The sequence below is a fragment of the Atractosteus spatula genome, chromosome 6, assembly GCF_055471065.1.
Source record: "Atractosteus spatula isolate fAtrSpa1 chromosome 6, fAtrSpa1.hap1, whole genome shotgun sequence".
NCBI classification, from domain to species: Eukaryota; Metazoa; Chordata; class Actinopteri; order Semionotiformes; family Lepisosteidae; genus Atractosteus; species Atractosteus spatula.
In genome coordinates, this window is record NC_142711.1 from 13,090,280 (window position 1) to 13,234,458 (window position 144,179).

The 144,179-nt window shown below is 35.4% G+C and overlaps 1 protein-coding gene across 1 annotated transcript; it reads right to left on the minus strand.

Moving 5' to 3' along the window:
- Positions 1-20,240: 20,240 nt before the first annotated feature.
- sntg1 (syntrophin, gamma 1) lies at positions 20,241-96,005 on the minus strand. Its single transcript, XM_088918394.1, has 18 exons — positions 95,890-96,005; positions 65,929-65,983; positions 57,945-58,079; positions 50,946-51,002; positions 41,643-41,700; positions 41,431-41,474; positions 41,304-41,345; positions 40,726-40,828; positions 39,724-39,806; positions 38,233-38,363; positions 36,921-37,050; positions 36,026-36,064; positions 34,082-34,198; positions 29,889-29,960; positions 28,395-28,547; positions 25,793-25,885; positions 24,384-24,494; positions 20,241-21,215 (listed from the first exon to the last, which is right to left on the minus strand). The coding sequence occupies exons 2-18, from the start codon at positions 65,953-65,955 to the stop codon at positions 21,033-21,035; spliced, it is 1,578 nt and encodes a 525-aa protein (XP_088774520.1). The 5' UTR covers positions 65,956-65,983; positions 95,890-96,005; the 3' UTR covers positions 20,241-21,032.
- Between the last annotated feature and the right edge of the window lie 48,174 nt (positions 96,006-144,179).

Sequence of the window (144,179 nt, forward strand, 5' to 3'; positions counted from 1 at the left end):
AGGGTAGAGGGAAATATTGTAGTATTTCACATTCAGTAAAAGAAAGAAAAAATAACAAGCACTCTGTCACACCATCATAATTGATGATTTCACTAATGACAATAAAGGCAGAATTAATTCTTAAGTTTACAAAAATATTTTGTCTGTGTATATAGAAGAAAATGTTTCCATATATTGGGTGGTGCTTCATCAAGAAATCAAACTGGTTGAACCAAAGTATCTTAAATGAATACGCAAAAAATCTCAATGGGTCATGGGCTTCATGCAATAATTGCCTCAAGGGAATATGTACAACCAAATTCTGAAATTTTACACACTAAAATTTACTTAAAGTGAATTTGTCCCACAAATCTGTGACTTCAATTGAAATTGAATTTAAATTCACTTTAAATCACTGGGTTGAAAATATTGTATTTTATGTTTTATAATATTATGAGATGTAAGTATGGAATTTCCAAAAGCAAACCATATATTACAGTACATTGTGTATTATTTTATAAGTGAATATATTTTGGTAGGATGATACAATGTATCTGCATTTCTATTATTGGAATCATGTTAACAAATTTGAACACCTGAAAGCTTAAGCTCTACCAAAACTGTCTTATGTTTAGATTACCGTGTGGTAACTGTCCAGGGGCCAAATACTGTAGATCCAGAACTACATAAGTGAACGAAGGGAATGTGCTAAGGCGTTCTTGGGAAAGATCTGCCATCTGTTGTTCCTTTATTTTGCCTCTGAGCTTACGACATGTAACACAGAAACGGTGGTGAAGAACAGAACTGATTAACCTCTTACCGCCAACTATCCTCAGACCTGTTGCTCTGATGGCTCCCTCTGTGAATTAACGGCCTTGGTGTTTCACCTTTTCGTGGTAATGCCTCACTAACAGAGTTGTAACATGGCTCTTTCTTGGGAGTCTGAGAGGATTCCTTTCAACTTGATCCATTGCTGCGTGTTTCAGCCACCCAACTATCATAATGCCACTGCTCTTGCCTTGTAGTCTGCCGAATTCACTGGACCATATTGTGCACATGCACAAAGAAATGCCTGGTCTCATTGAATATGTACCAAAGAACTACTTTGCTGTCACAGTAGACTTTAACTGTGTCTGGCTTGAGGTCTGTTTCATCCAGAATGAGTTTCACCATTTCCACTGCCAGCACTTCTGCAAATAGTTCAAGTCGGGGTATGGTTGGGTTTGGATGGGGGGTCAACTTAGCTTTCCCCAGGACGAATTCTGCATGGCTCCATCGATCCCTGGTAACAACTCTGAGGTATGCCACTGCTCCAATGGCCTTGTTAGAGGCATCTGAGAAGAGACACCACTCAGTGTACTTTGCTTTGGACAGGCCATGAGGGGTGTATGCGCGTGGGACATGAAGATTTCTCAAATCCTGTAGTGAGTCCCACCATGCCTTCCACTCTCCTAGCTTATCCTCCAAAAGTGAAGTATCCCAATCACAAGTGTCAATAGAGAGTTCTTGCAGTAGAGCTCTTCCTTGTATGGTCAGTGGTGCCACTAGACCAAGAGGGTCAAACAGACTGTTGACTGTGGAAGAGACCCCAGGACGTGTGAATGGTTTCTCTCCTGCAGAAATCCTGAAGGTGAATGTGTCTGACTCTATTTCACTACATAGCCCAAGGCTTCTTTGGGCTGGCAGAATTTCTTCAGTTAGGTCTAAGTCTTTTATGGCTTTAGCTAGGTCCTCAGCTGGAAAGGCTTTCATTACTGTGGAACTGTGTTGAAGCAATCTTATGCAGCTTTAGATTTGACAGAGTCAGGGATGCTTAAGTCCATTTCAGTAGACTAATGGCCTCTGATTCTGTTGGCAGAGATGTGAGACCATCATCCACGTAAAAATATCTCTGCACAAACTGACCTGTAACTGATCCATGCTCAGGTTCACCTTCTTCAGCCGCATGTCTCAGCTCATAGATAGAGACTGCAGGGGTGGAGTTATTCTTACTTCCATCACTAAGCTCCAGTCCAGAGTGTTTATTGAGGTGAAGTGGAGAACAGGATAGCATAGGTGGAGAACCTGTAGTCCAAGCTCAGTTAAGCCATTGCTGACAATAGGAAGAGAGCAGGACAAAACAGCATAGGTTTTGTTTCTATAATGGCCATGTTAGAGGCCAGCCAGAGGAAAAAAAACAAAAAGAGGAATCACAGTTAATGCTTGAGAATGAGATTATCCAAATGAAAGAAGAAATTGCAAACAAAAGATCAAAGCCCACGATTTTTCTGTGTACATCTGTGAAACATTCATAGACCTGCCATCTGTTAAAGAAATCTATAAAGAGAAATTGAGTTCTGCTCAGATGGTGAAAAATGTTGCAGAGCAGCAGATAAGTTGGTTGCTGACAGACATGATGCAGACTTTTCAGACACCTTTTCCTCATGTACTCATAGAGGAAAACTGGTTGCAGAAGATCATACGGAAACCCCAGGATATTTTCAGCCAGACCACAACAGAAACACAGAATCTGATGGTAATTTTAACATAGGCAGAGGAGTCTCAAAGGGAATTACAGGGATCAGTTTAGAAGTGTTCTGACTGAAAATGAAGGAAAACTATGGAACTTTCAGATAAATATGGAGCTGGGGAAGAAAGCTAAAATACTTGAACTTGAAAGAATGGCACTGGAGAAATTACAGTTTTAAAGTCAGATTAAATTTACCAAGTTGCACTGAAAATGCATTGAAGCAGAGAGTGGAACTGACTTGAATATGGCAGGATCTGAGAAAGAAGAGGTAGCAGATACAGTAGAGACAGGCAGCTGAAAGTTGGAGCGTTACACAATTTGACCAGTTACAGACTGATCTAAAAACATAGAGTTCTGAACCCACAGTGAACCGATCCAGTAACCTCTGCCCTTACCCTTGTTCACCTGCTTCCCACTCCTCCTCTATAAAATGGGGAGAGATCCCCCTTTCACCCTCATTTGCATCATGTCCTTGCAGCAGATGCATCATTTTCTCCTTTCCTCTCTCTCAGGCACTTCACTACCTCCCTGCAGTGACTAGTATGCTCTCTGTAAAAATAAAAGGCAATAAACTTGTTTTTGGAGCCTTAAGAGCCTTCTTCAGCTGTTATTCCCCACACCACCTGCACAAGACCTTTTGAAGATTAGAACACTTAATGAAGTTTCAATAACATGGCTGGGTAGCTTATTCCATTCTCCAACAACATTTTGAGTAAAAAGTACCTCTTGTTATCAGTTTTAATTGTACTTTCACATAGTTTCCATTGTGACATGTCAGTAAGCACCTGGATGCAATTGGTTGTTCTTCTCTGGACTGATTCCAGAGCAGTAATATCTTTTTCTATATGTGGTGACTAAAGCAGTAGACAGTATTATAAGTGAGGCCATATTACTGAGTTATACAATTTTAAAATAACATTTCCATTCCATGATTTAAATTCTACCCCTTTAGCTATAACTATATATAATATAATTTCAGTTTCTTCTGCATATTGTCTAGAAGATGTAATTATCAACACAAACACCCCAGTCTTTTGAAAAAAACAGCCTCTTTTAACTCAGTGTTTCCCATTTTGCATCCATAGTTTGTTTTTACTACATATAGTACTGTATATGTAAAACCCTGTGCTTGTACATGCATTAATCCTCATCTGCCAGTCATGAATTCGATCAAAATCATTTTGAATTTAATTTGTTGCTTAAAGATTTAGCCAATCCTCCTAATTAGGTATTATGTGTAAACTGACCATTTACCCTAAGTAACTTGATCACTATCCCTTCTTCTTTCCATATACAATGGATGATCCTTTTGTTTAGTTCCAATTATTGTTACAATAAACATACAAACGGAATTCAGACCTATTGTTCTATAATCATGTCAAAAAACCTAATATGGTAAGTCTGACATACTAGTGGACAACATTTCTGTTTGGATACCCTTTTATGGATTTATTTCATGGATCAGAACTACAAATAATATTAGAATGTGTGTCATGACATATTTGGTGTTTGATAATCTTTCAATTAATTGTCTCATAAATGACTGATTCTGAAATGAAAGCCATCTCACATAAAAGACCTACAGTAGTTGCCAGAATCTCAGGATTCTTTTACTCTGCGGAATGTTCTGTAGCTGCTTGACTGCTTCCTCCTTTACTCACAACACACACACAGACAATAAAAGGGACGATACAAAACAGTTTAACTAAGCATGACCAGGGAACAGAGGAATAAAAGGCAACTGTTTACATAATTTTTTTTTTAACTCTTCAGGAGTGCATGTCAATTACAATACAAAAACTGCTTATTACAATGGAAATTTAATATACTGCTACCAGTTGTCATGTACAGGGCATGTCTACAGTACGCTGCTCTAAGCAATAAACACAATAGACAAAGAAACTGAATAATAAAAAAATAAAGTACAAACAAAACACAAAATACTGGAAGAAAGAAAAATAATAATTATACAGAACTAATGGCAACATAACTGTTTACAAGAATTGGCCAAACTAGAATACCCTGCAGTCCTTAATGTGAATAACTGAACAGTTGGCTCTGCAATAGGATAATACTCAGGCCACATATTAATGATTGTGACATGGAGTGAAATAGTTCATACAACAGAGCATGATGTAGCTTCAAATCTAAAAAAAATGTTTAATATGTAGTAATGGAAAAAAGAAATGCAATACCTCCTCCTCCACACTCTGGCCCTCCCGTCTGCGTGGAACAGGCTGAAGAGTGACTCATCCGTGAAGAGGACCTGATGCCACTGCTGACGAGTCCATCGCAGCCTCTGTCTGGCCCAAGTCAGTCGGGTGTGACGTCTAGGAGGTGTGAGCAGAGGGCCTCTGACAGGTCGCCTTGCTCTAAGGCCAGCAGCATGGAGCCTCACTGTCCTGTCACTGATGCAGGCATTGTGTCTGCCGGCAGTTTCAGCTGCAGTACGGGTGGCAGATCTGAAAAGATCTCTCAGATGGACCAGTCTGATGTGTCGGTCCTGCTCTGGTGTGGTCACTCAAGGGCGACCGGATCTTGGACAGTCATCTGTCCTGCTGGTTTGCTGAAAACTTCTCTGCGGTCAGGACACAGTGGGGTGGCTTACTCCATAGTGTCTGGCAACGCTGGCACATGACATGCCTGCCTGCAGCATGCCAATGGCCCTCTCCCTTGCTTCTGGTGACATTCGAGGCATTATGCAATGCACAGAAAACTGACTAAGTGTGGCCTTTTTAAAGGTGACCTGATCAGGCATTGTTTCACCTGGACCTCATTGGGTAAAAGTGCATCTAATAAGCTTTCGTGTGATTGGCAATTTGAAATGCCTCACTTCACAAGCCATAAGCAATAACCATAGCATTCTCATTCCAGAAAATGTTTTGTTTCTTTTTTTTTCCATCAGTACATTAAAAAAGGTAAAAATGGGAAACATAGCCTATGTAAAACAACATTCCAGAGGTCTTATGTTTTAGTGGAAAATGAGAAAATGTGGTTTCCCTGCACAGAGAACACTCACAAAAGAGAATCTCATTAATAAATTAATGGTTGTCAGGCGATATTTTGTTTGAGTGACTTTGTCTAAACACAATATTAATCTTAAGTAAAGATGCAGTGATGTGTAAATGCTTAGCCTCTGGTTGTTTATTACATTCTTTTTATGGCTCCTGACCAAAATGTTTTATATGTCAGCAGTAGAATAGCTTGATGTTAAAAGTGAGCAGGTTTTTCAGCAAATAAATTCAACTAAATAAACCGATAACTCAGAGGCATAAAATGAAAGCTTTCACTCAAGTCCTCAGGGTTATAAAATAACAATCTTTTTAACTTTTCAGATAAAATGCATCTTTTTTTTACAGAGTTCCATAGGTATACAGTAGATACATACTGTATACATGGGGGACAAAATTATTAGAATATTAACAAAAAAGACTCCTATTATGAAGTAATTAAATCCTAATTTAAAAGGATTCTAGTGATTCATATTAATTTTAATAATATGTATTAATATGTTTACACTATAAAACACATCTTTAAACTTGTTTAAAGTAAGGCCAGGGAGAACAAAGCAAAGCTCTGGAGGGCTGCAAGCACATAACTGCAAGAATGTTGATAAATGCCCTCCTGTTTATAAGGTGGGTGTAAGTTAATTACGTCTTGGTGGTACTAACGAAGTGCCATACTGTGTAGAAACAGGGATGGACTAGATTGGATGATTGAATTGCTGATTGACCGGTGTTATGAAAATGAGAAACACCAATTTTTACATTATTTCGTCCACCCCCTGTAGATATGTAATGAATTTTTGTGTTAAATTTGTTCCACCATAGATAGAGATACCTTAGTCTAACTGAATAACAATAATTTCATAATAAAAAAACGTTGAACTCTGCTCAATAAAACCAAGTTTTAGATTTTTAAATTTAACATTTTAAAAAGTAAAAAAACATTAATACAACTACACAACATACATGAAATGTATTTAATATTCTAAGAACATCCACTATGATGCTTGATTTGGGCATAAGCTTTCAATGAAAGGAAATTATGTGAATTTAACTTATACTGTTGTATACTGCTTAGTCCAACTGGTAGACTTTAAAAATATGAATTTTATTTTTTTTCCATTATTAATAACAGAAAGCTATATTTTTCTAATGTTAGATAGTATGCTCAGTTTCTTTTATTATTTTATTCTTTTAGCTTCATTTTTACTGTTATTCATTTTATTTCTGCTTTGGGGAAATTTTGCTGGATGTATTTCCTCTGTGTAATTCAGGCAAAATTACCTTTTATGGGGGGGGGGGGTTCTAGACAAATATTTGTCTAGATTTAATTTTTTAATCTCATTTGGAATTAGTTAAATAACAAGTTTACCTTCAAAAGAAATGTGCCACTTACTTCACACACCAGGCATTACTGACTACAGTATGCAAGTCTATCTGATGCTCTGATTTTTGTCTTTTAGGTGCATCCAAAGCTCTCAATACCCGTGAAGACAAAAGAGTGTGTCAATGCATAACAAAATTGATAAATAAAAGAGGTACTGTGGTAAATGTCAACCTCCTAACCACTTATTATGGCCCTGAACCAGCATATTCCCAGATTACACATACACATTTGGGTGGTCTGTCACTGTTGAACATGCAGAGCCCCTCAACTCTTCTTCATCTCCTGCAGAAAGAATCTTCAATCTTCAATAAAATCATCAGGAGGATAGGCATGTCTAACTCCTCTTAGTTCTCCATTTCTCATCCTTATAAAATGTGGAATTCCATTCCTACTTACTTACTGGGGTGGTATCTCGGACTGAAGCTGGTCCATTGCCTCGTCAACTAGCCTCCTCCAGCGCAATCTATCTTTCCTGGCATCTACATCGATTTCCTCCTTGCCGGCATCTTCTTTCACTGAGTCAAGCCATCTTGTTCTAGGTATTCCTTGTGGCCTTTTTCCACCAATATTCTCTTCTACTACCTTTTTTATTAGGTCTTGATCTCTTCTCATTACATGGCCAGACCAACGTAATCTTCTTCCTTTGACAGTAGCAACAACATCAGGGTCCTTATAAAGCTTTCTTAATTCTCTGTTTTTCCTTCTTCTCCATTCTCCATTTTCTTTCACAGGTTCAAAAATCTGTATTGGAATTCCATTCCACAGGAGGCAAATCATTCAATCCAGGCAGGTGTGTGCAATTTAGTTCCTAGCAGGAGGAGGCTGGAACCAAGCTTCAGCTTGCTCCATCAGAAGGACAAACAGGAGTTAATGTGTGAAGGGAGATGGGAGACTATGAGAATGTCTGACCACTCAGTATGTAGTAAAAATCCCCCTTTTCTTGAAAATTTAAGGGAGAACCTTTGGGTGGAAATCTGGAGGTGATAGTGATGGTATATTTTGTAAATCTTTGGTATTCAAAAACAAAAAATATTTAAGCATATTGTGTCCACAGGTGTATTAATAGGGGGAGATAGGAAAAGCTTTCCTGAGGAGATTGGAGCTACCGATTTCTGAAATTCTGAGAGTATTAGCCAAACTGTGAAGATAGATACATACTTTAGATAGAGAGCAGGCTAGGGAAGTTGATTGATTGAAATGGTGTGTAGTGTGCTCTCACGAGGCACAAGTAATGTAGGGGTTTGGGCATTTACTGGGACAATTATTAATTGTGGCAGTAAATCACAAAATGATTCTTTTAATGGCATTAGAATCCAACCATGCGGTATAACTCAAACAACGCACACACACAGGTACTAATACACAAGAATACATTTATTAATACATAAAATATGCATGTAAACCTAACAGATCTTATTGTGAGAGTTAGCAGAATACAAAAGGTATATATTCATTCAGTCACAGAGAGTTACACATATCAAGAGGACATACTATCATTCAGAGGTATATCATTCATTTAGACCGGTTCGTAAATGAACTTGGTTACAACTTCTACACTAGATACTCAAAACAAGTACATAACTCTTAGGAATTAAATTGTTATCGTCTGTTTGGGATAACAATTGAATTCTCGAGCTGTAATGCAGTGAAGCTGAATACTTATCCAATCTCTGGGGATTCAGATCTCCTGCAGACACAAGCAAAGAAACAGTTGCAGGCTTGTTGCTGTCCAATCCGCGCTCTCTGGCTCGGTGCCAGGCCATGCTGTGCGGCTTGCGACAGTGCGCTGCTGATGCTCTCTGAAGACCGGCTAGTTAGTTTTGGGTGAAACTAGCAAGAGTGTGCACAGGAGAAAAGGTGACTGTGGGTCCCAGCAGGTCAGGAAGAAGACCGGTTCGTTCCTGATGAAGCGCTAGATCTGAACAGTGATTCAGCTGTCCACAGTTCCGACCTGTTCACGAGGCTTGCTGCTGATGCTAACCTCGGGTGGATCCTTTGGTCACTCGTGGCAACCTCCGCTCTCGACTCTTAGAACAAAGGAAAGTTCTGGCACTCGGACACACTGGCCGTTACGTGGTGGTCCGGGCTGAGTCTGGGGATGTTTAGGAGGAGCGCTGCGAGAATGTCCTGTGCTTGGGAACTGTGTTCCCTTGGGAACTGTTCTGCGCTTCCCAGCTGTTCTGGTCTGCGGGCCGTCCTGCCCTGGAATTGTCCTACAGGCTCTCTGTGTTGCTTGTTTTTACCTGGAGGAACATGCAGGTCATTCATTGGCTGAAAGTTTCATGGGCATCAGAGACCCACGTGGGGTTAACCTGCCCTACCAGTTCCTGATTGGCTGATGATGAGTAACCATGCCCTCTGACCTTGGGGTTGTAAACCACTTGGATGAGGCTCTCCCTTGGAATCTTGCAGACTTTTAGGCACCAATGGATGACCATTGATCATGATAGCCAGGCTTAGCTAAGTGCATCCCCATTTGGGAGCTGTCCCTTATCAAAAGAAAACCTTAAATCAGCCTGCATGAATAGCTTCTCTGTGGCTGCACCACAGAGATGAAGAGAGAGATGGGGCCTCATTTGGGAAAGCACAGCAACACTTAATTCTGTCTTATTAACAAGCATTGCCGCTACAGGTGAAACACCCCTTGGAGAGAAATGCAGGGAGTCTTTGTGTGTGTGATAAAGATGATGAATGAGATGAAAGAGTAAGGGTATTGAAAACTGCAATAAAAGTATGTTGACCAAGTAACAGAATAGTAAGTAGTGCGCATGGATGGTGCATGGGTTGCTGACATATAGTTTCATGCAGACCCAGTAGGTTCGAGAGGCATGATGTTAGTCAAGTATGAGATCTTAGAAACAATAAGAAGTGATGGTAATTCTGGAACTAAAGAGGGAAGGGAGCTGTTGAGTGCATCAGGTTGTGGAATTTGGATATTGGGATTCAAGGAAGGTGAAAAAGTAAGTTTGGAATTAGAGAGGATGATAATTTTTCTTTATTGATGATGAGGACTGAATCTGTTATTGCAGCTAGAATACTTCCTCTCTGGCAGAGGACTCAAAGGTGGGTGGTGGCCTGGATAAGGTAAAGTTCCAGGGCAGAAGATGGTGAACGCTGTTGGATTTGACAGGACCAAGACCGATGAAACGTTGAGTCTCAAAATACCACCCAAGCATCTATAAAAGGTAAGAGGTGGCAGGGAGCAGATGCTAAATATGCACTGGATGAGGTCGGTGTCAGGAGGGAACCAGTCCACAATATGATTATCCAAAGAAATGACGGGGCTGCTTGTGCTCAGAACGTTTCTTGTATTCATAAAACATATTAGCGTGAGAGGGAGCAGTTGTTTACTCTAATGCATAAGAATCCCAAAGTAAACACTATATCTCAGCAGCACAGAGTGATTAACAGCAGATTGCTGGAGCTTTCTATTTACTCATCCCCAATTACGTGTTTACTTAAAGAGCAGATGAAGTACATTTGTACTTAGACTGTGCAGTAAATCAAAGAACATATGCAGGAAAAAGGCACTTAATTGAAGTGAAGGACAGATTTAAAATTGGCGATAGTCAGTCTTCATTGCTGAAATCACTGGAAATTCATTGGATCTTTCAAATTAAAGAAAAAAACAAATGGGATCTAAAAAATAGTGCTTCTTTGTTATCTTCTACATGTAATTATCCAGCTGCTCACACATAAGAGGATAGGCAGAGCCCAACGTGTCTATGAAAATAAAAAAGGCTAATACAAATTTTTAAAATTTTAAAAATACTTGGATTGTGGGATTTGAAAGTAACAGTAAGGCTGCCACCTTTTCTCTATGCAGTCGTTAATAAATTCTGAAGTAAATAGCTTGGAGGAGAGTTACAAGATTTATGAGATCTTTACCTTAAAAAAATTGGTGATGATGAATGGCAACTGCTGCTTGAGTCTTGAAGTTACTGCAGTGCTGAGAGTGAAGGTGGGGAGGAGCCTTCTGCTAGAGGTGGGTGGTCGGCAATGGAGTAAGTGAATGGCTCAAGAATCTGAGTTTTTTTGTTGAAAGCTCAAAGTAGAAGGGGAGACTGACAACTCTGAGACTGGAGAGGTAGAAAGAATTTTCAGTTTTGCTGGAGGCATAAAATCAATAGTTTTAGGATGTGGTGGAACTGTTGTTGAAAGAGTGAAGGCAGAACTGGTTCTGCTGAAAGGGAAGAAAAAGGCCCAAGTGATTGCTTTGTGGAAGAAGAATAATGAATTGCAAAAAAGATATTTCAGAAGCTTGTTAAGAGGCCAGTCTTTGTAGTGAAGTCATGCAAGTGTATCCTGGGAAGTGTGGTGCCCTTTGGGGCAACATAAACCACGCAAGGTTGGGTAGGAGAAGCTGCTGTGTAGAAAAAGCTGGGAAAGACATCCCAAGCACCTGACAGCTTGAAGTTTAAATAAAGACAATTAAATAATTGAGGAAGAGGAGGAGACCCTGCTTCTCTTTTTGAACCTTCACCTTGTGGTTATTCATTTGGAGACCATATTGGTTGGTTATAACTGCAACCACTTCTTAAACTGTTAAAAAAATATAGGTTTCAAGCATCAAGTTAACTACACACTCAATATTTCAAATAAATGGTGTTAAAACCAGTAATCTTTGTAACAGTCAAACTGTGTCTGTAATGACTGCTGCAAAACGCACACCCTGAAAGAAGAAGATGAATATGCTGGAGAATAACCTAAAGTCAATCAATGTGGACCAAGAGAGTGATGAACTGAAAGAACCAACATTCAAGGAGTTGTGTACTCTGGAGGCAGATGCTTTAGATACAGGGCCCCTAAATTGATGATCGACCTGTGGCAACCTGTGCAGAGAAACAGGTGGGTCAGAGGTCAGATGCCATGCCAGAAATGCTAGCTCACCCCACAGAGTAGCAGTGCTGCAGTGCAATGTGTGCAGCCTGTGGTACAAAGCTAGAGGATGGGATAATGGTGAGACTTGGTGTTGATAGACAAGTGGGTGGAACAGAGGCTGCCACGCCAATGCTAGCTCACGGCGCAGAACAGCAGCCAGTGGAAGCCTAACACAATGACCATACATACTGTAAATGCACAGGAACAAGAAACAGAGGAGGTGATAATAGGATAATTGATTACTGGCCGGTGGGGCTGTGTCAGCCCAGGCTGGTCAGTAATTGAAAAGGGAATGGAAAAAACTAAAACACAACTGGCCAGCAAAGCAAGAATTGCTGCATTTGGTCAGCAAGAAAAAAAAAAGGTGAGGGTGCGATCGACTGTGAGATGTTGGTTTTCACATGAAATAAGATGGGGGAAAAGACCAACTATGGAGGTTAATTTTAATCTATTTACGGAATGATGGAATTTATAGGCAATACAAATTTTAAGTTAATATCATATGTCATACATTCTGTTGCTACTGTTAAGACACTCTCTTGATTTTGAAGGTATATTACAAAATGAAAATAATGAAAGAAAAACAAACCTGATAGACATGGATTTTTGCCTCTTTACTACAAATTTCCAATCACACCTGCAAATGATCTGGGGTTGGGGTTCACTTAAACTCAATGGTGACTGCTAGATTGCATTTAAAAGTTAACACTCCCTGGAAAGTGACAGTGGCATCTGCTGAATGAAGCTTGAGATAGATTAGTGAGATCCCAGATGAAGATAATTGCATCTAAAATTTAATGACCTATATCTTTGATCCAGTAACATCAAAAATCATCAGCGTGCCGTGGAGCGTAAAAAGCACATAGCAGGCACAGGACATCAGTGTAGGCCATTCACCACTTCCAGATCTCCTCCAAATCTTATGAAAATTAATGTATTTGCATTCAGGAATATGGGGTTGACTCATGGTTTCTTCAGTTTTATTTTCACTAATATTTTAACCTTGAAGAAGAGTGGTGATGGACAATTATGCTTTTTTTTAATTAAGAGTTTGCAAAATGCACAAAAGAGAAAGGATTATTATAACAAATCTGCAAAACAACTGATTATTTTAAAAGAAAACATTACAAAGAAACTCATTACTTGAAAACAGTCAGTAGTTTATTGGGTTTAATTTGTATCCTTGTTCAAAGTTTTTCAACATTTATTATGCAGTATAATTGCAGCACAGGTGGAATATTGTAAGGTTTAAAATGCAATGACAAAAATCTTTCCAAGTAATCGGCAAAAAGCCAGAGCCAGCTGAACAATCTTTTTTTCTTTCAACAATCCATGCTAATTTCTCTGTGTTCATTTTGTTTTTATTACATTGACATCTTCTGGCATTTTTATTTCCTGCCTATACAATGTCTTAGGATGACACTATTAGTGCTTTCTTCGATGAGGCATGATGTACAGTACCAGTGTTGGTAATATTGGAGAAATATAAGTGTTATAAAAATAGTTTTTTTTCCACGTTGGCATTGGTAGGGTTTGGTTTCAAATATGTATATGTATCCTGTCACCAATCAGTTCTCATTATTTTGATAAATTCACCATCTTCTCATTTTAATGACACTCTTGATTGAGCTAAACAATTGAGATTAAATAGAACTGACAGCATGAAAACAATGCCAAAGTGTCACAGGATAAGCTCTACAAATTTCAAGATCTGACCAAACTCCACCATTTATATCAATTACTTATACCATTTATATGTAATCAATAATTATAAATAAGTTATTAAAATAAACAGATTTCTCCATTTTAAATGAGTTATTGGGACTCAGGCTTTTTCATTAACTGAAATGTAGAAGGATGAATTATTACTTCACATAAAAACATAATTACTATTTTTCTCTAGTTTATGGAAAGACAATATGTCAGTACACAATCAAAAAGCATTATACACAGTTATTTCAATCAAGTAGTAGACATGTCAGTCTTCAACTTCAAAATAAATGCAACTCTGAAGTAAAAGTAAGAATTGTCAGTAAAATATACACAAACACATGATAGTTTTTAAAAGGCAGAAGGAGTAGTGTTCTATTTTGAACAGTGCAGATCTTTATTGGTCTTTGCTTTAGCAGTCATTCCATTAACTGTGTACCACTATCAGACAGGGAAAAAGCCTACGTATTCAACTCTCTATGACCTTCTCAATAAACTATTTTACTATAATGTTCAGTTTGTTAAATTGGAGGATAGCACATCCTTTAGGTTAAGTCGGCTTTCAAACTGTTTCACTAGTGGTGCTTGTGTTTTAATTTGGTACAATGGATATCTAATACAAAAAATGATTAAATCAGTAAGAATAATCATGCTCATTTGATATAGTAAAAAGAAACACAAACCTGTATATTACATAGTCATGCGTAGCTCAAGTACTCAGGCTCATGAAGAGAAAGTGGGTTCTTGCTGTGTACCCACAAATCTTGTTTAATAAAATAATAAAACCTATGGTTTATTGTTCTTATTTAATAATTATAAATAATAATATTATTATTCTCAAGGCAAAAGGAGGAGAACCATTTGTTTTTTGAGATTTTGTTAGTATCCTACAAAATGCTACAATTGATTATTTTTTGCTAAATATCATGTAACTGAGATGAATCTGATATGAAAATGATATAGGAAAAACACATTTATATTTTTCATGGTCTTCAGAAAAAGAATACAGAAATACAACTCTTTGTTAATCAGTTAAACAAAGCAGAGAGCTTTAAAATTAGGTATTATATTATTTTGTCTTTTAAAAAGATCTTTTTAAATGCATAAAAGCAAGTACTCATTGGGTTTTGCCAGTCAATATTACAAGGTGCACAGTTAACACCAAGCTCAAAACAACTAAAAATATGTTCAAAACTATGCCTAAACTATGCAAAGCTGTGATATGCAAAAAAGTCAAAATCAAAGTAAGCAAAGCTCAATAGTTTACAGTACTTCAAAACTACACGTAATGCCAGAGTTCTTCTCCTCTTGAGAAGGATCTTCCATGTTGGTACTGTAGCTGTTGCTGCATGGTTTACAAAAATCTTTGAACAACTGAGATGGGACATTAGTGGAAATCACAGATAACTCGGTTTCTTCTGTCATCCGAGTTTTCTTTGCAACTGGGAGTTGACGTTTGCTCGTTAATTACACATACAGGCTACCTAAAACAGCATACTGTAAACTGTAAACTGAATGCTTAGGTCTGTCGTTGTGATACCACTATAAACACAGTCTGAGAGAATGGTGTCATTTTTCCAGTGGCTTTCGAAACACTCAGTGATCTGCAAAGACACACTCCGTGCAATCCTGTAATGAGGATTGCAGTTTTGAAGGGCCACTTAATGCATAAATGATTACCAAAACCGGATCATTGCAGGGAATACATCCAGAGAATTTCTTGTATTTCTTCTTGTGTCACTTTAGAAATCCTGTCCTACTACTTAGGCAGTTGAAGACTCATTTGCAAAATATTGTAAAATATGTGTGTACAGTAGGTGACTGTAATTAAATCCTGTTTCAAGAATATTAACTATAACAAGAAAGAAAAACAAAAAAGTTTAATTGTACAGTATATCTTTTTTTGTATTACACGTTTTCATTTAACGGTAAGGAATATTTGCACCTTAGTGCTATCTAAATGCAACTGTCATTAGGGAATGTATTGGTAAAAGTTCAAATTGACAGAAAAATACATTGAAAGGTATGATTTTAGTGGCATAATAACAAGAAATCATCTGGTAAAAGATTTCTGATTGGTAGTTTCAGATTATGAAAATCTTATTCATTGCTCTAAAACTTTAAATAACTAGTACAGATTTATGTTAGCAAATTTGTAGAGAAAATAAAATCTAAATTAAAGTGAAGGCATATTTAATTGCTCATTAATGATCCTTCTTTCATAGATTCATATCTTCTTGAAAAAAAAATATAATGCTTTGAAATAGAATAAAGGAGGTACTGATTATTATCTGATTAATCAGAAGGTAGTTCAATTTGTCTTTGAGCATTCTAATTAACTTTTCTTTCTCCCAGAATTTCTTTTGTTCTGTACTAGTTTTGTTAACAAAGAGATGCCTTATTCCTAGAAGTCAATTACAAGCTAAAGGAGACCAGAATTTTAATAATTTGAATAAATCCTGATTAAGACAAAAACTACTATTCAATATGAATATAATTGTGCTCAATAATGATTCCAACTCATCTGCATACCTTTCATCTAACACATATATTCTAAATATATAGAAATTTATTCTCCATACATGGGTAAAGATAACCAAGCAAAAAGTTGTTCCATCTACAATTTTAAAACATTAAAATTGTTTTCACAATTCACATGTGAAAACACATGTGAAGGACATGTGAAGATGTCCTTCACATCTCTAAGGAGACCTTAGACCTTACACCTCCAGTCTCATCAAGAAGGCACAACAGCAGCTATACTTCCTGAGAAGGCTGAAGAAAATACATCTGCATCCACAGATCCCTCACCAACTTCTACAGATGGACGGTGGAGAGCATACTGACCAGCTGCATCATAGTCTGGTACAGCAGCTGCACTGCATCTGACCGCAAGGACCTGCAGCGGGTGGTCAAAACTGCCGAACACATCATCGGCAGTGCCTTACCCTCCATCCAGGAAATATACAACACCAGAAGTTTGAAAAAAGCCACCAAAATGATGTCTGACCCCACTCACCCTAGTCATAACTTGTTTGTCCCCCTACCATCTGGCAGAAGGTTCCGGTCGCTCCAGTCACACACAACTATAAATAGCTTCTTCCCCAGAGCCGTTAAGCTGGTGATGCCCCCACTCCCTCCCATCATACTATGATCTCTCCTTACTTCTTCCTGTACCCACAATGACTGTACTCCTACACCACTACATACAGTATACGACAACTGAATGTAAGCCGAAGTCGTACTTTAAACTGTACTAGTTGAATTATTTTTGCACTGTTCCCCGAATTACTTTTGCACTGTTTTTGTCCTGTTGTATACTTTTCTCTGTCTGCGTATTTGCACAGTTTTTGATTACATTGTTTTGTTATTACACGGTCATTGTTATTGTGTTACTGTCTATTGTCATGTCTTCTGTTCTATTTATATACTGCACCTGAGTGACTAATGAGAGACACTTTTCACTATACTATGCACCTGTATAAATATAACAACAAATGAAGTTGAATTGAATTGAATTAGGACCATTTTATATTTTTACCTGGACCTTATGTTCTTGTTCAAAGCCTGATGTACAGTAACTACGTTTGTTTACAATGTATGATCTTTCAATACTGTACATTAAGTACCATATTTCTAAAGTTGTTTCTTAATTAACTTTTTGGGCAGTAAATACAGTAAACTGAGCATCTGATTGAAATGAGAATTGGGGAGCGGGGGGCACTGGAAAGTGAAAATGTATATTTCTTCAAGGAGTAATTCTGATGTAATTTTAATTATATGTATCCACACAATTATTTGAAACTCACTTAAACTTAGTAAGACTCACAGGACTTGGAAACCCTTTCTGCAAACACAGGGCACAAGGATGTCAGTCCAACACAGAGTACGAAGTCCTATAATTATGCACATAGGGACAAAGAGACAGAGACATCAGTTAACCAAGCAGCATGTCTTGGGCAACACTAAGAGAAAATGAATGAGGACATGTGGGGAGAACATACAAGTTCTATATGGGAGGCAAAGCCAAAATTGACCACAGTACCCAAATACTGCAAAGTAGCCACACCAACCACCATGCCACTATGCCTTCTTTTAAGGTTTGTGTACAATTTCATAAATTATGCTTTGTTCCATTTGTCCATTTGTCCTTGTTGATTTTTATTCTTAAAGGATTAATAAATGTGTAGTAGTGTAGTTTTTTCCACTTTATACAGTATATTTAAAACAGATGAAACCCGGTTTAAGTGAAAATAATTACAATTGCATGTGTGTTTTATACTTTTATAGTAATACTTCAGAACTTTAGATCAATTGCAGAGATTGCATGTATAAAACTGCAATTCCTACAATATCAGAAATTTGGAACATTTAATGTATCATAGGTTGCAACATATATCAACTCTCCACTTGTGACATATTTTATTACATTTTTTGCAAGGTAGTATGAACATGGTAGAAACAGGAATATTCAATATGCAATATTAAATATGCATCAATTACTAAAACGTTTAAAATTAGAATATTGTTATCAGACCCAAAATGCAGGAGAGTTGCTGGTGTTATTTATTTCGTACTAATTGTATGATGAAATTTTTATATTTTAGTGATGGTTTGAAAGGTGAATTTAACTTTCAAACTGCAGTACCAATTGTTTGTGCATATTGGATCGTGTTGAAAACAATTCTGAAATGTATTTCCTCTAAGTGCATGTTTACAGAGCTGCCATTCTAATTGATTAAAATAAAATTACTCACAAGAGAAATGTGATCTTCAGACCAAATCTCCAGTTTCTATTGAAAAAAATGCATCTTCAATTAATATATATATATTTATAAAATATTTTATTAAAAAGATCAACAATTTTCTCATCTGGCAAAAAATAAAAAAAACAACCCTCCAATTTTCAGTTTAGATATCAGAATGCAATGTTAGAAAAGTTCTACATTTAAAGACTTGTCTTGTGGAGTCTCCACATAGTGTTTAGTGTTTATTGTATTGGTTTAATAAAATAACAATACTCCCTTGCATTTATATAGCCATTTTAATCCCAAAGAATCTCAAAGTGAAGTACTTATTGGAGAGGACAGATACCATCCATCACTGAAGTACAGAACTAACTTTGTTGAAGCACAGCAGCTGTTATGCACCAGTAGTCCCAATAAACAGCAGATTGGGTGGGAAAAGTGAGAAATTACTTAACCAAGTGAATTAAAGGAGAAATGTAGGTACATAAAATTGCGGAAATACGAAGCATAATTCAGCCAAGATGCAAGGATTGACACCTCTACTCTTATGACCTGTATCATGAGATCTTTTATGAGCAGGTATTCAAGGACCTCAGATTAACATCTCAAGACTGGTATGTCCTACAACCCCTTTTAATATACTTCTAAAGAGATCTGGGCACAAGGTGCTTAGAGTGCTATTAAAATTAAATCTAACTGCTCTATTTTCTCACAACCAAAATACGTGCTGTCCAGATCTTTAATTTTCCCCTCACATTTGTTTGTGTGTGTGCCATGTGATGGACTGTGGCCCCATCCAAGGTGAAGTCCTACCTTGTGCCCTGTGCCCACTGAGCTATGCCCTATCACCTCTCTCCTTATCACTTCCAAGATTAAATCTCTAAGGCAAAGTGTATGCAACTGCTTAGAAACCCCAGATTAATGTAAAAGAAAAGTTAATTTCATGTTTTTGTTTCCCCTGAAATAACAAATATATACTAGGGAGCAAGTGAAGCTCTAACAATGATTTATGTCTTTTGATTGAAGTGAAATTACTGTATGTGATTTCTCTCTCAAGGTGCAATGCTTAAAGTGCAATTTTGATTTCATCCTTTTCTTGATATCTAATGAGAGTGATCAGTTATGGTAGATAAACTGTACCAAAAGCAAGAAAAACTTAAACATTTCCAAGCTAGTGAGAGGGAAATGTCAAAAAGAAACAAAGCTGTATAATGCTAAAATGGAAAACTTTTTTTTTCAAGTAGCAGAATTTCAGAGCTAATCTGGTCCATAATGCTACATACACATTGTTTTAGACTTCAGTTTTTGTCTTTAATTAGTGAACATGCTTATTTTCAATCCAGTAATAGCATACCTTTTGGAAATTATACACTTCATGTTCTCTTTACAAAGCTGTTGTATAAAATGTACTTCAATAGTGTTATATTGTATACAATCATCAAAAAATAATTTGGTAACTTGGTCCACACTCAGTGAATGGGTAATATGACCTAAAATAAGTCTTATGTTTTTATTTTATATTTACAAAGATGAAGACAACTATAGAGTGTATGTATAATATATAACAATGTAAAAAAATAAGGCATGAGAGTGAATACATCAATTTAACTACTGAAATTTAGTTAAACATTACGATTACATGGTATGACTTAAGTGGAGCTTTTGGTCTATACAAGCATGAAGAACATGAGATATACTGTATTCTCAGTTAGTTATAACAATGTGAAGGAAAGCCTGAGATTTCTCAATATATACAGTATATTTCTAAATATAGCCAACTGCCTAGCAAGTTCACACATAAAAACAAACTCTAAAATGACTTTTTGACATTTTAAGAATTTAATTGATGTTGATCAACAGAGAGATAAATTAACCACTAATAAAAATGTGATTGCCAAGCATCAGTATTCAGTCAATCACAGAAATTAAAACTTTTGTGTTTGTGTGGTGGCACATGGACAAGAATGAAATTAAACAGCGGCTTTATTAAAAAAAGTATGACACTTTGCAATTAAACATTAGTGATGAAAATAATCTTTAATCCCACAATATTGCTTCTGATTACGATTACGTATGATTATCTTTAAAACTGTCTCAAGATTTGTCAGGTTGCATCATTTTAAATAAAGCATGTAAAACAAGCAAGAAGCATAAATAAGTTATATTTAGTCATCAGCAAAATAGACCCTATTGCACATTTCCATGCCTCTGGGATATTTACAAAAGTGAAATCTAAAGCACTCTAGGCTGTACAAATGTCAAAACCACTATTTAATTAAAATGTACATTATTTTTGTTTCTTAATGCTGTATAAACAAAATATACAACAGTACAACAGAGAACTTACTTTTCCTGCCTTTGTACCTCAAGTGTCTACACATCAGACATGCTTCCAAATCCCAAGAGGTTTCAGGTTGTGACTAAACATTCTGAAGGATCACTATGGTTTCAAGTAGAAACACGATGGTTTGCTGTTGTTGTCTGTCAGTAAATATGGAAAAGTTTGAATAATTTTTAATAGGAGCTGATTGTGGAACTGCTTCTTGTTGCTTACAGTTGGTTTAAAAATGACAGAGATAAAAAAAAAGTTAAATGTAGATATATCCGCCGTCGGTTTTCAGGTTGAACTGCAGTCTCATCTTGCAGAAAGTAAACATACCAAAATGCTGACCTGTTTGTTATTATTTGAGCAATACTTCTGAATTGGCCACGGTGATCCTGATTCCTTCTAGGCTACGATATGTTGAATTAATATGGACTGTATCATCAAAAAAAGAAATGGAGGGGGTGGGGATGGGGGAATGCAGGGCCTGTCAGGTGGAGTATTTTATCTTCCCTGTTCCAGCAGCACAAGTAGCAGGAGCAGGTGCTGAAGCAACAGCAGCAGCAGCAGCACCCTGACTTCCCACATAGAGAGGGTCCAGGCAAGCGACTTTGGCAGCAAAGAAAGAATGTATACAGTGAAGAACTGCAAAGAGATTTGAAAATTCCAGCTCCTTCAAAGGAAAAGAGAAACAATGAGAAAAGCAGACAGTGATTTACATTCAGTGTGGCACAGATACAGTAGGCAGCTAATATGACTGTTACAGCTGTAGACAACTCAAGTCTGCCATAATTTTTAAAATAAAAAAAGGGCAGTTTATTATTGTCTATTGTCACTTATCAGACACATTGTGTTGGCTTGCAAAGAAAAAATGGTTTTCTGACATTTTCTCTAGTGCTTGCCAGTTTCTAAAGCGATAGACTGAAAACAAAAACTTTTAAATACACAAAACTACAAATATATACTCTCGTGTCTGGGAATGAGAAAAAGAATGTGCTCAAACTGCCCCCCACACCCTGCCCATGCAGTTCAAAAGCTGACAATTCATCCAAAATCTCCTGAACCGTTTGGCTTTCTGGGCTTGCTTCAGTTCATTTGGGAAGACTGGAAATATATAGTATCAACACACATCAATCAAAGCTGGAGGTGATAAGGGGCTGTAGTGAGTATTTTCTGCTTCTGCTGAACCCAAGATATAGCTGGCTGTAGTAAATCCATAATATTATCGTGACTTCATGATAAAGAAGAACAATTTGAAGAATAGAAAAGAGCATGTAGTATTATAAAGAATCAGGAAAATAATATAAGAAGATACTGTCATATTGGCAAATAAGAAGAGTAATATGTTTTTGGTAATTAAGTAACTAAATCAAACTAAATATGTATCCAATTGTTTCTTAAAACATGCTAGATTCTGAGTTCCAACTACCTAGCTGAGAAGCCTATTCCAGACACCAGAAACCCATAGTGTCAACTTTTGTGTGCTTTGTCCTGAATGAACTCTCTTTTAGTTTCAAATTATAACCCATGTCCTTGTTTCACAACTGAGAATTAAATACTTCTTGTGCATGTTGGAAGATATTTCAATTGACATGTTCCATACCCAAGTGAACAATATACTGTAACGTGAAAAATGTGTAGCAGCAGAAACACAATTGCTTCCTAATGTATATGAAAATATTATATTTCGTATGCAATTAAATAGACCTCGAAGCAAAAAATACATTTCCATGAGCTTTTTATTCATAGAAGATAATATGTAGAGATGCAGCCATTTAGAACGCGCGTCAACATTCGTGCCAGCAGAGTGCATGCTGAGGTATAATGCAGTCCTGTCTAGCAGACCCCTTTCAGCCTTTCACTGCTCCAAACAATTTGATAGGCAGCACATTGTAGTTGTAGCTGTAAGTTTTATTAGATATTACTGAAACAGTAGCTTCATTTAATCTGTTTTTATTAGTCAAATAATCATATTTGTTGAACATGTAACATTTTGTATGTTAGATTATATGTTATATAGCACATAAAATACACAGCATAGCTACCTTTTATAATGTAACATGTCTGTACATTTTTTTGAAAAGGTGATTACATTCCATGAATAAAACTAGACATTAGATCACTACAGTATGTACGGTACTTCGAAGTACAGGATTGTAACACTTATGTGCAGGAAGCCCACAGTACTTTTTTTAAATCTACTTAATTTGTATCTATGTAACTAAAGAGAAATTTTGGTAGCTAAAAATAAACCTAAAAATATAATTAGGTTTATGAACATTATTGATTATATTAAATTATGTGTATAAATATAATACATTTACTGTATATACTGTACAGCTGTGTGTAGTGGTAGCTGAAAATAAAACCATTTACTATCAATTTTGATAAGATACTTTATGCAGTTGTCAAGAATGCCTGTGATACCTTATTAATATGTAAAAATAAAAAATAACATGCAGCACATGGGTGGTCAAAAGAAATGTTAGAGAATGTACAAAACAGTATTCCACCTCACCCATAAACGTCTTTGCATTGAATTCTTTAAATCGGTCACTTGCTGTTGTTACTTTTGGAAATTTTTGATGTGTTAATTTTCACTGCATTTCTCATAAAAACTTGCAAGGTTCAAATTAAAAATTATATACAACATATATTTGCACAAATAAGTTATATAAGTAATTATAAAACATTGCAAGACGCAATGAAGCAGAACCCTGGTTATATGGGAAGTGTACTTTTTCCAGCAAGTAAAAGGATTTTCTTATCTAGATTTATGTTTTATGATCTATTTTTGGAAGCTAAAAAAAAATAGAAATACTGTTTTGCACAGACACAAAGGTAGTGAAAAGTAGCCTAAATCAGTACAAAATCATCTTATTTTTCATTAGGAAATTGTTTAAACTGTACCTGTTTACACATACTGTACACACAATTACATTACTAGAGCAACACACATGTATTTCTTGTGATATTTGGCGAAAAACAGTTAAATCAATATTATTGCCTTCACAGATAGGGCTTATTGCCACTGAAATTACTAGTTTTCCAATTCCTATTAATACAATAATTATTCAATATTTTATACCGGATATATATCTTTAAACTAATTTGGAATTGTCATTGTTTGTAGCTTGCACCGAATATGATCACTGTACAAAAGAACTAATAGGTTAATAAACATTTCATTTTGATTCACCATAGTACCTATTTATGATTATTATTAAATCTCACTAGACACCACATTCTCTGATGTGATCCAGAAAAGCCGACATTCTCAATACCATTCGGTGTCTTAATTAAGTGATCTTGATTTTAATGTGAATATTGTGGCTTTTTTGAGTTGTACTTTTACATGTTCACAATGATTCAAGTTATTTTTACAAGCACACTCGCCTTGACTGACAGTACACCAGTTAGCAGTAACATGGTGATTGGGAGATTTAAATTTTCACTGTATTACCTGCCTGTGTTACACAGTAGTGCAGTTCTGCATTCGACAAGGGAAAAATAAAAATGGGGTGCTGCACATCACCTCTGTACACCATTGTGCCTACCGCAGCATGCCTATGGACACCTCGCACATTCTAGATGGCTGTATATCAGAGAAAAAGCATTTTTTATCTTGTTTAGAATTGATCAAGTATGCCGTAAAAAAGAACCTTTTTGAAAGTACTTTAATCATTTACCTAGTAAATAACATAGCAATTTCTCTAACTAAAACTACATTAAATACATATATAAGGACGTATGTCTGAAAATATAATTCTCCAGAAAGGTATTGGGTTAAATAAAAGAATGATTCGTAGCCAAACCATTTCATCAGCAGAAAGGTTGTTACCTTGGCTTCAATGAGTTTAGTGTCTTGATTTTGGAACAAAAACTTTATTTTGCTCTTTCCATCATCAGATGACCCCTTCAACTGGGAAAACTTGTAGCGCCAAAGGACCGCCTGAACAGCACAAATATCAAATTAATTACTGTCAGTATACTAATAGCATTATATTCCAGAACAGTACAATTAATATTTATAGGGATATGCTTTCAAACTACCAGTATATATTCCCATCTTGTTTTCTCTAATATTTTTAACTTTATTTACATGATTTTGTCAAATATTTTAAGACAAAGATTTCAAAGCCTTGTGTAATCTTTAATCCATTTGGAAACTTATTAAACCTAGCAGTTCAGGTGGGTAGCTGCATCAGCATGCATAGGCTGCAAAGGAACAAGTAATAGGTTTATTCCATGCTGAAAAGAGAAGAAAGAAAACACAACGTTTCCGCCGTGGAGCCTTCTTCAGGTTCACACCTCATACCTGAAGAAGGCCCCACAGCCGAAACGTTGTGTTTTCTTTTTTCTCTTTTCAGCATGGAATAAACCTATTACTTGTACCTTATTAAACCTAGCTGACTGGGAACTGGGATCAAATTATTCTATTCATATGAAAACAACTGCCTAATGTTCACATTAATTAGAGAAGGTTGCATTTTATATTTTAATAAGAAATATCGATTGATATTATTATTTAAAACTTTTGTCTGCAAAAATCCCTAAAAAACATTTGCAGATGAATATACTCAAAGTCTTTCTAATACAATGTGATAATTCACTGTCTCTTGTACTGGGTTTTCCTTTACTTAATTGGGTTGGAATTAAGTGCTCATTGATGAACAAGGTATTCTACTTAAATTAGGGGGATATGACATACCTCACAAGTGATAAACTCTCCCATTTTAAGAGCTTAAATCCCCATCAGAAGCAAACAGAGGAAATTAATATTTTGAATTTAGGGCCCAAAATTTCTAAATTTTAGTGTAAGACAATTACATTTCTCAACAGAATAAACAAAGGTGCACTACAGAACTAAAATATATCATATCGTTCCTAGTGATCCTTTTTAACATGATGTTAAATCTTCTTTCAATTGTGAGGACAAAATGTGTTTTTATTCATTTGAAATTCATATAATACATTGCCTTTGCTTAATTCAGATAATGAATGTCAACACAAAAGGTCACTGTGCTGAAAAATTAATAGAAAGGATAAAAATGAATTAATTCTAATCTTTTGTCTGCTTACCCAAGAATACTTATCAATCCAGTCATTGGGATTCTGGGCCCAGACTCCTAGAGGGCTGTTAATGATCTGTTTCCTTATTAATTTACTTTAAGCATTGTTTCCCTCACTAGTTTGATTCATGTGAATATTCATAACTGCAGAAAGATTGGATTTACTTCATTAACTTACCTTTGATGCTGCATCAAAGCAAATAAATCCCATGCTGAAATCTATTGTGAGTCCCATAAGGTGACTTTCCATTATACATGCATAGGTTTTGCACTAAAAAAGAGAAATTTTTACATTTTAGAGAAATTCAGTCTTCCATAGTATATTCATGAAGATTTTCAGACAGTTTTCTAAACTGAACTGGGAAAACCAAATAAGATATTCCTTTTAAAATGTATGTTGTCTTTTAAAACAAACAAAAACATGTAACCTTTCACAGTTAAATTAATAAAATGTTGTTTCATACAGAAAATGTTCTTAAGACAAAAAATTAATTTAACATCTTCCTTTTTAAGGAAACTTACAATTTGTACTATTGTGTATTAAAAGTACCAGTAAGAGGAAACATAAGAAATATGTTTTTTTCTTCTCAAAAAAAGTTTAATTGGTACTTTATTCCAATAACACTTAGTGCTCTTTGTGGAACACTTTTATTTTTTGAAAGATGCTAATATTTCATTTTTCCCAGTATCTCTTGTGGGAAACAGCCATCATTGGACAAATACATCACTATAATGTCAATATAATATAACTGACAAAAACACTGTTTTCCATGTCAAAAACTAGCAGGCTTAATCAGTGGATTAATTACTCTATATACTTACATACCTTTCAAAGTGGACCACACATGTGTAAATGCTTCTGAAAGTGTTTCTTTTTAGAGTTCCTTTAATATCTTTTAAGTTTTAAAATTGTCTTTTAAAATACATTGCACATGTCAGTAGAGACCATCTGGGTAAAAAGGTAGCACAGATCCTCTTGGCAAGTTCCTTTTGCTGAAGCATTTTACAGCATTATCTGCCAGAGCAGTCACCCATACTGGCACATAATGTGTAGAGCATTTGTTGACCTCATCCTCGGTTGTTGAGTTTTAAAGATTAGACAATCTCTTTGCTTCACTGACACTTCTGACTAGCATGCTATGTGTAACAGGTGCAGCCCCACAAGGCAAGAGGAAACATAAAAAAAGCAATAATATTTTCCTGTCTTAACTGTGGAGGAGTTCTGCTTGTACTGTATTTACTTAAACATAACTTAGGATATGTTTATCAACTTACATGATTTTTTGTCTTATTTTCATAAAGAAAGATGGTGATGAACATTAACATATACTCATAATAATAGGAGTCACATAAGTGTCACATTATAGGATTTTCTAGATAACTCCTTTACAGTATGTCTTCTGATTTTTCTTTCGATTATTTCAGTGAAAAAAGGTTATACTGTTATATTTAGTTTTAATGAAGGGTTAAATCCTGGAAACATGATCTGCCATTTGTTGCTGGTTGACCTGTTGTACTCTACAGGGTAATTCTAACTTGATACCATTATTTTGTTGAACTATTCAGTTGAATAATTTAATACTGTAAGTACTTATTTCCACTCTCCAAGAAATACACAAAAAACTATAAAGCATGTTATATGTGCAAAAATAAATAAATAATTTTGGATTTTTTAACACATTTGTTGATGGAATTAAAATCAACATTCTTTGACATTTCCATTGAAAATGATTCTCCTTTTGAAAATAATCCACTTTGTCCCTTAAATATATATACATGAATATATATGACTGTTACGTCCCAGTGTGTGTTCTGTGTGTTTTTTCTGTTATGTCCACACTGGTGACCCTTGATTGTTCTCCCTTCCCCATTGGCCTACCATTACACCACACTCTCAGTATGACATCATCATCAATCAGCCTCTCAGCCAATCAGAGTGCATCTTATTCAGTATATAACCTGGAGGTTTTCAGCAAGGAGAGGCCTTTCGTTTGACTTCGGTCCTGTTCGGTTTTGGTTTTCGCTTCGCTTCGCTTCGCTTCGCTTCTTGTTATTGCTTCGGCTTCGTTTGTTGGTTTGTTTTGCTTTGTGTGTGTATATTTTCGTATAGCTTCGGCTTTGTTGTTTTGTTGGTTTTTTGTTAGTTTCTTTGTACTTTCGTTTGTTTATGTGTTCATCCTTGTTTTGTCATTACCTTGCCCCAGTGTTACATGTTCAACTTTTGTGTTCTTTTGTACCCTGCTCCTGTTGATTACTCTTGTTTTCCCTTATTTGTATTCCTGGTTCACTTGTGTTTTTGTGTGAACTTTTGTATATAAGGTTAGTTTAGGTTGCTGGGTACACTTTACACACTTAGTTGATTTTGTATTAGTACACTAGTTAGTACGGGTGAGTGCCGTTTGTCTTGTATGGTTTTGGGTAGTCAGTGCAGGTTAGCTAGGGTGTTGAAGACGCCGAAGACCGTGTTTTTCGGGTTTTCTTTTGTAGTCAGATTAGCTTTCCCTCACTGTCCTAGCCAGCTCCATTTTTGTTTGTTATTTTCTTTCCTTTGGCACCACTCTAGTTCCTTACCCTTCTTATCACGCTTCCTAGTCCCTCACCAAAACCCCCCCTGCTTCCAAAAGAATTATCCTAAATGTTACACCCCTTTACCCCTAGACACTTGGGGTCGTAACAATGACACACCCTCACCAGAATGATTGGGGAGAGCCAGGAAATGTTATGGACCCAGGAGTATCTGGTCGACTGCTGTATGCAAATGTTTGTATCACAATTCATACCTGAATTCTTTCAACCTCCAGGAAGGTTGCAGTCTGGAAAGCTTTCTCCCAAAGTGTCAATTCACACTCCAGTTCCACACTGAAGAACATGTCCTCTCCACTTTCAGTCTGAAGACTGAAGCAGTATTTTCGCTGGTCCAGAAGGTCACTGTCCTGAGAGAACTTGCAGTTATACCATCTGAGACACACAAACTTGTGTGTAAATTGCATGCCCAGTTCAATCACACTTCCAGAATGGAAGTGTCTAGAATGTCACCATTTTTATAATAAAGAATACAAAAAAAAGAATACATCGCCTTCCACGTACATCTACAGCAGGTATGTGCTTGCCGTTTTTATGGAAATAGCCCTGCCTCGCTCCTCCTATTTGTAACAACGTTATAGTACATATTAGAATGTTTACAGCAGCATTAGGAGGCTGACTTTTCCCTGTGGAGCTCTAAGCAAAGGTTACTGCCTGAATGTGTATACAGTACTGCAAAGAACACAAATGTGAAACAAACCAAACAAATGTGTCTGAGGAAGAAAAGACGACAGCTATAGATCAAATGAATAGAGAGCGTAAACAAAATTAAATTGGGTTACAAGGATAAACACAATAATGTTTATGATCTGAAATCTGGAAAATCATCTGTGAGCTAATGATTAGAAGTTGAGTGGATTCATTGTGGTCACTCTCATGAAAGAAAACCTACTGTATTATGAAAATCATGATGACAAATGATTACTCCTCACACTGACCAAAGTACACTGAGTCGTACGCATAAACAACACTGCCTCGCTGTTCAGTTTAGTAGCATTATAGAATTAATTGTTTTCCGTACTACTGAACTATACAGTCTGTTACTCCTACTGACAGCCTTACAGAGGAGGAGGAGTAAATCTAGTCCTCAAGGCTTTGATGGTCTTCTAGTTTTCACAGTACCGTTGATCTTCAATTACTTAATTCAACTAATTATTCTGAGTCATGTCACTTATTTTTAGCCCTTAATTACTTGCAAATTGAAAAATTGTCTTACAAATGAACAAAAGAATTAACACACAAATAAATGACATGTAATTTTCTTAAATGGGTTTTTAGCTATTTAAAAGAGGGAACTTTTAAAAAGCTAAAAAAAGCTTTTTGAAACTATTCTTCTTGCACTTTTCATATCCTTAGAATGATAATCATTTTTAAAACATTTCACTCCAGTGCAGTAAAATCTAAATGCAAACACTTTTATCACCTTAAATACAGTATTGGAAAATGCAGCACATGAAAATTGGCTACAGTTTGTTTACAGTTAGGGAAATTCACTCCAAGTTGCAAGAGAGAAAAAGAATGCTCCCAAAGCCATCTAGCTAATCCTTTTTAGTTAATATTTTAGTTTTATTACACCTATATTCAAATTATGATTGTAGAATAACTGAAAGACACAAACAACTAACCTAACATATTTGAAAAAAAAAACAAAGAACATTGTTTTAAACCCTAATATTAAAAACTGTTCATACCTTCAGAATCTTGCACATAATTTCATACACAGTGAAACTTTTCTCAGCCCTTGTCCAGTCCCATGTTGTGACCTGGAAAATTAAACAATTTAGTCTTCTTTATACAATTCTGCTGATATAACCAGAATACATTACAAACTGCACTACATTATTGACTTGGCATTGTAACAACAGTTGGAGGTTTTACGATAATGGTTTTTTAGACCTCTAAGCAGATAAAGGTTGTAAAACAGAAAGGAACTGAAGAGGATACAGAACTGTATGTTTTTCTCTGAAAACTGTAAAAAATACCCAGTTAACGTGTATGGCTCCAATTCTCTTTAGCATAACAAATGGACTTTTAAAAGAAGAACAGATGCATAATCATGTATCTATTTTATTAATGTATTTACTAAGAATAATAAAACAGCAGCATAAAGCATTAACTTTAATTTTGCTCTTATGTAAAATAAAATAAAATTATTTTCATTTTATCTGCTAAATATTTTCTTCCATCTTATATTTTATATTATCAAGACAATAAACAAGTTTGTGGGTTTTAAAGAAGTATGCTTTATTTTGCTAAATGTTAGAAGGTAAAAAAAGCTATTAAATGTGATCCTTTGATAGATTTAAAGCACAATGAACTTACTAGTGCACTCTGCATAATTAGAAAATACTAATAAATGCCACAATGATTTAAACTATACAAATCATGTCAAGTAGTTCAGCCCTTGTTTGTAGTTATCTTGATATTTTCTATTAAGGATTTAAAAGGTGTTTTAAATGGTTCGTTAATATGTCACACACCAGCCAATGAAATAACACCAGTTTAATCTCTAAAATAATTGTTTTTATAGGGATCCAGAATTATGGTTTGACTAGAGTGTTCTAATACAATTTTGGTTATGATATTTAAAATAAACTGTACAATAAGGAAATGGAAACCCTTAGTTTTAATTTTGTCAATTTAATGTTCACTATCTTAAATGTTTGACAAACATGTTGTAGTACTATTATATTCAAATGAGATGAGCTCAGATAATACTAAATTATTTTGATGCACAGAAGACAGACTCGAAGGTGTTCATCAGCATGAACACGTTTTTGTGTTTTGTTTCAAATGCTGCCACCATTAGTTTGATCATCAATACAGGCAAGTGAGGAAGTTTCAGAGATGGTTGTACATGCCAAAACTGTAACATAACGCAAACCACGCTTTAGAATTTGCTATGAAGTACACACATGCTATAAGTTCAAGTCGTTACAAAGTAATTACGAAGTTCAATACTATTACTAAGCTCAGGTATCTCAATTTGACACTCCTGGACATCCCTGCTTCTCAGCATGCATCTGTCCCACAACTCACATCTCAGCCTTTCTTGACAGCCTTATGAGACCTCTGGTTGAAGGGCTTCCTTCATATATTAAGGACACTAAGCATGCTCTCCCAACTTTTTAACAGTTTCCAGTTTCAGGGCCCAGAATGTTCCATTTTTACCATGGACATCACATCCTTATACACCATCATTCCCCACAATGATACTCTCAGCCCTCAAGCACATGCTGGACAGATGCACAGTGCCTGATCCACTTACCCCCACTCTTGTACATCTTGGGGAATTGGTCCTTACACTGAATGCCTTCTCATTCAATAATCTTTTTAATCAGTAGATTAGTGGAATTGCCATAGGCACCAGGATGGGACCCAACTATGCTAATATTTTTGTCAGATGGGTAGAAGAATGTTTCTTCATTTCCTACACTGGCTTTGTCCCTGACACCAACAGGCAATGACTGTGTAGGTGCCGCCACATGTACTAATGACCATCTAAAGCATTTCCTGCATCACTTCACCAACTTCCACCCATCCCTCAACTATACAGTTAACATATCTTTCATTACACTTCAGTTTCTGGACATAGAGCTATCCATTAACCTTCAACGACACTCTACTTCTGTCTATTACCACAGATTACAGATTACAGATTACCCACAGATTCACACAACTATCTCCTGTACAACTTCTTTCACACAACACATACTAAAAACTCTCTCCCTTTTTCACAGTTCCTCATACTCCAATGACTTTGCAGTGATGACATGGTCTTCAATAACCAAGCCCCCAGAATGCAATATTTTTTTTATTAGCAGAGGATTTACCACCCATATTACTGACAGGGCCCTCTCCTGAACCAAAAATAGCCCTTGGATCATCAACCCAATTAGGAACTCCCAGACTCACAACTGCATTCCATTGGTGCTTCCCTACCTCCCTAACACCCTTTCTATCCCCAGGACCATTAATGACAACTTCCCTATCTCATAGGATGATCCCTCCACTGGTACTTCTTTTTCTTACCACCTAATCTACATAAACTTCTTGTTCACTGCTGCGTTTACTGTCCACAGCAATCATCCACACCAGGCACATTCCCCAGCAACAGAACTCGCTGCATCACCCGTAAATACATATCCAACACCACGCACATTCAAGGCTCCTCTGGACAATTCCAGATCACTCAGATGACATCTTGTATTTCCAGCAACCTTATTTACTGCGTCTATTGTAGAAAATGCCCAGCTATTTATATTGGTGAGTCAGGAAGGAGACTGGGAGGCTATTTCAGGGAACATGTCAGGACTGTGAGGATCAAATAGTTTCTCATTTCACCTCTAACGGCCTTCACCTCTCTGTGTTCTTACAAAGGGGTTTTGAAACTCCTTTTACAGAAAGACATCCAAAACCAAAATTATCCTGAAACTAGGATCACACCTTCCCCCTCTCAACAACAGACTCGTTTCCTCTCTATTCATTTGCAGGTTTTGACACCTCTCTTCACCTCTCTTGACTTCACTCCACCTGAGTGTCGATGCTGTTTTCCTCCTGCTCCTGCCTCCTCTCCACAGCCGGCTTTTGTTCTCCCTTGGTTTATCAACTGCCGGTTTTCCTCTCTCCCTCACACTTGAAGATGGCTCCACAGCCGAAATGTTTTGTCTCTTTTCTTTTAAGCATGGAATAAACCTTTTACTTGTTCTTTGGTATACTATTACTATTAATGATGTATTAAATGTTAAGCACCACACCATTAATTCAGACCACAATCCTGGAAAAGTGTAAAGTATTAGCATAAAGTGATTTAATGGTATAATTTAAGACTGATAAAATGATTAAAATGTAAGATTAACTGGTGAAAAATGGAAAATCTTACATTGTGCCAGAATCTTTTTCCGAAAGAGTGTAATTTATTGAAAAAACTGCCTCCATTCCTCCATTTTAGTAATACAGGACAAATGCAACATTGCAGTAATCTGTTGCATATGTTAAATAATATATGTAAAATAGTCATAAGTAACACAATATGCAAATCTGGTAACCACATTTGGGTTTCTAAAAAAACACTAAGTCGAGTTCAAAGATTAGGACATAAAGAAACCCAAATGAGCATATGAAAATCTCTGAACAAATAAGTATTTGTGTCCTGAAAAGTGATGGATTTTGGTAAATTCAAACAGCTGTACTTGAAATGCACATTAGCTAGTCAGTGTAACTTTTTGTAGTATTAAAGGAGATTCATATTTCATTAATATTACTAAAATAAATTACAAGAAAATTATGTATCCTATTTGAGGTCTAGTGTTGCAGACAGAGCTAAAAATTGAGTATCTTTAACAAAAAATTATATTATTTGAAGGGTGTCTACACTCACTGTTCTAAATTAAACTGAAAGGAAAATCACCCCATTGAACCAATTTAATATGCATCCAGCAGGTCATTATAAAGCAATTTTATTAAATGATCTACATTGTTAGGAATAACAATTGTAAAATAAAACATGCATCACTAGGCAGTGCCTTCTTAAATGGTACTGTTATACATTTAAATTCTGTTGAATGTAGCTTCATGTTAATTATACCAAAACACATTTGAAGAGAATTTGTTTATGTGTACTACAAGAATCTTCAGGAAACATTTTAAAAGAATAGTGAAAAGGATTTGAAAATCTTGTATAACCTCCTATATGGAACCTTGTATATGTATTTGAATACAGTACTGTATATATACACATATATACACATATACATTTAGGCACAACTAAGCCAGAATTTAATAAAAGGCTGTTAAACTAGAATTAATTTTGAAACTTTAGTCCCTGCTGTTTTTAATCTGCCTTTATCCTGATGGACAAAAGTGCAGGTAAACAGGAACTTACTGGAGGTGCTGAAAATTTGAAGAGCGAAGAGCCCCTCAGGGCAAGGAACTTTGGTGTGTACATTCGATCTTGCAGGGAGTCCTGTTCCCTTTCATCTACCCAGCCCATATAGATGATCTGTCAAGAAAAGGCACAGCATTGACACAGTACTTATTCATTAGGAAATATTGCTTAATAGAAACATAAGTTTTAATAAAGGTCTAAAATCTCAATCAAGTATATGTCAACTTGAAAACAGAAATTAAACTGTTTGTAGTATTTTCTACTGGTATTTTTACTACTGTGACATGCTGTGCTCAAGACAAGTGGTTGCTTTGTATAATGGTGAATTAATGTGAAGGATGGATCAGATGGAGGCATGCATATATAATTATGTTCTACTTAACGCTCATGTCTTGCTAAAACAAAATAATATAAGAAGGCATCTACTCAGGGGATTTAAAACTATGTCACTTCAATTTTAAACAAAGGCTGAGTGACTAGAATTCATTTGAACACTCATATGGTAAAACAAAAGTAAAGCATCACAATACTATATAACTGAACAAATTATTAATCTCTAATTCAATAAAATACAAAAAGAAACTTTATCAGAATAAATCTACCACTGCAAGTTAGGATGGTCTACATGGCTCCAGACCTTGATCCAAGTCATTAGTGATTGAGGGTAAGATCCCCTAGTTTACTCTGTAAATGACAAGATGTCAAACTGACTGGAATAGAAAGTGATCTGTGGAGGGTACATTATGATTTCTTGACTTTACATAGCCTACTTTACCACCAACAACAAAAAAGTCATCCTTTCAATCAAGCATAAAAGCACTTTATTCTTTTTTGCCCCTCAAGGGTACATACTCCTTCTCATTTTTTAACAAAAAAAAAGCTCTAAGCTTTCTCAGCAGGCTTGTTTTCTCTAAGTTGCCCCTATAATATATGTGGTAATCTAAGCAATGATCAATACCTGCAGCTGTAAAAAGGGTTCTTTGATTTATAGGTGGAAAAGATTTTCATCTTTGAGTACACATGAACCTTAGAAATATATAATTCAGTGTGAGTACTCACAAGGTGTGAATACTGATTAAAATAAATGTATAGACCTCAGCATGTTCAAACATCTTATCAATATCTTAACATTATAATCAAGAACTTTCTAGTCATTAATGTTTTCAAAAACTGTTTTGATGTCAACAATCACATAAATTACTTGATTTAGGTATCACTAGAAAAAGCATGTTTAATGAAAATTAGTGTCTGAACTAATACTTATAAAACTATAACACATGGGCTTAAGAGGTTAGTGTGGGTAGTTGTGCCAGTGTATGAACCTCAAAGGATAAATTCGAGGTTAATTCCATGCTGAAAAAGTTAAAGAAAAAAAAGATGAAAAGTGACATTTTGGCCATGGATCCATCTTTTTTTCTTTTTGCTTTTCAAGTGTAGAAATAACCTTGACTTTCCTTACAACATATACTGGTGCATATCGTGGCATTGCCATTTCAGTTGTCAAAATCTCTAAATCACAGTTGTCATCATGCTGAACATGATCTAACAATCTAAGGGAGATCTGTAACAATGACAACATTTTATATGTTGGTTAAAACTGCTAGAATAAGGTACTGTACATGAATAAAGTGCTAGCATGGTTATGATGTTATATTCATTATACAAAAACATCTGAAAGGAATATCAATTTACATAATGAAAATATATTCCAAATATAACTCTGCCCCAGCATCAATCAATCAACCAAAATCAGTTTTAAATATAAACACCACTCCATGCTTTGCATCTTTTGGTGAAGTACAAAATTGCATAAAATCAAATTAAAAACAAGAAATAGACAGAGAATAGACCATAAGACTACAACAAACTTGCAGACAAATTTAATAATAAGCAACACTGCAAATAGGGCATTTTGATCAATACATGTGATATTCAAGATACCTGTTGGTTTACTGGGAAGTTTCTGTTAATCTTCTTAATCTGCAATGAAGAGTGTAATCACATTTATTATCATATAGGAATAAAGCATCAAGGGACATCCTATTTTCTGATTGAACCAGGCAATTTCATAATTTCCTCTGTTCACGGTTTTATTCTGTAGACATAACACAGCAAAATGTAAAACACTGCTATTTATATAGTTGGGCAAACATAGTATGGTTACATTAAAAGGTCTTAAAGCAGTTACTTTATTAAATTATCCAGTCTTAACAACTTTTTAATTGATGAATCAATGATACAAACCAAAAAGATAACTTAAGAGGTTCAATCCCAATATGGAATTTAAGCTACAAATGTTACATATACCAAAAAAGAGTTAATTCAGCACTACTATGAATGAACTGCGTATCTAATGTAGGTATTAAGGAGACAGCAAATAACAATTTAATTATTTCCATTTAGATTTTTTTTTCAGCAGCATAAAATCAAATTGAAGTTTATAATTATTTTATCCAGGTTAAAAGAACCACTGTTAGAAGTGTTAAAGGAAACAAGCTATGTGATAGTGCTGATTGCACATATGACACTAGTTGATGTGGAGTGAAATAACATTCTGTTTTTCTAGAATGTTTTTGAAGAAACGTCAAGCTCCCCAGTGGTTAAAAACCCTAGTTAAAAAATAAACAGCTTCAACCTGCAAACCTATAAGAAACTGGAGAAACAATTTGGATATAATATGTGAAAATGATTGCATCACTAAAAATGACATACCTGTAGTAAGAAAAGAGGGAGTGTAGTATTTTAAGTGAAATATAGGTAGATTGCAATATTTTGTTTTAATTCATGCTTGAAACAACTTCTACCTTTTTAGCCATTGACAGTGTACTGTACTTACATTGTGCTTTGTGAGATTGGAAATATTAGCTGCTATTGCTTGAAGCCAGTCTAAGCAGTCTTCAGAAGTCAGACATTGAATTACCCCACTGCATACCCCATCCACAGCAATCACTTGAAATGCATTTTGCCTAAAGACATGTCACAGTGAATCAGGTCAGAAAGCAGCATAATCAAACACCAAACTTCTCTAATTAACTTAAATGGTAAAAAACGTAGTTAAGTATTTAATTAAATTTGTGTTCAGATTTGGTTTGGAAGAAATAATCAAGTTTTAAATATATATATATATTGAATGCAGTATTGCTAAACTATTTTATTTTTTCTCCATAGATCCACAAAATGATATAAAGAATAAGCTGCCATCACACAAGTTTTCTTCTTCAACTTTTAAAGCTTTTTTTTCAGCACATAATCAACAATAAAACAAGGACATGGTGTAAAAATCTACAAACATTTATAATATTACCGCTGATGCCACTAGCAAATGCTCTGATATTGTGTTCCATTAACTCATGGGTATGTTCTGTGATTTGAATGAGTCACTTGCTAAGGCATGCAAATTTTCATGACCCTTTTGGTAAACAGTTATTCAGAGCAGCCCTAAGCATAAACCATAATAGTTGTACTGAGCCCCACTTCAGTAAGCAAGGTTCACTTCTGGGTATCTCTATATGTTAATCATTTTTTTTTGCTTCGGGGACAACAATACTCACCTCCATTTATATTGATCTCTGTGTCAACCTGCAAAATTCGGTCAGGCTCTGTGTTATAGGATGGGAATTTTACCTGTAGCTGGCCACCTAGCAGTCATGTCAAACTATAATCTGTTATGAATATTATGGTCCTCACAAGAAGTAGTCTTCTGCAAAGGCTCCTGAGCTGGTCTCCTAGTGTACTGTGTAGTCTTCTGTTAATTTCTCCATAATTTGTTATCAAGACTAAGAGACACCCTCTTCCTTCCAGCAACCTTCCAGCATTATGCCTGTCCTAATCACTTTGTGCTAATTCAGATACATCCTATATCACCATAAAAGGAGGGGAGATAAAAATCCCTATCATAAATTGCTGTATATTGTCAATGCAGATTTTATTAACTGAACTGATGAACCAAGAATGCCAGGAAATGGAACATATAGTTGAAATTGACAAACACATTTATGCAATGCTAAATATCTAAGTATTTGAACCACAGCCCTAGAATAAATCGAAAATGTACCTCTCTGCCAAAAATCAATAGATACTAAAATGTATACAAAGGTGAAAGGTTTCTGCAAAAGTAATATCAGGAAAGATGCGGCTCGTTTGCTTACCTGCAAATGTCTGTGCCTGGAATATACTGTGAAAGGCGGGAATGGAGCAGGGGAATTAGACGCAGATCAACCCATCTCTTCTCCCACCTCAGTCCCGGGGACGTAGGCCAAGATGAGCAAGACAGAGTATCCTAAAATATATCAAGCACATTTATAACATATCAGGAGAAGTACTCTCATATAAAATATGCCAGAAGAAAATTAATGACTACTCTTCTTTGGAGAAAAGTTAAACAATCAATTCTCTCACAAGCTAAACTGCTAAGAGCCACTGAGAACTTTGTTCATTTGTATTTCCCAGCCATCAATTACATGGGTTTTAGAAAGATTCAGCAGTACACCACTGTAAACAATAAGTGTTTCTTCTTTCTAAAATTCTTTCAAATGTATCCTGCCCTAGCATCTATTGTTTTAGCAGTTATAGGTATTTGTGTCACAGTCATAATTAAATAACATTGGATGCAAAAAAAGATATCATAGTAGCTTGTAGGAACTGATTTAGCATCAGTACTGTAATCTGTACCTCCTAAAATATTTTAAGTTAAAAAACCCAGGTGTAATACCTTATATTCCTCAATAAAAAAAAACAAATTGCCATTTGTGCACTCTATATCTAAAACTGAGTTTATCTAATAAGTTGAGTTTACAAAAGAGTTGTATTTTCATGCCATTTCAAGCAAAATAAGTACTTGGAATAAGTAATGAATAATCTTAGACCTGAAGAAATTTCAATTTGCACCACTAAAACACCATTAAAAAGAATGCCATCCAAATGATTGTAAATTGTAACTAACTTAAAATATTTTATTTGCAAATAAATTTTTAAGTTTTTGCAATGGCAAGAAAGCAACAATGCTCTTCAGTTAAAGACAGAAAATTCTGAAAAAAGCATGTATCAAATCCTTTTCAGAATCATAGGTTTATAAACATTTCAAGGTATTGGTAGCTTTTTTAAACCTTTGTGTTTTTAATTTACTTTTTTGTTTGGTATCATCCTAAATATGTCAAGTTTATTATCTTAAAAGTTCTTAAACTATTACCAAAACTGTATTCTGTACCTTGGTTCCTATCGTTTGCAAATTTTGATCTAATTTTGATCATGTGACTTAATAAAACAAGTTACTTTAGATTAGATTAATAAAAAAAAACAAAGGACAATAGAAAATAACAAAGTAACAAGAGATGTTTAGAAATAGGGACACAAGAATGTCATACATCATGATAATTTCTGCATCTAAATTAAATCCTAAAGTAAAACACAATGACCTTTCTCTTTAATAGTATAAATAAAGATATGAATGTTAAATTTATATCTGCAAGATTTATTTTTAAAGATATTCACTATGCAGGAGACACATCTCCAAGTGAGTTATAATTTGCTGGTGTGGGATGGCTTTTGTTTAATATTTTGTAAACCCATGGAAGGTCATATACAGTAGGTCCATTCAAAATTAATTTCTGAATCTTTTGAAAGATAAATGAAACCTGTACCGTATTGTTTGGATGATAGTTCAAATGCAATCCACTATCACATAAAGGGGATGATGTTCCACTACTCTGGTCACTGGGAATACCTGCAGATGAACATGATATATAATCCACTTTAAGTCAAATAATTGTATTAAAGATTTGCTCTTTGATCGCTCTTATAAATTGCATATTATTATATTTCATACTAGTATAAATACTTGCACATTTTATTGGTGATTTTTTAAATTATTTTGGCCAGTTATAAATCCAGTTAATAAATAAAGCTTAAGCTTGTAAATATCTGGTTTTCACATACCTAAACATGACATTCATTTCATGGTATTGTAACACTTACGGCCGAAAGTGACTGTGTAAGAGCCGGCTTACCAGAGCGGTGACGTCACCGCCCTTCCCTGTAATAGCAGGACCACAGCCGCTGGGCTGGAGAGAGATCTCTCTTTAGCTCACCAGGCTGGGTCCCTGTTGAGTGACGCCGGAGGCCCGGGTTTGCGTCCCAGACGGTGGGGGGCCGACCGTAAGCGGCAACGGCAAGGGCGCCCGCCAGAACCCCGAAGCGTTACAGTATTATAAATATTTCACATCAGTTAAGTTTTATTTTTTATAAGGTTGTACAGTATGAAATAGAAAGAATCAAAGGTGACACCATATATAAAGATTGCACTTGCGAATACGAGTAATTCTTGATGAAATTATTCATATTAAATTAAATAAAGTTTATTATGAACAACGATGCTAATGGTTTTAACCTCAAAGGATATCTCAATAATAACTCAAATTAAACTGTGAATCTTTTTTGGAGGATTTCCTTTAGTTAGAATAAAATCTCCTCTGGCACACAGAAAGAAACCTTCAAGTAATTGCATAATATTAATGACGGGTGATTTGTGAAAGTTTAAATTTAATCCAGGCCCAGGTAAGAAGACAGTAAGAAGTAGCATAAAAATATGAGAAGTAATTTACAGCAAGAGCAAAATCATTTAGGAATATAAAAATAAAACATACATGTGCAGTCTTCACAGAGAGGGAGTTTAAGAAAAGCTGGTGTCTTTTTCAGAAAAGAAACCGTCAGCGTTACTTCTTCTCCTGCATTTCTTAAAACTTGCACCTGAAATAAACATAAGCATAAGCATAAACATTGAATTACCATCATTTGAAAACTAGACAAATGCGTTACACATTTAATAATATTACGTATTATTGTCTGATTGAGATCTTCCAGATTGTAAAGAGGAACCCATGTGTACTCCTGAATTGGCCCATATCTAAACTATAAGAAAGCATTAGTTTCTGCTCATAATAAGCTTTCCTGCCGCTGAGTAATAAGTTTACCTTGACTGTAGACAGACACCAATTGACCCAGCACCTCCGCATACTGTATAAACACATCCCTTGATAATGTAATATGAATGTTTATGATCAAGGCCATATAATCTTTGGGGCAGGTAAATTATATTTTTACAACACTTTATGAAAATATACCATAATGGAATACAAAAAATCATACGTGTATTAGGGCTCAATAAGCTGCTTTAAACCAAGAACTGTAATGTAATGAATAAAACATAAAGCTTTTAACTCACCACTTCTTCATGTCGGTAGTTTCTCACATTTATTCCATTTATCTGAAAGTCAAAATAAAGCTGTAATAGAGAGTAGGCAGTTTAAAAGTTAATTTATTCAAATATAACAAAATTTACTGAAAGTTACCTGAAGGATTCCATCTCCAATGAACAGCAGACCAGATAGTTCAGCTTTAAAAATAATATTCAAATCAGTTTAATTATATACAAATAAACACAACGACAATAAAAACAAAAAAAAAAAATTCATTACTAATAATGGCTAACAACAACTAATTACGGTACGAATAATTCTTGTTAGGTGTAAATACAAAAAAATAGCAATTCGAAAAGTTATACCTTTTTGTTCTTTGGAAATTTTTGATATTACAACAGGAATATTGTGTTCTGCACCACCCTAAAAGAAATATAATAAACAAACAACACGTGGATATTCCTGAAGCACAGAGATTGTGAAATAAAATGTATCTCCTTAAAAACTCACTTTTGATAGCTTTAAAAAAGACTTGTAGTATACCTTAAAAAAGTAACATTTGACACCTGATATCTAAAATAATGTCATTTACTATTACAATTTGGTGAGTGTCAGGTGAATTTTAATGGCAACTGGGTCACCTTGCTATTATTCTAAGGACACAATTAAATACAACTGAGCCTGAATCTTCAATACACATCTATAATTCCATATTTTTGCTAGAATTTAGCTCTTTCATTCAAACTGTCTGGTTCATGGACAATAAATTACAAAACACAAACTGCCCTTCTATTAGAACAGAACTGGTTATCTAAATCGAGTGAAAAAAACACGTCATATTTCTTTTGAAAATATGAGAGAGTAATCATTATTAAAGATTTAAATTAATTTTATAACTCTCCAATGTTAACAAATACTGTATCTGAAAGATCCAGTGGCAGGGGCACAAGTTCTCATTTTTTCATTTCCATTGTCCAGGAGGTTTAATAGGTTTCTTGAAGTCTTCAACACCTTAAGATATAGGGAGACTAAAGCAATGAACCCTCATTTATAATCCAAGGTAATAGTCCTAATAGGTCAAGTCTGCCCAATCCTAATTCAAGATTCTTGAGATCTTCTGATTCTCAATGATCTCAATATCTCAGTGACTCCATAGGGCACATAGGTTAATAACATGCCAAGACCATTTTTTCAACTAGAAAATGTTGGGAAAATAAAAAGCAAAACAAAAGGGGAACAACTGGGGGAAACACTCAACAGAACTGAAAAACCACAATAGGCTGTGAAATTAAATTCCATGATGTTTTCTTTTGGTATCCATTTAGGATTTTTAGTAGAAGAAATTAAGCAACCGCAGAGTATAAGAAAAATATACTAAAATGATAAGGAAACAAATTAGTTGAACTGGGTGCTGTAAAAGGAAAATTACTTTGTTTAACCATTTCAGACATTAAAACATATTATTCTAATTTTATTAGTATTTAATAATAGAAGGCAACAGAAATTCTAACTTTGTGATATGAAGTACATTTAAATAATAGCAAGAAAAAATGGTTGATCCAGAAATAAATCAATTACATTATACTGCATATAATTGAGATTAAATATCTTAATTGATCAAAAGTAATAAAGCATAAATTAATTATAACATAACATTGTCTTATTTAATGATAAACTAAGAGTAAATGTGATACATTATAATTCAGTAATACAGTAGGTCTAAAAATTACATAAGCTATAAATCTGAATATAATCACAGGCAACCTGGAAATTAGAATAAGTAATGTGTAGAGGAAAATCTTGAATGCATTTACCATCATGAACTTTAAGGTAAAACATTAATTTTAATGTTGCAACATTTGAATTTGCAAAGTTAAAATCATGTCTACTGTTCAGCAGAAACAACAGAATCATATAAAATACTCATTAGGATACGTATCAGATCAGATCCAGGCAGACACTTGTCAAATGAACTTTGACATTTTTGAAATTGGATAAGTGCAAGATATTATTGACTCATTGCTTTTTTCATCTAGTCAGTGTAGTGAAGCAATAAAAAGGCCAATAAAGTTCATAGATATAGGGCTCCCAAGTGGTTCATTAAAGTTGCTGCTCACTGAAAGCAGTTCAAAGCGAGTTCAAGCCTGGGTCATGTCACTAGCTGAAGGTGATAGGAATTCCCTAGGAGGTAGAACACAATTTACTGTGTATGACTGGTTAGGTCTGGGTTTAAATGTTTTTTTGGCAAACAGAAAGTCATGTGACTTGCTGGGTAACTTCCACCTCTTCTTTTATACCTCTCATCTCTATGGAGCCTGCAATGTATCAAATGGCAAATGGCTTTTCAGGTTGGTGTGTTGGAGGAGCATGTGTGTGTATCTTATTCACTCTAGATTGGATAACAGTCATTGCCAGAGACTCTTAATCTTGGCAGTTTCAAATTCAGTAATCATATTATAAAAATTGTGCGATATATTTGTTTGAATATTGTTTTCAGTTTTGGTTACCATGCCATGTGAAAGTTTTTGTAGTTCTACAGGTAATGCAATGGAGAGCACCTAGACTACTTATTTATGAGAAGGAAATGTCATACTCTGATTAAGGGACCTAGAGACTTTTAGCTTCGAATGGAGATTATGTGGGGACTTGATTCATATATTCATTGTCTGAGTTTGTAGGCATTTGAGACTAACTGCTTAGCCGCATGGCAGAAATTGACTCATTGGGATCCTTTAAGGATTGTTACCAAGAAACACATAAAAAACAAATGACAAACTTAACAGCACATCCATATTAAAGGACAGCAACTTAAAGGAACAAAAATATAAATCTGTGAGAACAATTAGCCAGTTACTAGTATTCAATAAGTGGGAATGGATAATTAATTAAAAGTACTGGAAATCTTGATTACAACCTACTGCTTATTCACTTGCATATGTGGAAGATCTATGGTACAATTCTAATCAGTATTTATCTCTGGATGTGTGGCCTGTGACATGATTAAATGTTTTTAGTTTGGCCCCCCTTAAAAATGAGTTTGACACCCCTGATATAGAGCAAAACATTAAGAGAATGTCGTTAATCACATTGACAGTTGAGAATGAATTCTACAGTTTATTCCATGTGGTATGGTCAGATCGAAACAGTGTATGTCAAACCAGTTGTGGACAGAGAGGAATGGTCATTGGACCCTGACAACGAATGTCATTTGAAATGGCTACAAGCAAATACAAAGAATTACATATGGATCTGAATTCACAATAAATACACATCATTTTAATCTGTCAAAACAAAACACAGGGTGTTTCATATGTGGTTGTCTTAAAATCTCACTTTGGCATTTTATCTGACAGCAATGGTTTGAAATGTGGTTTACTGTCACACATTGTACTGACAGATTTAATGTTTTCTAGTTATCTGTGTTCTACAAATCAGATTCAGCCCCTTGTAATGAGGAAAGTAGTATACACTGTATAATACAGAACTTTAACGTTGCAATGTTTGATTTATATTGTTTTGTAAAGAGTTGAATAACTGTACAAACAAGTAATCAATTAAGGTTGCATAAAATGACAAACATCCACACCATAAACGCAAAGGTTTTTGTTTTAGGGTAAATGTTTTTTTAAGTATAATCAAGTTTAATGAGTAAGAGTCATGGCATTGAGGGAGTTTACAGCCACAACAGTGGTCTGCTTCCATTATTTAACTACTGAATAACAAATACCATGGTCAAACTTAATTATGGAATGGTGAGCACATAATACTTTGAAAGTTGGTTATAAACAAAAACATTAAGATAGAGAGCAAATCAATTAAGCCAAAGGTTTATTGCCTTTTGTTCATGCAAATAAATTGTTTGCTCAAACTTACATTTAATGGCAAAAACTACATGAACACCTAGACAAACACATGCAAACAAAACTGAATTCAGCTGAGCTTAATGAATGAAAAACTCAAAATTTAAAACTATTTTATAGACTTGTATTATACCTACAGTATATGCAGTATGTACTACATATGGATAGATTATATAAAGGTATAAGAACTGTAAATCTGAAACTATGTAATGTGATTAACTTCTTATTTGTTTTGTGAGTTACAGTACATTGCATGTATCTTCAAATTGTTGCACAACAACCAACAGGATGTTAATGTTGACTCTCGGGAACAGTGTGCCAATTCAGTTCTAGGAACCTGTTTCCCATTCTGGAAACACTTGTGGTAACTACAATAAATTAATGCATCTCAAGCACCACTACAAATGTTTTGTGTGTGATTGTTTTCTGTCTTTCAAATACCGCTAAATAAATGTACAGTATGACGCACAGCTATCCTACCATTACATTTGCTATTCTATTTTGTTTGCAGCACCACATCTACAGAACCCAGTATTCAAATCCATTAAAGACTCAACAACCACTGACATTTTTCAATCTTGCTTTTAGGTCTATGTTTTCACTGTAATTGTTAATGTGTTACTTTATCTGTGATCATCGTACAGTGATTTTGAGATTTAAGAAAAAAATAGTCACTCTTACAAATTATTGTTATTATTATTTTTCAGCCTTCTATTCAACGGGTAGCTTATTGCTTCACTAATTATATATTTGTAAGCATTGACTGTATTTTTGACACTTAAGGCTGAAGACTCTGGGAAAATACATTTATTTCTGACAGCACAGGTCAAAAGATGCATCAATTGTATATATAATGGCAGAGAAAAAAAGGTTTCACTTGTACTTGTCATGTACAATAGTAATGTCTAGACTTTCCTGCACAGTATTTTATGCTGTGGGCTAATCAGGGCTTTAAAATAGGTTTTAATTACAATATTTTATATTTTATTTAAAGCTAAGATTGTCCATATGCCAGGGTAAATGTGACACAAAGCTTTTCATTTAAATCTAGGACAACAACTAAGGCCTGCAATGTGATTTTCCTTTTTCATGGTGATAAATGCCATATGTCAGCCTATATAAGCTTGTGTACTCAATTTAGGACTTAACTAGGAAACACATATAACAAGTATAGTATATTTAAGATGACAGTTCATGAAGTAAAAATTCTTTAAATGTTTGTGACTATGATGACCCAGTCACGAGTTGAAAGTTGACATTATGTCAACATTTTCTTCAGCATATTCAACCTTTTCTTCAGTTGCTTCTGAACAGTTGCTTCTGAAGTCAAGGCATGATATTTATTAGTTTGTTTTTTGTATTAATGGAACTATGGTGAAAGATTTCGCAAGCTTTAATCTTTAATTTCATGTATTACACAATTTATAAGAAATGTGCATGAAATGGTGTCACAGATTTTCATGTCAATAAAGGAAAAATCAGGATTTTTTGTTTTGCATGGTATTCCACTTATTATTACAGTATAAGGATGCTGTTAATATACCCTGTGTGTTTTGAAATAATTTGAAAATTGAATTATTTCTTATTTATACAGTATATACTATGTATTAACTAAAACTCTAGAGTCACAGAATTGTTGAATACTTTTTCACAATATTTGGAGTTGTCCTTTTATTATTATATACACTTTCATTGTGGAAAGACCACTAAGATATACAGGTAGGTTTTTGGAAATTGCTCCTGCACCCATTTGAGGGAAATGAAAACCTGCGGACATGCTCCTCCAATATTTTTGCCTTACATGGTCTGGTTGTCCACACTAACACTGAGCAAACTGCAGTCACTTCCAAACTGCTGGATTTTCATCTTCTGCCAATTGATGTGCAGACCGAACTTGGCAGCTTCATCATGCATGTAACACAGTGACAACCTCAGCACAGCCAACGTTCTTTCCAGTAGCACAATGTCGTCAGCAAAGTCCAGGTCGGTAAACACTTGATTGCCGAGGGTTGCTCTAGCCATTCCCTGATGGACTGTGTGCTCCATGATGCGGTCCATGGGCACCAGAAACAGGTCTGGAGCGATCATGCAGCCCTGTCTAACTCGCACCAGAAACCAGTCTGATCTCACGCCGTCTGCTTGAACACAACTGCATGTATCCGCATACAGAGCTTCCATGAGGTCGACCACTTTACAAAGTAGTCCAATGTATTGAAGCATCTGCCATGAAGCCGGGTGATCAACTGAATCAAATGCAGCTTTAAGGTCAACATACACAACCCACAGTGGTTTGCCAAACTCCTTTCTGCCCAGTATCAATGTGTTCAGCGTGGCCGGTTTGATGGAAACCATCTACATCGCCCTTAGGCACATCGCTGTGCCTGCCAGCTTCTAGCCGGAAACTACTTGAAGTTGCTCTCAGTGTCGTTGTGGTCCTCAGTCACATCCCTAGGCTGGGAGTGCGTTTATTCGAAAGGCATTTCCTCCTTTCAGTCAGGTGCACCAAGCCTTGGTCCAGTTATTTAACCGCCCCCAGATATTGGGCGTTGGCTCCTCCTTTCTCAACCGGGCTTGCCACCGGCTATGGCGGAGTTCTGCCTTATTTAGGGTTTGCCTAAATTACTGAAAAGAGGACTGGATCCACTATGAGATGTTGCTCACACTCATGCTGCACTCTAGTCCTCTGTGAGGTTGTCTGACCAAGAAACACTTTCTCCTCACAGTTGAACTACTCATTTTGGACAATTTTGCAGCCTTGTGTTTCTGATTCAATTGAACTTGCATGTCAAAATGATCATGAAGGTGGAATGCAATAATATGCTGATCTTTGTGAGGTTATGACACATAGCCTCCCACATTGTGGCCTCTTATTGATGAATTGTATCTGGGTGAAACATCTTGCCGGAAAACTGCTAGAAATTGCTGGCTATGAACAATACAGCAATTAGTCTATAATTTAACATACAAATGGCAAAAGGTCATTGTTCTCTGGATAAGTGTGGAATACTTGTTACTTTCTGTATTTTCTTGCTTGATTTTTAACAGGCTGGACATATAACTGTATAAATTACCTTATGACCTTTGCCTATCCAACTGTCTCACTAATGAGGTGATGTAGTACCTTTGCAACTGTGAAAGTCTTTTGAAAATATCACAGTCAAGCATGAATGAACAATTACTTAAAAGTATGAATTATTTAAGAATTTTAAATATTGTAAATAAGCAATATTCAAAATCTGTATACATTTATAAAAGGCAACAATTATGTGCTAAATTTCTTTTGATGCCGAGTGTAAGAAAAATCATATCCCTGCCTAGCAAAGTTATTTTTTATTAGTGTTGACAGTTGACAAACCCATCAGGAATATATAACACCCATCTCTATTGATGCAAAATGTTGTCAAACAATAAGCTGCAAGCCATTACCATTTTTATGTAACTGTGCAGGGAGGTGTCATCATTTTTTATTCCATATTATTTTATTAAAACAGGCAATTCAAAAGAGCAGGTTATCCTTCTCGACAACTGTTAATCACATTTGTATGTAATAATATACATATTTTAGTTAATCTGTCTCTGAATGGTATCTTTACAATTCCTTTGTCACTCAAATACAAAACTCATAATGCAAGTGTTTTAGCAAGCTGTCAAAGAGGATTTCCAATGAAAGTTTGCATGTGTGGTTGTGGCCTAGCTTTTGGGGGATCAACTGCACTGTCAGTGCCCTGCTAATATTGGATGAAATGTATGTTCCAGAATAGTGTTTATCTGTAGGCTGGAGGCTGCAGTCATGTACTGTAGCTCCAGTAGTGTTGCCCCAGTCATGATGTTATGATTACACTCTTTTTGGCTAAACAACATTACAGCCAATTTGAAATTAGGGATAAGTTTAAGGATAGGATTAGGATGAAATTTTAATTAAAGTTACAGAAAGGGTGAGGTCACAGTTAAGAACAAGGGTTGGGAGATAAGAGAAAGTATACTGTGTTTTGGTTAAGATGTCTAGTGTACAGCATGTGGGGAATTGCTGAAACACTGTTTTATTGGACTATTACATGGAAATGGGAGATCCAAACTGGATACAATGTTTTTATTATTTAGATTCTTTATGTGTGGTCATAATATGTACTATAGGGCATTGTATCATAATCTGCCAGCATGTAGAAACTGCCCAAGCATATCTACAGAACTGCAGCTATTCTATTAGCACTACAAAGCTGTGAGGTGGTACCATAGAATCAGTAACATCTGATCCAGGACTGCACTATTCTGTAAAAATGCCAGGTGGTGCAGTGAATCCTTAGAGGACTGTAGCTCTGTATATTTGTCAGAAAAGTAGTACTGTATTAACTGTATTAACTACAATTAATTACCACATTATTATATTAAACATTACCAAACAATTCATTTTTTGTATATCATTTAATAAAAAAGAATACTGTATACTATTAAATTGATAAATAGACAGGATTCATTTGATTAAAATGTTGTTTTATATGTTTCTAAACAGACAAAATATAATGCAGCAAACCTATAAGGAAAAGGTACCATGCTTTCACATTTATAAATATAACAAAACATTACCTTCTACCTTTCTCTATTTCAACACAAAGTAAGGTAAGAAAACATTGTTTTTTTTATTATAACCAAATAATAACGTTTATCTTTTTTTAAAAAACAAAACACTGAATTGATACTAACATTCTAAACAAGAATGTGTGAATGTGTGATTGAGAAATATTTAACATAGGCAATTAAGTTTCTGTGAAAATTGTACTGTTTTATATTCAAAATGTACCTACTCTTACTTCGCATGTCCTTAGGTCCTTGTCTCACTGTTGAACTTGAAGTAGTCCTTCAAGATGAGTGAAGGATGGTGTCAGTACCTTTGTGGACTCTAAACACTTGATTAAAATTCCTTTGTAATATCTTCAAATCAAGACTATATTAGTTCACTGCACTAATCTAGGTTTGCCATTCCTTTTCTTTCAAAGGCATTAATATTCTTTCTGTTACAAAGTGACCAAACCTGAATACAATGCTCTGATTTATTTCTTTCTTATTGTATACAGTACTTTTAACATTTATTTTAGTTTTTACTTTTCTTAGTTTAAATCTAACAATGACCCTTACTGTTTCGATTATTCATCATAAATGAATGTGTTGTTATTTTAAGTGCCCCCTTGTTTCAGATAGAAGATAATTACAATTAAACACACACAAACGCACTTTAGCATTTTTATAATTACATTTTAATACTTAATATTATTGACACTAGAGCAGTTTAGTATCTAGAAATTTAGTATCTAGAAATCTTCAGGGTTAATGTGAATTGTGTTTTTCAGATCTTGATGAAAGATTGGTAATAGATTAATCCCAACTCTAATGTCATATATTTCTTGTGTACAAATGTTTACCCATTCCACAGCTCTCAAGATATACTGTATAGATTAAAACATTGACAAATTGACCTAAATTAAATATCATAAATTATATTTAAAATCATTTTAAAAAGCCACTGCAAAGGTCAGTTCTTTTACGTTTTTTTTCAAAGCAAGAGCTAGATGTTAACATAATGAGATGATAAGAAAGTATATGTAATCTTTAATAGTTAAAACCTAAAATATTTTTTATAACACACTGAACCAATTTGACCAAACTATCACTCAGTGTATACTGTAATAAGTGAATGTTGAAACCGCACTTTTAACAAAAAAAAAAGAAAAATGCACAATTAAACTATCAGTCAGAACCTTGAAATGGTAAGATATAATATTCTGTGACACTTAAGGGGAAAAAATTGTTTACCTTGATACTTAGACCAAATCCTCCAATTGTTTGTCTCCTGATTGTCACAGTTCTTTCCTGCAACAAAGTAATGAAAGTGAAGTTACTGAATACATTTTTAAATTATTTCATCTCCTACACAAATCAAAAGAAAGCTGAAATTTAAAAATAAATGTAACCGAATCTCTTACTTTTACTGTTTTTAATGAATCTTGAAAAATAAATTTGTATCAATGTCAATTATGCAGTAGATAAACAGAACTAAATTAGAAAACGTAGTACAAACAGTTTTGGTTATATAGTATTTTATCTATACATTCTGAATGATTAGAAAAAAGGAATAGATCATTTGATCAATAAATACATGTTGATAAATTTGTCTTCATATACACCCCATTTCATTGTATGATTATGAAGAATGCTGTAAAAAATAAATATTTTAGAAAAAGGTTATTTAGCTTGTTAAACAGGGATATCATCAAGACGGAGATATTTTTTCACAGTCTTTGTAAATCATCTTCTGCTAATGATTCAGGGAAGTTACTTATTTTGGCTATTAAAGTTAACAATTAGTTTAATCAGGCAATTAAAGTCTTAAGAAAATAGAGCTGGAAGATACTCTCACATTTAAGAACTGGATGTGAACAGTACTAAGCACAAAAGCAGCATAAGCAAACAGCTCTGTGAAAAGTTTAAATCAGGATAAAAGTCAATGTAAATAATATTTAAAACATCTTCCTGAAATATCAGTTTTCTCTATGTTTCTTTCTCAGTGCACTAGCTTTATCATGGACATATTGTTTTTTTTTAGGCAAGGAGTACCACATTTCCAAAAATATTCAGGCATACCTTAGAAGGATGTTCCTGTGAAGGATGTTTTATGTACCTATTTACAGATGTCTACGCTTGAAAAATTATTTTTTGGTGGAACACTTGTCTTGCCTCCTGAAGAACTGACCTCCCTCTAAAAAATAAATATATCTTCCTGTAAGCTTCACTGAGTCTCGGAGTATCTCTGTACTGCAATTTAAAAACTTGGACTGTGAGATGCCTGCAAATGGAGGTGTAGTAGTTTGAAAAACAGCCAGAGGCAAAATAGTGTAATGAGCACAGGAGTGTCCCAAGCCCAGGTGCTAAATGAATCCTAACCATGAATGGTTCCACAACATAGATTTGTTTATATAATGTGCATTTCTATGTTCTGAAGGAATTGCTTCCAAAACATAATTTGTTTTCTGGGAAATTAACACCCAAAAGGAGGATTTTAGAAAAGACCACTTTCAAGATTCCTTCTATTTGTTCATAAAATTGTTTTTAACAGCTTATTTTAATATGATTTGTACCCCTTTAATTTTTGTTTTTATGTGTATTGATGGCAATGTGTTCTAGAATGTCCATAAGTATGCATTGTTATGGGATAGTTCGGCCAGTTGTTGGTCAGTTACAGGAATGAGCCAATCACCTTGTGCACCATGCTTTTGGGATAGGCTCCAGGTTACTGTGACTTTCTGGTGGAGGATGGGTGTGTGGATGGGCCACTGTCATTTTTTTCTGACAGAACTTCCATTATACTTATGAATTTCAAATGACTACGTCTTCAGTTTAAACCACTCTCTCATCTTAAAGGTGTGATAAAAAATTATAGAAATTAATTAAATATAATGTAATTAGAAAATGAAAGAAACCTTTGAAGCTAAACATAACACATTCACAGTTATCCATTGATTGTTCTGAAAAATGTATGTTTTCATTGTTATGCTTAAATATATGTATGCAAACCAACTGTGGCAGATATGCACTGCAACTTGAATGATGTATCATATTTAGATTAAAAATATAATTGTATTGAATAATATAATACTTTCTTGAAAAATACAGACATTTATTTTTATTTTATATGTTTATTCTTACAGAAATAAATATGAAAAAATATTGCACACAATCATAAATTGCAGAAGTCAATTTAGGAAAATGTGCAGGTGTGTGTTTACATGTTTCAAAATTCATTAATCAAAAAGTCATGCAAATGTATGAAAAAAGAGCACTGGATATATTAATAGTAAAGCAGTAAAACTAAACTTGATTTTAAATTAAATTTACAGCAGGATAACAATAAAAACCACGGATCAAGTTCAATATTAAAAATGTATTGAATATCACAGTCTCTTATAGAATATTCACTATAAGCAGAGAAAGATCACACAACTGAGTTTTGTATGTATGATTGGTTAAATATCCTTCATGAGTAGTTTATGAACTTACCAATAGACTAGAGGAAGTATCAAGGTTACCAAAGCCCAAGGTGGGTTCAAAAACTAGAATGCTGGATATAAACACTTTTGAACATAATGCAGTCAGAAAGTGTTTAGTTTTGATTTGTTTCTATCCAAGCCTACCAAATGGACACCAGGCGTTTCAAGCAAAATCAAGTTTTAATTCAGGATTTCTGAAGCATGAACTCCAGCAAAACATCCAATCAGGTTTAACCCTAAAGCTGTAAAAGACTTAATGCTGTCCTGTTTACAATATATGTACTGTAGCTGATTCATATGCTAAAAACAAATGACATGTTTACAATAAAAAACAACAAGGTAGTATCAGTTAAATCTCAATTTGTATTTAATACAGTACCAAAAACTAGCAGGCTATTTTAAACATATATATACAGTATGCTGTATATAGTGTCTTGGTATGTCTGTGGCTTTGTTGTCCACATTATGGCAAGCTTGCGCCGTGCATACAATGTCTTGGAAAGTAATTCTTGCAGAAAATTCACATATGTACATACAGTATGTAATATAGTTATACTGTACATGTTACTGTTAATTAATACTGCAATTAATATTTGTTATATACAAAACATACTCTACACATTCAATGCAAAAACATAAAAAGAAGTAAATACAGTATTTAATATGAACATGATTACATAAGAGTTCGAATTTTGCTCTGAAATTTTTGCCCATTGCTCTGATAAATCTAAATTAGTTTAGGTGCATACAATTACTTTAACAAATCATGAAATTAGTTGAGCAGCCTTTGTCCACACTAATAATGATTTACATGATTTCAGAATATATAACTTTAAAGGTCCCTCAAACAGGTAGTGAATTTCAAGCAAAGATTCAACCATGAAGACCAATGAGCCTTCAAAACAAATCAAGGAAAAAGTTGTATAAAGGCACGGATAAGGAGAAGGGAACAAAAACATGTCAAAAGCCCTTAATATCTCTTTGAGCATAGTGTAGTCTGCCATTAAAATGAAGAAAACACCCAAACATTGGTGGATCAGCAACTGGGCATGGAGCAAATTGATTAGGGGTCTACTGAGGCCAATGACAACTTAGGGTTGCAGAGCTCAGTGGCTGAGATGGATGAATACGTCCATGGGTCAACAATATCCATATGTCACACTCACTTATATGTCATATGTAAAGGGGGCTTTTATGGAACTTGAAAAAGCACTCTCAAATGTCATATCCCACATGGGGTTTGCCACAAAGCACCTACAGTATGTGATACTGCAAGTGTATGGAAAAAGGCTTTTATCAATGTTAATGCAAAGTGTTACATCTTACATTTAAATAAATGTATATGCATCCTTTTGTAACTGCACAAAATGGGACACCATAGGAACGGTCTCAAAAGAATTTGCGAGCGACCATACACATATATATATAAAAGCAAAAATAATAGGTTTATTCCATGCTGAAAAGAGAAGAAAGAAAACACAACGTTTTGGCTGTGGAGCCTTCTTCAGGTGTCAGCTGAAAAAAGGCTTCTGTTTTTCAGCATGGAATAAACCTATTACTTGATCCTGTGCAGCCTATGTATGCTGACGCAGCTACCCACCTGAACTACTATATATATAAATATGTAATTATCTAAATTTAGTTGTTAACACATTGTTTTTATCTGTCCTTTGTAACGCCAGTAACAGCAGTTATAAGGCCACTGTTGGTTGATCCTGTTTGGCCAGGTCGGCTCTACCACAAATGAGACCTTACTGGTGGACCTGATATGGTAACAACTAACTTTGCTACTACGTTTCTAGAAATCTAGCACCTAACCTGACAGCAATAGGATGGCTTCCCTTTGAGAGATGCTTTCTCTTTTAACCCTATTAAAGACATGAGCTCCTTACTGTACTGAGCTCAATCTGAAGAGAGCTAGTCTTCCCTTATTTGACCCTGCCTCTAATCAGCCATAGAGGGATCAACCATCCCTCTACTAGCCAGCAGCCATATCACTCTGCAACTCACAACTAGCAACCCACTCAAACTAAGCAGGTGTGAGCCTGGTCAGTACCTGGATGGGATACCTCCTGGGAAAAACTAAGGTTGCTGCTGGATGAGGTGTTAGTTGGGCCAGCATTGGGCACTCACCCTGTGGTCAATGTGGGTTCTAATGCCCCAGTATAGTGTATAGTGGGACACTATACTGTAAACAGGTGCCGTCCTTCAGATGTGATGTAAAACCAAGGTCCTGACTCTCTGTGGTCATTAAAAATCCCAGGGTTTTTCTTGAAAAGAGTAGGGGTGTAACCCCGGTGTCCTGGCCAAATTTCCCATTGGCCCTTACCAATCATGACATCCTATCTATAAATTTGGTTTCATTACTCTGTTCTCCCCTCCACTGATAGCTGATGTGTGGTGAGTGTTCTGGTGCACTTTGGCTGCTGTCGCATCATCCAGGTGGATGCTGCACATTGATAGTGGTGGAGGGGAGTCCCCATTACCTGTAAAGCACTTTGAGTGGAGTGTCCAGAAAAGCACTATATAAGTGTAAGCAATTATTATTATTAATCAGAGCTCACCGGCTCCAAAAGACAACTCCATGAGTCACCTGTTTTTGAATGAACCTGAAAGAACACATTCTCCTAACCATCAGAAGGAAAGCTAGTTACTGTCCTCACCTAGACTGTTGTTATTGTCAAGTGTTCTCTTTTCCACCCCCTAGCCTTTCCTTTTTAAGGTGAATTCAATAAGCTACAGCTGAAGCAAAGTGCTTTACTGTCTGCCCTTAACTTGCTTTCATGGGAAAGATGTGCATTCACAACTCACTCACACACATTTTTTTGAAGTTCCTAATAAGCTTATTATGCTGGATTCTCTGCAATACTTTTTTTTTCTTTAGACATGTGCGCTGTCTGGATTTTACATGATAATTGTATGCTTTCCAATTCACATGTTTTCCCAATACTCTATTCTCTACACTGTTTATTGAAATATTTTATTTGCTTGGCTTGAAAATGAAAATGTGTTTATCCTGCACTCACAAATATTTTCCTCATCCTTCTAACCTTTATCGAGGCACCCCCTTCACAGCACTCGCTAACCTGTTACTATGTATACCTGTGCATATAAAATCATTGTCAGCCAATAGTTCTAAAATAAAATTATGAATGTAACACTTTTGCTGATTCTGCAAACCACAAAGTGCCAGCTGGTTCTTAAAACCTAAAGTCTTAAACAAACTGTTAACAGTGAAGTCAAATGCCATAATCTTTATCTGCTTTAGAGCATAAGTTTTCTTTATAGCCAGATAGTGATTAAAACTATTTGGAAATTATGCCTGAAAAACAAGTCAATTTAAGTTGACATATGGCAGCTAATTTGACTTTAAGAAAGGCTTTTATTTTTTCTCAGTTAGAACCAATTTAAATTAACTTTCTACTTCAATTTTAACTGAAAACAGCTGGAGTAAGAATTTTAATCCTATTAAGTTGATTTTCCATTGGGAGTGCTAAAATTTTTTAAAAGCTTAAGGCTGCCATTCATGTAACTTGGCATTTTTCAGAGATGGTGTTAAACTTAATGACCTGCCTATATATTATTTGGGGTTATAAAATGATTCTATTTTTACACAGATTGCACTTTATGAGACGCACTAAATGTTAAAACTTCATCTTACATCTTTGTATTTTATAACCAGAGCCTTTTTCTATGAAGTAGTATTCTAGTTGTAGAGTCTAAAGCAGTGTGTGAAAGGCTTCATTCTAAATTTGGTTATGCTTTTCAGAGCAAATGGAAGGGTGCAATAAACGTTTTCAAAAATACTGTTGTGCTACAGTATGTATGGAAATGTTTATGTGGGTTTTAAATACATATGCAAGAGTCTTTCTCCTAGCACATGCGATTTTAGCTAACACAAGAGATTAACTTGGAAATGTATGGATTACAAAAAACCCTTAGAGAATAACTTAATGCAGAACAGATATCAAAACTTGCTGAAGTGTAGTTAATACTATCTGATATTAGGGTATGGGTGCTCATTTCTTGCTAACAAGTTAGTCTGCATGCATCCCCTACTTAGAACATGTCTGAATAATGGGAGATTTGTTATTCTTTGTGACTCCTCAAAGGTCAGAAGAACTCTCAAGAAGTGATGAGAGTTGCACAGACATGGCCATAAAACCAAAACCTAGTGGCTAAATGAGATACAACCCCTTCCCTATGCTTGTATGTTGGTATATGTGAACCTTTTAAACATTATTACATCACAAATATGATAAATGAATTTGTCTGATAGTTTCAGTGATTCATTCATCACATTTATAGCTATGACAGGCTAGAAGAATTATGGACAAAAAATGCCACAGAGTGCATGGAATAAACCTATGACATGTTCCCTTGCAGACTATGCATGCTGACGCAGCTACTCACCTGAACTGATGTTATTTATGTTTTATTTATATGACAGTTATTACTGTCACTGCGTAGCTGGCCAATTGCAAAATATTAACACACTAAGCATGTGTGGTCTATACTATAGTTTGTGGACAAACTTCTAAGACTAGGTCAACCTCTAGTCTAGGACAACTTCAAACACATAATGTGCCAGAAATGGACTGAAATCATGCTGACCAAGCAGAAGGTGGTGCCACAAACATTCTGCCAGTGTTGTGTATGGTTTTAGAATAAGTATAAATAGACCGGGGTTCTTATCTTAAATCAGTACCTTCTCGCTTCTGATGTGTATGATCTATTTATATAATTTTAAGAAGAAAATGCTACTTACACTTGAATAAAAAGGTTCACCAGACACGCAGATAACATCCTGTTCTTGAATAGTCAGAATGTCTTTGGCTAAGTGCAATCGAACATTGAAAGGTTCCTGATTACCATCCTGCAGCAAGTAAATCCCAGTCTTTGTCTGAAAGAGAAATTAAAAAAAATATATATATTTTGTATACAATGGAAATATACATGAATGTCTTGAAGGATTTAGTGCCTGTTAGACCAATTATTTGAATGTATAAATGCATGTGTGATTGGTTCATCTTCACATTGAGATGATGGACCAATGTAAAGAGCAGTTTAAAATAAATCTTAATAATATTATGATAACATGTAGTATTGCTGAAGATTTCTTAAAGACTCAAACTATGTGTAGCATTTATATATATATTTATGTTAAAGTTTATGTAGTTTAAACTGATTTATGTCAAAATTCAGTTTTATGTCACTCTCTGGGGGTGTTTTGATATTAAGACCTATTAATTAACAAGAAAGAGAGAATGCTGAAACAAAACCCGATATTCTAAATTAACTTCAAGACATACAGTATAAATTTCACCTCAAAGCAGAAAAATTACCATCTAAGAATTTTACATATAAACATTTTTAATTTTTAAAAATTGATTTGTAGTTATGCTGGTGATACTTTGTGTTTATTTGATCGCATATTCACATAACCAACTGTAACACTGACATTCAGCAGAAAATTCCACTGAAAGCTGGATGTTGCTGTGGTTACAGTTCTCTATTCATCACACAATGGCTTCTTTCAATGAATGTTTAACTGGCTTATTTATCCCTTGAAAACAAAATGAGTGTAGAAAAAGCATATGTTAAAGAAAAGCACTAATACCAGTTTCCACAAGGCTACCTGTATATTTGTATCCTAAATAATCTTTACTAGCCTTGTCTCTGGGAAGAAATATAAAGTCATCGAGACTTTAGGAGGAGATCAAATGGTTTAAGTATTTACATTTACAATTATTTAGATTCTAAGGATGAGTAATGAAATGTACTGATGTCTAGTGCATTGCTGCTAAGTAATTTGTACTTAAAGTATTTGAATAATTTCAGTTTATTTGAATGGTGAACATATGGCACAATATTAATTTTTTTGTTTTATGAGGTTCACACCGGCAGAGAGTATATGTAAGCAGTTAAGATTTATTTGCACTTCTTTACCATGTGGAAATATGGATTTGAGGGGACTATACATAAAATAATTCAGTACAAAATGCCTCCTCCCTTACCATGGATCTCTGAGTACCTGATTTAAATTATAATATCAAACTGAAGATTAAGCACAAAGTATGCTGACATATTACATATGTAAAAAGGAACTAAAGAATAAAATATCCATCTAAATCATCACATAAAAATTTTAGAGTAAGCTGCAAATATAAGTACTTCAGCTTTCAATACTTCATGAAAGCTTAGTCAAGAGCTGCAGATCTATGCCCCCTCATACATACTGAAATGAACAAAGTCATTCTTAGGATGTTAGGACAATAACAATTATGAAGGTTGCATTGAAGTTGCTTGGGTGCAATTTAACATAGCAGATGGAGAAACCTTGCATACAGAAAGATAATAAAGCTTTATGTTTGGAACACATTACCCATCCATATTTTATGTTGAATCTGTAATATGTTTTACTGACTTTGGAAAAATAACAAGTATTTGAAAAGAATATGAAACCAATTAATTATTGTGATATACACAATATTTAAAACAGATTGCACATGGTGAATTTTAGTTAAAAACCCAGTCGATTAACATGAATTGCAGTGTAGATCTACATACTAAACATTGGTTCACACTGCTTTTTCTGTATGTAAAAACATGATATTTAGGATGTTCTTAATGTTGTAACTTAAGCTCTCTTTCACTTTAAAGTTTGATCCATATTTTTTTATCATAAATTTTGATTTTTTTCCAAAGTGCAATCCAAATTGTTAAATTCTGAACGGTTAAATCTCATTCTCATGAATACCATAATATTTCGTTGAGAAGTTGTTGTTTTTTTCAGGTACCTTTAGTGACCAGATACTAGATGCTTGTAGACATGGTGGTTGAGTGCCATCAAGTGGGTATCAAATCATGGCAATCCCATGGATAGCTCCACTGTCACTATCCATAGAGTGTTCATGGCAAGATATGGAAGTAGATTGCCAGGCCTTTGTTCCACACAGATAGTGCGAGTGTTGTTGCCGTTGTCACAGATACAGATATGTGATCCTCTGCTGCCAACACTGCCCCATACTGCTGCTGCCCAGTATGGGTTATTAGAGAACCTTGCACCTGATATGGGACACGAACCCACTACTGTCACACCCTCTGCAGCTAGAGGGCGTTCCTTCTCTGTCCTGTCTCTCATTTCCGGTTCTCTGCTGTCCTTCCGGTGTTTCTCTCTCTCTGGGACTATATATTTCCGGGTCTTTCAGTCTGCCTTTGCTCATCATTGACGTTTGGATGTCCTGAAACCCGCCTAGCACCAGGTCACCCCACGTCCACTACCTGAGGGCATAGGTTTCTATACGGCATTCCCTGAATTAATCTTTATTTCCTATTCCAGCACTAAATCTTTCCTGAAAATTGAGGTAATCATTTATTGTGCACCTACCAAGACACTGATATCAAACACAACAATAATAATACATATTTATTGTGAATTTCTATGACATGATAACCATTTTTGACAAGAATTTAGAAGAAGCGATCACAAATAAATTAACAATGTATATTGTTAAAGCTGATAAGTTGATTCTTTATATAGAAATTATTGTTATTACTTTAAATACCTCTGTTTAATAAATATTTGTTTTTTACCTATAATTTCATAATCGTTTTAGGTCACATCAATTTCCAGGTCATGTGACCAATATATTTTGGCATTCAGCCAGTATTTCATTTGCTGAAATGGTGAACCAAGTGCATCTGTATAAAGTATAAAATATAATTTAATCCACCTAGCTAATTTCACAGCAACATCCTGTCCTTTGCTTTCCTTCAGTGTCCTAGCAAAAATCAATGCAATATTTAGAATTTTCTAACCTTTAAAACATGTATTAAATCTAAAAAATGTGATGTTTCATTGCAGAAGTATTTTTAGATTTTTATTGGAAGTCTCCAATATTTTTTATGTAAAGCACGTATTTTGTAACATTTACAAATAAGTGGGCTACATTTTTATATGTCATAGAAGGTGTTGTTATAAGGTCCTTAGAACTAAATGACATCCCTTCAGCAGTTAAAAAGAAAATTGCAAAAATAACTCAGTAACGTTCATGAGTAAAACCAATATAAAACATTTCAAATAATGTGTTGCTGCTAGTTGTAGAATAAGAAGGTTAATTTAATAACATATTGAGAGAATTTTCTTCCTACATATTTTGGCATACTAAATAGAACCTGAATAATTGAAATGCAATACAGTATAGAGGGAAAAATATTGTCTGATGTTTTTTTCTAGAATTAATGGCTCGAGATTCATTAGTAATTTCCAAATAAATAGTACAGTATTAATGTGAGGTAGAATTTAATGCTAATACAGAATGCTCCATTCTAGATGAAGACATAGTTTTATGTAATATTTCCTTCTTTTATCCTTTACCAAAACATTTAGGTATAAGACCAGTGGTGCTATCTTCATATATACTGTATGTATCACAATGTATCAGAAAAGCTATCTAATTGCACAAAGCTCGACACAAGGGCAGCAGGAAATGGGGAATTATCTAGTATCCAGAAAGCTTAGAGGCAGATACCTGAAATATTAAATATTTCATACAATTTGTGCAATGAATTATCAATGGGCTATTTCAGAAGTTTATTAAGGAAATTCTAAAGCACTTTGTGTAACATTTAGTGTATGAGGATCTGAATAAGATGCTTGAATTGGAGGCACAGGCATCTGCTTTTCAAAAGTATTTAAATAAGCAGCAGGGGAATGATGCAAAACCAAAAGCTTGTTTGACTATACAGGAAATAAAGAAATTCAAACCAAAGACAAAGTTTTGGAAGACACCAAAAGAAAGACTGTGTGAATAGAATGTTAACTAGCAACCTACTAAGGAAAGGGTAAATTTAAATATGCCTTAAACTGCCAATTTGTTCTTTACATCTTTTGACAAATGATTCAGACCCTGTATTGTATGTATCTAAACTGCTATAATGTTCTTGCATTACATCTGTTAATGGAATGGAAACATCAAATAATTTGAGCTGCTTGGAAGGTTAGAAGAAAATAGCTACAAGCTAGGTAACAAGTTTTCAAAGATAAATTTTTCTAGCTGTTTTTTGTATCGACCCAATGACTCGATACAAAAATACTTATAGGGCATACAGTAGTTTCTTTGGTTTTTGTAGCTCATGGAAGCCCATGGTGCAGGAATTTATTATTCTCAAGCCAATGTTAAATAACATGAAATATACTTATTTTACAAATATAGGGGTAAAAAATAGAGAATATTGAAATACAGAGCAAGATAATCAGCAATTAAAATAAAAATTCATAATTCTTAAATTGCAAAGATACAGTATGTCAGGAATATACCCAAGCAGCTGGTGCAGTTAGAAGCACTTGATTTTTTTATTCTCTGGCACAGCTTGGCAAAGGAGTAATGAATCAGAAGCAATTTGGGATAAACAAATATTTATTAACAATGACAATAACACAAAATAAATAATGCACTGCACAACGCAACATACAACACACAAGTTATCTAGTTTACAAACAAGGCACCTCAGAAGCCTACGTCCTGACCATCCAGAAATACCCAGAAACTGCTACCTAGTATTGAAAAATCCTATATAATGCGTAACAGTCCAAAAAAGACATAGAAATGCATCCTAAATACAATACAATACAGAATACAGAACGCGTATCAAGCAAGACTTCTGTTAGCTGTAAGCAAACTGAGGTACAGTATAATGCAATGTGTTTTGGCCACCCGATGATTGATAGGTGGCACTTGTAGAGTGTTAGATGTTGTTAGTAAAGTTGTTAGTAAAAAAGTAGCTTTATTTAATCTGTTTTACTACTTCTTATAATCCACTTCATATAGATTATGAAATCAGGTAACTTAAAGGGAAATTGCAGTCCCAATTTGTCAAACCTGTTATTAAATTTTGGTAACAAAATAAATTCATTGACGTTAGAGAAAAAAGTGACACATTTCGAATTAATCACAAAATCATGAAATTTGTGAAAGTACTGAAAGTCGCCATCTCAACGCAACTAGCATTCGAGTTCCCATAAATTGCCATGTCATGCAGCCCTTCCTGCTTACTAATGAGTATCTGTAATGGATAAAGTAATGGGATGTATAAGCATATACAGTAAATACAGATTGTGCAACAGACATTTCACTGCAGAAATGTTCCAATGTGATCATCATGCATGTGTGACCGTCGCGGTTCCGCGCAGGCTCGTGCCCTCCGCTACCTGTTCCGTCCCGCGGCACCTGGGGCGTCTCCGGCATAACGCAACAGGGAACCAGCCGCATAGGCTTAAGGAGGCCTCCCTCAGCCCAGGCAGCTGAGGTCCCTGCTACGCACAGTTAGGGCGATGACGTCACCATATCCGAACTAGCTCAGCTACACATGCATGAGTTAACAATAAGTACTATTTGTCGACAAAACCATCTCGAAATCAAAATCAATATAACTAGCTACTTGTACAGCTTCTAAGGTATCTGAGTTATTTTGCTGAATATACAAACAGGATCACTTTGTAAGAGAAGATATACTTGAATCAAATCTACTCTAAATCTCCTTCATTCTAGCCTTTATCCACTTTGATGCTCCCCTTAGACCCTTCTCTCCTGCTCTTTGAATACTGTTTTTTGAGGTGTGGTGACCAAAAATTAACCCAATTTTCTGTGTGAGGTCATAGTAGTATGTTTTCAACATTCTTCTTTTTATTGTTTGTCTTCTTGAGGACATTCACAGATTTATACAAATGAGCAGATCCCTTTCATACTGTACATTTCTGCAGCCTAAAAAAACTATAAAAAAATTAAAAATACATCTTACACAAAGATTCTAAGATGATCATGTATAAAAAGTGTCGATAACTATCTAAACCCATAAATAAGTAACCTAATTTTTTCATGGATTTTAAAGTCAAGCAATTTTAGGTAGGGACATGTTGTTACTTATTTTTTATTTTCTTTAAATTTAAAAGAATCAGTTGCCCATCATGCCATAGAATGTTACATTTTTTATGTTTTTGGAATTTATTTATTGAACACAATGTGATCTATAAAAATAAGACATCGATATAATGTATATAATATTAACTACTTTAAATGCGTATTTGTTAAAGGAGAACTCGTCCCCTGAGCAGGATTTGAACCCCACCCACCTTCCAGAATCACTTACTGACGCTATTATGCCAACAAGCTACAGTACTTGGCAGCTTAGGCAATAACTAAAAAGGGCAGGGAAAATGTTTCCACGTAATCAGTGAGTGAATAAGTCTTAATGAAGCAGATGTTTACAAAGGAAGTGGACTACGGTGATATTTTAAACTATATGAATATAATTAAATCCTAAAATATCGTTATTAATTTATTTAGATATGTGATTCCATATTATATTCCCTATTAATCAAATTCTAAAAAGTATGCAAGTACTTTTGTATTCATACAAACGGTTAAAATGGGGAATAAAGAGGGAGTTTCAGAAATTAAACAAAGGTCTGGAACACCCTGTCTCAAAAATAGACGTTTAATAAATTGAAGGTTGTGAAAACAGTAACAAATCACCCCGAACAAAATACAATTTTAAAATACAAGCAGTTTGAAATTATAAGTTGTTATTAATAAATCATTTAACTTTGAACATGTTGTGATATTTAGAAATACGAACAAATTCAATATAGTGTCGATAATATTAATATTTTAGTTTTTCAAAGAAATTTGTGAAAAGAAAACTCATGCTGAGAGCTGGGCTCAAACCTCCGACCTCCAGCATGTGAGTCATACGCTAAACCCATCATACCACTGCACCGCTTGACAGCTTAAGCTAATATTAAAAAGGGCAGGCAAAATGTTTCCAAGTACTCGTGAGTGAATGATGTTTTCAGATGTTTACAAAGTAAGTGTACTGTGCTAATAATTTGAGCTATATGAATATAATTAAACCCTTAAATATCGTTATAAATATCTTTAGATACGCAATTCCATATTATATTCCCTATTAATCAATTCTAAAAAGTATGCATTTTTTACTGTGATATCTTTTTATAAAGTATATAAACTTAATATAAGGAGTGCGTAAAGACTTTTCCAAAATAACCACACTGAGTAACCGAATGAAAGACTTTGATGCTTTAAACATTTATGAAGAAAGTGGAATACTGGTATGTATTTTTTATTTAAACTACCAATACCAGCCATATACAGCTTACAAAATATGTTTATATTCCTAAATAAATATTGTTTATGACTTTCAGACACGTTATGCTCCTCTTCTTTTTATACCCATCTACCAAAATTTCCCTTTAGTTGTAAAATTCCATTTTAATATTCGATATTAAGCTGATTTAAACATGCACAGTAAAAAGATTAAATGAAGCAATTGTTTCACTAACAACCAATGCACCACGAGTGCTGCCTGGAGGTCATTTTGGCCAGCCAATCACATACTGCAGTATTCTACGCTCATCTGCAGATAATTTCGGTATGGGCTTTTACCACGCATTTTAAATGGCTGCATTTGTGTATTGTCAGCATTGTCTTCTGGGCTACTCCTTTAATGTAAAAGAGATCTCATTCCCAGTGAAAGTCCAACAGAATAAAGATTGCATTTCCTACTTGTCCTAGTTTAGTGGATCCTGCTGATGGCTTGCAATTTTACACATACAGATAGAGATGTCAGCAGCTACTGTATAATTTCAATGTTAGTTTCTCATGATTCTTTCATATTGTACTTCATTTTTACTTCTGCAACATTTGACTTTTTTATGCTATTTCGCATACCTCCTCACTGGAAGTCCTGAAATCCATGTGCTATGGCACAGTGAGGAAAGCTGGCCTGTGATAAAAAAGAGAAAAGACAAACATGTTAAAAAAAGGAACAAAAGCATTACATTACAGGCAGCCAAAGTGTTATTATTTTACACACATTGAGTCTGAATCACAGATTACTATTACAGCATTAAGTGACTCTAGTAGAAGACAGCAAAAAATTCTAAAAACAATGACAAATAAATCAAGATGACAGAAGATTACTATTTTCTGTGTGGAACTTAATTAATCATAATGTGTAAGGAAATAAAGATCTAACCTGTTTTACATATAGCTATATCTACCATATTGAAAATCCTGAGCATGTTATTTATGCTGATAAAAATCCTTCCAAAGCTCACTAGAAATGTACTTTAATTAATGCACTGACATTGTGACTATTTATGTATTTGGTATTTAGATTTGGCCTGTGGCATTGTCCATTTGTGTTTTTGATGATGGTTTCCTGGTCATGAGTATGAAATCTAAATAACAAGAATGTCAATGGACAGTATAGGCAGTTCTTGAAGTCTTGATCATCCTTGTCCAGCATAGCTCCAATCTAAAAGACCACTATATCTGCAGTTTTAATGATTTATTGGATTTATCTAATCATTTACTTAACTTCCCCAAGTTCTTTAGTTCGTGGAGGAATGAAGACTTCAAATAGCTCTGTTTCTTAAAATCACAGGGCAAATTTGAATTTGATTAAATCCAGCACATTAATTGCAATTAATTAGTAAATACATATCAATCTCCAATGAAAAGGCAATATGTTGTATCTCTGCCATGTTCTTGTAAAATGTCCTAATAAATACACCTCCCCTTGCCGGCGACCAGAGGTGCACACATTCTAGGAATTCTGTCTCAAAGCACAAGCAATGTATCTTTTTAATGGTAAATTAGAATCACCAATTATATTAATATAAAGCCACCAGATTTACTGGACTGATAATAACTATGGTTCTCAAGTTCCCTGTTCTCGTGGACCTGAAAAATATAAATGCAGTTTTATATTCAAATGCTGTTACATGTGTCCAAAATACTAATTTCTGTTCAGCTGTTCACCCAAAGTTGTGAATGTCATGTTTTGACATTCACCGGAGCACTCTACTTTCTCTTTCCAGTTCAGTCACTTTTGTCTGCATGTTTTCAGAATGTTTGAGCATTTGTCTTTCACTTGAAGGTTGCATGCTACAGTGTGTAAAAAAGGTAAAATAAATTCTGATGTCATGTGTCTGAATTTCAGGCTATTAGGTCACAAAATGTTGGAAAGGGTGTGTAGGCTTTTTTTCTTAAAGGCACTTTAAATAACACTACCTGCTTAGTATACTACAAAGGAAACAACTGGTGATTCTGAATAGGCCGAGTGTGTAATAAAAACAGAGATTCTAAATTAAAAAAATGTTTAAGAACGGGATAAAGGAAAACCAGATAAGTGGGTATGAGCTAATGAATTACTACTGAATGCATACATTGCAAACCAAAATATTCTATTTGTTTTTCTAACCAAGCCATTATCCACTTGGAATAATTCCATGTTGTTGAAACATTCACTACTTGCCTTCCTTGACCTTCCCAAAGGCTAGTGTTCCAATCATGATTAGATTACGCTTGACAGCTGCAAGAATAAATCCTCCTTGATTAAGGTTCATTAACATTTAATCATTATAAGTAAGAGAAAAGCTAAAGCCAAATACCATAACTGATATTTTGACTTGAATAAAGCATTTAGCATTGTCTAGCTTTTTTAAAATATATTATTTTAAATGTTTTTGAATTAAAATTTTTCCTCATTTTTTACTGTTGTATTTCTATATTTGCAGTAATATTCAGTAGCCAGATACAGCATATTATTACATCTCTACGTTTTGTATTAAAGCCTTTATCATTCTATTTGGCTAGTATTTTAATATTTGTACTTTCAAAGGTTTTTTGCACGTTTTCTTGTGTTTTTTAGCATATCTTTTTTTTCTGAAACATGTATCATTACAAAAAAAAAGTAAAATCTAAGTCTTGTGTAAGACTAGAAAATCCTAACTTTAGCCATATCTGGTGTGTTAACATCAAAGTCCTTTTGGTTTAACCTGTTTTGCTGCAATTAAGCTCATATGCCAGATATATTTTAGCCTACTTCCAGATTTAAACCTCAGTTTAACCATTTCAGCTAATATATTATATTTCATTGTAAGGTTATTTTTATGTGCTAAGTTATGTGCTATGTGCTAAGTTTCAAAATACAGTATTTTTTGAAAGGACATTAGAATGCTACTGTATGTCCATAAATGCCGGTAATAATGAACTGCTGATGGAACAGTTTGCCAACAGTGAAAAAAAATAATAACGAGAACATTTATGATTCCTGATGCACTTGGAAGAACTCTATGAAGCATTCACAGGTTAAACAGGTCATAGATAAGCTTTCCTATTGATATGTATTAGATGCTAGTGTGATTAGTTTCCATCAAATGGAAATGAATCACATAAGCACATGGAAAAGAAATCAGTATGGAATTCTAATGGCTCCATTACACACTCGACTGTGATCTGTGCTGTATGATAAACCCAATAGCTAATTAATGTGACATAAGAATCTGTTGTACTGTACTGTACAATAGGCTTAATTCAGTTTGTCCTACCAAAATGTTTAAAATTAAAATGAAGATGACCCAGGAATCTCATGCATGTATGCTATTGAGTACAGAAATCTATAAACCTCAAAATGAGTATGTATACAGTAAGCCATTGTTTGAACACACATTTTACAATTCCCTAAAACACTGCATTATTATTATTATTATTATTATTATTAATAATAATAATACCTTACATAATTTCTTAAGGTTGTGTCTGTTTTTCTTAAAGAATTCTGTTTCACATTTTTTCTCAATCGCTTAATTACAATTCCTGAAACAGTATTGGTAATGTCAAAACAGTGAATACATATCTCCAAACTTTATTTCAGTTTGCAAAATTACCAGTAGAAAATGTCCTAAAGCCATCAATGGAAACCACTTTTTCTCCGTGTTTAGACAGCGCCATACAGCCCAATTGATACTGAAAACATACAACAGCCTCACTATAAGACAGACATCGTATTCGGGAAGCAATTTAAAAGCAAATGAAATGTTTGGTTTTTTAGTGAAAAGCAACAAATTTAAAAGAAAAGATGTTATTTTAAAATTGTATAATGTACAAGTAAGGGCTCATTTGTAATACTGTGTGCATATTTGGTCACTATGTTACAGAATAGATATTGCTGCTCTGGAATCAGTCCAGAGAAGAGCAGACTCTTTCATTCCTGGGCTCACTGACAGGCTGAAGGAAATTAATGTTTTTAGTCTTGAACAGAAAAAAAGGTGATGGGATTTGATACAAGTACAGTATTGAAGATCCTCAAGGGATCTTATGAAGTCAAAACAGCAGTCCAATCATTTCCCAACCAGCCAACCAGAAAACAACCATTTCTTTACCCCCAATGGATATAGAACAAAGGAACAAGTAAAGGTTTATTCCATGTTGAAAAGAGAAGAAAAGAAACCCAATGTCTCAGCTGTGGAGCCTTCTTCGGGTGTGAGAAAGAGAGGGAAGTCAGCAGCTGATAAAGCATGGGAGAACTAAAGCCAGGTGTGAAGAGGAGGCGGGAGCAGGAGAGAAGCAGAGCGAACACTCATATGGTTTGAAGTCTAGAGAGGTGGAGAGAGGTGTGAAGTCTTAACGCTTAACGCGACCACGGTCTAAGAAAAAATTGACTTAAAAGGAGCATCTCACATCACCAAAACCACAAAACCTTTACAGAAAACCTTCTATCAATCGATAAAAGTTTCAACTAGAGCTTCACAAAACCTTTATTAGAACCAAAAAAAACCCTTTTAATTTAATCAAACTATGCCCATGCACTGCGTAGTCTCAAGCGACCACAGTGTAAGTCAATATTTACTTTTGAGTCCTGCATCATATTTAATTGTTTTTTACCAACAAAACAACAAAACCTTTATAAAAACCTGTTATCAATCGAAAAAGGACAACCGGAGCTTTAAAAAAAATGTTTTCAGAACCAAAAAATACCAAGACAATCAAACACAAAGATTTATCTGATGATGATTTATCTGATGATGCACTTCCAAACTTCCAAAGTGCATCGATAAGGTAAACAATAAGCCAGCAAAACATGACCTCAAAAGCAAAAACCAGCAAAAAATATATATATCCCTTGTTTTTACCTTATTCTGAAGCACGATATATATCCACAAAAGGTTAGACTAACCCACCTCCAGACCTGGAGGAAACTGAACGTTATTGGGTTTGGAATAGATATTTGAAACAGGACTGCCAGAAGTAAGGTGATCTGATTGGTAATAAATGCTGTCATTCATTGTATTGTAAGTCATTTAGAGCCCTTAGGGGGTGAGACTTCCTCTAGAAGCCTCAGGCTGTATTCCACCTGCTTTCTAGCTGTCAATCATTGACCCAGAAGGGGTAATCAATCAGATTCTTATACATGGTCCTTTTTTTCACACCAGTAGGCAACTCAGGTTTTATTTCAATGCCTAACAGCAGAAAAAGGCACTCTAGCAGTGTCTGAAGGTTGTTATAGCAATTGCAATTGGTTTTTATTGTTATTGCTTTCAATATTTTTATGATTTTGGGATGTGAGAAATTTCATTCCAGGTCCAGTCTTCACAAAACATTATGTAGAATTTTCTCAAATTGATCAATTTGTCCCAACTTTTTATCCAAGCTAGTAGATAAAAAGGCCTACAAAGCATTTTCAGCTACCTGACAGGCCTAGAATTGAAGATTCTGACCTCTGAAGACCAAAACAAAATTTCTGCCTGCTGTTTTGGGTTTTTGTTTCATATGATTGTCTGCTGAGTGGACACATTAAGAAATAAAAGAAATGTGACACACTCAAAGCCAAGGGGGTTAGCTTCAGTTTAAGACCTGAACCAGGCTCCTGCTATGTTCTGCTGCAGAGATATAAGAAAATGTATTAGGTGAAGAAATTCCGGGCGGACATTGGCTAAAAGGGTCTCAGACAGAAACCTGAACCAACACAAGGACCCAGCGGGCGGTAGTCAGGAAGTCTGGGACTCCATTTGTTTTGTTTTTTCTCCTTGGACCCTTTTTTGTTTAGGGTTTCAAAGCTGCCCTGGAAAGGAGGGGGGTACTGTCACAACCGTAAGTCCCTCCTCTTAAGGGCGCTCCGGCTCTTTCCCGTTTTGGTTGATTTTTCTGCACCTGCCTCCTATTCCAGCCCCTCCCTATATAATCCAGTCGCTCCTACCATTCTGGGCTCAGCTTTGGAAGATGGACGCCCTGAAGCCCGCCTACCAGAGGCATCGGCTTTACAAGGGCATCCTTGCTTTCACCCTAGATTTCCCTTTGGACTCCCTTTGGACCATGCCCCCCTGAGCACCAGTGCACCGTCGACATTCCCCCTGTTCGTCTACCAGCCCAGTTCCCAGTCTTGTCTCCCCCGTGTCTGATTCACTCCCTTCTGGATTTTGCCGTCTGCATAGGGTCCTGATCAATGCTTCTTGCCCAGAACAAGCTACCCAACTATGTTGTTGAAAACAATATCCTGGATTTAAAAAAAAATGACTAGTTGAGATCCTTGGATAAAATACTGTAGCTGCTAGTTACCAAACAGGCTAGTTGGTTTGAATGGCCTCCTCTCGTTTATAAATGTTCATGTGTTTTTATTATTTCATCCCTTGCACACTTCTAATTTATAACTTCTTAGTATTATATATAAATAAATAGGACTCCATAGTTCCAGTCTCAATTTACTCTCCACTATCTGGTATAGAGTAATCCTGTGAACTATCTCATTGAAATAAATTATATGTTTAAGGGTTCTGAAAATAGTGTTACTTTGCAAGTATTGAAAATGGTAATAAAATCGAAAACATTTCCATTGTTCTGATTGTTCTGGTATTTTATGGCTTAATGCAGCTCCCACTGGGAAGAAAAGCGTCATAGGAATTTAGGCCCTAATTCCATAGACTAAAGTGCTGCTAAGGTCACTGCTATGGAATTAATGGCATTCTATAGTAATAGAAGTACGACTCATCATTTTGATTTTAAAATGCTTGACCTTGAAGTGAGACACAAACAAAAAGCATGTATAATACAATTTTCGTGAATAATTTTTGCAGAAACTCAGATGGCACTTCTCCAAAGTCGGTACGTGGTGAGCTAACTGACAAAGAGTAAAGGGCCTACAGTACATCACTTCTGGCTAAAATTCCATTTAAGTAGTGCCAGCAACTAATGAGTGTGCAGAAACCACTAAGGAATCTGAGTGTGGAACTTTTTTCAGAAAACAAATGTCAGGTCTAAAAACAACTGTCGGCAGAAATCTTATCTTACGGAGTACAGTGTTCACAAAAAAAAAGCAAGAACAATATTTTAATCAGGCATTGCACTATAAAACAGTGTTTTTTTCTTGTTTGTAAACAGTGAAGAATACAGACTAAGCAGAAAAGTTTCTTTTATAACAAAAGTGTTTAATATTTCCAAGAAATATCTCAATTCTTAATTTTCGAGAAGAGAATCTACAATGAATATACAGTTGACCTAATCCTTTGCAGTATTTGCATTAAATAAGTAGGCTGTTTGTGTGTTTGCAAGTTTTGAATATGTGAATAAACTGCAACAGTATGTGCTAGAGTGAGCCACTATGAGAAAAAAATATTCCATACCCAGGCTTGACAATTGTGTACTGTAGTTGAAATCATATACAGTATACAATGTGTTTTATATTGTCTGTGTGGAAGAGCAACATTATGTTGCTGGTATAGTCCTCTATTGGACAAAAGAGAGTACCAGGATTTCCCATGAAATGATAGAAAATACACAGACAATTTTCATAAAGTGCAATTTTTTCATGAAACAGGAAGCATTTTGATAGATAAAGGTGGATATGAATGTTAGGGGATTTTAGGATTATTATTAAAACAAAGAGAAGTTGCAAGTAAGAGTAAGAGTTTCAGATTTATTATTAAAAAACAGCAAAGAAACTTGACATTCAGTGCCCCTGTGTAACAGATGCCAGAAGCAAAAGCTCATTCTTTGAAGATTTTATGACAAGCCCGTCACAAAAAAGGACCAATTGTTTCCTGCAGCTGCCATCTTTAGAAAGCTGGTGAATATGACTAAAGGGAAATTGAAAATTGGTTGTGCTAATTTTCCAAAACTGGTTAGGGATTTATATGAGGAGGATTCACCAGGTTTCACATGTTTCCATACAGTATATCTATATTATACTATGATGATTTATTGATTTGTTTTGTGATTAATGATTTCTTTTTAAAATTTCAATTATAATACAACATTTATAGGCACGTCTAAAAGTGTTGGACAATAGTCCAAATGTACTACACAAAAACAGTAAATTAACATAATTAAATGGAGAAAAAAGCTAAATTGGGAATGTAGGGTAAAGGAAGTCCTGTCCTGTATATGTATTGGTAAAAGAAGCAAATGCTAAAATAAATTCTGCAATACTATGTGGCAGAAAAATAAATTCAGTCTACATAAAGATTCTAAAACATGTCCAGGAGGGCTGTCATGCCTTTTGTTTTTGATTTCATCTTGGTGGTTCAATGATCTAAAAATAATTGTTTAAGACGTATTGATACACACATTACTTAACCTTCAGGACAGATATTCTGGATCAAATAAATAAGAGAATCAAAACAAGCTTTGAATGAGTTGATCAAGAAGCATTTTGTGAGAAAATAGTGAGTTGTACCATTCATGGAAGAATTATAGTGAGTGAAGAAAGTGTAGAGACTGAAACATTTGAAGAAAGTTAGGATAAATAGAAGGCCTTTTGAGAATGGTAGCTACAGTATATAAATCTTCTCAAGATCTACAGTGAGATAACTAAGTATAGAAAAAAGTAAGTAAAGGAGAGTGCCTTTGAAGATAAAAGGAAATTAAAGGAATACATTTGGGAGAAATGCAAGAGATGAATGGGGAGAGGTATTTGTAAAATTCAAATAGAAGATAATTGTAGAAGATAATTTTTTTCAGAAACATTAATTGGCATTCCATATCCAGGCATGCCCCCAGTTTCTCCTTACCTACTCTTTTCTCCATCATTGTCCCTCCTTCCTCCAGAGCCTCCTCTCTCTTTAAGTCTCTTTATCTTTTCTGCCCATCCACTATAATGCTACTGTCATCCCACCCTTGCTTTCTTTCAATCTTGCCTGCTTTATTTTCTCTATCACCTGAATAGTAGAACAAGTTTTGAACCAAATCTCTGAGCCCCTTTCAGCAAATTCCCAAAACTCATTTTTTTCAGACTGCTCTTGTCATTCATATATGGCTTGCCTTGAATAATATGGTCCTGGCATCTATGGCAGAATTTAGGGTTTATACTGTAGCGCTCTCGGGTTCACGTCGGTATGCGCCCTCGCCGCTGCAGCTTTAGGTCGGCCCCCCACCGCTGGAGACTCGAACCCGGGCCTCTGGCATCACACAACAGTGTGACCCAGCCAGTTGAGCTAAAGGGAGATCTCCCCCCAGCCCGGCGGCTGAGGTCCCTGCTATTCACAGGGAAGGGCAGTGATGTCACCGCGCTGGTAAGCCGGCTCGCACAACCTCTGATGTCGGCCATATGCACTAGAATACTATAATTGGTCAGTTTCATTTAAGAATATTAACGTGCTCTTTTTCAGTTGTACTTCCCTCCCTCTACCTTGTACCAATGTATATTTATTAGATTACGGACAGTAATAAGTAATTCTTGGAGGCTGCGTTTCTGTAAACAAGCTGTGATTGTTTATGCAAGTTGCTTAATTGAAAGCATCATAAGCTTCAGCTGTTAGGTAATTTCTGTAAAACATGCAATTGAATAGTGATAATGGTACACTGCTTAAATTATATTATTGTTACGCTGTAGACAAAATTAATGAAAAACAAACTTATGAGACCAAAATTTTTACATTCATTGTTTCATACTAAATAGTAATTGTCATGTTCACTAGGAATGACAGCAGCCAAGAATGAGGTGTACTAAAAGTTTTACTAAGTATTTTAAGTGTAAATAATTTGGCTTACCCTGCTTGGCTGGGGGCTTACTTCCCAGCTATAGGACGAGGAGGCTAGAATCCTCATGTAGAGTGAGGAGTGACCAAGGGGCAGTAGTAGAGGTGGAGATGGGGTGGAAGAGGGTTGGATAAGGTGTGTTCTAGAGTTAGAAGGGGATTATGTATAGTATTTATAATGTTCAAGTGAGGGAAGGATATCATAACTAATTACACATTACTGACAGTAGGGGCTGAATGAACTTGGCTGTTGTCATTCCTCCCAAACTTTTGTTATAAACTCCTTTTAATATACAATGTATTGTTTGAGGTACCGTCAGATGCAGTAATTTGTAGAGTTTCTCTGAGAGCTACCCTGTTTTCTGTAATATTTTTGTCTTCTGTACATGATGACAGAATCTAACAAGCTGTTAGCGTAAAAAAGAAGTTAACTACAGTATATAAAAACGTCAAATGAAACCTTCAGCTCTTTAGATACTATGGGTTGTTGAGTATAGTAAACACTAATTCAACTGTGGAGCACTCAACGTTCTGTAAAGAAAATTATTAAAAAATCGATGCTTCAATTTTTTAAATATAAAATTGCATATTAGTATAAGACTAGTCCATAGATTTAGACCAATATATAATACCGCTACACTTCCAATGGGCTGACACAACACATTTTTAAATATCTTGCATCTATACACTTTCAGATTCAGCATTTCATTTCAGCAAAACTGAATAGAGGCAGCCACATTACCAATAATGACTTACTGTAAATGCACAACTTATAAAATAGCTGTGATTTTTACCTACACACAAATTCTAAGTGTGCCCAACAGAATTATATGCAGAAGAATATGAAAATAAGATCAAATGGGCAGAAAGCACATTTCCTTCAAGGAAAAAAAGTGCCTTCAATAATTAATAATTAACAGTCAAGACAAATGAGCTGTAGTTCTGTAGAGACAGCTGCTATTCATGTGCTATACATTAACTTATTAATGACACTGCTGTTTTACTCATGATACTTCCTATCATTAATCATAATGATTGTAATTTAAAGGTAATTAGCTCTTGTTAATGGAATACACACTGTCCAAAAATAAAAATTTGACATTACCCAAGAGTATATCATAATAAAAATCACCTAAACACTATTTTAGGCAAGTGAAAATTTTTGAACTTTGAATTACCAGCATTGATTCATGTGAGTATCAGTAAAAACATTTTATTATTATTTTGATTATTTCTTAGATTTTTTTACAGATAGCTGTTACCCATTTGCTTGCTTAACACAAAATAAGGATAATTGGCTGTATACCAATATTTCTTTATTTGAGTAAGGTAATGCAAGTTTGAATATTTTGTGCACAATTTAACTAGAGATGAAAAAAAACATTAAAATTTTCAAATACAATTATGAATTTATTCAAATTGCAATTGCACTCAACTCATGTTTGGATATTTTGCTAGAAGTGGGCTCAACCCAAAATTGCCGTAGGTCACATTGAATCCAAAGATTTCCATTCTGCTTTCTGATTTAGTATGGAATGCTATTTGCATATGTCTGTGTAAAGGCTGGGGTTGGGAGAGTTGAAGTCATCTAGCAAATCTTCAGCCTGTAATGCACCAGAAAATCCTTTTACTAGTCAAGAGCCTAAGTGCTTGCAGTCTTATCATCATGGGTTTATTCCTTTATATGACAAGATAGAACTACTATTTTCACTGAGGATATTTGATTGCACAAATCTGTAAATCTGAAGGTAAAATTAGCCTTAAAAATCAGAATAACCATATATTTTAAAAATCATCCAAAACTTTACTGCTTTTCCACACTGGATAAGACCGCCTGTTTTTAGATTTTAACGAATTATTTTAATAGAATTGTGTATATGTATTTTATTATACCCTGCTGCTGGTTAGCCTTTTAAAGTCTTGGTACCAAGCACTAAAACATTCATTATGACATATTAATTGTCATGATTCTATGGTTTCTGCACTTTTTGACATGTCCTCTTTCTGTCAGAACACAGACATTTGACAATAAACAGCACAGTTAACATCCCGGTTGGTATTAGAAAGCCCTTGTATATGAGTTTATTCCTGTGCTAGCAGAGAATACAGGCAAGCTGAGATGAACAGAAACTTATTTCAAATGAATATAAAGGGCAATTTTATCGAAAAAGAAATTAACATTTATTTTTTTCTAAAAAATGTGTTTGATCTATCCCTTTTGCAGTGACCTATATGTATTGCACAAGAACAGCACTGGTTTGCAGGTTCATAAAAGTTAGTACTATATGTACATTATGTAAGCTCCTTCTCTGTCCTGTCCCTAGTTTCTGGTCTGCTGTCCTTCCGGTCCCTCTCTTTCCCTTGGGCTATATATTTCCGGGTCTTGCACTCTGCCGGGGCTCAGCATTGACGTTCGGATGTCCTGAGACCCGCCTAGCACCAGGTCGCCCCTCGTCCGCTACCTGAGGGCATAGGTTTCTATACGGCATTCCTGAACTCTGTGCACTATGAGCCCGGGCCTTTTTCCCATTTCGCCGCTACGCATATGGGTCTTTTTCTGCTCTCCTGCTCTCCACGGTTAGTCCCTTTGGACGTCCGTGACAAGATCCTGGGAGAAAGGGACACCTGGGCCTTTTTAAAAGACATTGTCTAAATTCACAAACAGAGGACTGAACTAACCAAAAAAGCTTTGATTTATTATTTAGACAGGAGCTGCAGTCATGTCTCAAAATAGAATGAAAGAAAAATGAAAGAAAAACCCAGCTGTTTTTTTTTAGCTCTACCTAAACTTCTGTTTGATTTCCCTATCTCACAGAAATTTTTCTATCTCTCAGAATATAAATCAGTTAAATAAAAGTTCTTTTTACTGAGGTCTTCATTTTCTAGTTTGCCCTTCTATCCCTGCCTTACTCTCAGTCTTTTGGTCAGTTTCTCATTTCTGGTATGTGGGTTCTCATTGAGGTTAAACCCTCTGTCTGTCTTCTTACTTTGCTGCCCTGTTTTCAAAAGCATGCTTGGACATCCTACATTCTCTTTAAACCTATCAACACACCCTCGGCTTCATCCACTGCATCAGAAATGTCAAGCTGAAACAATTTGTGAATCAGCAGTTCAAGTGTGTGGAAATGACTAGAGTAAGTAAGCAGTCATTTTCAGGACAGACAACCACAAAGGGACCCAGTGCTCACTAATATTTATCAACACAACAGAATGAGGAGCATTAGAGCCTAGTCTTTTGCAAGGTATTGCACCTGCCACCTTTATGGACATCTGGAAGGATGATACTGTACATCTGTGAAAAATTCTGTGCTAATGGTTTGTAAGAGGTTTTGTCTTGGACTGTGTATGGTGGAGGTTGACCAATGTTCCCTCTAAAAGAGTGAAGTCTTTAAAAGATCTTAAATGATTTGAGCAGCTTGAGGTAAATAATGATAAGACAAAGATCCATATGGTTTTACCAAAATACCATAACATTTAAGTACACATAACTAAAAAACGAAATATTTACATAATCAATTTGTTAATCAATCAATTTGTTTACACTAATTTAGTAATTCTAACAGCAATCTGTAATGTTTTGAAAATTAACAGCTTTTCTCCATTTGACTCTTGGATCAACACTATCTTCATGAGATGGTCCAAAAATTGATCCAGAGTTAGTGCCATTATTTGTATCGATCTAATTCATTAAGCTGCAACTACATTCACAGTTCACATTAGAGGCTTGGAAAGTACCACATACAGTATTTAAATAAATGGTGCCAGATCTGTTACTTCCTTACTCTTCAGCAGGCTGGTTACATATCAGTAAATGTCTGGTTTGCGCTTAGTTTCTTTTTCTTTATCAATGGATTTCACATCTGTGTACCATTTCAATTTGTGTTCTATTGAGGCTTGCCCATTTTTCTCAAATCTATGAATCCTGAAAGCAAGCCACTTTACATTATGTGTGCCAAAATCAAAGTCATACTTACCTCAGTCTAGCTTTTCTCTTTCAAAAGCAGACAACTCATTGGGCTATTTCAGCTCTGTAAATCAAGATGTTTGCAAGTGTTACGTATGAGCAGAATAGTATATGTTGTATTTAATGCTTTTTAAAATGTTGTTTCCAATTAACATTTCACTTGGCCGCACAAGTAAACATCTTCAATTTTTCTATTTTTGATCACACTTGATAATGGCTACTAATGACAGTAAGGTTGTTTTGCAGCTAATTGTAACAGCTGGAACATTTCTTCCAAAACATCTCCAAAGTGCAGTCAGAGCAATTCCCTATTGTGGAATAAGACAGTATTTTAATATTGGGTCATTGTTGTTGTTCTCCTTCAAAATCCAGTATTCTGTTAAAACAATATTTTTTCAGTAATGCATTAAGTGTATTGTGCCATGATAGCCAGCATTTAAAAGCCTGAGAAGTAAGGCATCCACTCCTAAAAGATTTGCTAGTCATCAAATTTGATTTTTCACAACTGATGGAACATTGTATAAGCTTTTTTTTTACCCTTTAGCAACTCAACTACTTTTATCAGCTTTATATTTCCAAACATTGTCAGTCTCTGGATGCAACAGCTGTTCTACTAAATGTGGTATCTGCTGAGTATTGCAGCAACTTCGTTGTGCTTACCAAGCACAAGATATACTACTATATACAGAGAATACTGTAACATTTTTTAGTAAATACAGACTTTCATCTTTGTAGATTTGCTTTATCGCATCCACAATATTCTGAGCTCAGCATGCTGCCACCTAATTTATAACAGCATACAGTACACAGTTTTGTAACTGATGTCGTTCTGCTGTCAAAAAATAAAGTAAAAAATGAACAATGTTTTCCACTCAGCAAGGTCATTATTTTCATTGACTAATAAGGTATGTACATTGGCATTTTGGACATTTCCCATGGTTTCAGACAGAACCATTGCATTGACAGCACAAATTCAAATGTTCTACACTCCTCACTACATAGCTCCATTTGTACGGATTGATGGTAATCTGACTACACAGCTCTAAATTGCTCAAATCCTGGGATGTCACTTAATTCCCTTCCTGCAAACTCATCCTGACATGCCAATATTCCAGCAGGACAATCTATGTCCTTGCGCTGTTTGTGTAACCATGGATTTTTCTGGGACAGGTATGCTATGGATGCCTTGAAACTTCAGTGTTATTCACGGTTCATCATGGAGTTCATCTGTTCATCAGTGAACAGCAAGATGCTAGTCAAGGCTGTATGAAAGGAAGTGGACAGAATTCCACAAAACAGCATCTGAAACCTGGTTCAAAGCATACAAACATTATTGTAGATGTACAGTATAGCTTTATTACTTCCACTGTTGGCCAAACACACTACTAGCCTGTGAAGTGAAGTACATTGTAGCCCCTTCTTGATCAAGTCTGCTGATGACAAATGTTAAAAGAGCATAATTAAATTACTTATGGTAGATCTGTTCACTAAAATGTTGATGTACCTGGTTCACAAATTGTCATTTCCCTGACAGTGTTATATAAAATGGGTTGAAGGTAGTGTACAGAAGGAACAAGTAAAAGTAGACTGTTATACTGTTATGATCCTCTGATACTAATTTAAGATATTGCATGACTTGTCCACTATAATCAGGAACCACATGTCCACGTATGATTTCTTAGTTCCCGGTGCAATGAGAGTAATTAAATAGGCAGCAAACTTAAATTATGAAAAATATTTATTTACAACATAAATACACACAAACATCTACTTACAAAAGCAGTGAGTCTCTTTGACTTGGTCTGCTATTATTAAAAGCTGTCCTTACTTGTCCCCTTAGAGTTGGACTAAACTTATTACCACTGAAACAAACACTGCAGCTTAGGGAGATAATGCTGGTTTCTAAATAATAAAAGACCCTTCACAGGATAGTCTGCTATCTAAAATGATGCACTGCTCTAAGAACAGTTTCTCTAAATCAGATCATACATACTAGAAATATGAGCTCTGTCTAGTGAATGCAAAAAAGGATTTTTTTCCTGAATTAAACAAATATTTGAGGAAAGAACAGGACTCCTTTTTCTGACATTACATCCACTTTTTGCTGTAGTCAGAAAAACCTGTACTGCTCCAGTCCCCAAAACGCAGGCTGAAATGCTGGTGTCTTGGCTGTGTATGCAGGATGATACTCATTCACCAGAGCTAAGCCCCTTGTTGCTCCGGAGGATCCAAGTGGATGAAAAGAAAAGGGAGAAAGTGACTGATTTTATCCAAGACCTTATATATCAAAATTGTCCCCACAGTCCCAGCCAATGACTCATTTCCAGTCCACATCTGTCCTAGCAACAGGCCTCCTATTATTAAATGGTGAAAAATATACACACACCCACAAAACATTCAGCACAAAAAAGTATCCTTAATAATTATCATGGATAGCTTTGATAAGACATACGGTATTGTCATACAGTATGTGTTAAAAGAAACATAAGAAATGTCTGCCACTGCTTGAGATATCTGCAAAATTTTGCAAAATGTATTATTTGAAAATTCCAGGTTTTGAAAGTAAAAAACCAAGCTTCTTATCATCGAAAATTGTATTGCTTTCAATTATAATCATCTTAAATCCAGATTCATCAAGAGTATGACCAATTGAAAAAGCTACCACAATCTGTGTCCAATGCATCAACATCTGCTATGCAGACTCTGGGGATACTGTTCTTTGCATACTAAAAATGGTCACCAAGGTGGATTTAAAACATTTTGAGCAGTGAAAGTCACCTTCATTTTTGCAATTCACACAAGTTTCTGCTTCTGCTTATTCTGCTTCTGATAGCTGATTAACTACACAAACACCTATTCACCTTTATTCAATGCCTCACAAACTCTGTTCAGAGAAAAAGGCATGCCTGCTACCTATTACCCTATAAAGGGCTCTTCAATGATAGATGTTTAGCTTTTAAGCCCTTAAATAAGAAGCCCTCAATGTTCCCATCCCTTTTAAATGTGAAAATCTAGATTTTACACTTCAATATATATGGACATCCAACATATTAACAAAGAAATAAACTCTTCTTAGTAAACCTTTGTAATACACAGCTTAAATCATGTGACATTCTTATTCATCTCCTCAATAAACATTTTTTTTTAAACGCAGCAGTGTATATGCTTGAATATGTGTATATTGAATCATTAAATGAGGTTGCTGTGCTGGCACTGCTTTGTTGACTTCAAAAATGGGATATCAGGATGGACAAAAGCAGTTTTAGCATACATTTACTCACACACAGATTTTTCCTTTTTGCGGAGTAGCTTCATGAACCACATGTTGGGATTCTGTCTTAATTAAAACACCTAATCATGTGTAGCTATAATTCTAATAAGATCTCATTTTTAAGCACAGGAACATCTTTACTTCCCTTTACTTCCCTCTGAAAATGTATTAACAAACAAAATATATACAAACATTTACAAGTTACAGAATCGCTGTGAATGAAGCAGTTTTTACAAATGTTATTGGTCACAAATCAAATGAAACATGCTGTAACTGCTTTATTCTGAATGGTACAAGACAGTAAAGTGGTTACCAAAAATACATTTTCAACACTAAATAAAGCGACTGAGCAGGAAAAAATAGAAGGTAATAAAATAAATAAAAGTTTGAAACTATTTCAAATAGCAAATGAAATAATCAATGGATTTAGTTTTATTAGAAAACAAATAAAAGAAAAACAAGACACTGACCAATAGACATATAAAAACATTACATAGTACTTACGATTCTACTAATGTGTTTTAGCATTGGATCATATGCCATAAATGAGACTAAAGCAAATGTCATGACCTCTTATGCACATTATGTTCATTATGCAAGTGATTCTAATGTTTCATCTAGCAGCTATGAAGGTATTATGAAGCCATTATACAGCAACACTCCAATAAAGCTTTACCAAAATTTCTTGAGTGATATTATAGTTCATTTAAGGTCCAGTAAATGTTTGACTGAAGTAGGGGATTACTTCTGCTGTCCATCCTTCTATAAGGACAACATTTTTCCCTGTCTTTTTCTTCCAGGTCAACTTGCCATTAATCACTTTTCATGTCCAGAAATAAAAACCACAGAACCTGAAAGTAAATGTAATGAATATTTTAATGTGATGCCATTTAGCCAGCAGTGGTCCAAGCAAAATCATTTGCTTCTGCCTTGTGCACTAAAACAGTGGGTGATACCCGAGAACCAACCAAGGACTCTCTTTATGCTTCCATACTGGCAATTATTTTCCTGACCTCCTGTTTTAGGGTACAGCTTATCTAGATACCTGTTTAATAGCAGCTGCTGACCCAGTATCAACTTTGTACTTTACTTCAAAGGTCTAACCCAGATTATTTACCCCTGTAGAGAAGAGTTGCTGTTCTTTAATTTAGAAAGTTTTGACTTGGCTACCTTGTGTCACTGTAAGCAGCTCTACAGTATGTTGTAGGTTTTGAAATCCACCACAGAAAAAACATTTCACTTCCTTCCACTTTCCCTGTTTGAATACCTTCCATCTGCCTTCCCTGTTTAGCCTCAGTCAATAAATGAACAGAAGATGCCATTTGCAATGTAGCAAGCACCTATGACTTTTTAATAACTCTCTATAACTGAGATAATGGACATAGGAATGTGTTTATTACATAACTAACGTGTTGTCAGTAATGATTTCTGACAGACCATTTCATGACTTGTACAAGACTGACTCCCTTCATTTTTATGCATAGTGCATTCACAGGTAGTGGCCAAAATATATTCATGCTGCATACCAATCTTTATTTATCTACCACCACTCTGCAACAACAGCATACACTTAGTTTCAGGGCTTTGCATAACTTTAACATTGTGCATTTTAGGGTATTGCTGGAGAAATCTATAACCACCATTATTATACCATTAATCAGTTAAGCGCTTTGAGAAGCCACCTTTAAAGGCTCTATATAAAATAAAGTTTATTATTATTATTATAATTATTATAATTATTATTATTTAAGACAACTTGGCCAGCTAGCCCCCTATACTTCATGAGGAAAAATTTCTAACCCAATTTTGAAGGTTATTACTTTTGCTTTAAATGTAGATGTTGTTTGTGCTAATACAATCCTGAACTAGTTCTCCTTATATTGTAGCGAATTAGCCTTGTTTCTGAAACCATGTCGATTAAAGTCTGCATAGGAACTCCTTTCAGTGCACAACGTAAAGCTATTCCTTTAAAAAGCTCTGCAACTAACCCTGTATTTGGGGCTTCATTTCCCAGGATATTTCAACTTTTTCCGTTTCTTTGTCATGCTAATGAGACGTTGGACAGTATTAGTTATTTAAAATTGCCCCCAGTTTGATATTGATAATCATCTGCTCACCAGACACTCTCACTAGTTCTCTTCTAGCAGTCCCTGCCTGCTTGACTTGGGGTACATCACACACAGCAACGAAAAAGGCAGCAAACATAAAATATGAATTATTAGTTATTATAATAAAATATTAATTTACAACACTCACCATAAACTAATATTTATAAAGGAGCAAGTAATAGGTTTATTTAATGCTGAAAAGAGAAGAAAGAAAACACAATGTTCCGGCCGTAGAGCCTTCTTCAGGTGCGAGGAAGGCAGGGCAGTAAGCAAAGGTAATGTAAAATACTGTAGGAGAACAAAAGCTGGGATAGAGGAGGAGTAGGAGGCAGGAGCAGGGGACAGACAGAGTGGCCAATCAGGTATGTGAAGTCAGTATAGGTGAAGAGAGGTGTGAAACCTACAATGAATAGAGAGAATTTAGACAAAAATTAGTCTGTTATTGAGAGAACGAGGAAGGTGTGATCCTAGCTGCAGGATAATTTTAGTTTCTGTAGTCTTTCTGACGTAGGAGTTAGGAAAACCATCTTTGAGAACATAGACGGAGAGATTAGTGTGATCATGGCTGTCAGAGGTGAAATGAGAAACAATAGGTTTGGAGAAATCTTTTATCTTCACAGGCCTAACATGTTCTCTGAAGCAGTCTCTGAGTCTCCTTTCTGTTTCCCCACCTGAACTAATATTTATAAATATTCATAATATTTATAAATAGAAAAGCAGTGATATGAAATAAATGAACACAATACTCAATAGAGCATATGAACACTCAATGCTCTGTTTGAACAGGAATAAAAGATTTAGGTGTTATTTGTGGTTGCACCGTCATACTATTTCCTAATAGTACATGGGACTGCTGTCCTGTCCTTTTAAGAAAAGGTTGAGGTTTTGCAAACTGCAGAACACAGTACAATAAAATGGCTGGTGGCACCAGGATCCATCAAAAGAATAAAAGAACAGGAATAATATTTATGGACTAAGGTTCTATGGTCATATAGTTCATTTTAATCCTTAAACTGTCCGGATATATTGTTTCAGACAATAACAACAGATACACTGTTTCACCTTAATCAGTAGGTGAACAAGTTAATCTTACAAGCAGGAATACTTATATTTTAAAGGTAGAGTAGAGCATACGATCATGCAATAAGGAATCTTTAAAGGCTTTTGGGAAAAAAGTGATACATGTTAATATGACATGTTAATATCATATGAAATGTTAATATCAAATGACAACATACTGTATAGTAGAAAAATACATGACTGAATAATAGCCTGCTTAATTTAGACAACTGAAGTATGCAGTGTAAAAACAAAATCCATAAGTAAAGCAGGCACTGTAGCTTTAAAGAAAACAACAACACAGAAAATGATTGCATTTTAATGGTAGTTTATCTGACATGTTTTAAAGAGGCTACACAGGGATTTGGCTGTGATTCAGTGGACTGAGTAAAAGCATTTATATCTTTCCACTTTTGCTGCAAAACATTCCCTTAAGTGTCATTTGTGAGCGGCTGTTGAAAATAAATGAGTGGCAAAAATGTAACTTCTAGCCAAAACGGGAGAGGACAATATTCAGACTGAGGAGTTGATTCTGCAGAATGTGCTAATAATTTTCTCTTAATTTTTAGCTAGAATGGCTGTGTGCATACATGTGTAAAATAATCTTTCATACAGTTTGTTTAATTTATTACATTGTGTGGAAACTACTTAAAATGCAAGACATTAAACTAAGTAAGTATGCTGACCATACAAATCCTATGATTATGCTTTCATATGAAAAGACATGATAAAAAGTTTAAGTGATTCTCTGTTGACATTACACTCAGCACTGTGAGGCAACAGTGTCATTAACTTCAGTTGTTCTTAAGAGAAGGGTGGATAATCTGGTTTAGTCACCCAGAACATGAACTGCATAGAAAAGCTTTAGTTTTCATGTCAGAAACAGACGGAAGTATTAAGAGGTCATTGAAGCATGGTTGTAACTTAGATTACTTTTACACTCTAAATTGCACTTAAAGTGAATGTTCCCTTAATACTTAAGGTCACTTGAACACAAAGTATGTTTCTGTTCTAAAATGAACTACACAAAAAACTTATCATTCTTTTTGATCCAATTCGGACCAAAAAATTGACTTTGGTGTCTTAGTACCTTTGGATGGTACTGTCATTTTCACTAACTACAAACTGGGAATAGTAAATATTTTAATGAAAAACAATATTACATAATATTGTGACTGACCAATACTTCAGATGAATGTGGCATTTAAGGATTATTGATTGGATCTCATGGTGTAATGCTGCTATATCCCCTGTTATGTTGAAGTGGTCTGTGGCTGGAGACTGAATTCAGTTGCAGGTTCAGAAAAGAAGCAAACATAAACCAAATCATTGTCAGGAATAAGCAGAGGTCAAAACCAGGAAAGCCTAAAGTGAAGTACCACAGCGAAACTAGGAAGCAAAGTAGAAATGGCAAGCCATGTCACTGATGTCAGAAGGGACGAACCGTGGAATGGCAGGAGAGCTTGAGCTTGTTATTGAAGACACTTTTTAGTTTTTACATTCAGTCTTGGATCCCACAGGTAAAAAAAATCAATACTTCATGTGTTAAACTTTTGCTCAACAGCTCTTTATTCGTCTCCCCCATTAAATACACTTAAATACACTCGTTATAAAGTTCTCAAAATGAATTTATCTGTTCACAATTCAAAGCAACCATTCCCATGTGCTTTCAAGCTAACTTCACACATTGAAAACTGCACTTGCAAAATTATTCAATTAAATAATCAGTGCTTAAAAATACAGATGCTGCATTATTGGCAAGTTAATGTAATTAGACAATGGATAAAGAGCAGGGAGAAAGACCTGAACAACACCAAATCAGAGGATCAGGAGGAAGGGGTGTCCATGTGTGTTGTGGTAGAGCTGGTAGGGAGGTCCAGGAGAAGAGAAAGGTGAAAGTACCTACAGTAGATATGTCATGAAATTTGAGACACACTTGTAGACCATGATATAAATTGTAGCCCAACAATGATAGAAGCTGGTTTGAGGTCACTCAATCCTCTGTTGCCTCAGTTTTGAGGACATTCAGGAATGAAAACAGTTATGTGATAGTTTTACAGTACAGTAAAGACTTTGCACTAAACATAATGTGTTTATCTCTGCTTAATGTATTTATTGAATGCTCATTGCACTTCAGGATTCCATTTCCCCTGGTGTGGCCCCTTTCTTGTTAAATAAGTGATAGGGGCCACTAACATACTGAAATCCCAAATAAATCGTCAATAATAATTAGCAAATCCCACAATGTGTTGAAATTGCTTCAGGGTCTTTGGGACGGGCCAGTCCTTAAACTGCTGCCACCTTGTTGGGGTCCATCTGAAGACCAGACGGTGACAGAATATATCCCAGGAAGGCTTTCTGAGATTTATGTAATTCTCAATTTTCTAATTTTGCATAGAGGTGGTTTTCTCTGAGGCGTTGGAGGACCTGCCGGACATGTTCAGTGTGTTCTTGGGAATTCTGAGAGAAGATCAGAATATCACTGAAGTAAGCCACCACGAATTTATGTAGAAAGTCTCGGAATATGTCATCAATAACATTTTGAAAAACGTCTGGAGCATGGGCTTTGAATTCCGGTGGTAAAAGAGCAAACAGTCAGCCTCTAGGGGGCATCATGCCAGATAGGAGATCGATGCAATGATATTCATGGTGTGGTGGAAGGGTTTGAGCTTTTTTCTTTGAATGCATGTTGGCAAAGTGATGATAGGGTCTAGGAAGGCTGGAGAGTTCTGGTACCAGTGCTCACACATGAAGTCCAGACGGCAAACAGGTTTTATGGCAATTTCCCCAGGAAGTCAGTTGCCAGGTAGACCAGACCAGTGATAACGATAACCGCTTATTAGATTGTTAAATAATTAAAATATGGTTATGCTTCTGTAACCATGGAAATCCAAGGATGAGTGGATAGTGAAGGGATCTGCAACATAACAGTTCCATGGTTTCTACATGCAATACTCCCACAGTGAGTGGTTCCATTCTAAGCCTTACCACCCCTGTTCCTACTGGAGGCTCGTCTATGGATTGGATCAATATGGTTGGGGCATAGGGTTTAAGGGGCATTTTTAGTTTTCTTGCTATTGATTATGTCTGTGAAATTTCCTGCAACACCAGAGTTGATGCCACTCAGAAAAAAAAAGAATCCAAATCCTTCCCTTCTCCCTTCTCCGATTCCCTTCCATTCACCCTTAACTACTATTAAACAGGCTAGATCGGCTCCTCCTGTCATTTGTAACCTTTCTTATGTTCTTAAGTAGTGGAACAGCCATGCAAACAGGACTTAATAGTTGCAGCTGTTGCATTCCAAGCCTCCATGGAATGAATCTAGGCTGTCTAAAGCTACATGTAAATAATATCAAGACAGGGCCAAATCCCAGGTAGCACCATCATCATTTTAGGGACAGTAGCTTCTATGGAAACTATCATCTTATGAGTATCTTAAAGAATTTTACTATTTGTTTTCTATCACTTTTGTTCCAACGTTACCATCAATTTTACTTACATCAACAATAATCAAACACAAAACAAGAAATGCAGCAAACCTGGTCAGGCAGAATTCTTTTCAAAGTACAGATGTCTTGAAACACGGTGAAAAAGAAATTAAACTGACAGAAACTCATTTGCTCACAAAAAATGCCTCAATTTTTGATTTGCCATCAACTACAATTTGACAGTCCTGAATCTTTCAACTTTGAATAGAACAGCAGAGCATCGTAGTACAGCCTCCATCAGTTTCATGAAGAGCGGGGATGAAAGCATGCGTAGAATAACCAGAAACATCCAGCACTGAAGAAACAGATACCCATATAGAATTAAACTTATTAACTGAAGAAAACAGAAAGCTTCTACAAGCTACAGGTATGTCCTAGGTTTTAAGAATCTCCCAAAGAACAACACAAAGTCAATTTCAGAGCCAGTGAAGCCCAGAAGGCATACCTGGAAAAATCAATAATGACAGATGAAGGACCCAAAATAAGAAATAGTTACACTGCAACTATGAGGAAAAAGATGTATCGTGCTGTATAGCTCATTTGAAGCTTCTAAAACCTGACAAAACAACATTTGTCAATCAATATATTTTCATGTTATGAGTGTGGTGGCTACTGTTTTTAAGATCAGTGATAAACTAACTAACAGTGATCTACAGTACCTGTTGTGTCCTTTGTAACTTACTTGATTTTTGCAATAAAAACATGAATATTCTTCCAAATCAAAGTTCATGCTGGGCTATAAAAGGTCACCTTTTGTACTTTAAACCATTACTGTTTTTAAATGGTGCGTAGAATTGAACTAAACATTAAACCTTTCTGCTAAAATACATAACTGTGGAACACAAAGTCAAGGAATAAAACTGATCACAATTAATCTAAGTCGTGCAAAATATGTGTTAGAATATATTATACAGCATATTCATGAAGACATAAATGTATACATTTCAACAAGAGATAAAATTGCTGGAGATTAAATAGAATTTTACCTTCAAGATTAAATGGCTTATTTGCCTTTTAAACTGGATCAATAAACAGTAAATATAATCATGTTTATTGTTTTATGAGATGTTAGTACTTGGAACTAACAAATAAACAAATAAATAAAAGTGTTATGTAAAAATACTAGAACATGGCCCAGCAACTGCACTTGAAGTAGCTAATTCATTGAAGCTTGTTAGCAGAATTAAAAGTGTCTGTTTTTTAAAACCCTAAAAAAGAAACAGGTAATATATTACATGGAAGCTTTCAATCATTTTTTCAAAAGAACAGTACGTCCTCTGTATTGATATTAGTTTAAGTGGATGCTCAATTTGATTTTCTTCCCAGAGTAACTGGTCCCTTCAATACGTATTCATCAAATGGCATTGCTGAAGGACAGATGGCTAAATTAAACACTAAACTCCTCGACCTAAACATAGAGAACAAAAGCTGTTATACATTATTCCAGCATTAGATTTTATACAGCTGATTCCAAATACATTAAGGCTTATCGTGGCAAGACTCCTAAGAAATTTCACTTCAGAACTTTGTTTTAAACAGTTGGTTGACTAGTTAAAAAAAAACAGATGGGGTACCCTGACACAGCATATTTCTGAAACACACAAGAGAACCCAAGACACACCCGAAGAAGGCTCCACGGCCAAAACGTTGTGTTCTCTTTCTTCTTTTTTTCAGCATGGAATAAACCTATTACTTATATATTTTAATAAATGTTTGGGATACAGGTTTCTCCTTTTAAAGGCTATTTCACAGTATTGAAAGTACAATGGGAATTATTGGAAAAGTAAAATGAGCCTCTCTATAAATTGTAATAATTCCCTAACAGCTCTATCTAAAGTATGTTTAGATACCTACATACATACCTAAAGTATATTTAGATATAGCCAGCAGCCATATTACCCTGCAACTCACAGCTGGCAGCCCACTGAAGCTCAAAAGGTGTGAGCCTGGTCAGTACCTGTATGGGAGACTCCTGGGAAAAACTAAGGTTGCTGCTGGAAGAGGTGTTAGTGGGGCCAGCAGGGAGCGCTTACCATGCAGTTGATGTGGGTCCTAATGTCTCAGTGACAGAGACACTATTCAATAAAAAGGCGCCGTCTTTCGGATGAGATGTAAAACCAAGGTCCTGACTATCTGTAGTGATTAAATATCCCAAGGTGTTTCAAGAAAAGAGTAGGGGTGTAACCCTGGCATCCTGACCAAATTTCCCATTAGCCCATCATGACCTCCTAATAATCCCCATATGAATTGGCTTCATTACTCTGTTCACCTCCCCACTGAGAGCTGATGTGTGGTGAGCGTTCTGGTGCACTATGGCTGCCGTTGCATCATCCAGGTGGGGCTGCACATTGGTGGTGGTGGAGGGGAGTTCCCATTACCTGTAAAGCTCTTTGAGTGGAGTGTCCAGAAAAGTGCCATATTAAGTTTAAGCAATTATAATTAATTATGTTGGTACCTATTTCTTTAAAAAAATAAAACTATTACGAGAGTGCATCGAGATGTCTCTATTAGACACTGATATGTTAACACTCTTGGAGGTTAAATTAAAACTCAGAGAATCAACTGAGATCATTAACATTAGAAATGTATCTGTTTTAAGCAGTAAGTGGCTTAAGGTGGGATACATTGTCTACGTCATGAGGATCAGATTATGTGTGATGTATTGATAAAGTGGAGCCAGAAATTGCTGTTAATCAGGACATTTTAACACTTGTCTTAAGCTCTGCATCTGTATAGTTAAAGGCATTTTATCCTCACAGCACTTATTAAAACTGCCTTTCCTCTCTTGAATCTTGGGATAATGGATATTAATTATTAGTACTTTGTCATTGGTTAAAATGAAGATCAGAGTTTATGGTTCCTCTAATGAAATATTGCTGGCATTGTCTGCGATTCAGAACGAGGCAACAGATTTCCAGTGAAATTTGAAAGTGAAATTCAATAGAGCAACAAGGTAACTTCATTTGACAAGAACAAAATGCCAACATACACTATTTGGCAGAATTATTACAGAAAAAATTCTGTAAATAAGATTTTGGATAACAACATCTGAACAGAAATCATAAGAAATGTTATCAGGGCTGTTTCAAATATAATTAATAAAAATGGGATTTGATGTTCTTTCAACAGACGTTTTATCCCAAATCTTCAGCAATTTGCAGATCCACAGATAAGATACTCATAGAAGACAATCATCCTTAACTGTATGATCTGCCAAGATGATAATTTTTTTTCTGTGTATTTCTAATTAAAGCTTTGGCACTTTTTCTGGTGCTTTGTTCAGCCCATGTTGAGTGAAACTGTATTTTCCAGTTCTGCTTTCTGACAAAATAACATGTATTGATGTAAATTCATATTTCACTTGAAAATATTATGCTATAAAGTATGTACAGTACACACTACAAATTATGAGAAAAATATGAATTACATGGAAGAGTTGGAAAACATTCAATTATCCTACTGCGTACAGTCTAAGAGTTTAATTCTCAACAGAAGAGAATGCTTACAAATATCTCCAGAGTCCTTGTAATGAACTATGTCAAGTGAGTGGAACAGCCTTGACAGATTAAACAGTAGAGAATGAATAGAGGTGGAATTCAGACTTACAGTACAGAACATATATCCCTAAAAAGCAGTTTATGTACATTCTCTTTTACATTGTGTAATTCTTGCTAAGGTTTTAAATTTTTAAATTCACTGTACACTGTAGTGATTTTAAAGATAAGATCTTGAATATATCTTATGTTAAGATGTGGGTCTGAAGGTTGCTGTATACTCAGTGTTATTCACAGGTTCTGGAGAACATTTTTTCTTCAAACCTTGATGCAATTAGGTGGAATGTGGTGTCAGACAGATTGAAGCTTAGAGGACACATCACTGCACGAAACCAAGCTAATGTCAATGAAGATTAGTTTGAGTAAAATTTAATGAGTTTAAGCATTTCTCAGAATATGAAATTAAGACAAAATCACAGTGTACAAGCACTTAGATAGCTGTAGCATATAGAGAAGAGAATAATATAAAAATAAAAAAGACTAGAATGCTTTTGGGAATGTGGAACACACTATTTAATCATGCTGTGGTAGCTGATACCCTGGTTTATTTCAGTCAGCTAGTTGACTTTAATTTCCTAAATTAGTTAAAATTCCATATGAAGAAGATTTGAATATATTACATTATTGCTCATACCCAAGATGTGAGCCACTGTTTCAGTTTTAGGGCTGAACACCTGGTTTCCACAGCCCTGGTGAGGATCAATTTCACTGTGTTAAAGTAATGATTCTCTGATATGGGGATCTGAACACTTCTGAGAGCAGGGGAGGGATGTCATTGCAGCAATCTCACTATAAGTCCTGTTATAAATTTCCCTTCTGAGCACTGGAGAAACCTTGTTGACTGGTGACCTACTTGTTTTGAATGACAGCACTAAGGCAGCACGTGCAAATGGACTCCAAGTGTGAACTAATGTCTTGAGAACATTCCTGCAACAAGCAAACTACATGACACAAGACCAGTTCCACATTAAAATGACTGCAACACAAATCTTGGAAACCATTCATCATTGATTTGAATCATCATTTTTGGTAGACAGTTAAGCACAAGGGCCCAACAGCTCAATTAACAACCCACATAATTGATTCCAAATCAGAAAAACAGATGGCTTTATAAATAATCAGTGTATATACAAACACAGACATACACATACATATATAGGACACATTGAATTTCAGTCATCATTTGTACACCACTTCTGTAATGAAAGGGTAGTTACACAGACCCTGAGTAATTAAACTTGCTTACCTAAATTAATATTAGGTATAGTCCTGATTAATGTTTGTAAAACCACTACATGTCTTTGGCTACTATATCCTTAAAACAAATCATCCATGCAGATTCTGACATATTAAAAATGCCTATATGTCTATAAAATATTTCAATAAAGGACCCATGGTTTAAACCATTACAATGAATTGACATATTCCTATCTGTCACAAACTGACAGCTTTAACTTTAACAGGTTTTATTAAACATTGTGTTATGATTAACACCAAAACCTTGATGCATAATTTTATGTAGGAAGTTTGTATAACACCAATTGTCAGTCTTTGACATTCACAAGAGATTAATTTCTATTTGGATTTTGACCCCTTGAGAAAAGGCCACTATCCATCTGTTCACATATTTGAAAAGCCATAAAATATGATGTGCTTGAGTAAAATGGGCTTCTGCAAATGCTAGGGTCGAGATTACGAAATGGGCCCGCACCTCTATGCTGAACAATATTACAAGTATCATGGTGTTTCTTAATCATTTTGCACCACATTTCAGCATTTTCACATTGTTTTATGCAATCATTTTGTTTCCAATTATGTAATGATAACATTTTTTCTCAATGTTTCTCTGAATAAATTGTGCTTTGATAAGCAGAATGCACTCCTAAATTACAGATAAGGGTCTTATTGTTTTAGAAACAATGCTTAATTTTGTTCCTTTTGTACACCATGTTGGGCTGAAAAACAGACACAAGCACATTCTCCAGGCTACATTTTCAAAAACATAACTCAAATAAATAAACTATACCTATACAATGTATCAGAGTTAAAAACCTATACACTGTAAAACATGCATCATTAATAGCACATAATAATACAAATGCCACTGATAAATGCTTTACAAATGGAAATTAACAGTAAGATATTATTTGAATGACATATATGTAATGATAACCAACATCTACAGTATAAAAGGCTAATAGCATATTAATAACAAAACCATAATCCTTACCACGTTATGAATTTACCCCTGACCCTAGGGTTATTTCCAGAAGGTAGTCTGTTTCATCTATAATACTCTATAAAATATCATCATTATCAGAGATGGGAGATTCAGCTGTATAGCTAAGATACAAAAAAACCCATAAATGATCTCAGCTTCTCAAAATATTACTCTTATGTTGCAGCCACTGCTGAGCAGTGCTGCAGTGAGGAGACAGGCTGAGACCCAAGCACAAGGCTCCCAGAAAGACATCACGATAGTGAGGCAACAACATGGAGCAGAGAGAGAAAGATGCAGGCAGCCTGGAAGTAAGGGGGTGAGAGATACAGTAACTGCGATATACAGTAGCTGGTCTGAAGAGAAAGGCAGGGGGACCAGCAGGAGAGGAGCTGCTTGGAGTGGTAGGCAGCAGTGTCACTGGAGAAAGTCCATCAGGGAGATACAAACAGCAGGGCCAGCTGGATAAGGCAGCAGAGATAGGGTTGCTGGAAGTGCTAGTGAGGGATTTCCAAGGGAGAGGCATGTCTGCTGGATTGGTGCTAGCTAACTGTAATGGAAATAAGTTATCTTTCAGAATTGAGTAAAGCAGTTGCCTTTGTCTGTAAAAGCTCAATATCGGAGTGCCTATTTACCAACCATTCAGTTTAACTAGATGATTGACTGCCTGATTGATGGACGGTTGGTCTCATTAAGTGGTGAACTGATCCCACTTGCACTGGGCTGGTGGAAGGCAAAAGCACTGGACCCCCCTGGCAATGGCGGGAAGTGAGATGCTTCCAGCTTGGGCATGACAATTACAGCAAAAATATCATTTTAAATCATGTTTGTTGTAGAAAAGCAGCATGTTCTGCTATACTGGAAAAACAACAACATTTTTTTCCTTTGGCACAGCCTAAATTAAAATATTTTTTGTTGATTTTTCAAAGTGAGGAGTGTACACTATTGAACACAACACTGTAAAGACCACAAACAAATCCGTAAGAAATTGATGTTTTGTAAAAAGTGGCTTTAATCCTAACACCTTTCACAAGCAATTACTTTGACATTACCTCATAATATCAACAGTAATAGTGCACCTGATAATGAATACATTGAAATTCTGTTATTCAAGGGATGTTAGATGTAGACTGTTTCTGTGATAAAAGCAAAAGCACCAAAGAAGAAAGAAAAGTCATTGAGAAAATGATAAAAGGAAAAACCTTTTATTTACCTTAATCATGTAATTTCTTCATTTTTGTCTTCACTGAGTCCACATCATCTTGACGTATTTGTAGACACTGAGGTATTTCTACATGGGATACATATTCTTCCAATTTGATACAGATTCTGGAATATTAAATTAAGATGTTAAGCATGTAAATAATAAAAAAGTCCCATATCTTAAGCATAAGTTAAGAATCTATTCAGATTTTTAAAATCTCCTTTAAAAAATAAAAACAAGATTTAGGGTTTGGAGATCATTTTTATTAATGGTAAATTTTGTTATACTCCTCAGAAACATTTTTGGCAGTTGACTAATTACCAGTAGTACTTATGAAACCCATGAGGGCCACTTGAAAAATTGTGAAAAACTAAACATAACCTCCTGTTACAGCATCAGCCAGAAGTGTATCACTTATACCACTGGATCTATAAACCACTTCTCAGATACAGAAAAAATAACTAAAGAAAAAAAATCTGCAAAGGGCTCTGTGGCAAAGCATTGCAAAGGGTACTACAGCAAAATAAAAAAAATTGATTGATTGAAGAATACTTTTCAAAAACTGTATGTTCCTTTGTGTTGTTCAGAACCAGGCTACCTTTCCAGACTGTGTGTGCATATTCACACATATACAATTGGTAGTGTTACATTTAGAATAAAACATATGTCAAGAGCAGTTCTTTCCGGGCCCTATGCGGACGACATGATCCGGAAGGTGAAGAAACAATAGGGAAAAATATCATGCAGGAGTGGGTCAGGAGACAGGGGGGCGTGTCCGAGGTGAGCAGGTGTCCAGGGGAAGTGAGTCCGGGGCAAACAATCCAAGCATAAATCCAAAAGTAAAATCCAATACGGGAGGCAGAGTCCAAGACCAGGGGATCCATCCAAAGTAATTAAAAACCAGAACCGGGTCGGGACCGGTGGGGCAGGGAATCAGGAACAGGAAACTAAAACCATAATGGAGCCAGACGCGGCAGGACCCCGGGCTCTCACGAAACGGGATTCAATGAGAAGCCTCGGGGTGACGCCTGCGTCTGGCTTTTAAGGTGGGGCGAGAACTAAAACAGGTGCAAGTAATGGGGCAGAACAAGGAAGGGCTGGAGCGCCCTTAAGAGGGGGAGTAGCGATCGTGACAACATAAAACAGATATACTGTATAATATGGGAAACTGTGAAGCTGCTTATAAACGAGACTTAGGTGCCTGTGCCTTTTTATTTTGATCCAAAATTAAAACAAAAACTGTTTAGTTATTATTTTTTTAAATATTGTGCTTTTTTATGTGTGTATTGTGCTTCTTAGATGGGAAGGAAAAGTACTCTCTTTTTTTGAGGTCATAAGTGGAAACTATGTATATGTGGATTTAAATCTGAAAAGAGAAGGCACAACGGGTGGTGGGAGTATGGAATATTCTTCTTTCATAAAATGGTTGGACCCTTTTAGTTAGTAACTACCAATTGAACTTAAGGGTCAAATGTTTTTTTTGCTTGTATCCTTTTTTATCTTCTTAAGTTCTTATGATGTTTCTTTCTGTTATTCACCATAGAGTGATCTTCTATTTCTTCCTTTGCAGCTTGTACACTGACACAGCTACCCACTATGACCTATTCTTTTCATAATGTCCTGGATTAAATGGGCACTGACACAGATATGTCATTATATAAAGTTCTCTTAGTTCAGCTATAATTCAGAGCCTTGTTATTGACAACAGGGAAAAAAACTGAAGTAAAAGATAATGATGGAGTTGGTGACTAGTGCATTAAGAAAAGAAATATACATGTGCAGTACAGACTAGAAGCAGATTTGTAAATGAAAAAAAATACAACACTGGGCTATAAGCCAGGTTTCTAGATTGGTGAGTGACTACACAGAGAATAAGGAGAAATTGTCTCCCAAAACATGATGTGACTGTTCAGGTACCCATATCTTTCTACTTTCAAACTCTTGTGAGGTGCATACCTGGAACGTGCTGTAGATATGATGCCAAGAAAAATTAAACAGTTTGTTTATTTAGAAAAAAATGTCAACAGAATACCTGGAATATTCAGTGCAGTTAATAAACCAACTGTCATGTTTGCCCTCGCTGTTGAGCTAGCATTGATGCGACAGCAAATTACATCACTGTCCAACCTGTCTCCCAGTGCTGTTTGCCAGAGAAACCAATTGACAAGAGATCCAGACTACCTGGAAACAATTTACAACCATGCTGGTTGTACGCTGACAGAACATGGAGATCTCTCATAGAGTTCCATCTTTGAGCACATTGAGTCTATAGTTCTTGTTTCCTACATGTTGCCATGCTTGGATTTCTGACCTCTGCTGTGTTTTGTACTTAATTCCCATATTTCCCCTTCACTTGTTTACTCTCTTTGTTTACCTGGCTTTGGACCCTGCTTGCTTTTACGTTTTTTCTTCTAAATTTGCCCTCGCTATGAACTGTGTATTACCAAGTTTCCTGGATCTGACCCTCTCTTCACCCTGGCTATGCCTCTTGGATTCCCCCTCTGAACTTTGGACTGTGTTTGTATCTCACCAGTGCCTTTGACCTCTGCCTACTCAACCACAATTTCAGACTGTACAGTGCTTATTTCCCCATTGTCCTCAATATAATAAATGAATCCTTGAGCATAGGTATCGTACCAATGGTCCTCCAAACTGCTGCTATTACCCCTATGCAAAAAAAGCCAAACATGGCTCTGGACAATCTGAACAATTTTCTCCCCATTTACAACTTGCCCTTTCCTGCAAAAAATCCAGAATGTGCTCTTATAATTCAGTTAAATAACCACCTCATTGCAAATCACTTTTTTAAACCCCTCCAATCTGAATACCAACAACTTCACAGCACAGAAACTGCCTTGGTCAAAGTCACTAATGATCTTCTAATGGCTTCTGATTCTGGTTCTCTTTTTATCCTCATTCTTCTTGATCTCAGTGCTGCTTTCAACACTGTTAACCATGATATCTTACTTTCTCATCTTGAGACTGTGTTTGAAGTTTCTGACACTGCTCTTCAATGGTTCAAGTCTTACCTCATTGATTGCTGTCACTCTGTCTCTCTTGGTGGATTTAGCTCTGGAATTGGACTTGTTTAGTCTGGTGTTCTTCAGGGCTACTGGTCTCCTTACTTTTCAGCATTTACATGTTTCCACTTGGTCAGCTTTTCAGCTGGGTGTGTCACATTACACAACTGACGGTAACGGGCGTGCTTGATTCTCTACAACTTGCTATAATTTTCTTACGATTATTTATATAAATCCTAGGAAATGTCGTGTAGTGTGACGTCGGCATTATGGTGTCTTTCTGGACTGTTAATAGACAGTTAATCATTTACCAGAACTTAATTAACTTCGGTAAACCAAGGTAAACTTTATGATTGCTTTGATCACTGAATCCGGATCCCTACATCTCAGCAAACATCCCCTTTGCTTTGAAGCTGGAAATGTTGACTAGCTAGGTACTGTATAACCCTTTGTTTCAAGATTCTTTTGAGACACATCCATTGTCACCTACAGCTGTAACAATGTATTTTCTAAATCATCAGGGGATTTTGTCAAATTTTGTTTATTTACATCTGTCACGGACGTCCAAAGGGACTAACCGTGGAGAGCAGGAGAGCGGATAAAGACCCATATGCATAGCGGCGGAACGGGAAAAAGGCTCGTGCTCGTTAGTGCAAAGAGTTCAGGAGTGCCGTATAGAAACCTATGCCCTCAGGTAGCGGACGTGGGGCGACCTGGTGCTAGGCGGGTCTCAGGACATCCGAACGTCAATGCTGAGCGAGGGCAGAGTGCAAGACCCGGAAATATATAGCCCAAGGGAAGGAGAGGGACCGGAAGGACAGCAGGCAGGAAACTAGGGACAGGACAGAGAAGGAGCGCCCTCTGGCTGCAGAGGGCGTGACAACATCATTCACATTATTTGAATGTTTTTATCACATTTATTAGTGTTTTATCAAATTTATTATACATTTTTATTACCTAATGTATAAAAATTGCAATGTTTCTATATTCTGTAAATCTCAATGAATTATTTACTGGAAAGTGAATGTAAAGTAAAACTTAGATGTTAATATGAGTGAAATCCCTACAGACAGCAGTGCAATGTAGATTTTCAAACTGCTTAGAACAAGCTTGGGAAGATTTTTTATCTCATTCACAGAATGTGCCAAATAATTTATACTTATATCACATAAACAACGCAGATATTTTAACATGACATTAAGAAACACTGCATTTTTGCAGTCAATGGAGCAAGACAATAATTTATATTGGAGAAATCTTAACTATATATTCTATTGTTCCTGCACTTTGTAAAAAACCCTCATTTTAAAATAATCAAATATTAATACCAAACCTCATTTAATATAATGTTTGCAGATTTGCATCACATTCAAATATCCTGTACTGAGTTGTGTCAATTTTTTGATCAACCTTACCAGGTAGAACCTTAAGTGCTACGTCAATACATTTTACTGTAAAACCTATTTGATCTATTTGTTCACTGAATAAATATGGTGGTATTAGAAATATTTTATTTATAAATATTATTAAAATACTTTCACCTACTAACTAATGAAGAATGAAATTTTCCTTTACCATTATAACACCTACAGTAATGCCTTAGAATTTGTTATATCATTACAGCCCTTACCTGTACTGATGTTTGTAAGGGAGCATACTGGGACATTTATTATAGCTGTCATACAATTGTTGCCCATGGCATATAATATTCAGAGGTGCATAGTAATAATACTCAAATTATTTTTAGTGACTCCTATATGTACTTCCTTCCCTATGTCTATAACTGCTTAAACATGAGCATTTCCACAGAAATAATACAAGGAGTCTTTTCTTAAATGAAGTTCAGGAGGGATAATGACAAAGATATTGTTCTCAGACTGTTACAATATGTCAGTCATTAGTAATGATTTGTGGCAATAGTTGGACTTAAAAAAATGTAGAAAATCCTTTTAATTCCTACAAGTAGAAAACCAAAACTCACTCAGCTGTTTTAAGTTCTAAACATTACGGACTTTAGCTATATACAGTATATACACTGTATAACTCTTGCGCATACCTTTTCTCACATTTTTTCACATTCATTCTGCCTCCACTCCATATCCACCTTTGCACTTGGTTATCTCATCTCTAGGATGCTACATCTTAACCAAGCAGGTTAAATCAGAACATATTATACTTTAAGACTCGATAAAAATTCCTAAAGTATCTGATTCTTGGATGTCGTTATTCCTTGTGAATTACTGTATACTATATGTGCTACAACATTCTCAAATAAAAGGCAGTTTATTATGGGAACAGCAGCAGATGTTTTACTGTAGTTATATAGAAGCATTTTCCGCAACAGTATTAGTTAATTAAAAAATGTCTATGTGCACCTTAGGATCTTATGTTGGCTATATTAATTTACATGAACTCAATAAAATAGGTATATATGAACTTGAAAGACAAATTTTGCAGTAATTAAAAAGGGAAATTCATATCATATTTAGAATTTCAGAAGCAAATGAGGGTGAAATTTGTAATCGTCCTTCACTGATCTCCCACTTGAAAGTAAAAGAGATTTATTAAGCTACATATGTTAAAATTGTACTTTAACTTTATATTTCATATGTGGTTAGATGCAATTTTATAGATAATTAGAAGTAGGGCATATGAAGCAGAACATATTGTGCTAAAAAGCAATTAAGGAAATGTGAATGCGATATTGAACTGCAAATGAAAATATGGATCACTTGCTGATAATTTGTCTTTCATAACAATGCAAATGACATAATTTTGTGATTAACTGCTTTTTAGTTACGTTTGTGATGCCTCGAGTTTTGACAAAATACCTTATTGCCATAGTTACAGTTGGTGGTATAACAGACAAGATTAAGTTAGGTGAAGTCACATTAGCTCACTGCCATAAATATGTCCTACTTGTTTTACTAAGAAAGGTGAGCCTGATTTAGAGGGCATGACAGCTGGCAGAAAACATTTAGTCTTATTTCCTCTTGCTCCAGGGAGTAAGATGACTCTAATTTCAAATCAATCCCATTTGTTCCATTCATTCAAACAGTGAACTGATATAAAAGGATATTGTTCTCAGGCTGTTACAGTACGTTAGTCATTAGTAATGATTTGTGGCAATCATTGAATTAAAAAAATGTAGAAAATCCTTTTAATTTCTACAACTATAATATAAATTAGCTTCTGGAAATATGATAGGGCTTTTGTTTTGATTTACTGTAATGTACCTTTATTTCAGCCCCAAAACATTGATTCAAGTATGTCATTAATTTCTGCATTTGTTGAAGGAAGACAGAATATCGGCTCCAAAAACATGGCTGGATAGCTTGTTCCATACTCCTACAATCTTTTGGATAAAGAAATGCCTCTAGTTCTCAGTTTTTAATGCTTTCCCATGGACTTTCCAGTTTTCTTCTCTGGTTTATGTTTACTATTCTTTCTATTCGAAAGAAGCCCAGTGCATTGACTATGTAATTGCCTTTGAGTTTATTGAATATTTGTATCAATTCTCCTCATAGTCTTTTCTATCCAAGAATAAAAGGATTCGTTTGTATCAGCCTGTCAATGTGACACATTTTTTGACTCATTTAACAAATCAACTTAACTCTAGAATTACTTCTTAATGGGGAATCTTATCAAAAACCTTCTAAAATCTACAAACTGTACACCATATCATATGCCCTGTATATATCTCTTACTATTGTTCTTTACAAGTTCTTTAGGCAAGACAAACTTTTCTAAATCCATTCTGACTGCTCTCTTGGATGTTATTTCTAATTTTGTTAGTAATTGTTTCCATTACCATATATGTAAAGGAATTCAGACTTATTGGTCTATAATTAGTTGGGTCAGTTTGTTCACAGTTTTTATGGATGGACACTACATTAGCGATTCTCCAGTTCATGGATACTACATCTGTCCTGAGTTACTGTAAGAAGAGTTTTATAAATGGCATCTGAATAACATCTCTAGTTTTCTTGACACAATTAACAAGATACCATTGGGCCCCGGAGATACAATTATCATGAACCTACAGCACTGGAGATCTGAGCTCAATTCCCGGTGTACTCTCTGTGTGAAATTTTTATGTTCTACCTTCCAGGTGTTCCGGTTTCCTCCCACTGTCCAAAAACATATTGTTAGGTTAATTGGATTCTGGGAAAACTGGCCCTGGTGTGAGCGTGTCTGTGTTTGTATTTGCCTGCCCTGCTTTTCTTTAAAGGTGTGTTGTGGAATGTTGTCAATAGTGAATTCCTGATTTTGATTTTGATTTGGATGCTTCTAATGGATTTTGGATAATGGAGTCCATTTTCTTGTTCAGGCCACCCCCTTATTTAGATCTCAAAGGAACAGATCACATTAGACTATCGGGCTTCTGGTGTCAGGCATGCTAACACTGTCATGCGAGAGTATACAGGCCATATGGATGCCTTGTTTCAGTGAAGAAATTCAAATTTCATTTGTCTGCAAAATTTTGATTTTCCTTTGAGTTTTCTCTCTCTGCCCCCTGTTCTTCTTGTCATGAGTTTTCCTTTTGAAAATTTCTGCCAATGCCCACGGGTTAGCCTCGTCTGCTTGGTCATTCTGCTTACAACCTTAGTAGAAAATGTTATACTTGTGATCACCTGACCATTATTGTCAAAGCAATTGCGGCGTATTGTAGCATAAATTCTAAGTGTACCTTTGTAGACATTGGAAATATTTATTTTGAAACTTGTTGAAAACTGTCTCTTTTAGTGAGATCCTTTAATGCCAAAATCATTCCAATATCATTAGTTCCTCTATAAGTGAAATTTGGGGAATTAAGGAAATAATTGTAAAGACTGAATGGTGATCAGCCCTGTAGCCATTGTTCTGTCATTGCTCCTGTTAAAGAACTTTGTGATTCCAGGCACTGGCAATCATAATCAAGAAGGTGCCAGTGTTTGGAATGCAGATGTTGAAAGGATTTTTCAGGTGTGGATTTTTCAGGAAAAGCATGGTATTTGTGATGATAATCCCATGCTCCTTAAATTTTCAAGGAGAAGAATGTTACTGAAGTTCGCGTTTACAACTTTCTTTCCAATAGTTTCATTCAGGAATCTGGCATTTCTTTCAACCTTAGGTTTGAAGTAGACATGTGGAATTTATTTGTCCTGCTTTGTGATTTCCCCCAAAAATTGGTCAAGATTGTCATTGAAGTGATTTTGGTATTTGAATCCTAATTCGGGATTACATTAAACATGGATTCACTGCAAATTTGAGAAGAATAGTCATGATTAAAAAAGAATTAACAGACAATTTCAAGGTGGTTGAGCTGGTGTTTTCATTCTTGACAGCAAATCCAACTCTATGAATTAAGAGTACTGGCACCTATTTGTTCCTTGAGTTCAGTGGGTTTCATTCAGGGTATTAATTCTGAAATATGACCTCTGGAGTTCTTGAGCTACAAATGCAGTGAGACATTCTGGATAGTGATTGTCTGGACAGCATAGGGGTCCTGATGGTCCCAAATTTTAATACACTCTTTCATTTTCTTTGACCACGATAAGAGATCATTTACTGTACATTTTCATTTAGCCAAGAGTGATGAGGCAGACTATGTTTAGGACAAATTTTCTAATCCTCTTTCAAAAATGATAGTTCACAGTTACAGCCAAGAAAACACACTACTCCTTCAACCAAAGTTTCTGATGATCTTATAAAAGTTACCTGTGTGCTAGATCATGACTAGGAGGTTCCGGGCATCACTATCTGCTTTCTCTTCATTTAGATGGTTTTCACAGGACTAGAACAATGTACAGTACCGGGAATGGATAGTTCTTGTGAATGACATATTTTTTTGTGAGGAAATAACTGAACACCAGATGCCACATATCTTGTTAGAACCCAACCTTTACGCAATGGCATGAACACCCAAATGATTGCAGTTCTCATTGTGATGCAGCCTTCAGTTGCCAGAATAGCTTTTTAGATATTCCAGGTGATGTATCATCCTCTGCTTATCTGCCATTGAGGACTTAGTAGTCAGAGCCATGTTTGCTGAGAATGAATGGATACAGGAAATCTTAAAGTTCTTCAGAATAAATAAAACAACTCTAAAACAAAGCAACTCTAGGACTAACGAAGTCCAATCATACTTCCCAAAAGGGCCTGTAATTATTCTGCCTCTTCCATTTTACTATACTGTGAAGGGAATAAGCCTAGGTCTACAAGTGTATGTAGCTGGCTAATTTCATCAGGAAATTAACCTGTAGGACTGTGATTGCCAAGTGTGTTTACTAACAGTTGTTAAGAAACTGGTTTGGTTTAGAAAATGTAAAGCCATTCTACATACAACTAGAGTGCAAACAAAATTACAAACAAAATTACCAGGTTCCACGTTTCTACACAGTCTAGAATTTTCTCTAGGGACTTTTTCTGCTACAACAGTGTTTGCTAAACTTTCTATTTTAGTGTCATCCATTTACAGTACATGACTGTACCAGAATCATTGTCATCAATATTAATTAGGGAATACAGTTGTCCTAATTCAGATCCCTGTAACCCAAGAAACAGGATTCTTTGGTCCCATTATCTTAAGTGAAAGGAAAGGAAAGCATCTGCAGTTCATTAATATGTACCCTAAATGGTATGGCATACTTAACAAACCTATTCTGTTAATCCTGCTATTTTATGAAAAACTGATTATTTGCAAGCAAGAAGAATAAATCACTGGTTTTAGATCATTTGCCCATTGTAAGTCCCATCCACCCATTTTCTAACCACATTATCCAATACAGGTTTGGATAAAAGCAACAGGAAAGCAGCAGGTGCAAGGCAGGATAAACACTGGATTGTACACCACCCATTCTAAATTCCCTTTTTTAGTTTAAGTATACGTATTTATATGCCTATAAATTCATGAAAATGTACAAGAATATTGTTTGTATTAAAAAAAAGGAATGCACACATACTATGTTTTAGATAATACTTCATACATTCTAAAACTCACTTTCCATATTTTATACCTCTGAGAGACTTACCTTTATTTCTTTTAAACTCTTCAAAATGTCCTTGACATGCACTTACTTATCAATCCCCACCCTCTATAAATTAATATGTAAATAAAGAGCTTGTATGAATACATAACAGAACTCAGTTCATGAACTAAACATTATACAATTTCTATTTGTTTGGGTGTGTTGATTGGACCTTAAATAAACTGTAACTCTTTATGTTAAAAATAATATCAGTAAAGGTATTTTAAATAAGAACATTTTCCAACTGTGTATTAAAGCAGTGATTTGTGTCTGGTGGGGGGGCTCACCTCACTGTAACAGCACATCACATGGTGTGTATGGCGACCATGGAAACAGGGAGATGTCTGGTTCGAATCCTGGCTGAGAAGATGATCTTGGCCAAAAGCTTACAAGGGACTACAGAGAGACCTCGGTGTACACGTGAACTGTGGAGGAAAAAAAACCCAGCTGAGTTACTTATCTCATTTAATGAAAAAAATAATTGGTTTTACAAAAAAGTCAATAAACATTTTCATTGTAGAGCACCTTTACTGGCTGAGCCACTCGAGAGGCTTGAAAACATTTGAATGCTAACAGTTCACACTCTTTTCACTGTAGGGGTTACTGTATCCTTAGATAAGGCACAATAAGCAGGGTAAAATATTAAAAGACTGAAGGTACAGTATTGTTACAAATGGGGGGGGGGGGGGTTACGAAGCTGGTGAAAATCAGGATTTGACCGAGCAGTTTAGTCAATAAGTAAAATAATTATTCATAACCCCCAACTTGTGAATTTGTGATTTCTAGCAATATAGCTGTTTGGTGTAATTAGAGGCACGTAAATTTATTATTCTCTGGCACACCTTTGTTGAGAAGTGTAATAATCCAGGCACACTTGGTTAAACAAATATTTATTACAATGACAAACCACAAACTGCAGTACACACAACAAAACATACAACATACAAGTTACTCAATGTACAGTATTTACAAACAAGGCATTTCAGAGGCCTAACATTCTGGTCACCCAGAAAACCCTAGACTGCTTTTAAGCATTAAACTCTTATGCCTTCAGAGGCCACATAAGAGATAAGCTCCTAACTAAATGTAAAGCAACTAGCAGTTAAATCTCTCTCTCTGCCCCCTGGATGCCACAAAATAAATGGGAGCCTATATCCCTATCCATACAAATACATACTAAGCAGGAAGGATGTTTCTAAATGAGGTATATTTTACCCAGGAAACCAAAGTTCCCTAAAACAGAATAACACGCTCTCTCTAATAAGGTTCAGATACTTAGCTCCAGTCAGGTTTGGTTTGGATGATAATGAAATAGGGGGCTCTCGCCTAGCACAAGCTTCAAGACTCCTCCCTCGTCTCTGCTTCTTCTCTTTCTTCCTTTCCCTCTCTATGTGCTCTTAATGTGATCTTATATTGTGTGTGTCTGTACTGCTCCTTGACAATCGTTAATCCACAACTTACCTACTGTACAGTAGGTATACTGAGGTAAATTTTACAATTGCTTCTGTTTAAGGGACCCCTAGAGCTCAGCAAATATCCTCTCCGCTTTGAAGTTAGAAGTGTTTACTCTTCCAAGTGTCACAAACTTTATCTGAAAGCTAAGAGACACTCCTCAGTCACCCAAAGCTGTAACAGTATAATAGAAGAATAACATAAAATAAATAAAAACACAGGTAATCGTATTTAATGTAAGTCACTTTGTGTCAGTCAAGTAAATTAATAACATTATTCTAATTAGTAAGTCTCGTATGCCTGAAAAGATCTTTTAGTACAGTATTAAGTCCATATGCATTTGTTACAGTATGTGATTTATGTTAAAAAAAAGAGATCCATCCATCTCTTTTGCTAACTGCTTCTTCCAATTCAGGGTTGGTGGGGAGCTGGATCCTATCCCAGCAAATAACAGGCTCATGGCAGGGTACTCCTTGGATTAGACACCAGTCCGTCCAGGGAAGCCAGACACACACACAATCATACCTAGAGACAATTTTCTGAGAAGCCAATTAACCTACTGTACCAGTTCTGTACTGTACATCTTTGAGCTGTGGGGGAAAACTGGAGAACCCAGAGGAAACCCACCCAATCACGGGGAAATTATTTATTTATTATATATTTAATAATAATAATAATAGCAAGGCCCCTCACTATAAACAGCTTAACCGGTAAATGGCATGTACATTATTTATTTAAGTAAATACACAGAATTGTATTCAGTATTTTTTTTCCTTACAGTATCTACAAGATAATTTAACATTATATCACCAAGAGAGAAGAGAGTCATTCCAAGTTGAATGTAGAAAATTTATTAAACCTCCACTAATTTAATTGTGCTTAAATTGTGCAAGGAAATAGGTTTTATTTAAAACTGCTAAATTAGTAAACACCAAGCATTGATAGTCAAAAATTATAATAAAAAATGGATGATATTCCATTTTCTTCCTTCCCTTCCCTCAGACTCCTGACACATTTTGAAAATTTAGTTATGAAGCCACAATCACAGAAGTCAGAGCTAGTCACAGAGAAAATATCAAGAGTTCTGCTGAAAAATCAGTTTAAGTAGTTTTGCATAGAATTACTGTTTTCAGCTAGGGTCCACAGGTCATTCAGTCAGTATTGGAAAAACATGGGCTGTAATATCATACAAGCTCACAGAAGGTTGATCCAGAACATGTTATTCAATGTTACTCCTTATTATGCATATATGTCATCCTTCTTCACCCGGATGTAACCCTGTCTGCATATTCAGTGAAGTTTCCCCATATTTTCCCTCATTTCCACATGTTGTGACTATATGCAAACTACATTCATGCAACTTGGTAATTGGAGTATGTGTGTAATTACATAGTGAATAAAAGAGAAACTATTTAAATTTTATGCATATTCTGGTTGCCTCCTACAGAGCTCTTATGTAAATCACTAGCCAAATATTTACAGCAACCTTAAACTATTTTATCCTTTTTTATCCCTCTTTGTGTACTTATTTCATAAATGTATTAGATTCTTTTATGTATGAATTATCATTGAAATACAGTGTAATGGTTGCTGAAACTGGTGAACACCTTTTAGCTTTATTTGTTTCCCATGTTTGCAGACTCCAAAGGCTTTTTCCAATGCATTCTTATTGATTTATGTTTTTTCTCTTCTATTATGTGTTAAGCAAGAGAAGATTTTCTATTTCACTTTCAGAATATTTAGAGAACAGTAAAGCTTCCACCATTCCTGCACTTTATCCACAACCTTAATCCATTTTTCTTTAGACTAGTTTCATTTGGAATTTAAGTGCTGCATTGATCGGTTTGTGACTGCTCTGGGGAAAGTCTGGCTCAGAAGAAAATGCTATCAACTTTCCCAGTCTTTTTCTTTACATAAATTAGTTTTCATTACCAGTTGTGTTGATCTGCTTATTTTCTATTTATTTTGTTCATTGTCTACAACACAGACTATTTTTTTTAAATGACAGAGAGAATATCAACTAATGTTCAATAGATTGCTTTATTATTAATTTAACTTACACTTTTATCCAAAGTGCATTACATGTGTAACCATTCATGGAGCTGAGCATTTTACAGAAACAATCTAAGTGAAGTACCTTGCTCAAGAGTACAACAGAAGCACCTGGGATTGAATCCATAGTATTATGAGTTCAGAATTCAGGGCTCTAACTATCACTCTGTACTGTTGCCATATTTAAGCATAATAAATTACAAAGTACACAGTTGAAATTATCATGATATAAAAATATGAAAAGACATGCTCTCTGATAATCAACGCATCTTTACAGTATATAAATACATATGGGCTAGTATGAAAAATCATACAGTACGGTAATAATTATATTCACTTACTTTCCAATCTTTTTGAGAAGTTCCTAGTCACAATTTTTTGTTATACTTTCAAACTCAGTTTTACAACTGAGCTGTAATGTGCAAATTGATAAGGTTAAGGTTAGTTTAGAGCGACTGGCACATATCAAAAGTTGAGCTGAAGCCCCAGGCTTCATTCCCATGGTGAAGTTGATCTTCCTGACTATGAGCAACTATGTTTGAGAAAAAAGTATTTTTTGATAGTATGTTTAAGAAAAAAGTTTTTTTTTTTACTTCCACCACCATTGTTAATAATAAAAGCTAACAAAGACAGTTAAATGTCAAATTCTACAAAACTTGGAATTCACTTCCTGATGTTGCCATTTGTTCATGATGTCAGATCTTTTCCTCCGTCTTGTAGTGGAGGTGTAAGAATAAGTGAGGCATTTTTTTCAATCGATTGAAGAGATGTTTTGGCACACATTCCCTCCCACACTTCTGGCTCACAGTTGGCTCAGTTTTAGCCGCCTTCTGTTTATATTAAAGTGCTTCAACCACATGATTCCATATACTCATAAGGCTGGGGAATTGGGGAAGTGTATTCAGACTTGAGAGTAGGAGGCAGTTCATAACCCATAAGGGTATGAGACAAGGAACCCAGCCATGTTATTGAATCCAATACCATGGCTTCTTTCAAGAAACAGCTGGACCCTTGAATCCATTCGTTACTTCTACCAAATGGGTCAAATGTCCTCCTCTGGCTTGTAACTTCTTATGTTTCTTTCGGATATAAGCTACAGAACATATCTATAAAACACAGTTCTTCTTTTATTCTTGGTTATACAGTGTGAACACTGTAAGTCACCCATTCATCCATTTAACTAATTAGGAGTGTTTTTGGACTGTGGGATGAAAATAGAGTATCCAGAGAAAAACCCACATGGACACGAACATGGGCAGAACATAAAACTTCACACATGTAGCACCCCATGAACTGAATCCAGGGCCCCCGCGCTGCAAGGCAGCTATGCTAACAGTTGCACCACTGTGTCGCCCATAACAGTATAATAATAAAATTAATTTAAAAGTGGAATTTAGCTAGGGCACCAGAGTATACATTGTTATTCTTACAAACTGTGCTTTGGGATCTTTGGTCATGAAATAGTTAGGACCTTGATTTAAGGTCAGCTTCTAAAGCATGGTATCCCTAGCGACCATACTGAGGGACCTATGAAAACACTGATGAAAAGGAAAGAGGTCCACCTGGACCTCCTGCAGCAGCATATTTTTCAGGTCTTCCATATACATTACAAATAAATCCACTGTACAATCCATTGTTCCTAACCGAGTAAAACTGTACAACAGTATGGAATTTTCAACCAACCAATCTACCCACAAGTTAGAGGTTGTGAAATCTCAATATTCTCAAAATTTCATCTCATGGTAGAATTTGATGGAAGCAAAATAAGAACAGCTGGAGTTTTAATCTATTTTGAGTACCAAAGCCCTATATCTCCTGCTGCCTTAAAAGTAAATTACATCACAAGAAAATATTAAGACTTGATTTGGTTGAACTGTTTTCTACCCAAGCTGTCATGCAAATATCGTTGCAGACCAGGTACAAATGAGTTTCCAGTCCTAGGGAATGTCTCATGTGAGAATACGAATGGACAATTATCTAGAACTATATTCATAATTAATATAATATAAATGAACGAACGTAGAAAACATTACACACCAGGTGCACAAGCAAAAGCAATGTAAATGATAAATAATTCCACTCTCACCTCTTTTAAATATAGCATTAATATCTAACACATGGTCCTCAGCCTGTTTTAAATTGACTATGTAATGTTTCCTATCTATTCTAATGTGAGGGACATATTCAATGGAAATCAAACAAATTACCCAGAATGTATTTTCACCTTGTGGTTGCATTCTTCTTGTGTACAACGTGTGAGACACTCCTAATTCAGCAATATTACATGATTTAATAATTAATTCAGTCATGTCATTTTAGGATAAGGCCTACAGTTGGCACACTAGGGTGTTCCCTTGTCCTACAGGCATTTCTAGAGCAGTATACTGTAGATAATAACATGACTGAACACAAATCTAATAATCAGCAAATAAATAAATCAGTGTAAAACAGAATATGTCTTACTAAAGTAGCATTCCTGCTCTCTCATATATTCCCCTCACACACCTGAAGAAAACTCCACCATCACAATCATGATTTTTTTCTCCTGCTTTTTTATGTTTCATCTTCCAGTTAACATTGGCTTGTTACTTTGCTTCACATGCTGACACAGCTCCCCACTCTATCCTGTAGAAAGTCCATGTATTTGACAAGAGGCTATAAAAAACTGTGCTGTATTAATTAAGGACCTTTACTTTTTGCACATTTGAAGGCTGCAATGTAATTGAAGTCATAGTTTGTTCAGTATAGTACAGTATTATAACAGCTGGGTGGCATATGTAGGAATACTAGCAGAGTATTTTTAATTAAAAAATGAAAATAATGCAGTTAAGCATAACATCTTCTGTAGAAATATTCAATGCATAACACTGAATTCTTTGTGAGTCATAGTTTTTAATACATGAAAAAACTTTCAAGAAAGTCATTTACTTTTTATGTGTAAATGTTGCTTAATAAGCTCAGAGTGTATGCAAATTAGTATGTTATAAACATTATTTGCCAGGGTATTTGCATATTAATTGTTACTCAGCCAGAATAATAATTAATTTATTAATTAAATTAAAAATTTAGACTATCATAGATAACAATAGTTAAAAAAATAGTATGAATATTTTGAAGGTCTTTCCAAGTCATCTAAAAGTTTTGCTTTCCTAGTCCAAGGAGATTTGTAAGTTGTCAGTATATAAGAAAGTACATTTTACCTTGCTACCATATGTTTTATTTTTCTTACACTATTACACTGTAAATTTATTCTGCATTTTTTAATTCATATAGTCCTTACACATTAAATGAGGCTTTGTTTTCAGCCTGTACTTTCTAAGAAGAAAATCAAGACTAACATTTTACAATTTCCTGTGAATCATATATATTTTTTTAAAAATCTGGTTAATTCAGGGTTAGTTCCTGGTCCTGGAGAGACATGGTCCTGCAGGTTTTGTAGGTATCCTTGAACAATAAATGATCCCAGGTCTGGAAAGCAGATTAAATCCCCCTAATTAAGCAATTGATTGTGTGACCCAATTAAGTCATTTAGAACTCTGATGGAATTAAAACCAGAAGGCAATGTGACTCTGCAGGACTAGAGCTACAGACCCCTGGGTTAGCTGTAGGTAATTCTTTAAAGAAAAAAACGCGGGTGTCTGGAATAAACTAACTCAATTTGCTTTCAGTCTATTCCCACAGGTTCTTCAAGAAATAACTGGAAACAGACCTGGGACCAATTAGCTTTTAAGGGTTGAATAGTCTCTTCTGCTCTGTTATATTCTTAAGAAAAGGAATGTTTTGCATTCCTTATGCAAAAGGCAATTTCTTCAAATTTAAATATAAAAATCACCAGAGATTGTAACATACAACTTAGATTTAGTAAAATGAGTAAAATGTGTCTTTTCATTTTCAGAAATCTATTGTCTGTTGGTTTTCTTTATTTTATTGACAAAAGAAAATGAAAATTACATGTACAGTAGGGCAAACTATGTGTTAACCAGGAATGTCCAATAAAGATCCCTCCCCAATCCAAAACACAATTTTTTTCTAAACCTTTTCATGTCACTGTAACATATAAGCTGCCAAGAATTTTTATAAATGATCTTGCTCCTTTGCGCACAACTTACTAAAACAGCATAAACTTTAGTAAGTAAATTTCAAATGAAAAATATAGCTTTTTATCAACCTATTATCATTATTATTATCATTATCAGATGACCTGATCAATTTTGAGAAACCCTCTTATCTACATGCAGTCATACCACATGCCTGATATTTGCAGTTTTTCTCTGTGCTTAAATGCAATTCCTACAACAGTATTGACAAAGTTGAAACAGTGAACATGTACAGTATCCCCAAACTCTATTTTAGTTTGAAAATAACAGATTACCAGTCAAAAAGGCCCTAAGGCAGTCAAAATATTTATCACATGACTCAAAATCCAAGTCTACCACAAAGAACAACAGTGTGTTGGTAAAACACTCTTTTGTTTAAACACTGAGACACTTTAAACACTCTCTTTCTTAGCATTTAAACAGCACCATGCAAAATACTAAATAGCAACATCAGTATGACCCTATTCCTCTACTTACCTTACCTCTAACTAATAATAGATCATACTTATCATAATCTAATACTAATCATTGAAAATTTAATTACTGTATCAGTGGTGTTACTGTACATAACAATGTTTCCACACAGTACAACAAATAGCCAGTTAGGGTCCTAACAGTTTTTATCCAGGATACAGATCCTGGAAAACTAACAGGCGACCTATGGTGGGAATACAGTATGAACAATGACAGCAACTAATCAGAGATAACTGTACACTCTCACCTTGTTTTTCCCCTTCTGACAGCACTACCACCACTCATTCAGATCCCTCTATCTCTTCCAATTATTTGTTCCCGCTCCATCTTTCAGACATGCTAACCTACTAGTAACCTTATATACAGTATGTGTGATTAAGTATTGATTGATAGTTGAACAGTTCTGCAGTTAGGATTTGTACCTATGAGGTGAGGTTGAACAAACATGGGATAAGTTGCATTCAACTGTGAACTAATTAATTCATTTTGTTTTACAAGACTTATTTATTTGGTGTGTGTGTGTGTGTGTGACATTTGCAAAGATTTGCATTGATTGGATTTTCACAAATATACACAGTAGTTGACATTTTCATTTTGTTTGAACACAATCATAAAGGATAAATTGGGTCTCAAATCATGCTATTTTTGTGTAGTTAGGATTACGTGTTTTGAAAATAAGGTAACCTTTCAGGAATTGCATGTAAGCAATTGAGAAAAAATGTAATCAAAAAGCTCTGCCTGCATTTTTGCCTTCACAGCAGTCTTCTATATTAATGATTGAACCTTGCATTAATTTAACTCATTTCATCCTAGTTCTATTGCTTCCTGATAAACAGATTATCTTCACATGGAAGCAAGCAACACAGTCCATTTGGCTACCCACACAGGCAAGACTGTTCTGTATTTCCAACAGAGAATACTTAACAGACTGCTGGGATTTCCATTCCGTTTTGAAATTGAATAATGCATTAAAATTATGATTGCAATAAATATGTTTACTGCTCCGAAGAGATTCTAAATTTTATTACTTTGGAAAAGTATGTCAAAGTTAATTATTTTATCCAAAGAAATGGTGTGTAACATGTATGCCTTTATCCCAGCTCTGGACAAATCTGTCTAAGATTCGTCAAAAGCTGTCTTATGAAAAAGAAGAAGAAGACTCCTGAAGAGTTTCTGTACCTGAAATAAATATTTCAGATTAGTAAAGAAAAGTCCAGTTTATAGTATAGTGTTTAATTTAAAATATAATAGAAAAACAATAGGCGGATAGTAGCCTATGTGCATTTTAGTCCAAAATCAAATAAAGTTTATGAGTCACATGATCTGGCAGCACTAAAGCTGATAATTAGCTTATAATTCTATAAAGAGTGTGGATATGGTCAAGGTTACTGTGGAATACAAAACAGGACTCTTACGTGATGTTTCATAAAATTACTTTTCTCACGACCTGACTAAGGTCGGAACATACTATGGAACATACAGTATATACCAAACCAAATATTGCTTATCAGAAAAAGTCCTTTTTCATATGTCCTTAAAGTGAAATTTCAAACTGTCATAATTCCTTATAGCAGGAATGTTATAGTAATTGCTATGGTGGGCTATACAGATGCAGCCACGCAGAATGAGTGGTATTTCTTCCAAATATCTCAATAGTAATGCTTTAAAGCCACTGCAGTACAATATGTGTGAAGTATATTTTTCATCAAAGTCTGAAGTTAAATTGTTTCCTGATTACTTGTTGCTGAAATTTGAATTAAGACAAAATATAGATTATCTCAAAGCGGATGTAAACTTGAAAGAAGCACATCGTGTTCACAACAAGCTACTGTATAATAACAAATATTTTTTTATATATCCAACTGAATGATTTGTTTTTTGTAAAAAAGACCTACGTTCTTTTTAAATTAATTTACTATTTAACATACTGTAATACACAGATTAAAATTAATAGAAGTCTAAACAGTATGCAATTTAAATTCTATAATTGGAAAAAGATTATTTAAAGGGTCTCACCATTGACTGGGATTTGAAACCAGGCATTTTCTGGTGACAGCGCAAAAGCTTCCACACACCACGTTAAGCACTCACTGTTACACCTGGTGGTTTTACAAAGTAGTCCAGTCGCACTACAGAATATTTTTTAAAATGCACAGCCCACTGCGGTGCCTTGAGGTGTGCATTAGGAATGGCTAGGGATGTATTTAAATGTACATCAGGTGAGCCATATGTACCACAAAGTATTGGAATACTAGTCAAACCTGTTACATGGTATTATTTATATTACAACGCTTGTGCTTATCTTACAATTATATTTTACACTTTAAAATGCAATTAGCCATTAGCATTATGAAATGTGTATTATTAATCATAATAAATTAAAATAGCAGAGTGGTGATTTGTGTACACTACATAAATTTTTGTTCTGTTAAAAATTGTTAAACAATAGGTGAAAATAAATGTGCAACTACACATACCCATCCCTCACTACAGAAATACTTGTTTTACAATTTTATCTACAATGAAATCTTTATTTTAATGTTTTTCCCTGTAAGAAGCCATTTTTTCTACAAAAAGGTGCTTCCCTTTGTAGCCGCTTCCACTGCAATCTTGCTTACTTTGTGATTTTTATCATTGAACATCATGTCAGCAAAATCTTTCAAGTACTCTGGGTGTTACAAAAGCAAAGAAAATAAGTATAACATCCCTGACTGAAGTGATAAAAAGCATAGAAGAAGATGAGCCAGTGAAAGTTGTTTGTATTGCAAAGTTCTTAGATGTGCTGTGTCAGTGTTCAAGTTTACTATTTATATACATTTTATGTATCATGTTAACCACTGTAGTAAGTTCAGTGGGTGAATGACTATAAGTATGCAATAGTGTTCTTAATTTGAGTATGTCATACTCTAAAGGTAATAATGAGTGATGTCTTAAACCTCAGGAACAAATCTTTTACATGTAAAGGGGAAATTAATTTTCACATGACAAACATTTTTTGAGGAATGATTCACAAATTATGGGGGGGATAGGTTTATACAGTCTCTGGGATTAGTAATCAGTATCACCTGTAGTAAAGTCAGTTTGAGACACTGATAAGATTAACACAACGCCAGCAACAACGTCACCCTACAACTCCCAATTGGCAACCCACTGAAGCTAAGTGGGTGTTAGCCTGGCCAGTACCTTGATGGAGATCTTCTTGGAAAAAAAAAGGTTGCTGCTGGAAGAGATGTTACTAAGCCCCACTAACATCTCCTGTCTTACCGTGGTGTAAAACGAATTAGCAGGTGATTGAGATAATGCATTGCCCACACCGTGGTAAAGTTAGCTTGAAAATGATTTTGGCATGCTTGTAGCTTTTTCACGAAACCTCCTAGAGTTATGAAAACACCTGCCATGTGTACAAAGTACATTGTGACTGTTTTCACAGTCACTCACAGACTTTTTGGTTTTAGGGGACTTTTTGAAAGGTGCTGCTACCACGGGAAGACAGGAGAATGTGATTGTACTGTATCTGTACGGAATCTGTGTTGCATTTTCAAAATTAAAGTGTTTAAAATAATAATTGTATAATTAAAAAGTAAAAAAAAAGTGCAGCTTACTGGTTTGGGCCGGCTGGCTGTGCCGAAAAATAAATAAAAACCGGTTTAACAACTCTTAAGCATACTGTAGTTTTTGTTAACACAACTTTATCAGTGAAAAGACCACGGGCACTTTTCCTCCTCCCTACATTCTCAGAGCAGAATAGGGGACCTTCCAATGAAAGACAGTCCCCCTTCCCCCCATGGACAGACAGACAAATGTTTTCACTGCCTATTAATTCAATTCACGGTGCTTTATTAGCATGACCGATGGGCACAATCAGTGTTGGCAAAGCAAATAAAAATAATGAAATTCAAATGAAACAAAACAAAAAATAAAAGTAAAATAAAATTAATAAAATCTACAGACATAATTATTTGACTAGCTATTCAGAAGGAAAGGCGGTGACATCACCGCGCTGGCAAGCATGCTCTTTAGATAACGCGATTCCATATTATATTCCCTATTAATCAAATTCTAAAAGTATGCTTTTGTTTACTCCGATAGCGAGCGTATTCGCAGAAAAGGTTAGAACTATCACTTTTCTCACAAAGTATATTAACAATATGGTCAGAAGGAGCACATAAAAACATGTCCAAAATAATAACGAAATTCTGAAAAGTATGAATTTCTTTTACTGTGATAACGAGCACAAGTATTCATGGAAAATGGTAATCGCTTAACTTTGAATGTTTTGTGATATTTAGAAAGACCAACAAATCCAATATAGTGTCGATAGTATTTATTGTCAGTAATAATATCAGTAGCAGTTTGAAATTATTGATTTTTATTAATAAATGACTTAGCTTTGAACATGTTGTGATATTTAGAAATATAAAATATAGAAATATAAAAAGGTCAATATAGTGCCCATAATATTTGCTATTTTAGTTTTTCAAAGAAATGTTTATTTGTTAAAAGAAAACTCAAACTATTTTGAAAATATAAATAATGTTTCAAGAATTCAATTTAAGCAATTGAGAAAAGCTGTAAACAGAAGGAAAACATTCTATTTTTTCATTTCTTGTAGTAATACATCAAATCTGCAATTTCTTATTAATTAAAAAAATACTGTATATGATTTTTTATCAGCACAATGATTATTTTTTTCATGTTATACTAATACTAATATTCCACATGTTAGAAGTTATTAAAATGGTACCTTATACTGTGAAACCTTGATTTAACTATCCCCTGCAATTCTAGTTTTCCTGGAGGGAACCGAATGGAGGTTTGTTTGAGGTCACTAGAGTCATATTGAATATTCTCTTAGACAGAGTTTTGGCTCCCTTATAAGATGCCATAACTATTTAGCTCTCTATTTGCCTTTGCCACTGGGGATCTCTAGGGAACATATTGAAAATACAACTGCAATACATATTTAAAATTGTGAAATGATTTACCTTAGTGGCTGAACTTGCTTCCTTATAGAAAATAGGAGTAGATTTTCAATGGGAAAAAATTGTCTGTTGTTTTAATAATTGTCCTCTTCATTAACACAGAGACACCTTAGTGCTGAATTATACCAAGGAGATTCCTCAAAGGTAACTAAAAAGTAGTTTTTTTTCTTTTTTTTAATTTTGTTCTGTGAAACAATGAGTGAAGATACAGTATGGTGCAGAGAAGTATATATAGTTACAAATGGGGGCTACGAAAATTGAGAAAACCAGTAAACCGAGCGAGCAGGTTTGTCAATAAATAATTTGTCAAAATATATCATAACCCCTAACTTGTAAGGATTTTGCCAAGAATATACCTAAGTGGGTGGTACTGTACAGTTAGAGGCATGTAAGTTCTTTGGTCTCTGAGACCTATATCTAACCAAACAGCTAAAAAGTATTCAGACTCCTAACACTTACAAAGGCCCAAAGAACAGATAAGCTGGCTTCTAAACTAAAAAAGATACAAACTGCGGTTAAATTTCTCTTTCTCTGCAAACCCAGGTGCCACAAGATAAATGGGAACCTAGCTACATATCTCCAATTTTACCCACAAAGAAGGAAAGGCCAAAACTACAGAATAGCAAAATCTCTTAGCAAGGTTCAAATTCTCAACTCCAAACAGGTCTTTCAGAAGATCTCAAACAAGGACCTCTCACCTGGCACACACTTTAAGTTCTTTCCTCCTGTCTCTCCTGTTCTTGTGGTCTCCCCTTCCCTTGTTCTGTCCTCTGTCTTTTATGCTACATTTTTTACACTCAATCATTTACCCAGAACTTAATTAACTAAGGTAAAAAAGGTGATTCTTTTGATCAGTGCGTCTCACACCCAGCATACCTAAATACCCCTTGGTTTGAAGCTCTAAGAAGTGGAAATATTGACACTAGTTAGGTATTAACCATTGTTTTTAGATTCTTAGACACAGTATGTCAGATTTTAGGTAAAATATTTAGGGTTCATGAGGTAGTAAAAAAGCTATAGCATTACCAAAAAATCGGAAACAGAAACACCACAGTACTGTTGCACACGTGCATACGTTGATACTGTATCTTAACTTTGCACATTTGTTTTTCATTCTTTACAAAAGATTGCAGTGTACCTTCCAGAAGATATATGGCTCTATTCCATTATATCGTGCTATATTTTCTTCAGTGTTGGCATCAAACTTTTTATACCATTTTATATATTTTACATGTTATCATGTAAAATATGTTCATTTTCTGTGAAGGGGAAAAAAGATCAGAATATACTTTATTACCTTGTCAGATAGAGAACATGGGTAATAATATATTCAGAAACACCAGTATACATGGGTAAGATAATATACAATATTTTGAACGAATGATAAGAGTTACTTATAAAGCAATTTAATATGGTCAAGTGACAATGAATTTGAATTTATAAAAAGACAAATGGAGATTGTGAAATGGCACTTGAATTGAGGGAAATTATGTGTTATGGTAATCTGTTTAAAATCTGTGGCCAAAATGAAAGCTTAAAATAATAAGCATAATCTCCTTTGCCATTTAAGCTTATTTTAGTATTAATGCAAAAATAAAATTGTAACTACTGTAGCACTGTGTAGGTAGCTAATATTCTTTCCACATAAAATAGGCTACTGCATTCAAACTACCTCTTGATCTCCAGCCAGCACATACTGGATGATAAAATTCAACCACATCAGGCTTTACTGCTGAAGCATGTCACAGACTATACTGCAACCATTCTCTATTACATTATCTGACAGACCTGTTTTTTTCTGTCATCAGAATCATAATGAGAAGGCTTTTTATAAGCAGAATTCAGAAAAGAGTCATCATATTGAAAGATGCAAGTGCTATTATAATCAATGCACTGTAAAATACAATGTACTGGTGTTAAAAATAAATGACTAATAAAGTAATACTACTCATTAAATTAGAAAATTATACATTATTTTTTTTATTTCTGTAGGCATCCCAACACAATTAGGTTTACAATTACAATTATTTTTAGAATGATAGATACTCTACAGATATACAGTGTCCTTATAGTTCTGAATTTTCTTTCAGGGTGTTTAATGAAATATGGATAAAAAAATGTTTTTTGTTACTGTATTTTAGAGGGACACAAAATGTTAATTGGTATTTTTAAATCAGCATTTTCACACAATATGAGTCATTCCACACAGTATAATGTCCTATAATTTTACAGCAAAGATTCCAGGCACCAAAGATAGAGGTACAAATGCAATTGTTTATTCCTTAGAGCAGTTATACTGGGTACAATGGCAATTTGATGTTGCACTTTGATGCAACATAAAGGCATCGAAGAATGCAATGAATGCCATTTGATGAATGAACCTAAGAGGGCGACTATATAAAATGCCCACAAGCCTCTGTTGTAGAAAACAGAGTAGATCCAATTTGAAAATATATTGTCCTTCACGAATTGCTAGAGCTGTAGCTGGAGACTAGAGTCAGTGATGATGATATGGATAGTGCTGCAACCTAATAAAAACTGTTCTGTAGTTCACATGAATATATGAATATTCATATATTGAAGTATATAGCGTATAGAGTAAAATTATATCTAAGTGTATTGAATATTTAGTTACTAATGAGGTAGCTATTAAAAGTCACATTGGTATGTTTTCAAGAATACAATAGGTGTTCTTTACTGTAATTTGTATGAAATTGGTCTATCACGTTATACGTATTATAATTAGATATACAGTGCATTATATACAATAAAGAACTCAATTTGCCGTCAAAATAAAGTCTAATTTCCATAACCATTTTGTCAAAGAAAACAGATTGCAACAGAAATTGTTCAAATGTTTGACACATTAAGGTTTTGAGCTGAGAATACAGTCACTTACAGTAAGTACTTTAAAGGAATTTCACATATGAATAATGTTCTATCACCAGATGCAGTGAAATATGCAAAGCCATTTCAGGGCAGGCTTAAGGTGTAATTTTTAAGAAGTTTCCAAAGCAAAAGTTTAAATACTTACATAATATATGCATGAAAGATAAAATTAAAAATATAAAATAATCTAATTTTATCAGTCTCACAAAATCTGAGCTAATGAGGTCCAGAAGAATTTAATTTACTTTTGCCCTTAGAAGCACATTTTATGTTTTTTATGATCTCCAACCATTTATCTGGAGCAACTTCGAACAGATGTTAATTTAGATTATGCAGGTAAAACTTCCTTTTTAAATGAAGCACAAACCATACTGCAAGGTGAATACAAGTGCACCCTAAGCATTTGATCACCTACAATAATGTGAAAATTTCTAGACTTAGAAGATTCCATTCTGAGCTGTGAAAACAGAGGATGATTCCAGTAAATGATGTTACATCTAATCAACATTGTTTTTTCAGTAAATATAAAACTAACATTTTTTTATTACAGTATGTCATCCTGCTCAGAATATCCAACTCCAATAGACTAACCAAATTCAAAGCTTAAACCCCCACACCAACCAGTGACAAATGTAAGGAAGATTGCAAACGAAAGGCCATTCAGTCCATCAGGCCTGACAATCATGTATTAATTTGTACAACAAAGATAAGCTAGTGACAGAGCATGGAGTTTGAATCTGTGAATCTTCAACCTATTGGGGTTAAATATACTGCATATGTCTAAATCTACGTTGCAACTCACTATTATAATATTTCACCAGAATGAACAGTAAATCACGATCCAGAAGACACAAGTGGAAACTATGTGGAATTACATTTAAAACTGCAAACAGGAGGAAATTCTTTACCCAGGGGGTTGTGGTATTATAGAGAAAGCTGCCCAGACATGCTGTTAAAGCCAAACCCCTGTTTTTCTTTCAGTAATGGGTGAATGGGATTCTTGGAACAATTATAGGCAAATACTAACTTCTCAGTTGAGTGGTGTCCTCTTGGTTTCAACCTTTATGTTCTTAAGTACTGTATAAACACACATACCATTACCCTTTAAAAAACGTTTCCAGAAAGACCTCTGCATAAAGGCCTGACATACAGTATAACTCAAACCAGATTCTCCAAGAAACAGGATCCTGATGATATACTTACAACTGAATGGATGAGGCAACTTGTTCATGGGCCAATGCTTAAGCTTTTTTAACAGTCACTCAAGACAAGGTGGAAGTGACAAGTTGAATGAATGCAAATTTCCATGCATCCATTCACAGAAAGGAATTTGCAGATGATGCTAAAATAGAAGGTGATACAAAGTAGAAGCTTCAAAGGGAATTCAATATGGTTTAGAACATATTCCTTATTCCAGATAGTGAACTTTTCTACGTATAGTTAAGGATGGATTCACCAAAAATAAATATGCCTAGGCTTACAAGCCACCTGTCACGCCCTCTACTCACCACATTCTCACACGGAAACGCACCCGCACTAATTACACCCCAGCCCTGAGCACTTCTGCCAAACGACACCGCCTCTGCAAATCAGCCAACCACGACACTTCCTCAATCAATGCACCTTCTTCTTCACACAGTACTTAAACCCCTCTGTATCCTCTGCTCTTTCCCTGGTATTGGTTGTACTTTAGTTCACTTGCCTTGCCTTTGTTTCTCTTTGCCTACTGACTCCTCGTTACCTACCACGGAACTCTACCTCGACTTCGCCTACTGTCTCGCCCCACGGATTTGGGAACCCACTCGTTGTTCTCCTCCTTCTGACCTCTGGATTTGCCTACTCTACTTTGACCCCAGCCTTGCCCTTCTCTGGTTTGGATACCTTCGCTCTTGCCTTTTCCCTCACAGACCTCGGAACCCTACTTGGACTCCGCCTCTCATTTTACTCCTTAGGTACCGCATTGGGACCATCCTCCTGTTACCTTTACGGGTCTGCCTTGACACCACCAGATTCAAATTACAATTAAAATGTAGTTTTGTACAAGATATGATATATGTATGAACAAAGGTAGAAATCATTATGATGGGAGATGTTAATTATCCACACCTAGATAGGGGAAAAACCATTATGTGTGTCAGCAGCTGAAACTGAAAAATTATACATGCCTCAAAGGTACTGTACTCTCTTGCTCTATTTGTCAGAGAAACCATAAGGTTGAATGTCTATTAATTCAGTCTCTCAAACACTCAAAACAGAGGAAGAAAAAGAGAGGTGAGAAAACCACTAGGGAAAAGGGAATATGAAACAATAAGTTGTAAAGTATATTTTGAAACATCTCAAATACAATCCAAAAAAGGGTACCCATTTTGAGAAATCAGACAATGAAGGAATGATACAGAGTTAAGGAGAAGTCCAATAGGATACAATGGATATAGATTCAGCAGAAAGAAGATAGCAACTGTTTCAGATACTCTGCTTAAGGCACAAAAAAATCACCCCATGGTAATGGCCATCAACAACTTTTACAACAATTATTTAAGATGGAGGTAATACTCATTAACTGGTAAAGTTTCAAATAGAACATCCGTAAAAAGGGCAGTTCTATTTTTATACAGTATAATTACTGTATATGTCAGTAAGACCTATTACTATTACATGTAAGGTTATAGAAACATAATTTAGAAATAAAACAGAGGTTCATATGAATAGCAACAGGAATCTAAGGTATAGTCAGTCTCTCATGAACTTACAGTGCCTTGCAAAAGTATTCACTCCCAATGACACTTGACAATTCCAGTGTCAAGATATGCAACGCTAAAAGAGACTTATCCAAAGAGACTCACAGCTTTCATTGCTGCCAAAGGTGGTCCTACCAAGTATTACATTGATTAACTTGGGGGGGTGAATATTTATGAATTTAATTATTTTCTTTTATTATTATTTAATTTACTCAAATGTCTGGGTTTTTGTTTTCACTTTGACATTATAGAGTACTTTGTGTTGATGAGTGGAAAAAATTCTCAATTAAATACATAATGTGGGGTGCATACTTTTCTAAGACACTGTAATTCTTAAAATTTCAAGGCAATGCATGTACTTAGAATTGAATAAATTCAATCATGGTCATGAGTCACATTAAGGACACCATTCCGAACACACTGGACCCATACCAATTTGCCTACTGGCCCTACAGATCCACAGATGACGCAGTCTCCATCACCATACACACTGCCCTATCCCATTTGGATAAAAAGAACACATACACAAGACTACAATTCATCGACTTCTGCTCAGCTTTTAACACTATCATTCCAAAGAAACTAGTCAAGAAACTCAGTGCACTGGGTCTCGACACCACCCTCTGCAACTGGATTCGAGACTTTCTGACTGGCAGACCTCAGGCTGTCAGGCTTGGAAACCACACCTCTGGCACACTAACTCTGAACACTGGGGTCCCCCAGGTTTGTGTGCTTAGTTCATTGCTCTACTCCCTCTACACCCACGACTTTAAGGCCAAACACAACACCAACTCCATCATCAAGTTTGCAGAAGACACCAAAGTTGTAGGTCTGATCACAGACAATGATGAGAGGGCCTACAGGGAGGAGGTCAATCTCCTTACAACATGGTATGAAGACAACAACCTCACCCTCAACATCATCAAAACCAAGAAGCTGATAGTTGATTTCAGAAAACTGCAAAACGGACATACACCTATCCACATCAACGGGACGGAATTGGAAAGGGTCAATAACTTCAAATTCCTTGGGGTCCATATCACTGAGGACCTCACATGGTCTCTCAACGCCACCTGTCTGATTAAGAAAGCACAACAGCACCTGTACTTCCTAAGATGGTTGAAGAAGGCTAAGATATCTCCCCAGATCCTCACTAACTTTTACAGATGCACTACAGAAAGCACACTGACAGGTTGCATCACAATGTGGTATGGCAACCGCAGTATTGCTGACCGTAAAGCCCTACAGCGGGTGGTGAAAACTGCCCAGTCCATCACTGCGGTTGCTCTCCCATCCATCGAGGACATTTATGACAGACGATGCTTGAGGAAAGCTCTAAGCATCATCAAAGACCCCACACACCCCAGCTACAGACTGTTTGACCCTCTACCATCTGGGAAACGGTACCGGAGCATTCGGGCCTGGACTACCAGACTCAGAGACAGTTTTTACCCCCGCACTATCAAACTATTAAACTCCCAGCCTCTCTCACCTACGATCTGAACCTCACAGTGCCTTCTCTCTTACCAAAACTCAAACACACATTGAAATCTACCTCTACCTCACATGTCAAGAAGCTCACTCCCCATAATTTTCTATCCTTTATTTCATTCTGTAGATGTATGATTTTGCACATCTGATGTTGTTTTGCACATTACCTGTTAACTGCTGTTGTTTTGCACATTGCCTGTTGTTGTTTTGCACATTGCCTGTCTTTCTTTTCTTATACAATAGTATTGTTGTTGTTTTTTATGTACTTCTTACTGTCTGAGAGCTAGCTAAATAGCATTTTGTTATACCATATACCTGTATATGAGTATAATGACAATAAACTTGAACTTGAACTTGACAAATGACACGCAGATGAGATTTTAAAAACTAAAAAAGAAGTTATAAACAAGTGTAGGTAGAAAAAATAAACTCTATATATAACGTGAGAAACTGAGAGAGAAACTGTAAGAAAAAGATGTAAGCATTTACAGTATATTGACATGTCATAAAGGGGAAATAGTAATAATGGTCAACAAAAAGTTAGGGTATATAGTTAGAAATGCAGGCTTTTAATCCAGGAGTTTCAAGATTCAAATTATACAATTTTATAAAAGTGTTCTACATATATTTATGTTTTGGAATCAGTTCTGAGAAGAGTGACCAGATATAATCAAATAGAATTTATCTTTACTTTCTTGTGCAGAGAGAAGACTGAGTGTAACAATAAAAATCTTCAATGATATTGACAAAGACAACCTTAAGAAATCTTAAGATTCAACAGTGAAACAAGGAGTAGAAGACAAAAATGGAAACTAAGTGGAAGTTCATTTAAATCTGAAAACAGGGGAAGGACACTTCCATACACAAAGGGTCGTGGGAATTTGGAACAAGCTGCCCAGCTGTAAAGGCTCATACCCTGTTTTTTTTTTTTCAAGAAATGGCTGGATGAAGGATTCAGATCAATTAGTTACTAGCAACCCAATGAACTAAATGTGCCAAATGACCTAATTTCATTTGTAACCAAGTTAAAAGAATGAATATCCTTAATCTTAAACAGAGAAAAGAGATTTGACTCAAACCAAAATAGGAAGTCTTGCCATGGATCTTCCTAAAATCAACAGTGAAGCACAGATCAGAGAATACACCTTAAAAGTGGAAGTGCTAATAAGAGTGAGAGCATGAGGCAGTTCACGTGAAAGGGTTTAGGAGTCCAGATCTTACAGGAGAATAAATCAATTGGCTTAACATTAAAAAAATACAAAAATTACATACATTCAAGAAATGAAAAAGAGCATATGCCTAATCTCATTCTCAGGTTAACTAAATGTGCAGTCAGTACATTTAAAATGACACTTATTTGTTGCTAATTAATGGTAGTTATCTTGATTGAGAAACATTATTTCATAATTATCTAAGAAAAATGCAGGATCAAATGTTAAAGATAAATTGGAAATCGGTGATGTAAAAAAACAATGGAAAAGGTCCAAACTGAACAATACAACAACAATCACTAAAAGAGAGAGATACAACCAAAATAGAGAATCTACCAAAGTAATGAAAGAATGATAAGGTCTACTGAAGACCCTTGTGAGGTTATTATTAACACAGATGAATACCAATTGAGTTTAATGAGACATAAAGCCTCTGCTCATTTACAACTATCCATTCCTGCATTCTGCAAAACATGGAGCAAGAATCATTCAAGCTGCCTGAAAAAAGCCCTTGGATTAGTATAAAGCTTTTCAAAAGAAATTCAGGATCAAATCGACAGTACCTTAACAATTGAAAACCAATATTATAACGTTCTCTAAAATGTACAAAAGCATTTGCAGTTTTACATTGGATATTTGAAGAAGCTTAATTTCTTTAATAAAACTTTATAATCACAGAATTCTATTTTGTTTCTACAAGAAAATATATATTTGTATGAAGAGAGTAATTTTTTAAGAAATCTGGGAATGTTTCCTGCCATGTTATGAGCTTGTTTTTCACCCTCAGGCACTGTCAATTTTGTTTTGCAGAAGGATCAATGAATACTGCATATCTTCTAGAAATTTCATACAAATGTGAGCAGCCCTGTAGTACAAGGCTTATTGCATTAAAAGCTGCAATTCCAGTGGGATAACAATACAGTAATATGTGAAGAATGAAAAAAAAAAGATTTCTTCTGCAGTAAAGTAAGTATACCATTATGAATCTCAGTCCCAGCTGAAATTACTGTATATGCATTGACCACTGCTGTTTCAAAAAGGAAATCACAGTCAGCACAGAACTCAGATTTTCATGTGTTTAAAAAAATAGACAAAAATAGCATCTCTTCAAAGATGCAAAGAACTGATTTAGAAATACAAAAAATAAGACTGCAAGCTGTTCAGGAAACAAGGGTGGTAACACCGCATTGTACTGTAACGCTACAGGGTTCAGGTGGGCGCCCTCGCCTGCTGCCTGCACAGGTCGGCCCCACACCGTCGGGGACGCGAACCCGGGCCTCCTGCGTCACTCAACAGGGACCCAGCCTGGTGAGCTAAAAAGAGATCTCCCCTCAGCCCAGTGGCTGTGGTCCTGCTATTACAGGGAAGGGCGGTGACGTCACCACTCTGGCAAGCCAGCTCTTACACACTCACCGGTGGCCGTATGCGTTACAGTACTGTAAGTAAATTGTAAATTGTAAAGTTAATTTGCCAACATACTTTTGAACTGTACTGTATATCCTGCATACAAATTTAGTATATACAGTGGCTAGCAAAAGTATTTACCCCCCTTAGACTTCGTATTTTACTGTGTTACAATATAGAATCACAATGTATTTATTTTTGATTCTTTGCCATTGAGACACAATACACTTGTCAAAGTGAAAACAAAAATCTACAGATCCTCCTAAATTAACTATATTTAAAAAGTCCAATATACAGTAATAAAGGAAGCTGAATACTTTTGATACCCACAGTATAACAAGTGAAATATAAAGAAATCAGCATCTTTGTGTTATTTCAAATAGTCTTTACATAGATACCTGTATGTGTGCATACTGTATGCTTAAAAGGTTATTGATTATTTCTTGCTGTTTGTAGAAAACATGTGTGTTAGAGAAGGATAATACTGCATTTGGAATCCTGTAATCATCATGGTGATGACCTAAAATATTTCCTAAATATAATTTTCGAGGTATACCAAAACTGTTAATAACCACAGTATACCGTGCTACAAGCTATTTTACTTGAAAAAGAGATGAGAAAAAATAAACTAAACTGAGATTGTAACTGCAAACACCATTATTTTTTTATATATTGCTCTATTGAACAAAATAACTTTAAAATTAAATCATCTTCATTATTTTAATGTTTACTTATCTAATAATTAATTGTAGAACATAATGTGTCAGTTATGCATAATTAAATCTGTGAAGCAACTGTCACTATGTCAGCTCTTGTGATGTGGTGTAATTGGCAATTCCACTATGAACATTTGCTGTACATGATTCTTTGACACTTGTTTAATTTTTCACAGATCACTTCATCCATCTTGACAACAAAGTATCATCAACCAATCAGAGAGAGTCTGCCACAGCCAGGAAAATTAAAGTTAAAAAAAAAAACACACGCAGAGCACCCAGAAAAGCTTGATGATCTTTCTGTGTCTCTGGACAAAAGTGAATTTGTATGGAACTGCATAGAAAATTAATGTCATGGTTGTAAAGTGCTTTTGTGATAACAGAAATCCCACATTTTTAATTAACTATTTATGACAGTTTCTGAGGAAATCTAGGCAATTATCCCCTAATAACATTTTTAGGTATGGTTGTGCAATCCTGGTCCTGAAGGGCCAGTGGGACTGTGGGTTTGAATTCCCATTGAGCTCTAAGCAAGTTAAATGAGTTACTGGCCTAACTGGATCAGTTTACCAGGTTTCCCAGCTCTTGGCTTTAAAGATAGCTTGAAAACCTGCAGATACACTGGCTTTCCAGGACCAAATTTGGACATCCCTTTTCTAATGTTATGTCATATTTGTGGATCTTTAAAATATGTACTTTTATGGGGATGTTGTCTTGCTGTCAGATTTCGCCAAATATTGTCAGCTGCAGTAAGAAACGTATGATAAAAAAGAAAGTCAGAATGCTTAGTCATTTTATCATCTTAACCAATGCTGTCCTCTGAGTCACTGTCATTCCTCAACATACCATCACATTCTGTCCCTAGCTCCTCGGTGTGTGCAATTCACTTCACACTCATATCATTAACAAGTTTCTAAGAGGCTGTCAGAGAAGTCAAGCCAGGAATGAGGCTCATTTGTGAAAAAGAAACAAATTCACATACTCTCAAACCATCAAAAGGTGTTTCTTACATCTAAAATACTTTTTTCAATGTATGACAAATTGAGAGTAATATTTCTGTTCATTTCACTTTTAACAATGTCATCTATTACAGTACCTGGCATACAAGAGAATGGTTCTTTTTCAGCCACACTTATTTTAAACCTGCTTGGACTATGGATCACAGCATGTGGCAAATCTTCCACCTTTACCTTTGCAAGGTTTGCAAGGTAAAGACACCAATACACTCAGTGCATTGCAAAATTATTCACTCCCATCAATCACTTTTTAAGTGCTTTATCCGATACAGGGTCACGGAGGAGCTAGAGCTTTTCCAGGCAAGCATCCTGATGGCTGGGATAAAAATAGTTAAATAGACCTACCCTTAAAAAAAAAAGTATTGCTCTGTAAAATAATTAAATGTTTTACATTTAAAACATAAACAAATATTTCCACTGGAAAGTGTGATTTTTGCAACCAAATTTACATACTTGAATATAATATACAACTTAATATAATATACAAATATATTAAAGACAACTCATGTCAAACTGATAGTGTACACTGTGCTAAAAATGTCATCTATATATTGAAATAGCATGAAGGTTGGATATCCTGTTAGACAGATAGGGCTTTTATTAAATTGCATGCTTTGAGACATATGCAATTGCCATATTTTGGTGAATTATTGCATATATTGTACAACAGATTTTTTTTTATATTTCATCAAAGAATATTTGAAACTTTGTAACTCTAGAAATGTATCTTAGGTATTTTAATTTTGTTTCAACAATAGCAGAACTGTCTGTCATGTATAGGTAACTGAATTTCTTCTTACCACTGGGACTACAGTCTCTATCCATAATTCAGTTTGTGTTGTGATTCCAAAGAGGACACATTCCATAAGTTTGCACAAAGATGACTATATAAGTTTGAGAAGTCACAGGTTTGAAAATAAAAAAAAACTGCTCTTACATTAAAAGCATTATAACTTCCAAAACATTCATAAAGAAATTTCTGCCTCAGTCACACACAGGTGCAGAGTCACGTACAGTAAGAAAAATTATCATCCATAAATATTGATACCTCACTCCTCACTCATTCCAATACACTATTTGATGCTGGCAGTTGAGATCTAATTGAAAAATAGCCACAAAAAACACAGCTTTCATCAGAATGAGAGAATATGATTATTGTGTGAATACAGTATGATTAAATATTTTTACATATTTAAGACATTTAAGAAAGCTTTACCACAAAAACGTGAGAACACAATTATATACAATAAAATAGCCACTTTCATTTAAAGTGTTGCTTTTCATATAAATTATTTGGACTCAATTGTACAGGATAGAGGGCATGAATGGCAGACTATGATAAAAATCACATTGCTGAATAGTTCATGTCTCAGCAAGTTGCATTAGAAAAAACTAAGTTGCAGTGTGTCCATTATGAGCAAAATCTCTCTTGAGATTTTGGATGTCACCCAACAATGTGGAAGCAAATCAATGGAAACAAGTTTAGTCATAGTTTTATTCAAAGTAACAAGAAAACTTTAATGATTTGTAGCACTTTTACTAGGGCTTCCTCCAGTTTATAATATCCACACTTTCTTGATTCAGCACTTTGCATCTTGTCCTGTCAATATACAAACTATCTGAGGTCTGCCTTTGAAGACCACTTAATGCTTACTAACTGTTATATTTCCAACGATATCGATTTAAGTTTAGGTGAGGACACAAGGGACCCTATCCAAGAAAGTTAAGCTTTTGTCTTTTGCAAACCATCACATAAGCAGTTACTGAAAGTGATTTCTTTATTCTCCTTAGTGAATGCAAAGTTCCTGAACCAAGTGATAGCTTCTGGCCCAGCTATGTTAAGGGTTTGTTGTGAGTCTGTGGACTAGGTAGTCCTCTAGGATGTAATCCATAGTCTGCTCTATCTCACAGGAATAAACAGTGTTTGCACTGAATCCCCATCTATAGAGATAGACACTTTCTTGGAAGGTGAAAGCTGGGAGTTTGTTGGGCAGGGCAAGTGATGAGGTGCTTGTTTCTTAAGTCCAATGATTCCTATTCCAGAGCCCAAGTGGTGTCTAAATTGAAGTCTTGTTAGGAATTTGTTTTTCCAGTTTGGCTTTCTTGAAGGCAGTTGTGTCCTTGGTGTATGAAATATGTCCTCATCTAGTGGCAGGTGAGAGGTGTTTTGGATCTTTTTGAGAATTTTGTAGGTTATTGAGAGTTGTTGGATTTGTGGAGGAGTGATGTTTGCTAGGACAGGAAACCAGGGGAATGGGATAGAGCCTAAGATTCCAGCGATGCTGCATATGGTGGCATTCAGCTGGGTTTCTACTTTCTGGGTATGTGATGATCTTGACCAGACAGGGCACAGTATTCTGCTGATTAAAAATATAGTTGAATGGCTGAGGTCCAGAGGGTGATAGTGGCTCTGCCCCTAATGTTGTACTAGCAAGTTGAGAGACCAGATTGTACCTTGTTTTGACTACACTACTATTGTCTTTAAGTACTCCCAGAAGGGGAGTACTACATATAGGGGTTCCTACATACAGTATGATCACTCCAAGGTATGTTGGAGTAGGATGGTATCGCAATTTCTAATTGTTAAATGCCAAACTGGAGCTTTTTTTTGCATCATGGAGTTTGTATAGACTGGAAACTGTTTTTCCGGGGCTTAGTTTGCTATGTGTTGCAAAACTGTTACTATTTTGATATAAATGCATCCTCATTTAGGGCCTGTTCCAAGGTGTCAAAATTGGGAGCTTGTGTTGCCAGACAGATGTCATAAGCATTTACAAAATTGCCAGAGACAGTCAGGTACAGTACTCCTTTAATGAAGGTGAGCGCCAGTACCACATCTGTTGTGCTGCATTTTTTTTGTGGAAACCAGCCTGGTTCACATTGAGAATTCTTTAACAACTGGTGTTATGTGTGTGCTGGAAATGAGGCATTCAATAATGTTACGTGAATGTATAGAATCTGCATAAACTGAAATTCTCAAGGCACTATATAAGAAAAAAATACTTCTAGAGGAGTTTAATCAAATTGACATCTACAGTTGCTTTGCACAATATCAATATCGTTTTATAAACCAAAACATTTAAAAATTTAAGGTAAATTGAATTTGATTAAACTTTGTTAGCCTCTACTGTGAAAATATTTTTCTAAGGACTTATTTAAGGTATTATAAATACATTCTGAATTAATAAATTCTAATGTAATACATGTAACTTCTTAACTAAGTATGAAAAAGGACAAAGAGCTAAAGAGTTCCTCTCCACATAAAAGCAGAAGTACAACTAGAATTTTAAAACATAATATCTGGATATATCTGGATATATAATAAACTTCTTTGCTTCTGTCTCGGTTATTTTCAGATGTACCATATGGCTCTATAATCTCTAGTAAATTTAAGGCAGCAAAAGTAAAAACTTTTAAACATGCCCTAAAACAAAAAGCACATTATATAAGCAAAAACATATTTGTTAAAACAATTGCTACCCAATTACCAAGAAGAGCAGGTAACAACAATTACGCTGTCATTTGTCCATTCTTTCTCACACTGAGCATTCATCTGACCAAGACTACAGTACATATTTGTTTGGACCACATCATTGACATTCAAAAAATGACATATTTCTGAGCACTATTCTGATTCTTGCTATGTGAGTAATTAAGAAATGGTTTTCAGATAAGGTACAGTAAGGTACAGTCGTAATGTACGGTATATGGTAGTTTATTTTTTTTAGAATGGGCAATTTAGATGGCATTTTCAAGTTTGCTTATTCTGTATTTTACTTGAAGAATAGTTATATGAATGATGAAAGAAAGCTCATCATTGCATTTTTTTTTAATTCCATTATCTTTATGGTGTACAAGAAAAGTACTGGATCTCCTTCTTACTATAATTATCCATCAGACTCCAGATCCTTCACAGGCTGGAACCCTGTAAAAATCAACCTGCAGAATTCCAGAGGGAGTGATATAAATGTCAGTAGTGAGCTTGTGTGTTCATTACTTAATTATTCTTCAGATTAGTTTTAGAGATTGGCGTGATTGACATCTTGATGTTTTGGACCTGATTAGTCAGTTGTACTTCAAGGTCTTAACCATGATAAATTTCTGGGCCAGACACTATACTTTATGAAAGAAATACAGCAATGTTTAATGGGTTGTAAATTATATTAGTCAGCTGCTAAATTACTGAAATGCAAATTGAACTTGAACTTTATTTCCATATGTAACCAGTACACATACTGGTACAATGGAATTCTTACTTACAGAAAGTCTCTCGATTGTTAAAAAATTGAAAAAACACAAAGTGCAGACAGTGCATCAAGACAATATACAAACAAACAGTAGACAATGTACAAGTAAATAGTTTGAATGTAAACAATGCAGACATATAAACAATGACTGCAGATGTGCAATAAATAAGAAATTATAATGAGTAAGATGGTGTAGGTGTGGTCCGAGGGGCATGGCAAAATGTGTTCGCCAAATCGCACTGCTTGTGGGTAGAAGCTATTGAAGAGTGGTAAGTGACCATATGCTCTTGTATCTCTTTCCTGAGGGCAGTGGGGTGAAGATCTCATGCCCGGGGTGGTGACTGTCCTCTGTGATGGCCAGAATTCTACCACGGCAGCGGTCCTCATAGAGCTGTTTAATCTCTGGCCGATGATCTTCTGGGCCACATTCACCTCTTGAGAAGAGGTGTTGCCGTACCACACAGTGATTCCGTTGGTGAGGACGATCTCGATGGTGCAGTGGTAGAAGTTCACCAACACAGGTACTGACATCCCCCATCATTTGAGGCACCTCAGGAAATAGTGGCGCTGCAGAGCCTTCTTCAAGATAGAGTCCGTGTTCACAGTCCAGGTTAGATCATTAGAAATGTGAATTCCCAAAAACATAAAGCTGGTGACTGTTTCCACTAACGTCCATTAATAATGAGTGGGCTATGAGTGTGCAGCCTGTGTCTCCAAAAGTCGACTATTAGTTCTTTTGTTTTATTCATGTTCAAGTCCAGGTTATTGCTATGACACCACCTCAGAAGCTCTATGACTTTATCCCTGTAAGTGGACTCATCATCATCGCTGATCAGGCCTATTATAGTGGTGTCATCCGCAAATTTAATGATGCGGTTGTTGCTGTGTCTTGCTGTGCAGTCGTGAGTGAATAGGGAGTACAATCTTGGACTCAGACAGAAGCCTTGTGGGGTGCCAGTGTTCAGGGTGAGTGGTGTTGATGTTTTATTACCTATCCGCATCTATCAATTAGGAAGTCCAGCAGCCAGTTGCAGACAGAGTTGCACAGTCCTAGTCCCCTGAGCTTTGTCACCAGTTGGCTAGGTATGATGGAAATGAATGCTGAACTGTAGTCCACAAATAGCATTCTCACATACTGTATGTGTTCTTACTGTCCAGGTGTTCCAAGGCTGTATGTAGAGCTAGGGAGACAGCATCATCCACTGATCTGTTGTTCTGGTAGGCGAACTGCAAGGGGTCCAGGGACTCTGTGATGGAGGAGTTGATGTGTGACAACACCAGCTTCTCCAGGCATTTGATGACCACAGATATTAATGCCACTGGGTGGTAATCGTTCAGGCACATCACTTTTGCCTTTCTGGGGGTGGAACAATAGTGTTTTTTTAAGGGGACAATGGACTGTAACAGGGAGGTGTTAAAGATGTCTGTAAACACTGTAGTCAGCTGGGCTGCACATGTCCTAAGGACGCAGAGTGGTATCCCATCAGGCCCTGCAGCCATACGGATTTTCACCCAACCCAGAGTTTTCTGCACATCCTGCTCTGAGAGTTTCAGAACAAACTCGTCCTGTACACTTGGGGTCTTCTCAGCAGTGTCCGTGTTCAGAGCATCAAAGCGGGCATAGAAATGATTCAGCTTATCAGGCAGGGATGTGATGTTCATGTCAATCTAATGATTGCAGCCCTTGTAGCCTGTGATTGACCGTAATCCCTGCCACAGCCTCCAGGTGTCAGCGCATTGCATTTCAAGCCACACTCTGTAGCTCTGTTTAGCTCATTTTATGGATTTCTCTAATGCATACCGTGATTACCTGTACCGCTCTTTGTCCCCCGATTTTAATACAGTGGATCTATCTTTTATTTTATTGTGAATGTCGTTGTTGAACCACAGTTTCTGATTGGGAAATTTTCTTTTCTGGTACACAGATGTCAGTACAATATTTAATATAGCTGGTGACCGCATCCGAATACTCATTTAAATATGTGTCAGGAGCTTTGAATGCGTCCCAGTCTGTACAATTAAAGCAGTCTATTAACCTGCTTTCCGCCTCCTCAGACCAACAGTGCACTGACCTTTTCGCAATGGGGGAGGTTTTCATCTTCTGTTTGTAGTCCGGAAGCAAGAGGAGAGCTATGTGGTCTGACTTGCCAAAACGTGATTTGGGAAGCACTATGTATGTTCCTTTTATTGTTGTGTAACAGTGGTCCAAAATATTGCCTCCTCTTTCGATACAGTGACGTGTTGAATGTATTTTTGCAGTACTTTCCTGAGATTACAGTGGTTAAAGTCCCCAACTACAATTGAGACGGCTTCCAGCTGGGAGTTTTCGTGGTGTTCTAGATTCGGTGAGCAGGATTTAGAGATTACCTCCACATCGGTGCACCATTTGCTGTTGACCAGGAAGCAGACACCTCCTCCTTTGTGTTTTCCTGTTGCTTGGTGGTTTCTGTCCATGCGGTAAACAGTGAACCCCTTTGTCTGGATGGTGGTGTCTGGGACGCATGCATTCAGCTAGCTTTCAGTGAAGGCGTATACGCAGCATTCCCTCAGGTCCCTTTCTACGTTGATCCGACAATGTAGCTCATCTATCTTATTGTCCAGTGACTGAACATTAGCTAACAAAATAGACGGCAGTGGTGGTCTGGTTGGATGCCTACATAGACGAGCTAGTACGCCGCCTCTTCTCCCCTGGCATCTGCTGTTATTGTTAGTCATTTCATGGAGTTATTAATGAATTAATAAAATGTATGCATACTCGCCACAATTTAGTTAAATATAATGATTACACAGTTGAGACAGGATGCCATATCGCTAATACAACACCAAATGAGATACTGTATGTCACAATACTGTATAACACTAACAGAATTAGCATTTTTTTAAAATTACATACAGTATACAGAACAATTAGTAGTTGTATACTGCATAAATAGTCATTAGAAAACATAAATTTGTTTTAGATTTTAATACAAGATTGTTAGATTTAATAATAAAATATTATACTGTACTGTACATGGCTTTAAAGACATATAGTATTTAAAAACAAATAAACACATACAAGAGATTTTAATTTTAAGATTTAAATAAGACAATTTTTTGTAATTTTTAACCAATTTTTATTCAAATTATATCTATAACCTAATAGTACTTTTGGAAACCTTATCGTTTTGTTTATACGCAATTATGCATAGGCAAGAATACTGTGAAAAGGCGAGTGAGTTTGTTACGTTTATATATATTTATATACCTGCAAATATATAAAATGACTATATAAACCAGAATACCACAAACTCAAAATAGTTCACAATTATGCATCTTGTGTGGTTATTTGATTCAAACATTTTTTATTAAAGACAAACACTATTTTCTGTTTTTAATCAGGTAAGGGTTTATAGTATTTCAACTACATATGTGGTGATGAAAAAGCCATTGACTATGGAATGGCCACAAAAAGCTGGTATTTCTATTTCTTTGCTCTTCCCACATTTTGATATTTGGTATTTGATTTGTTGAGCAATTAAAAGTTATTAAAAACCTCCTGTAATATCCATAGAGTTCAAAGAATCATCTTTAAACTTTTACACTAGTTGGTCTTGCCCAATTGGTGACAGCAGATGCCTTGTCAGAGTCAGTTGTTATGCCACTTGTTGATGCAATATGTCTTGTGGCAGGTCCTTACAATGCTGATAGTGCGGTGTGGAGGACCTACAGTACATACTGTATATGTAACCTCTGTTATAAGGTACCTGCACCCTATTTACTACATATTTAATAATAATTCTAAAGAATTAAAATCTTTCAACCTGGCTTGGCCCATTAAATTCCCCTGTAAGCTTAATCTTAAATGACAGGAGAGCATCACCACTCTTCTGCCATTTTAACCTGAAGCAGGGATCTGAAACTTAACTGTGATTTACCCTTTTAATCTTATGAGAGAGAAAACTCTGTCTCCTTGTAAACCTTTGGGTAATATTAGTCTTTTCTTCATGATTAGCCAGTTTGTCCTATAAGACCTGTGTTTTGAACTGTTCTATAGAGAGAACATAGATTAACACAGCAGAAGCAAATCTTATACTTGCTGTCTTGTGCAAATACCTTCAAATTCTTAGAAACCAGAGTTGGATCAAATGCATTTTTTTCTATACTTTCTTTTCTGGTAGAATCCTACTAATATACAGTACACTTAGCAAATCGGTAAATTCAAATCAACCTTTTCACAAGGTAAAGTATACAGTTCAGGAGGCATTTATGCATTTTGAGGTCTGTAGTTCAGAAACTAAGCACAATAACTTACAGACTCTGAAATTGTTCTAGCAGAAAGAAGCACGTTCTTCAGATGCCTTCATTCATCATCAATATCAGCTAGAGCCCAATGCCCTGGTTCTCTCTTTAAATGGATTAAAGTCACTCTGAGGAATATGTCACTCAAATCCTTTAGCCCAATCACTTTAATGAAATAATAAAAATGATCTTCCAGCTGTCTTGCATCTCAGTCGATCCATTCATTTTTTTTTTTTTTGGGACAGACAAATCTCACATGTAGGAAATGTTAGGATCTGTCCATGCTATAAATCTATCACTATTTTACTGATCCTTTAGAAACTATAGCTGCTTTCCAGTCACCTGTTCCTCTCGCTCCACTGTTCGTATAGATAAGCACAGTACAGTTCCACAAAGGCTAATGAGCAAATTCAGCAGTACACCTCAGTTCTGTGATCACTGATGGAAATTATTGCTGTTGAACAGGATTGAGCTGCAGGATTTCAACAAAATTTGCAATCAGGCAAAAACGGAGATTGTGAGTCATGATCCATCCGTTTGGCACCTGAGGCTATAATATAGAACACAGAAAAGACAGAAAGATGTTCTCTGCTTCAACGTTCAGAGCCTAAGACTTGGTGAGGGAGGCTGGTTACGTCACTTGCTTACTGAAGAAATAAGCAGATCCATCCCCAGGTGCCCTCATTTCCATTTTGTCTCCCTGACAAATGTCTGATGGGGTAGGAGCAGCCGCTACAATATAAGCAACACACTGTTGCGTCTAACCAATGCAGCAATTGCTGATACAAAGAATACAACCCCCCTCATTGTATGGGATGCAATTAAAAGATGTATTGAAGATAATTCTGATGTATCTGCTTCACAACTTCAATTTTATCTTTGTAAAAAATAATTAATTAATTAAAAAACAAGTTTGATTTTCTGATAATTTTTCACTGAAAATCAACCTTAATAGACTCACTTATCATGAAGGTTCTGAAAATATTCCTGCTGGTTGACTGACACATAGGTATTATTATCAGGTCATGTGCAGATAAACTCCACATTTTGCTGGTTATACCTTATACATCAGGCTTATCTGATCTAAGGGAAGACATGATGATGGGTGAATCATAGCATGGATGGCCTCCCTGCTGAATGTTGTTTGACATTTTAGCCCCAATTAGGTCTCCTTCTACTTGAAATTCTGCATTCAGCCATTGAGACATGTTCATATCTAAGGAATGTTAATACTGCTTTTGCATCCTTATTATTGAAAAAGGACAAAGATTCTGGTTTTTGAGTGAGCTGACATCCTCTTTTAATGTACAATGTAGTGAGGCTGTGATGAAAAACATCTGCCTTATATATAACGTATATCCCAAGTAGGTGCTGCACTTTCTATGTGTAAAGTACTATATCCAAGATCCAAGTTATTATCATTGTTTTCTTTAAAGATAAGCTGCATGTCAAGATACTGTCATGGCAACCTGAGATTTAAATGACAAAATGCTTCCCTTACAATTAGATAGGCTTTATGAAAGAACATCTTGCAGCTGTTAGAATGTATGCAAGTAAGTCCATTTGTCCCTGGATACCAAAATTACATTCAACCAGCTCCATTTGTAATGTCAATTGTTGGTTGAACATTAATGAAAACTGATCCCAAGGCCAATAATGTGGTTCAGTAATATGGTTTACATTTCATGTGCCAACAATAGTGTTATCAGGCACTAAGTGCTCTTCCAAGTATGTCCATGTATGCTGTTTATAAGGACACTAGCTAGACATGCCTACTTTCACCTTTGCCATTTATCTTGTCTTTAAAATCACCAGATAAAGCAATCCATCATTCTCTATTTTCATAACTTTTATTATTTTCATTACTCAACACTGTATATTTCTCTATGATGATATATGGTTATAAGCAGACAACGTTTTCCACTCAATGCCTCATCTGTTAATGTTTTTAGAGATTTCAGCATTATGTCAGTCTATAAAAGTAATCCAAAGTTGAATTACATATACTACACTTTGCAATAAATTACACCAACAAACCAATGATCAAACATTTGTGATAATCTGATATTGAGATGTACATTTCTTTACGTGCCATTACAACAAAAAACTTTAGTAACATTTTTAAACAGATATGCACTGACTTGAACAGATGGGTACATGTTCCCAATTCCCTTTGAGCTTGCATCTCAATAATGAAAATTAATGTGCTTCCTCACTTACATTCTTAGCTCTATGATTCCTTTTCCTCCCCTTTTAGTGTATTGGGACAGATTGCATGCTAGACGTTTTGAATTAGACAGAGCCTAAGAGATGGAAAATGGGATAGGAGATTTGTGAAATCAGTAGAAAATGGTTTGTAACATTTTAAAGATATTCTGCTTGAAGCAGACAAACAGATTAACCACAAGACTAAGCAAATCAAAGGCTTGAAAGCAGTTGCCCATATGGTTTCATAAATCAGTTAAGAAAAAATATGCAGATAAAGAAAGCACTTTATGAAATGACAAAAAAGAATAGGATCCAGTTAAAATGAATATAATAAAGTGCAAGAACAGGCAGAAAGGCCAAGAGAATTATATAAATGAATATTACAATGAAGGCTAGATACTAAACATTATATTTTGGTATGACTTCTGGGAAAATCGGCCCTGGTGTGAGTGTGTGAATGTTTTTCTCTGTGTGTTCCATGCAATGGACTTATATCCTGACCAGGGTGTATCCCATCTTGCACCCATTGCTTGTTTGATAAGGTCCAACTCCCCCGCAAGCCCCTACTGGATAAAGAGATTAGAAAATGGATGGGTGGATCTTTTGATTTGAATAAAAACATTTTTCCATTTTAATTTCTTCTTATTGCTATTTTGTAAAGACAAGACTGTTGCTTGTGGCCTAATATGAAAAGCAAATTTGCCTCCTAGGGGAAAATAATATTTTCTAAGTGGGTAAAGGGTGGGGACATCTTTTTTGTGTATTTATTGTTCGTATAAATGAACTGTTCTTTACTTTAGTTTGAAATCTATCAGTTATGTTGCTGAAGGTTATATCCTTGACTTCTTTCAGATGAGATCCTCAGGTCACTTAGCTCCTAGATGCAAAGTCATCCTTTAGGGCAGAATAATATCTTTTCATTTTTCTTAGATTTATTTCTTTAGACAAGATTCTTTACAAAAGGTTAAGCAAAGTTTTTTTTGAAGATAACATAATCAGTAGGACAGGCAAGTGGAAGTGAAGGGGTTGGTTGTGGAGTTAACATATTTTTTTCAGTTTTATTTACAAATAAGAACCCTTTCCTTTTAGAATTCTTGATATACATTGTAGAAGCAAATGCCTTTTCCAGGTGTGGAAATGACACCTTTTGAATTACACTGAAATGATGGATTATTTTTAATGACCTATTCCTTGACTTGATTAATTAAGACGGTGACCTTGTCTTGTCTAACCTTTAGATTGTTCCACATACAGTATCTGAAATTGCATCTCTCTGGAATTGACAGACCATTCTTCCTTTTCATTTCCATGGTTATCTCAGAAATTTACTAAAAAAAAATACAGAAATACCTTGATGTCAAATGAGACTGCTAATTTGACCTTTATATTTGTAACATTAGTCCAAGGCTGGAATGTCTAAAACTTGTTGGTGCTCTCTCATATACATGTATATTGAAATGTAGAAAAGTTGAAGATAAATTTGTTTATCTTTTAATATTACATTTGTCTGACTAATAAATGTACGGTATATTGTAATGTAGTTGAAATAATCATATAGAAGCTGCCACCATTTCACCTTCAGGTATTTTGCTAGGGGAAAATCCTGGGGCTGGAGTGACACAAATCAGAACTGGAAGCTGCTGTCTGTTTCAGTGGAAAAGTTCATTTATCTGGTAGCCCTAGCATGTTTATCTCTAATAGGGCCTTTAAGTAATTAGCTAAGGTGAGTTTGGGGGGGGAAACGTTTGAGGACATCAAATAGTATAAGCCTGTAATATTTTGTAATCCATTAGAAAATGTCTATCAAATAAATAGTTAAGTATTAATAGTCTGTTCTCTGCACACTGGAGTGTTTTAATTTTTCAAATATTTCATGACTCACTTTTAAAGACCTTGTCAAATTTATAGAAGATACTAATAATTTGAAATATTTTTTAAAAAATTAGGGAAGTTCTACTTTTCCTACAAAGGCCAAATGAAATTAATATATATTTCCATCCCTCCTTAGTGTAACCTTAATACATCTTAAAGATTTTGAATTTATCTGACCACTAACACTGTAGCCCAAGTAGATCTCCTGCTACCTCTTTTTGTGTAGGGACCCAAAACGTTTAATACAGTCTCCGACTTCTCTAATGAAAAAATTGAAAGAATTTGATTCCCCTGATTTGCATGAGGAGAACTCCAAGATTGACGGATTGTCTAAGACCATAGTCATTCAGATGAAATCTAATCAGAAACAGTTGTCTAAATTGATCACAAATGTACATAAATATACTGAAATCAAATGAAATAATGCTGTAAAGACTTGCAAGGTCAGCAAGCCTGAAATCTAGTCAGTATGAAACAATATTTGAATTTGTAGGGTTAACAGTGACAATCCAGTTGAATTCCTAAACAAAACAATCCCTAAGAGGTATCAAACCCTGACACAACAGGACTTGTTTATTGATATGATGCATAGTACATATAAAGATGCTCTTATGGAAGCCACAACAAGTTCTACAGTACGTGTTTATTTTCATGTTTTGCTGGTACACAGACAGACAACTCTTCTGTGGAAGAATTCAGGCAGTCCAGCACTGTTCACATGGTGGAGTGTTCTAAACTGCACTACTACAATTACATTACAGTGACAGCTAGAAGAAATACACCTTTGCAGGAGTAAGAAGATAACTGAAGGAAGGGAAAATCCAGTCCTTCATGCTATACTCCTAGCACACTGCTTCTGTTTAAATTGCTGCTGTAGTTCACCAAATCTTAATTGTCCCTCTGACCTAGGATTAAAGGATTACTGAGGGAGGTGGGGGTCCTGTTTTTATTCCTGTACCCCACAGAGTTAAGGTCCTTCATGCCAGCAGACAGCTTCAGTTCTTATCGGTGAATGAGTGCCAAAACAAAATCCGATTAAGAAAAGAGTTCACTGTATCCAAAAGGTTTGCATTACCATCTTAAATAGATTTTCTGCAATACATGTGAAAATGACATACTGTATGGTATATGCAATTGAG

What these genes read in the sequence shown, in the direction of transcription:
- sntg1 (XM_088918394.1), bottom strand. Translation starts at nt 65,955, where the DNA reads ATGGATTTCAGGACTTCCAGTGAGGAG. An exon ending in TCAGGACTTCCAGTGAGGAG is followed by an intron (nt 58,080 to 65,928) that starts GTATGCGAAATA and finishes TTTCTCTTTCAG; the next exon opens with ACAAAGACTGGGATTTACTT. An exon ending in GATTTGGTCTAAGTATCAAG is followed by an intron (nt 41,701 to 50,945) that starts GTAAACAATTTT and finishes TATTTCTTTTAG; the next exon opens with GGTGGTGCAGAACACAATAT.